Source organism: Emys orbicularis, chromosome 7 (genome assembly GCF_028017835.1).
Source record: "Emys orbicularis isolate rEmyOrb1 chromosome 7, rEmyOrb1.hap1, whole genome shotgun sequence".
Taxonomy (NCBI): domain Eukaryota; kingdom Metazoa; phylum Chordata; order Testudines; family Emydidae; genus Emys; species Emys orbicularis.
In genome coordinates, this window is record NC_088689.1 from 97,827,927 (window position 1) to 97,958,812 (window position 130,886).

Consider the following 130,886-nt stretch of genomic DNA (forward strand, 5'->3'; position numbering starts at 1 on the left):
GCGCCCGGGGACCGCGCGGCGCCCGGAGCCGCGGGCTCCAGGCGGCGGCAGCGCACCCATGGGCTGCATGCACTCCGGCCGCGGATCCCGCGCCGCGGGGCCGGACGGAGCAGAAAGGCCCAGCGGCACTGCAGGTGGGGAGATCCCTGCCTTGGGGGGCTACACGGGAGGGCATCCCGGAGGGAGGAATCCCTGCAGGGGGCGCGAACTGCAGGCGCGGGTGACCCCTGCCGGAGGAAAGTGGGGATCCTGGTGGTATGGGGGGGAGGCTGTGCAGGGGGCGGGGCTACATGTGTGTATGGGGGATCTTGAGGGGAGATTCCTGCATTGGGAAGAGGGGGATCATGGGACTTCCGCAGGGAGTGGGGGTCTACACATGGGGGATGGAGTCCCTATAGGGGAAGGCTACTGGGTCCTTCATGCTGCTCCGTGATAGAAATCTGTAAGTCTGTCCAGCTGGGGGGGGGGCTCCTACCCCTAGGTCACGCTCCTACTCCTGGGTCTGCTGGGGTCGCAGTGCACATTGCGCTCGATGTCTTTGGGTTTATTCTCTGGGGAAACTCAGAGCCAGTGAGGGGAAATTCCCATCCCTATTCTGCACAGAGCAGAGTGGATTCCAGGCATCCTGCTACCCAGCTATCCCTCCGCTGTGACCAGCTAGACCCCACTGTTCTCCTAGAGCCAGGAATAGAACCCAGGAGCCCTGGATCCCGGACCCTCAACTGGACAACACTACTTCATGGTGGCTCTTCATTTGCCTTACCATAGAGCTTTTAAAGGTGTAGAATAAATATAAAATTAGAGAATTAAAGTTAGCTTGAGTTTGGCTGAAGATGTGTTGTAAAGAAAGACCTTGAAGGTAATGAGTTATAGGGCCAGAAGACATGAAGTAGGGGGCATGTCTGGTTCAAAGAATAACTAATGAAATAAGGGGACATTTCTGAAGAGAAGGCCTCTGACCGGTAGGGGTGACAGCAGATGGTTTTAAATAAGACAAAGAGAATCTGTTTTACAATGAGCCAACATGGCCCTTCACATTCCACACACCAGTGTTATTGAAAAACTTAGGGCCCATGTGAACCCACATTTAGCCCATTTGTAATTATCTTAATCAGATGCTTATAAATGTTTTGTTACTATCTGAATGTGGTAAATTGCTTATTATTTAGGCTTTGTAGGCAATTTGTTTAAAGCAATTGTATAAATATCATTTGGCCTTTGGATTTAATAAAGGAATTTATGGTTAAATCAGTATCATGATAATAGCCTGCATAAATAATAATTCCAATGTTCTGGCTGCTGGATCCCGGGTGGTGCTCACCTCGGCTCCATGCGAGTGGCAATATATCCCTGCTGTTCCTAGGCAGAGTCACGGTTAGGTGGCCCTGTGCGCTACCCCCACCCCGCCCTGAGCACTGGCTCCGCAGCTCCCATTGGCCACGGCACCTGCGGGCAAAGGCAGCATGCAGAGCTGCCTAGCTGCACCTCCGCCTACAAGCAGCAGGGACAGGTTGCTGCTCACAGGGAGCTGCATGAGGTGAGCACTGCCCAGATCAGGCACCCTGCATCCCCTCCTGCACCCCAACCCCCTCTCACACCCAAACTCCCTTCCAGAGCCTGCGCCCTGCACCCAGTGATGAGCTGCCAAAAACTTAACAACCGGTTCCCTCCTCCTTACCCCACGAGGGGGTCGTGGCCTGGCCCGCCCCCTCCCAGACCCCTGCCCCATCCACCCCCCTTCCCTGTCCCCTGACTGCCCCCCGCCGCCCCATCCAACCTCTCCTCTCATTCCTGATAGCCCCCCGGGACTCCTGCCCCATCCAACCACCCCTTCTCTCTGTCCCCTGACTGCCCCTGGAACCTCTGCCCTGACTGCCTCCCACCGCCCCGTCCAACCCCTGCTCCTTCCTGACTGCCCCCTCCGGACCCTTGCCCCCATTCAATCCCCCTGTTCCCTGACCCCTATCCACCCACCACCACCATCCCGAACTCCCCTGCCCTCTATCCAATACCCCCTCCCTGCTCCCTGACCGCGCTGCCTGGAGATGGCTGGTGGTGCTTGAGCCGGGCCGGGGCCGCAGCCACGCCGCTCGGAGCCGGGGCGGGGCCGGAGCCGCACCGGAGCCACACTGCCGGGCCAGAGCTGCGCCGGACTTTGGATACCTATGTAAAAGAATGCTTGGCAGAGCACAGCAGGGATCCATTCTTCACACAATGCACAGTCAGCCTGTGGAACTCATTGCCAGGGAATGCTGCAAAGGCCAAAAGTAAAGCAGGTTAAAAAAAAAAAAAATTAGATAAGCTCATGGAGGATAGGTCCAACAATGGCTATTAGCCAAAATGGTCAGAGACGCAATGCCATGCTCTGGGTGTCATTAAACGTCTGACTGCCAGAAGCTGGGACTGGACAACAGGAGATGGATCACTCAGTAAATTGCCCTTTTCTGTTCCTTCCATCTGAAACATCTGGCACCGGCCACTGTTGGAAGACAGGGTACTGGGCTAGGTGGACCAATGGTCTGTCCCAGTATGGCCATTCTTATGTTCTTATGAATGCCACAAATACATTCCTGGCAGAGCACAACAAAGGTCTGTTGAATGCTGTAAATAGATAAATTATTGACATGGCATGGCAGAGATCCATTGACTGCCACTGGAATTTTAAAGAGTAATACCCAAGGGAGACCATGGAGAGAACAGTAGTTGTAGCTAAAGAATGGGTACAAAAAGGCACAAAGATAAGCTAGCAACCAAGAAATCATCTGATAAATGTGTCACTTTAGGAGATAAGTAAGTGATTTAAGGAAAGAGAGCAAGGAGTTAAAAGGAACTGTTGCACAAATTAACTCTGCATAGGTGGTGAGGACTACCACCACTATGCTTTTGTCCCCAGAAGCCTTTACAACCATTCTGAAGGAAAATGTGCCCCTTTCCCAAGGAATGGTCTGTAAATAATCAATTGTACATGACTGCTGCATGCAGAGACAATCTGATTTGAATAATTTGACTATGGACGATTTAGTCAAAATCACTAAATAGAAATAAGGGGGTTCCACTGGAACTCGACTGCCTCCAAATTTAACAGTAGGGAATGTAATTGGGGTACGGTTGTGTAAAAATAATTAGAGCAGTGCAAGGAGAGTTAAGCAAAAATGTTTTTAAAAAAATGGAAATAAATTTGTGTAATTATGTGAGGTTTTAAGGCCTTAAACCAACACTTCTGGTTTGTAGAACCCTATTTTGTATGGTTTAAAATGAGTTGGTTTTTAAAAGATTTCACTAAAAATCTGTTTGAATCTTTCATTCAAAGTTGCAAAACAAACATTTTTTTGCCAAACACAGGTGTGTTAACGAAGCTAGTGTTATTTGGCTTTGCTATTTAGCATTTAAACCTTTGGATACCTCAATGCTTTTATAAAGTTAAAGATCCTTTTAAATAAGGGCTAGAGGATGTGGTAGGGGTGGCCAGAACCTGGCTATTGGGGAGACACCCTGATCCTATTGCAGTAATAAAACAGCAGGTAAAAGAACTGCAGGGGAAGAATGAAGAGGCAGTGCACCTCTGGGGCAACAGCAGCAGAAAGGAGTACAAGAGAAACAATGTAGGAACAGGGAGCCTTAAGGTGGCTCTGAGTAATCAGTCACTTTGATAAGAGTACATGGAAATTCTGTAAACACAAAACCGTTACACTTCACATGAAAATTCATATATGGCTAATATAATGTTATAGCAAATAAAAAATTGAAGTTAAAGTATGGAAGGAATGTGCATTTCCCCATGGAATATGCAGTGTATACTGTAAAAGGGATAAAAGAAACATAAATGATTTATTTCAATAAAATCCTATAAAAGCTCCAAAGAGGAGCCAGAATAGGTTGTGTTTTCTTTTTCAGATGCCTGTGTACTCTGGAAACAGAAGCCAACCCAGAACCAAGGAAGATCAGTGAATATAAGAAACGGAGCTTAACCATTAAAAATCTGTCCAAAAGTTTTGTTTAACTGTGGTGTAAAGTAAATATTATTAAGGGAGTGAAAACCTACATGGCAGTGTTTTATAAATGGAAAAAGAATATTTCTACTAAAGCTAATTGAATACAAGATTAAAATCCCTTAAAATTAAAACAAATCCAAATAATGGCTTAGGGTTAAATCCATTAAGGAGATACTGTATAATAATGGTTAGCTTATTCATGCACCAGCTTTATTGAATTTTACTCATTTGCAGTCTCTGGAATTTGGTCAAAAATGGTTAAATACTATTAAAAGGACTTTATGGACAAAAATTTAAACTTTAAAATGCTTAAACCTGCCAAAAATTGGCATAGAAGCTAAACTATTTTGGACTGGTATGTCACATTGAAACCAAGCTGACATACTCCAAGCATTTTAACAGAAGCTAGCCGCAGAAGGACTGTATCCATGTAGGAAGGAACAATCAGTTGCACACATACAAAATGGGAAATGACTGCCTAGGAAGGAGTACTGCGGAAAGGGATCTGAGGGTCATAGTGGACCACAAGCTAAATATGAGTCAACAGTGTAACGCTGTTGCAAAAAAAAAGCAAAGAGCATTCTGGGATGTATTAGCAGGAGTGTTGTAAGCAAGACACGAGAAGTTATTCTTCCGCTCTACTCTGTGCTGATTAGGCCTCAACTGAAGTATTGTGTCCAGTTCTGGGCACCACATTTCAGGAAGGATGTGGACAAATTGGTGAAAGTACAGAGAAGAGCAACAAAAATGATTAAAGATCTAGAAAACAGGACCTATGAGGGAAGATTGAAAAAATTGGGTTTGTTTAGTCTGGAAAAGAGAAGACTGAGAGGGGACATGATAACAGTTTTCAAGTACATACAAGGTTGTTACAAGGAGGAAGAAAATTTGTTTTTCTTAATCTCTGAAGATAGGGCAAGAAGCATTGGGCTTAAATTGCAGCATGTGAGGTTTAGGTTTGACATTAGGACAAACTTCCTAACTGTTAGGGTGGTTAAACACTGGAATAAATTGCCTAAGGAGGTTGTGGAATCTCCATCATTGGAGATTTTTAAGAGCAGGTTAGACAGACACCTGTCAGGAATGGTCTAGATAATTAGTCCTGCCATGAGTGCAGGGGACTGGACTAGATGACCTCTCAAGGTCCCTTCCAGTTCTATAATTCTATGATTAAATGAGGGAGCGTTTTCAACAAGAGTTAGCATCTAGCTAACATTTTATTGTATCTTAAAAATGAACAAAGCAAAGAATTTATTGATAAAAAGCATTGAATTGTTTTATAAGCATGATGTTGTATTTTTGTTTTTTGGAAATGCACAAGGTAAAATTAAGTTGCTATCATGAAAGGTAAAAAGCAAAAGCAATAACATGCATAGTACATTGTAAATACATGCTATATAAAGTAAAAGCATCCTTAAATGACAGAACAAAGAAGGTTGCCCTCTTTTATGACCACAGAAAACTAAAGGTTAGGTACAAGGGAGGTAATCCTCATTGGTGCAGGGTAAGAAAGGAACAGGAGTCCAATACCATGAAGTTTGTGGGGGAAAAAAGCCTTGGCCAGAGTGTTACCAGTGGAAGTACTGGAAAGCTCTACAACACATATGGTGTTGCATGGCAATTACAAGGTCTGGAAAGCCCCAGACCTGGACTGCTGTTTGCATCTGGAGGACACTTACATGGGCAGGTGTCATGTCTTACTGACAGTTGCCAGCTTGTAAATTCACTCTGGGGGAGCAATCTCCAAATTGCACAGTACAGCTGAGATGCTGTTGGGAAGTTGGTGAAGCAAAACTGTCTATGCTGGTAATGGCAGAGCAAGCTTATAATGTGGGACTACATCCATATAGTAATGGTGGTCATTTAATATTTTGGTAATTACTAGTGTTATTATGGTGATTATTCTGTTAATTCTATATTGCAAAGTTTGGCAGTTGTATAAAATTGTAGAAGTATTTTGAAATGCTTAATGTAGTAAAACCCACATAGTATGTAGGGTTTCAAAGTGGGGAATGTAAAATAAATAAAAAAATAGAGAATTCAAGTTAGCTTACATTTGGCTGAAGAAATATGTGTGGTAAAGAATGGCCTTGAAAGTAATTAGTTATAGGGCCAGAAGGCATGAAGTAGGGAGCATCTCTGGTTCAAAGAATAACTAATGAAATAAGGAGACATTTCTGAAGAGAAGGCCTCAGACTAATAGGGGTAACTGCAGATGGTTTTAAATAAGACAAAGAAAATCTGTTTTACAATGAGCCAACATGGCCATTCCCACCCCACACACCAGTGTTATTGCAAAAATTAGGGCCCATGTGAACCCAGGTCCAAAGGAAAAACTGTTGGACAGCAGGAAGGAGGGGACAGATAGAGAGGAAAGACCTAGGGTAGAAAGAAGCTTGTAATCTTATCTGGATTAAGACTGGGAATAAGGGTGACCTGTCTCCAATTGTTTTTTTTAGCTGAAGTCAATACCTGGCACAGACATCACTTATTTGTTAAAGGGTAGAAAAAAAGTAACTCAATGAATTAATTGCTAATAGCTGCCTGGCCACGTTGGAGCCAACCAATGTGGGTCTAAGTACCCCCGGGGTTTAGCTCATTTGTAAGTATCTTGATCAAATGCTTATAAATGTTTTGTTATTGTCTGGATGTGGTAAATTGCTTATTATTTAGGCTTTGTAGGCATGTTTAGAGCAATTGTACAACTACCATTTGGCCTTTGGATTCAATAAAGGAATTTATGGTTAAATGAGTGTCATGACAATATCCTGCATAAATAATTCCAACAAAATTGAAGGATGGGTGAGGCCTGGGGTATGCGTGTGGTCTGGTCAACATGCTGATAGCCTACGCTCCTCCATTGCAGACAGCAAGCTCAGGCCTAGGTGCAAACAGCAACTGCGGATCTTGGACCCAACCCCTGAGGTGCATTCATCTGAGAGCCTCAACATCCGGGTCATCTGGAGACGTGTCTCCATCTTTGGTAACCGGCATGATTCCATAAGGAGCACCAAGAGCAGGACGTCTGCCACCACGCTGCCTGGGGCCAGCGATTCTGGCCTGGAGAACAGTCCCAAGGAGGCCAAGGCCGCTGGGGAAAATCCTCCATCCTAGACGGCTGCCCTGCTGCTAACAGAGAGGGGGAATAAACATAACTTTCACAGCTGCTTCTGTGCTGGGCTTACTGCCCCCAGGCAGGGGATGGAGACAGGGCCCAGTGTCCCTGGGCAGGGCATTGCATGGGATGGGTGGCAGTGCCCCATGGCAGGATGTGGGCTCCCTGGACACCTGCGGAGCGTGTGTGTGCGGGGGGGGGGGGGGGGGGGGAAGCAGTTCTGCACGGGCAGTTTCGGAGGTCCCCGGGCTGTGGGGGGCCCAGTGCCCAGAAGCTATAGGGGGGTCGGAGGGGTCCCGTGTCGTGTGTGGCCCCACCCAGGAGGTGGCAGGCGGGCAGAAGTGGCCGCGCGCTGAGCCTGCAGCTAGGGGCTGGTCCACTGGGGCGACCCGCGCGAGCTCCCCGCCCCACCGGGGTTACGAGGGGTCAGAACCCGTTGATGACAATCGCGGCCCCTTTAAGAAGACGCTCCTCGGGGAGGGGGCGTGGCACGTCTCGGCGTGGCGCGCTGACGCGTTACGTGAGGTGTACGTGGCAGTGACGTTGTACCCGGCCGGTGGGGTCTAGGTTGTAACAACCAGCGGTAGATCTGCGTCTCGGTGAGTCGGGGGGCGGGACCGGGGCCCCCAAGCCCCCTTCCCCCGGGCAGGGTTGGGCCCATATGGGGCAGCCCCCGCCCCTGCGCGTTCCCTCCAGGGGCCCCCGGGTTCCCCCTTCCCCGCTCTGTGCTCCCCAAGGAGCCCCCGGGGTCCCCCTCTCAGTGCTCCCCAAAGGTTCCTCTCCCCCCTGCCTCCCTCCCCGTCTGCCCCGTCTGATCCTTACAGCGTTACTTCTCCCTGCTCCTCCCACCCCCCGGAGTTCCCCGCTCAGAGCCCCCTGCCCAGGCACCCTGCTCTGGGGCCCAGTGGGTGAGGGCGGGGGGCTGGGAGCCAGGACTCCTGGGTTCTCTCTCTGGCTCTGCCACCTAGCCGTTATTTGCTGTTTTGTGGAAGTCGTTCCCCCCCCACCGCCGCTCTGCGCTTCCCTTCCCTTCTCTGTTTAATGGGGTTAGCGACACTGAGTGGTATGCAGAAGGGGCTGTGGGGCAGCTCTCACCAAGTGGCCTGAAGCACCGGGGTGCACAGGGGTAGTTAATAGGCAGACCGTGGGCCAAATCTGGACCACCAGACACTTTAGAACGGACCACGAAATCTTTTTATTTACCTGTTGTTGTTTTTATTGCGGTGTGAAAAATGTGTCTCTGGAGTCTGGACTTGACTATAGCTTGACCAAGAAATTTGGACCTTGACAGAAAATAATTGACTACCCCAACATATGGACAGGGACCCAAGTGCCTTCAGTGTTTATTTACTCTGGGTTCTGTTGGGGAGCCCGGCCCCCAGTCCTGCCCCCTTCCTGCCTCTGCTTGTATGGAACTCTAATCCTAGTGGCCTGATTCTGACACTGGCTTCTGCTGCCACCATCCCTGCCTGTCTCTGTCACCCAGTGTCATATTGTTTGACTGGGGCTGCTCACATGGGGACTGGACCTCACTGAAACTTGGGGCAGGATAGCATTGATACCTCTGGGGGGCTTCTGCAGCTGTGCAGTGGGGCAGGGGGTTTCTCTGCTGTACATGCCTGGCTCTTCCCTTGCACTCTGGACACCACAAAGCATTCTCCTCTCTGAACTGCAGATGAATTGCTGGGGAAGCCCTTTACATCCCCCTCTGAGCTCATAGGTGCCTGGACCCCTGTCTGGATCTTGTGTCAGGGGCTGCTCCTGCATGGGCAGGCAGGGGTGCCTTGGAGTTGCCTGACTGCCTTGCTGCAGTGAAAGATGAATGGACCAGAGGAGATGATGTGACAGTGAGTGTGCTGAGGAGTGAGGGTGGGACAAAGGGTTAATGGGGACAGGTGAGGGGGTGTTGGTTCTCTGCCATTAACCAAGCCCCTCAGCCCATGGCCTCCCCTCTCCCTAGCGCCAGGTTATGAGCCTCAATGAATACGAGAAAACGCCACGGCTCTAAGAACACGGATCAGGGCGTTTATCTGGGACCTTCGCAGATACAGGAGCTGCACCCGCCTGCTGCCACCACCGTCGCCTCCTCCCTGTCATTCCCGGACACCATGTCGTGTCGCGATCGCACCCAGGAGTTCCTCTCCGCCTGCAAGTCCTTGCAGAGCAGACAGGTGAGACCTCGTTTCCTGTGGGGCATCAGGCCCACTCCTTGCTAGTATGGGGGACGCTCAGCCCCAGAACACCTGAGTTCAGTCTCTCTTTCTCCTTTCAGAATGGGCTGCAGCTGAACAAACCCGCTCTGAACGCCATGCGCCAGAGGAGCGAATTCACCGTCATAGCCAAGTGAGTGGGGCTGGAGCGACCTGGTCTTGGAGGAGGGCTGGGTCAGCCAAGGCTTGGGGAGGGGGCTGAGCAGCTGGTTAACCGGGAGTATGTGGTGCTGGCTCAGGATCAATGGGCAAGGAAGGAATCTTGTGGGATGGTGAGGCAGGCTGCCTGGCCTAGAATGGGGATGGGAGGGGGTTGTCCTGGAGGTCAGGGCTGGGGTAAGGTGGGAGTGCCCTGCTGGTGTGTTTAGTGAGCAGGCCCCTACTAGGGGAGCACAGACCCTACCCCACCCTGAACTCTGGTCTCCTGTTCTACCTCCATCCAGGCGCATCGGGAAAGATCTCAGCAACACCTTTGCCAAGCTGGAGAAGCTGACCATCTGTGAGTGGGGGGGAGAGGGAGAGTAGGAGGGGGCTGCCTGGGGGTGTGGGCTCAACCCTCAGTGCCATCAGCAGCCCCTCCATGTGTAACATGGCTTCTCACCTCTTTATAGCCACTGTAAACTGGAGACACAGACTTGTCTCACTCAGCTGGGATGGGCTATGGGGCCGCTGAGGAGCAGCGAGGGAGGGTAATTGGTGCTGCGCCTGCATGTGTGAGGGGCTGTTAGCTCTGATCCTGGGGGCCATGATAAAGCAGGGCACTTGTGGTGGAGGGAAGAAGCCGAGACTCCTATGAGCTGGCCTTGGGGCTGTCCCCAGCCCCACTGCCTGCCAGGTGGGTTGGCCTCACATAGGACACCCCTTGAACCCCCTCTCTGTCCCCAGTGGCCAAGCGGAAGTCCCTGTTTGACGACAAGGCGGTGGAGATAGAGGAGCTGACGTACATCATCAAACAGGTTAGTGGGATCTAGGCTTGCATCTCCTGGTGGCTGAGACAGAGATGGCCTCTTTATTTGGGAGGTGGGGTGGGCAGGAACGAAAGGACCCGGAGCCTGTGAACAGCAGCCCCAGCTGGGTGGGAGCCAAAGGGCAGCTGGGATCGGGTTGGGGTGTGGGCCTCAACTGAGAGTGGAGCAATTTCCCTCCTCCAGGACATCAACAGCCTGAACAAGCAGATTGCCCAGCTGCAGGACTTCGTGCGGGCCAAGGGCAGCCAGAGCGGGCGGCACGTGCAGACCCACTCCAACACCATTGTGGTGTCGCTGCAGGTGAGGGGGAGTGGATCCGCTAGAGACAGGCATGGGAATGGGCGGCGTTCGCAGCTGATGAGGGAAATGGGGTGGCTCTGAGCCGGTGGAGGGGGAATGGATTGTGGAGGGGGCTGTGGTTTTGAGGTGGGGTGGGAATAGTTGAGTCAGGGCCCTGCTCCCAGTTGCCTTTTGACCTTTCACTTCCTCCCTTTCAGTCCAAACTGGCCTCAATGTCCAATGACTTCAAGTCAGTGCTGGAGGTGAGAACAGAGGTAAGATCTGAGTGCGTCCCTTGTTCCCCTCCCTCCATGGGGAGAACTAGCATGCCGAGACCCTGCCTGCCCCCATCTAACCCCAGCTCCGATCTCTCCTTGCTCCCCTAGAACCTGAAGCAACAGCGGAGCCGGCGTGAGCACTTCTCCCGCACCCCGATGCCCCTTACTGCCAGCAACCTGGGTGAGTCCAGAGTCCCTTGTCTTGGGAGGGTGCTTGGGGGAGGGGGCTGGCGCACCCTGGGGGGGGGGGGGGGAGGCATAGGTGTCATCTTCTAGGGAAGGGAGACCAGTAGGTAACTTCCTGTGTGGAGGCAGGGCTGGCCTTCCCCCTCTGGGAGCCTGGAGTCCGGAGGCCTGGGGCTTGGCTGCGAGGCTCCCCAGTCTCTGGCAGCCCTGACTGCACTGGCTTCTCTCTGCAGGTGGCTCCGCGATGCTGCAGGATGAACCACGGCGGGCGGGGGACGTGGCCATTGACATGGACAACCGGACGAGCCAGCAGCTGCAGCTGATTGACGAACAGGTGCTGGTGCGGGGAAATGGGGAGGACTGTTCCAGAGACAGGATGGGGGGGATGAGGGCTGCCCCAGGCACTGACTCCCCTTCGCCTCTATAGGATTCGTATATCCAGAGCCGGGCGGACACCATGCAGAACATTGAATCCACCATTGTGGAGCTGGGCTCCATCTTCCAGCAGCTGGCGCACATGGTGAAAGAGCAAGAGGAGACCATCCAGAGGTACCAACTTCATAGGCATGGCTGGACAGCTTCCTGCTCCCTTCCCTGCAGCCCTAGTGGGGGGCTCATTCCCCATTCCTGAGGCTTGGAACCAGTTCCCCACACAGAACAGTGGCCATCTGTAACTCACCCACGTTGGCCCTAGGGGCAAGCTTAATCTCTGCCACACCCAGAGCCTGGAGCTCATCCTCTGGGGCTAGGCCTGGTGGTGGGGGAGTCCAGGGGCCCCATCAGTCAATTGTTTCCCCTCTCCCCACCACAGGATTGATGCCAACGTGGAGGACGCCCAGCTGAATGTGGAGGCCGCGCATTCCGAGATCCTCAAATACTTCCAGTCAGTTACCTCCAACCGCTGGCTCATGGTCAAGATCTTCCTCATCCTCATCGTCTTTTTCATCATCTTTGTGGTGTTCCTGGCCTGAGCTGTCCCCTTGCACCTGCCCTCCCCCAGCACCTGGAGCCCCCGCCCTCTCTCTGGCGGAGCCACTCGTGGACATCTATGCGCTGGACTCTTAATTCTCACCCAGGTGGGGCAGCCTGGTGCCAGAGGGGCTCTCCCTCCTCACGCTGTGACCTGTGGACTCTGCTACAGCTCTGGGAACCCCCAGGCTGGACGTCCCAGGACTGAGTGGGGGCAGGCAGGTGCCTTGGTTCCCATGTATGGTAGCGCCAGGACTCTGCAGCAAAGGGTGCTGCACCAGTGTTGGAGGAACCTCTAGTGCTGGGACTCTCACCAGAGCCCACCTCACACCTTGTGTGGGGCTACTCCTCCCCCTATCCTGCGCAGGGACTCACCAGCTGTCTGCAGCCAGGACTAACTGCCCCCACCCTGGCACTCATCACCTAGCGGCTCTCTGGTGTGCATGGGGAAGGGGTTGCCCCCGGACGTGCCTTCGCCAGCCCTGTGGGGCATTTGGCTGAGTGACGGGTTAGCCCCGTTCCCCCCACCCTTAGTTTTATTTTGTGTATTTAAGTCTCATCCTTCTCCCATAGTTATGGGGCTGCCCCAAGCACAGACTCCCCACTCTGCACCCCTCCCCGGCCACTTGGGCGCCACTGTAGCTGGGGCTGGCCCTGACAGTTGGATAGGTCTGTCTGTATGGCTGTCAGTGCAGAGGTGGGTATGTCTCCCCTACACCCCCCTCACGCTGTTGCTCTGTTGCCTAAGTAGCACCACGCGCTGGACTTCCCCAGAGAAGCTCCTGCTGCCATAGGTGCTCTGAGCCCTGCGCTGATGGCCCTCCTCTGGGGTGGGCAGCACTGGGCTCCTTGCACCTGAGCTGTGATTGTGGCGGGGGCGGCAGAGCTCAGTCCTCTCCACTGTGGTCCCTGCGGTGAGCTGTGTGGCTCCTTCCCTTAACATCGTAGGAGGTGCTAGGCCATGGTGCCCTCCTCACCATCTCTCTATGGTCTTGCTAAACTCCAACCCCTTATGGGGTGATGCCCCTTCCCCCAGCAGAGTGGGGAGGGGCAGGGGCCTTATTCCTCTCCCTGCTGGCACTCTCACACAATGTCCAATGGTTGATGTAAATAACCCTGCCCTGGCCTAGCCCAGGGCGCTAAGGGCCTGATCATGGTGGCTGAGATGACCCCCGGTCATGACCCTGCTGTGACCTCAGCCCCCCTTCACCCCCAGGATTCTTCCCCACAATCACGTGGTCTTAACATTCCAATGTGGGTGCTGCCTCCTCTAGCTAATGAGAGTCCCTTTGCAGTCAGGTGATGGGGGAGACACAGACCTGTGGGGAAGAGGAGGGGTTTAACCTGCCCCTTCCTGGCTAGGGGGAGTGGGTGCAGAGTCAGTCTGAAAAGAAATTAAAGCTTGACTGTAATCCCAGCTTGCTGCTGGCCATGTGTCTCCTGTGGGCTGGGCCCTGGGGATGGCACGGGGCTTGGGGGAGGGATGCCACTGTTGTCCTGGGTGGGGAGACCAGGGGGTCATGTCCACAGGCCCAGCTGCCACCCTGAGGTCTCTGTGCTCTGGTCTCCTCCTACCTGGGAAGCTGCTGGGAGTGACCTGCTGGTTCCTGGGCTGAGCCTGCTCCCCACACCTCTGAGCTGGTAACCCGCTGGCCTGCTTCCCTCATGCATTGAGGACTTGGACAGTGTCCTCTGACTGAGAAAAGTGGGGAGGGGAGAGACTGGGGCCATACAGACCATTGCAGCTGCACTGAGCTCAGTCTGCCCTGCCCTACGACCTGGGTCAGCTGGGTCTGATCCTCTGGGGTTTGGATGGAAAGAGGGAGAGGGGCCTGTGCTTGGCTGCTGCTTCCAGCTGGAACCTGCTGATTGTTCTCTAGGAGAGATGGTAGAGGGAGGGGAACACCAGGTCCTCCCCTGGGCTGAGCTGACAGTGGTGGTGGGAGACTGTATATAAACCAGATGCTGGGATGGGGGCAACAGGGTTGCTGCAAATAGGATAATTAAAAAGTGCTGGTGGGGGTGCTGGGCACCAGCAGAGGGCCAGGCCTAGTGGCAGCAATTCAGTTTCTTCTCAGAGCATCAGGCATCAGAACCAGGAAGGAGCAGACATGAAAGGAGAGACCCCTTGCAGGGGATGGGTGGAAGGTTCACTGAGACATTAGTGTCCTGACAAGCCCTGCAATGCAAGGCAAAGTGGGTGCTACAGTTTCAGGCTAACTTCAACTATATCCCCCCTGTGGTCCACTCAGGTCTCCAGCTGTCACTGGTCTCTGGGCAGAGACCCTTGTCCCACTCCCTCCTCACTGGGGTTTTGAGGCTGCACAGCCTTACACTGTGATATCTCCAGCAAGCAGGTTTGTCCCACAGCCAGTGCCTGAGGACTATGACCAGCGCGTTGCCAGCAATTACAAGTCGCCATGCAGCTCTTTAAGCACATGTATTTTTTAAGGTAAAAGCATAACAGAACATATTTAAAAAAAGAAGATCCTAGACTAGAGGCATGCTAATAGTGGAGATCACCCATCTGTCTTATGGGGCCCCAATTGGCTAAAGTTTTTCCAACTATTCCACAAGGGTTGGGGTCCCCCCTTAGACAGAAAGTCCTGTCCGTTTGCTGGATCAGAGAAATGGCCCTGCGTCAGTTTACCTTTGTAGAGCAAAACCCCTTCCGTTGTTGGTCTCTGGAAAAGCCAGATTGGACCAGATATTCAAACCTCCCCACGGGAAACAATTCTCTGGAGGGGTTTACAACCTAAGCCTTAAGTAATTCATCTTAATCACCCTCTGGGGTATTGGTTTTTGGAGGAGCTGTGGTAACCCTCCCCCCATGGAGTGCATTCAGTCCCTGGCCCACAGAGATACATAAAGCATTAATGTGATATGGTCACTTAATATGATATGGTCCCAAAAGATACTGCCTGGGGCATGTTTTTGGGGAATGCCTGTTCTGGTTGTGGATGATGTTTGTGGGATCTCTTGCAGTCTTAGGGCCCTGGAAAGTGTCCATCTCACCAGTTGCTCCTCTCCAGGCTCAGTACCTCCCACTTTCCACCTCTAGTTCATTAGTTGGTGTGTGGTAGTGCGTGGGAACCCTAGTCCAGGGCCCTGTTGTGCTGGCACTGCACAAACAGAGCAGAGAACCTGTGCCCCAAAGAGGTTGCAAATAGTGCCAATCTCAAGGGGTTAAAAAAAAAAAAAAGAGTTGCCCCCCATAAAAATCACTAGATTTCTATTTTATAAAATGATCTGGAGGGTTGATTTCTTTTTGGTCTGGTTCATAAAAGGGTTTCCACCTTTTCTCTCCAAACATGGGGGCTAGAAATGAAAGATGTGGTTCCTACGTGATCTCCTGCCTCCAGGGACTTTAGGAGAAACAGTGCAAAACTCAGGATGAAATGGAAAGTGGGAAAGGGATGAGGTTGTGCTCACTCATCCTGGGTGTATTTACCTTAGTCTTGCACATGGCACTGGGAGAAGGTAGGCTGCTTCTGCTCCCCCCCCCCAACACTTCTACACCCCCTTTGCCCCTGAAGTGAGTTTGGCTGCTGGAATACCAGCCTTCTGATATATGTCATCCCCAGTGCACAGGGTGTCATGTTGTCCTAATGGATAGAAGAGCACAGGCTTGCATGTTGCCTCTATGCCCACAAGGAAGGCAGGACCTTTGTCAGAGCTGTGGCCCCTGTGGGTGTCTGTCACACTGTGCAAGGAATGGAAGGAGTTATAATAGTCCCCATGGATGCTGAAGCTTGGGGCCTTCATAGTGGTGGTCCCAGGGACTGCGGCCAATGGGGGCAGGAGAGGGCAGCTGTCCAAAGATGAAGCTGCAGCCACAGAATGTGGCCAAGGATCCACTGGTGGGACTTGAACCCAGGAACTTGGGGGTGGGGGATGGGGAAAAGGAAGATGATCTAGGTAGCTAGTGGTCCCACTGCCACATTCTCTGCTAGGATGCGACTTGAACACAGATCCAATTTGGGGTCCCGGCTGCCGCAGGTAAGACTCGAACTCTCAACCCAGGGGAAGCTCTGTCCCTGAGAGTCCCTCCTTCCAGCCGCAGCACATACTACAGAAAGGAAAGAGAGGGGGCTTTTGTGGGCATGCGCAGCGTTCTGAGCCGCGTTGAGCGTCGGTTTTTCTGAGCATGCGTAGTGTCGCCACCTCTTCGGGAACAAATAGGGGGAGGAGGAATTCAGCGCACGCGTAACTTCTCCCATCGAAAAGTGTCGGATGCTGCTGAGCTACGCATGCGTAATGCCTTCGGTCGGGCCGCCCACCGCATGCGCACCTTCCGGGAGGCTGTTTACGCATGCGCTCGGTCAGCGGATCGGAGCCGAGCGGTGGGATCGTTGCCTAGTTCCCCCCGCTCGGCCAACTAGCGAGATTATCCTTCCCCTCCCCCGCCCAGCAGCGGCGTGCGGAGCCCCCCCTCGATGGCGGAGGAAGGGAAAGGGGGGTACAGCGGTGAGGGGGGCTGGGTGACGCGGGCGGGCGGGAGGGGCTGTGGCTGAGGCCTTTGGGAGCTCTTGGGGGTGGCGTTTGGGGGGGCGGAGCCTTGGGGTCGGGTGGGGAGAGGGTTTGAGGGCGGTGCTTGTGGAGGTCGCTAGGGGTGTGTGGCGCCTTTGGGGTCTGGAGGGGAGAGGGTTGGAGGGCGGGGCTTTGGGGGTGGGTTCTGGGGGGCCTGTGCCAGTCTCGGGGGTGGGCCTGCGGAGGGGATGCTGGCTGGGGGCTGTCTCTGCTGTGATCTAGCTTGGGCTTCCCTATCTCCTGGGGAGTCCCTGTTCCCTATCTCCCAGCCCAGCGTGGGGGGAGGGCAGGGTGATGAGGGGCTCTGGGGGGGGGGGTGCAGTGGTGTGTGTGGGGGTGCGCTGTGAGCCCTGCAGAATGGACTGGGAAAGGGGTGGAAGCGACAGGGCCTGATGTATTTTCTCATCTCGCCTGATGCAGACCCAGGGGCTCAGGAGGGTTAGGGGTTTAGTGTAGGCAGTTTCCCATGTGTCAAGCATTCAAAGAGGGAAGTCCCTGGATGATGTCTGATTCTCCTTCTGCTCCTCTGCACAGAACATGATGACCGTGTGGGCGGTGCAGGTGGTGGTGGGGGCTTCGCTGGGAGGAGGAGGAAAGGTCGGGGTCCGTTCCGAGGCAAGATGTACAGTGAGGGGAACCACCGCTCGTGGAACCGGGGTGTAGCAGGTCCCAGCCCTTCTGGTCAGCTGGAGGAGGGCGACGGAGATGTTCCCATGAGCGACGCCCATGATAGTCTTCGAACCAGATAGTGAGTGAGAGGTGCTGTTGGACATTGTGTGTGATGGAATGGCTCAGGGTGGGGGGATGCCTGTTTCAGTCAGGCCCCAAGGTGAGGGAACTGGTTGGCTCAGGGAGGCAGGGAATGGGATCTGGGGCCTTTCCCCTCCAGGGGGCACCAGCTCCACTCCAGCTCTTGATTGGGGAGCAGGGGAAAGCTGCACTGTTCCTGTGCTGGGGATAAATAGGGCCTCCGTGTCTGGAGGCTGCTGCAGAGATTTTATTCTAATGCAGCGATGACCACAGGGTTCAATCAGGTATTTCTGGGTCCCTTTAGCTTTCAAGATATCCCCCCTGTCTTTAACACTAAGCGCTCATGTCCCTCCGCTTCCCAGCACTCCCTATGGGTCACGGCTGAACAGGCGAGGCGATGACTGGCATAACCGGGGCCGGGGAGGTGCCACCAACATCCATGTCACAGTGAAACGAGACCTCACCCCCCAGGACCGGAGTAGCAGTGCCAGCCGCAACAGCAGCCGGAGGAGGTGGTACAAGGTCACAGTGAGTGCCGGAGGGTGAGGGAGGGAACAGGGAATTTGGCCAAGCCCCTACCCCACAGCCCTGGCACATACTGGTAACCCAGGGCACATCCCTTGCAGGTCACCTTGCCATCCTGCCCCTCTGACTCAGTTTCTGAAGGGGGCATAATGTCCAGCCTGGCTGCCAAGTGTCTGACCGGCAGGCAGCTCCCTGGGCATGGGGGAAGGACCTTGTTGTTCATTGGTTGATGCTCCTGGTTCCTAGGAGCAGGGCTGCTCCCTGATACCTCCCTAGCTCCCAGACCCATAGTTTGCTGCTGGCTTACTGACATGCTACTTACAAGTGCCTTTTTTTCCTAGATTCCCTATGGAAAGAAGTATGACAAGTCATGGCTTCTGAGCTCCCTCCAGAACTTGTCCAGTGTCCCTTTTACTCCAGTGGAGGTGAGAGCTGCACTGAGATGTCATGCAAGCTGTGAGCAGGGAGACAGAGTCAGGACTCCTGGGTTCTATCCCTGTTTCTTGGAAAGGGAGGGGAGTCTGGGAGTCAAGACTCCTGGTTTCAATTCCTAATTCTGGGAGGGAAGTGGAGTCTAGTGGTTGCAGCAGGGGGGCACCTAGTAGTCAGGCCAGACTTCTGGGTGCTCTTCCTGGTTCTGGTACAGACTTGCTATGCAGGCTTGGGTGAGTCAGTCCTCCTCCCTATGCCTCAGCTTCCCCAGTGGAGCTGCGGGGATGGGAATGCCTGTAGGCAGGCGTAGCTCAGCCAGGTTCTTCCTGACAGGGCGGGGATACCAGGGCTCCCTAACTTGCTTGTCTTCTCCCCTCAGTTCCACTACGACCAAAGCCGGGCCTACTTCTATATTGAGGATATGACGACAGCCAATGCGCTCAAGCAGCTGTCCCGCAAGATCACAGATCGAGACAATTACAAGGTATGATTCCCCCTCCCCCGGGCTATTCTGTGTTTAGCAACTGGCTGGAAAGACCCCCCATGGGTGAAGGAGGGATGTAATGCCTAGAGCTGGCCTTGTGCCTTCCTTTCTCTGGGGGGCCCCTTGGGCCTGGCCAGGTCTCTGCTCTTCTGACAGGATTAGCATGGGAACATGTCCTGTGTCTGGTCCTCACATAGCCTGACAGACACCTCTCTGCACTGCATGGGCCCCCTCTGTGGCACCCCCCTCATCCATCCCCCAGTACCCTGACATGGGCTTCCTGCCCAGTGTTGGCTCTTGCCCCTCTGTGACCCAGCTTGCCTCTGTTCCAGGTGGTGCTAATTGTCAACCACTCATCTCCACCCCAGTCTGTCCAGAAGGAGCTGAAGCCGGAGGAGATTGAGCAGCTGAAGGTGAGTGGTGCAGGGTAGCTCTATTGTGCCCCCACTGGGCTCTGCAGGGGAGGCCCATGGGGAGGTGCTTCAAGCCCGCACCCAGCTCTGGGAGCTCTCTAGGAAATGGGGCACTATTTCCTGATTGGGGGGCTCCTGGTGCATATTGGGGTGGGGTGTAGGGGAGAGGAGCTTGTCACACCGCAGTGGGCCTGGGCAAAACTTCCCCAGGACTCCATCCCATGGCACCCAGGGGAGCCAAGTAAGGGACCTGCCTGCCTGCCCCAGGCCCTCCACTGCTGGGTTTTGCAGACCAGTCCCCTCTGACCCATGGTCTCTGTGCTTTCAGCTCACCATGAGTAAGAGATATGATGGGTCCCAGCAGGCCCTGGACTTGAAGAACCTTCGCACGGACCCAGGTGCGTGTTTTCCTGGCAGGTGTGGGGGGCTGGTATCAAGGAAGGGGTGTTGAGGGAGCGGGTGGGGCCATGGTGTGGGATGCTCAGCTTGTGCGTCTCTTCCAGACCTGGTGGCACAGAACATTGATGTGGTGCTGAACCGGCGGAACTGCATGCAGGCAGTGCTGCAGATCATTGAAGAGAACATCCCGGAGGTGAGGGGTGGGGGTGGAGGGGGGGTGTCCTGGAACCTCGGTCTGGGCGCTCAGCGCCATGCCACCCCGCTGGGGATGGGTAGTTCTGTCTTGGATTCTCCTCTGACCCTCTGTCCACTCTGCAATTGCAGCTGCTCTCACTGAATCTCAGCAGCAACAAGCTGTACCAGCTGGATGACCTGGCGGAGCTGGCCCAGAAAGCCACCAATCTCAAGATCCTCAATCTGACCCGCAATGAGGTAGGCGCTGCCACCATCCCCGGTCTGGCCACCCCTCCGTGGCCTTGCACTTATGGTCTGCCCCTCTGCTCTTTTTCCCTGCCACAGCTGAAGTCTGAGTGCGAGCTGGACAAGGTGAAGGGGCTCAAGCTGGAGGAGTTGTGGTTGGATGGAAACCCTCTGTGCAACAATTTCCGGGACCAGTCCAGCTATGTCAGGTCAGTGGCAGCCTCTGGGGCCCGTGGATCGCCTGGCCCCAATCACTTGGCCTCTCCTGCCCAGTGCGGGGCAATGCAGCGGAACGAAGATGCCAGCTCCTTGCTGGGAGCTGGATCCCAGCCCCTCTTGCAGTGGCCCCACTGATGGTGTTTGTCTCCCCACATCCCTCTCTGGGGCTGGGGCTCTGGGCCCCCCCGGGGCGCATGAGACCTGAGTGCTACACGGCTGATGATGTGGTTTCTATTTCAGCCAGTTCGGAGCCCTGTCCCCTTTCCCCACAATGCACTCTACTCGCCTAAAGTAACAGCTAGACTCTGCCTCTACACTGCTTTCCTCTCCCCCTCTCTCCCCATTCCTCCTCCCTCAGCCTGGGCACTGGGACTCCAGGATGCATAGCCTCTTCTAGTATCCCTGTTCCCACACTGGCCATGGGAGAGCCACTGTCGCCACCTGGTCTGCCCAGTCGCACACAGGAGGGCTTGTTGTCTCTGCCCCCTGATGGATGTTTAGGGGGCTGCCCCCCCATATCGCTCTGAACCAAACACTCCCGGAGCTGCTGTTATTGCCAGTCCCTGCGCCCCCTGTTTGGCCCTCAACGATGGCTGGCTAGCCAGAGACGGGTAAGATTCCTCACGGAAGGAACAACCTAAGACAGGCACAGCCGTGCAGTGGCCAAACCAGACCGCACGGCGGTCAGCGCAGAGGGGTCCTTCCTGGTGTAAGGGCCTGGCACATGCTACGTTGTTCTCTCGTGCTCTCGGTGAGCAGCTGCACACAAGCCCATCAGCGGCCCCAGGTCCTGCCATGGCAGCAGGCATGGCTAGGACTGGCTCGGAGCAGGAGCAGGAGGCCCGGGCTTTCCATTGACCAGAATGCTGTGTTCTCCCAGAGTGAGTCTCCCTCGAACCTCTGCAGCACCAATGCGTCTGGGGTAGGTGTGAGGAGCCATGCAGGGGAGGCTCTGCTCCTGGGCTCCCAGATCCCTCTTTCCTCCTGTTCTGTCCTCCTTTCCTCTGTGCCATTGCATCCCTCTCCTCTGTCATCCCTGCCCCGCGTGCCATGGCGTGGATGTTAATTAGATCTGGGCCTTGATGCAGGAAGCTTCCCCCAGCTGTAAGTTGGTTGCAATGACGGCGGCTCCATGATCAGTGGGAATCCATGTCCTCTCCCCCTGCCATCCTGCCCTTGTCTTCCCCTCCCCACCCCCACTCTCTCCTCACTGGAGAATAGCCGCATAGGTGAGTAAGAGCCAGGTAAGTGTGGAGCCCTTCAGCCATGCGGCACTAGCCCCATAGCGTTCCTGGGCCTGTAAATTGGCCAAGGCTCCAAGATCTGGAGGGGGCAGATGTAGTAAAGCCCTGGTCTCTTGCCCCAAGATTCTTCACTAGAGCAAGAGGGATATCTGCTCTGTCCCTGCCACCCAGCCCCTCAGCGCTGGGTCCCTGCCCTGCTGGGGTGAGATGGGGTGCTGTATTGGGGAAGGGGGAGTGTGGTGGGCACAGGGGCAGCCCCGTTCTGTGGCCTGCAGAGTCAGTGCCAAGGGCATATGGGGTGGGCCCAGAGTGGTGGGGTCAGGGAGGGAAGGAGGCCCCATGGGAGTCAGGCTGGGCCCTGGCTGGCCCCACTGATTCATGTCCCATTTTTGACAGCTCCATCCGACTGCGGTTCCCGAAGCTTCTGCGCCTGGTGAGTGTTTTGCGCTAACCTGGGGCTGTACTGTTCAGGACCCACTGCTGGGGCACTCTCTGCTCACTGCTCTACCTTTGCCTCTCTGCAGGATGGCCATGAGCTCCCCCCTCCTATTGTCTTTGACGTGGAAGCGCCCACCACCCTCCCCCCCTGCAAGGTAAAGGGGCCAGGGAGTGGGGGACTTTGATTTAGGATATTAATCACTCGGCCAGCAGGATGGGCCCTGGTGCCGGACTGGGGAAGGCATTCTTGGGGTGTGGAGAGGGGATGGACTGTGAGCCAGGGCACTAACTGCTCTGCCAGCAGGGCAAGCCCTGGGGCAGGGGTTTGGGGGGAAGGGCTCCGAGCCAGGGCACTAACTGGCACATTCTCTGACCCACAGGGCAGCTACTTCGGCTCGGATGACCTGAAGGTGCTGGTGCTGCGCTTCCTGCAGCAGTAAGTACCTTGACGTGGGAGGATGAGTCATTTAGGGAGCTAGATGGGGATGGATGGGGAGGGGGCATATGGGTCATGTTGTTCCAGAGTCACAGGCAGGGGGCACAGTGCATTGAGGTGTGGGGAGAGCTCTGGGGCAGGGATAGTGAAGCCACTGTCCTAGCAGCACAGCTGCTGTTTGCTAACACGCTCTCTCCCTGGCAGGTATTACTCTGTATATGATTCTGGCGACAGGCAGGGGCTGCTGGATGCCTACCACGATGGGGCCTGCTGTTCCCTCAGCATCCCTTTCCTTTCCCAGAACCCCTCCAGGTACGTCCACCAGGGGTTAGTCACTGCCCTCCCAAGGGACCGTAGGGCTGAGAACTCGAACGCCTGAGTTCTATCCCTGGCACAGGAGGGCTGTGAGGTCTATGGGGTGGGGGGCTGGGAGTCAGGATTCTTGGGAACTATCACCAGCTCTTGGAGGTGAGTGGTGTCTTCTGGCTAGAGCAGGGGGGCTGGGTTCTATTTCTGGCTCGACCTCAACTCAGTGCCCCCTCAGGCAACTCCCTTCCCCTCTGTGTTAAATGGGGCTCACCTCTCCCCTGCCCAGTAGGGGGAGGCTGTCTCTGTTCCCATTTGCGAAGATCAGGGAGAATCGAAGAGCCAGGTAAGGGAGGAAGGTTTCCATTGCATTTTCCTGTGGGGCTGATGGGGCAGAAGCTCCAGGTTACTGTCCCCCAGCTACTCACCGGGCATCTCTTCTCAACAGGAGCATCCTGAGTGAATACTTCAAGGGCAGCAGGAATGTGAAGAAACTCAAGGACCCTAGTAAGTGCCACGGGGCTGCATCGATCACACTCAAAACAGCACTCCCCCCTTGGAGTGATCCAGCTCAGGCTCTCTGCAGACTCAGGCAGCATCACTGTGTCAGTTACACTCGAGGCAGCTCTTGCCCCTGTTGGAAGGATCAGCTCCGGCTGTTCAGGCTCAGGCAGTGTTTTTGCATTGGTTACAGTCAGGGTAGTTTTCTCCTTCTCTCTTTCCCCCCCCCCCAAGTGACCAGCTCAGACTCTCTGCAGACTCAGGTCTGGGTTTCTGTGCAGGGCAGACTTGAGATTGTGATGCTGTGACTGGGTTGTCAGGCTGGGTGGGGTCTCACCTCCCGCTCCTCCCTCCAGCCCTGCGCTTCAAATTGCTCAAGCATACGAGGCTGAACGTGGTGGCCTTCCTCAACGAGCTGCCCAAGACTCAGCATGACGTTAACTCCTTTGTGGTGGATGTTTGTGCGCAGACGGTGAGTTGCCCCCATCCCAGGGGCCGGGTGGGCTGTGCTGTGACGGGGGTTGAGGGGTGGGGGAAAATACCCTCACCTTGGGGGCATGGCAGGCTGTACTGTGAGGTGGGGAAAAATGCCCCCACCTCGGGGGCAGGGTGGGCTGTGCTGTGAGGTGAGGGGAGAGAGTGCTCCTGGGGGCAGTGTGGGGGACAGAGGGGGAGTGGTCGGGCAATGGGAGGCAGAAGCCGTTGGGCCATGGGCATGGTGAGGGGGTGGCAGTTCAGTGACACCCCCCCCCCCTCATATTGCAGAACACCCTGCTGTGCTTTGCTGTCCATGGGGTCTTCAAGGAAGGTGAGTGTCCAGAAGCCCCCTACCCTCCATTTCCAAGCGCCTCCCTGCTAAGACCCCTCACCCTCTGGCGGACCCCTTTCCCCATACCCCCCTCACTGGGCTCTGTTCTCTGTGTGTGCGCAGTGGATGGCAAGTCCCGGGATATGGTGAGAGGCTTCACCCGCATGTTCATTGCTGTGCCAGCTGGCATCACAGGGTAAGTGGGGGAAGGGGAGACTGCGGGGGGGGGGAGCGGGGGGAGGGCAATGGTATCTCCTTGGCTCTGGGGGAGGGAATGGATGAGCATCTCCCCCCCCCCCCCCCCCGTGCCTTACTCTCCACACACACCCAGGCTGTGCATCGTGAACGACCAGCTGTTTGTGCGCAAAGCGAACACAGAGGAGATCCGCAAGGCCTTCGTGATGCCAGCACCCACGCCCTCATCCAGCCCTGTGCCCACGCTGTCAGCCGAGCAGCAGGAAATGCTACAGGCCTTCGCCATGCAGTCTGGCATGAACGTCGAGTGGTCCCAAAAGTAAGTAGGCCCTGGGGAAGGTTGTGGGGAGGGTTGGTGCTGCCCCATGGCCTATCACTTGCTCACTGACAGTGTCCCTCTGCCCTAGGTGCCTCCAGGACAACGACTGGGACTACAGCCAGGCAGCCCAGGTTTTCACCCAGCTCAAGGTGAGCCAGTGCCTGGGCCTGACTCTATCCCAGGGGCCTGGGGTCTCTCACAATCCTGCACCAGATAGGTGGAGGGGAGGAGCCAGGGGCATGTTCATACCCCACCAGCGGCCTCAGTGCCCAGAGATTGAGGGTGGGATGGGGCCAGGAGCCACCTTGGATGCCTTGACCCCTCTCTATCCCCACAAGGATCTTCTTCTTTCCTGGGGCTGCCTTCCTCAGGGGGCCTGGTTCCACCATTCTCTGCTTCAAGGCACCTCATAGGCACAGGAAAGGATAGTCTTGTGGAGAAGGCACTGCGCTAGGAGTCAGGACTCCTATGTCGACACTATCCCTGCCTCTGGGAGGGGAGTGGTGTCTAGTAGATTGGTGGGGGGCTTGGAGCCAGGATGCAGGGGTTCTATGCAGCCTTTCCCTGGGCGATGGGGGCGTTGCAATGCCCAGAGTCCCTGTGACTGGTTCCTGGTCTCTTTCAGACGGAGGGGAAGATCCCAGACGTGGCATTTCTCAAGTGAGCAGTTACCCTGCAGTTCCCCCACCACTGATGTTTTATTTTCCATGACCGTTTTTGTAAATAAATGAAAGTTTAAAATAACAAAGGTGGGGGCTTGTCGCTGGGAGCAACGAGGGGGCCTAAACTCTGAAGGGGGAGCCCCTGCAGCAGGCCAATGGAGCTGGGGGTGATACAGACGGTCCTGGCCATGCTGCCCTGCCTCCAGCCCCAGCCATTTCTAGCAGCAGCGGAAGCAAGACTGAGAAGCAGTTGTTGCTGGGGCACCCAGAAGCTTTGAGGACAGAGCCAGAATCCTTCCCCTCAGGCTTTTAGCCTGGAGGGGGGAAATGACTTTTTTTGGTATGTTTTAAAACAAGCAGTCCTGAGTGGCTTCAGTGAGCTGGGCTAGGTGTACCGCTCACAGCCCCTGCCCTTTCCTAGCAGATGAGCTAAGTTGCCCTCAGACTTCAACCCTGTGGTGTTCATATCCCCCAGCGTGTACCCTCCCCCCCAATAGACTTGCATTCCTCTCTGGGGAAAGGCAGCCCTAAAGGCCCTGGAGCTGTCTCCCTGAGAACATGCCTCAGCCATGCTGAGATTGAGATGGGCAGAGCACCTGCCAGGTTTTGGCAGGCCTTTGCCACCTGCCTGATCTCTATTGCAGCAGCTGCTGTGTGGGTAGATAGAGCGCAGCTCCAGGAAGATGACAAGCTTCCCTTAGGGTGCTTATGGGATTGTGGGGTTGTGTGGGATCTGGAACGGTTAGTGTTCTCAGCTAAGGAGCAATGGGGCTGTCATTGGCTACACTCTCCCTTATTCCCCACCCTAGAGCTAGGGGCAGAGGGTGGGGCTGCAAGATTCCTATATGCCTAGGCAGCATTGGAGTAGCAGGCACCAGGGGTTTCCCTGCACCCATGGGGGGAAGACCCTAGCTTCACCCTTCCTGCTTGTACATCTGTGATGTGGAATCACACCCCCCCCCCAGTCTTCGGGCTGAAGCAGAATGTTGCAGGCCAGAGCTGGGCACTATTGCCCTGTTTCTCTATGGCTGTATGTGCTGGGACCTGCGTGTTCAATAAAGTGGTGTTTGTTTAGAATCTCGGCTGAAGGCTCTGTTGGATGCATCCCCTCACGTTCCCCAGTCCCACCTCCAGGGCCTCTCCATGTTGCTCCCCATTTTCTCTCACCCCCCCCCCTTCTAAGCCCTTTCCACATTCCATTGTGGCGGATGGCTTTCCCCCAGCACAGCAATCCCCCAATGTCAGGAGGTGCTGTGGGTAAGGGGGAGGGGCCCCTCACATTCCCCAGTCCCCCCTCCAGGGCCTCTCCATGTTGCTCCCCAATCCAAGTACCATCCCTTCCAGGTCTTCTCCCCAGCCCAGTCCCCTCTCTCCCCACCCTCAACATTCCACTCCAATCCCTGTCCTCCCCTCTCCACTGCCCTCCCCCTTTTCCAGGCCTGCTCCACATTCCTCCTGAATCCCAGTCCCCCTTCTCCATATTGCCCCCAATCCCCGTACCGTCCCTTCCAGATCATCTCCCCAGCCCCCCTTCCCAGTTGCTTCCCTAGGCCCTCTCAACATTCCTCCCAGTCTCTCTCCCCCCTCTCCCTTCTAAGCCCTCTCCACATTCCATCGTGGCGGGGTGGCTTTCCCCCAGCACAGCGATCCCCCAGTGTCAGGAGGCGCTGTGGGTAAGGGGGAGGGACCATGGCTCAGAGGAAGGAGCCTCCTGCCCCAATACAGAGGCACTGGGTTCCTACGTGGGAGAAGCCGTGATCACTACAAGTCCCAGACGCCCCCGCGCTCCAGCGGAGAGATGGCGGGGGCCGGGCAGCTGGGGCTGTGGGGACTGCGCTGTTGCACGTGGAGGGTGTGGGGCCCCTGGGCCCGGCTCAGCGGTGCGCGGGGTTTGGCGGGCCCGGCGCGCGGGGCGTTCCCCCTGGACACGCACGTGCCCCGGGACCTGCTGCTGTTCCGGCACGAGCGGGCCCGCTTCTTCCGCCTGCTCGGGTTGTTCTGCACAGGGCAGTTCGCGTTCTGGGCGTACTTGGCGCACTTCGCCTTCAGCGAGCTGCGGCCCGCAGGGCGGCCCGCGGCCAGCGCCCGGCCCGCGCCCACCCTGCCCGGCGGGGCCTCGGTCAACCCGACCTCCAACAAGTGGCGCTACGGATTCACCGTGTCCTGTCTGACCGTAGGTGAGAGCCGGGAGCGGGCCCCGGGGATACCCGAGCCAGGGCGGGCCCCGGGGAGAGAGGGACCCACCCCCCGGAGCGGGGTCCCGGGGAGAGAGGGACACCCCCCCCCCCGAGCTGGAGCAGGCCCCTGGGAGAGAGGGGTGTGGGGGCCAGGGGAGTCCCTCCCTTTATGGCAGCACTCAGGCAGGGGGAACTGGTGATTCCAGTCCTTGCATCCTGGGGAAGTGGGGGAGGGATAAGCCTTGGAGAAGCATGAACCGAAGACACTGGTAATGGGATTCCCCCCTCCCCCGGAACCCTCTCTCCACAGAGGAGAGAGCCCACCCTAGGGAGGGTGGCGGGTGACAGGGAACTGTGTCTGGGAGCTGCCTGGATCTGAGTCCAGTTCATTGCCCTGGGGAAGAGGGATCTGGGACCAGAGCCTGGTTCTGCCCCACAGCTGGGCCTGGGCCACCACCACCTGGAGCAACTGAGCGGAATCAGGCTTCTGAAACTCAGAACCAAATCCTGCTGCTGGGAGATGGGGAGGTTGCGCCCCCAGCCTTGCTGATGTCCCTCAGTTCTAATCTGCAGCCCCGCGGGTATCCCAGCCTTGGGCTCCTTCCCCCCCCCCCCCCCCCCCCGTTTTGCCAGTGCCTCCCAACCCACAGCCCCCTGCTAGCCCAGTCTGGGTATGGTGGATGGCATCTGGGGATTTCATTTTCTCTCTTTCTCCCCACCCCAGGTTCACTGATCGTGGCTGCCGGCTTCGTGTATTCATGCCGCTCAGTGTGGCAGGTCGTGCTGCGCCAGGGGGGACGGGATGTGACCCTCAGCACCTACTATCCCTTCGGGCTGAGCTCGTCTTTCACTGTGCCCCTGCGCCAGGTCTCCTGCATGGCTCATCGTTCTGAGGTGCCTGCCATGATTCCCCTCAAGGTTAAGGGTCGGCCCTTTTACTTCCTTCTGGACAAGCAGGGCCAGGTTTACAACCCACAGCTTTTTGACCTCACCGTGGGGGCTTACAGGAAGCTGTGATGGGGGGGGGAATGAGGGTGCTTCCCACTGCTCAAGGATCCTAGAGGGTGGTCGCTGGACAGTTAGAGAAGAGTCCCCAGATTGGGGGCAATGGACAGATTCACACCACACCAACCTCCTGACTTTCCCCGAGGACAGCAGGGCCCAGCCCCATTGAAGGGGGCACTACGTCCTGGGGGGATGGGGCTCCAATTGTGTGCTTTTGAAATAAATATGAAACTGTGGAGCAGCTGCTGTGAACTCTCTGCCAGCCATGTGTATCTGGGGCTGGCAGGGTTGGGAGGTGTTGTTCATATGCAGGGCAGTTGATCAAGGAGCAATGGACTAGGGATACTAAGGTGGATGGGATCAATGGGGAAGGGGAGGCACGCACCATGGTGGGCCTGGGGCTCAGAGTGGGGGATTTCATGTTGGAGGGGTCTGAGCTAGGGCAGCATTTGTGCAGGGGAATCTGAGCCTGTGACGCCCCCCACATGTGAATGGGCTCCAGCAAGACGGGCACGCACCCTGCACAGACCACATGGCACCAAGTTTGGAGAAATCAGTTTATGGGGGCAATGTGGTGCTGAGGGGTCCCCACACCCCCTCTTTCCCATGAGTAGTGAGTCCTGGGCTGGAGGGCTCAGCTCCCCTCGCCTGCATTGTCGCTGTCCCCTTCCTCCTCCAGGCTGGGCTGAACGGTGAGCCCTGATGGCCAGGCCAGCCCCTGCTCACGGGCGAGACGCTGCCAGCGGGCGTCGTCACTTGGATGGGTGAGGTAGCGCTGCCCCACACGGGTCTCCAGCTCCCGCAGGGCCAGCCAGGTCTGGAAATCCTGGGGGGGGTGGAGACAGCTCATCAACAGGTGCTGGGGGGAGTCCAGGCTCCTCCTATCAGGGATGCACCGTGTGCTGAGGAAGGGATCTACAGGGGATGGGGAGAGCTAGGGAGGGGGTTGAGTTAACCATTTACTGTTGGGAGCGGGGACTGGAGACTGGGGTGAAGCTGGGCAGGGGAGAACAGGGTGTTGAGTTCTGGGGTAGAGGGAGGTTACGTGGAGCTAGACAGTGCAAGGGGATGGAAGAGGTGTGTTATGGGGTGTGGATTGTGGGACAGAAGGTATCTGCAGGCAGGGATGTGGGTGGGGTGGATAGGGATTGAGGGGTGGAGGGAAGGTACCTGCAGCCAGGGGTGGTTCAGCGCCTTGTTCACACTCAGTCGCTTCCTCAGCTTCACCTGCAGCAGCTGGTGGATGAGGCTGACAGCTGGGAGGGAAGGAGGGGGTTACATAGGCCAAGACCTCTCCCCAACTCCTCCCCCCCCCCCCCCCCCGGGAGCACAGCCATTGGCTGCCAGGGCCTGCAACACCCAAATTTCCTGGAGGTGCCCTAGGGCTGCCACAGGTACATACAGGCCATGTTCTGGAGGTGCAGGGGCAGTGTGCTGCGAGTGGCATGCCGCAAGGGAATGGGGGGTCTCGCCCTCGAGGGAGATGCTGGCCCAGGTCTGCCGGGGGTACAAGAAGGCCAGTCTGGAGGTAGGGGGCAGTGTGATTGGGTGCAGGGTGGTGTGGGGGGTCTCACACTCGAGGAAGATGTTGGCCCAGATCTGCCGGGAGTACATGATGGCTGCAGTGTGGAGGTGGGGGGTAGGGGTGTCTCACCCTCAAGGGAGATGCTGGCCCAGGTCTGCCGGGGATACATGAAGGCCGCGTTCTGGATCTGATCGTTGACGTCCTCCTCCTCGTTGAAGGGGAAGGTCCCGCTCAGGCTGACATAGATGATGACGCCCACAGCCCACATGTCCAGGGCGCGGTTGTAGCCATGTTGCCGCAGCACTTCGGGGGCCAGGTACGCCGGGGTCCCCACCACTGAGCGCCGGAACGATGACTCCTCAATGATGCGGGCGAAGCCAAAGTCACAGAGCTTCACCTGAGAGGTGAGGGGTTAGCATGAGGGTGGGGAATATGGGGCATTTCCCTGCTGGGAGGGCCTGACTCTGGGGAGACCGGCTGGCTCGGGGTAGGGGCCTGTCCCCTCTAGGCGACGCCAGCTCTGGTCTGGCCCCAGGTTGGTAATACAGTCTTGGCTGAAAGGGGAAGGGAGAGTGGGTGGGATGGGGCAAGAGCTAGGATGGGTGTTCAGGGATGAAGGGTGGAACAGGGCTTCAGGGAGGTGGGCTGGGAGGCGGTGCAGGGATTGTCCCACCTGGGGGTAAGGCTCATCCGAGGCCAGCAGCACGTTCTCTGGCTTGAGGTCACAGTGCACGATGTTCCGGGTGTGCAGGTGGCGCAGGGCAGACAGGATCTGCAAGCACAGCGGAGCATTACTGGAGGGGGTGGTTACCTGCCGTGTGTGGGGGGGAGTACCTGATGGGTTCACGCACAGACTGGATGTGGCATGGGGGCTGTGGCACGCTCACATGCGCTGGTGAGTGCTGTGTGAACCGTGACCCAGGCATTGGGGAGCAGTGATGGGATTGTGTGTGTATGTGCACAGTGATGGTGAGGAGTGTGCAATGATGTGCAGTGCTGATGTGCACAAGTATCCCACCATGCTGAGTGGTGAGTCTGGGTGCGGTATGCAATGGTGACAGGACCACAGCGGTGGGCACGATGGGGATGAGCAGCGATGGGGAGCAGTGCATGAGAGCGACTGGCGTGCCACGGGAAGCAGCATGTGGGGGGACGGGAGTGGCGTGCTGTGGGGGAGCAGTGTATGTGGGTGTGTATATTTTCACAAGGACTCTGAGTAGTATGCAAGCTGTGATCATGGATGGTGCAGCATCATTAACATGCCCGCGGGGGACACCTGGGGGGAGCCCCAGGCTGGAGGGTTTGCTTGGTCCTCCTCGCTCTGCTGTGAGGCCACTCCGGGGGGTTGGGGCAGGGAGAGCAAGCTGGGGCACCCACCTGGGCAGTGAGGAACTTGGCAAGGGGTTCGGGCAGCCGCCCAGTCTCGCTGGACAGGATCATTTCCAGCATGTCGCCACGCAGCCGCTCCATCACCACGAAGAGCCGGGCGGGGCCTTCGAACATGCACTCCAGGTGCACCACGCAGGGGGAGTGCAGGCTCTGGCAGGGAGAAGATGGAACTGCCTGAACCGGGATCCTCCCTAGCCTTGGAGCCCTCCCCTGTCGCCAGGACACACACACAACCCAAGAACCCTCCCCACCACTCAGACCTGCCCCTAACCCCGCAGGCCTTCTCTGGTAGCTGGTGCTGGACTGCCTTGGAGCTCCCTCCAGGGGACAGGGCCCCAACAAAGCCCCCAGTGCATTGGGGGAGGGAGTGCTGCCTGTCCAGCTATTGTCCCCTTTCCCCCACTGGGGCTGATGGGCAGAGGCAGCCAAACATGTCCATGGAGGAGATCTCTGGGCCCATCAGTGGTGGCCCCTCCCAGAGGGGCGTCCCCATGTTCTGTACATCCAAGGGTCCCCTTTTCCACACATCCCCTCCCTTCCCACCAGGGTCTTTGTGTTTCTCACCCCCAGTGGCTCACCTGCAGGATGGAGACCTCATTGCGGAACTGATTTTCCTGCCGGGGAGGGAAGCGCAGCTTGTCGATGACTTTCACGGCCACGTCCCGGCCAGATTTCCTGTGCTTTCCTGGGGGGCAGGGCAGGGGTATCAGGGCTGGGGGGCAGAGGGGGAGGCAGAGCTGGGGCAGGAGGGGTGTGGGGCAGGGCTGGGGGGAGATGTGCACTAGCACACCATGGGTGAGCAGTGGGCAAACCATGCTCCTGGAAGCATGGCAGTGATGGGATGGGCATGGCTATGGCACTTGGGGAGCTGTAGTGAACATGTTTGCCCCTGAGGGGCGCACATGCAAGCTGAGATCCCAGACTGTGCCCGAGGAGGAGGTAGGGGGATCAGCACCGAGGGAGGGGAATTATTGGGGAGGTAGGGGGATCAGCACAGAGGGAGGGGAATTATTGGGGGACACAGGAGGGGGGAGCCAGGATGGGAGCTGGGGTGGGGGAGGGCACCTACCGCCGTACACCACCCCGAACTGCCCAGCGCCCAGCACCTCGTCAGGGAAGATCTGATAGGAACGGCTGATGTCCTGGGGTGAGGGACAAGGACAGGGTTGGGGGGATTGAAGCATGGTACCCTGACAAGCCAGGCCTAATGCTCCTGCTACTGCCACCCCTGCCACCATCCCCTATGCCTGGCTTCCTCACCCCAACACCAACCCCCATGTTTGCTCATCCCCTTCCCTGTGCCAGACCAAGCACCCCACCACTCCTAGGGTTCCCCAGTGCCACCCTCTCCATCTCACCGTGTCATCTGGGGACTCATAGTCAGAATCTGCAGAGACAAGACAAGACAATGGAGACATGAGAAGAACCTGGCCTGACAGGGACATCCAGACACACTACCCTGTTCTCCTGGGAGCAGGAGCCAGCCACCTCTCAGATGGCCACTGGGGATGTGCCTTCACCTGGTACTGAGATGCAACTGTCTCTGGGATATGGCACAGGGGCTGTTGATACAGGGATTTCTTGCCCAGCACTGAGATGCAGCTGGCACTGGGGTGTGACACAGGGGCTGTTAACACAGGGATTCCTTGCCCAACACTGAGGTCTGGCTGGCTCTGCAGTGCAGCATGGGGGCTGTTGAATTAGGGATGATCCCTCACCCAGCTCTGAGATGCAGCTAGCTCTGGGGTGGGGCTCATGGCTGCCTGTAGAGGGATCCCTATGGTACTCACTGGGCTCCTGGACAGAGCCGTCAGGCTCGGGGTTCACGGGCCATAGGGCCTGGCGGATGGCCCTGGCCCAGGCCTTTCCAGCCTCCGCCCTTGCCCAGACCTGCCCTGGCTCCCGCTCACTGCTGTGCTCGCCCACGTAGTACACTAGGGCCTCCGTCACCAGCTCAAAGCAGGGGGGGCTCCCGCTGGATGCCAGGGGTGTCAGCCCCTTCCAGGGGCGGATCTGGAGGATCTCAGACAGCGGCAGCTCCTGCAGGAAGAGTAAGACCATTGGACAGTGGCTGGGCTCCTCTGGGGTGAGGAATCAGGAAGGGGGGTCCTGCGGGGGGAGTGCAGGCTGTTTTGGACTGGGGCTCTGGGGAAGCAGGGTGCTGTAGGGAATGGGACCCCTCACCTTGTAGAACTTGCCTCCGCTCTCACAGTGGAAGAAGCTCAGGCTCTTGCTGTCCAGCACCCAGTAATGGCGTTTCCTCTGGGGGGCACAGAGATATTATTCTGGGGGCATGTGCCCATCCCAAGGCCCTCTGGCCCAAACCTCTGCTGCCCCCCCAACCCAACATTGCCCTGAAATGAGACTGGCCAATAATCCCCCTCTCCTCCTCTCAGTCCCCACATAACCAGTCCTGGCCAGCCACGAGCCCCACTCCCTGACACCCTCCCACCCTGTGCCCCATCCTGTTACTCCACCCCACCCTGCCTACCTGTGGCTCCACCCCTTGATCCGTCTGTGGCCCCACCCTCTGCCCATCCATGACCCCTGCCTCCCATTCTCCTGTGACTCCATCCCCCATTCCAGCCTGCCTGAGCAGGGCCGGCTTTAGGAAGTGCGGGGCCCAATTCGAACATTTTTGGCGGGGCCCCCAAAAAAACATGTAAAAAAAAGCCTTTCATTTCTTCCATGTATTATTTACTTTCCATAACTATATAAATAATAAAATTATATATTATGTACATTGCATCATATATGCTGTTGATCGGTTATTAATGAGCTTCGTTTCACATGTGTGGGTCCCCTCCACTCCCTGGGCGTGTGCTAGGGTGACCAGATGTCCCGATTTTATAGGGATAGTCCCAATTTTGGGATCTTTTTCTTATATAGGCTCCTATTACCCCCCACCCCCGTCCCGATTTTTCACACTTGCTGTCTGGTCACCCGGTGTGCACATGTGTGGGTCCCAGCTGCTCCCTGCCCCCCGCATTTGAAGCAGGCGTGCAGGGTTACTGCCCTGGGAACCGCAGGGCACCAGTGGACATGGGGCTGGCTGGAGGCAGGGCAGGGGCTGACTGGAGGTAGGGTCTGGCTGCAGGCAGAGCAAGGGGTGCGGGGCTGGCTGGAGACAGGGGTGTGTGGGTGGGCTGGCTGGCTTCTGGCAGGGCCGCAGGGGGGTGCGGCATGGGTTGGCAGGACTGGAGACAGAGGAGTGCGGGACTGGCTGGCTTCAGGCAGGGGGGTGCGGCAGGGGTTGGCTGCAGGCAGGGCAGAGGGTGCGGGGCTGGCTGCAGGCATGGGGTATGGGGCTGGCTGCAGACGGGCTGGCTGCAGGCAGGGCAGGGGGTGCGGGGCTGGCTGGAGACAGGGGCTAGTGCGGGCAGGGCAGGGGGTGCGGGGCTGGAGGCAGGGCAGTGGGTGTAGCAGGGGCTGGCTGCGGGCAGGGGGTGCGGGGCTGGCTGGAGACGGGCTGGCTGCGGGCAGGGCAGGGGGTGCGGGGCTGGTGTGGGCAGGGATGTGTGTGGGGCTGGCTGGCTTCGGGTAGGGCCACAGGGGGGTGCAGCAGGGGTTGGCTGGAGGCAGGGCAGGGGGTGCGGCAGGGGCTGGCTGCGGGCAGGGCAGGGGGTGCGGGGCTGGTGTGGGCAGGGATGTGTGTGGGGCTGGCTGGCTTCGGGCAGGGCCACAGGGGGTTGCGGCAGGGGTTGGCTGGAGGCAGGGCAGGGGGTGCGGCAGGGGCTGGCTGTGGGCAGGGGGTGCAGGGCTGTCTGCAGGCAGGGCTGGCTGGAGACAGGGGTTGGCTGTGGGCGGGGCTGGTGCGGGCAGGGGGTGCAGCAGAGGCAGCTGGAGCCCCAGCCCTTTAAATAGCCCCTGGAGCCCCCGCTATCCCAGGGCTTTGGGGGCTATTTAAAGGGCCCGGGGCTCCCCTGCTTCCACCGCCCCAGCCCTTTCAATAGCTGCGGGAGCCCTGGGGAAGCGGTGGGGCTCCAGTGGCTATTTAAAGGGCCGGGGCGGTAGAAGCAACGGGAGCCCCAGACTTTTTAAATAGCCCCCAGAGCCCCGCAGCCCTACCCCAGGGCTCCAGAAGTGGGGCTCTGGTGGCAATTTAAAGGGCCTGGGGCTCCAGCCCATGCTGGGAGCCTCAGGCCCTTTAAATTGCCCCCTGGGGAAGCCGGGCCACCCCGGTACGGCGCACTGGCTCTTGCCTGTATGCTGTGCCAGGGCTTGGGCGCGGGGCCCTCTTAGGCTCGGGGCCCAATTCAGGGGAATTGGTTGAAATGGCCTAAAGCCGGCCCTGTGCCTGAGGCTCCACCCCGACCTCAAATCTTCTGTGGCTCCACCCCTGACCCTCCTGTAACCCCACCCTCTCTCCCCAGCCAGGGCACTCACCATGGGGTCCCTGCTAGTGAAGTGCACCATCCATCCCTCCAGCAGGACGGCGCTGCGCCGCCTCTTGGTGTGCCGGCAGGACTGCACCACCCGCATCAAGGGGATGTAGCTGCTGAAACAGGGGCTGGCGCCAGGAGAGACAGGGACTCAGATACTCGACTCCTCAGCCCCCAAAGGTACAGCCTTCCACCACCCACCAGGCTCCTTGGGGTCAGGACTCCTGGGTTCTATGCCCATCTCTGGGAGTGGAGTGAGGTCTGGTGGTTAGAGCAGGGATTGGGAACCAGGGTTCCTGAGTTCGCTGACCCCATAGGTGATACCCTTCCCATTCTGTACTATGGAGCAGCAGGCCCAGGGGAACCATGCAGCCTCCCCCCCACCCCGCATACCCATCCTTGGGGGGTCCCTACCTGAGGCTGGTGTGCAGCTCTGCCTCTAGAGTCCCAGGGTTGGGCTCTGTCTCCTCTGTGTCCTCTGCCAGCCCGTGCCCACTGGTGCCCTCCCCATCCGCGTCCCCTTCCACTGGCTCTGGCTTGCTAGACGGGCACTCTGGGCTCTCGCCATCTGTGTAGGTGAAGGGGGAGAGTGTGATACCCTGCTTTCTGCGAGGCCAGCAGGGAAAACACAAAGGGGAATAGGGACTAGAGCGGGGCCACTGGGCACCAGGATTCCTGGGTTCTATGCCTGGCTCTGGGAGCAGAGTGGTGGCTAATGGTTAGAGCAGACGGGCTGGAAGCAGGGGTATGACAAAGAAGGGCTCAGGCCCCCCTTTGTCCCCTGACTAGAATTGGAAATTGAGCCTGGCTGTCCTGCCAGAGGGGTGACCAGGCCAAATCTGAGGGTGTGGGGACCCTGTACCCCTCCTTGGCCCTCCCTACCTCTGCAGTCCTGGCACCCATGGGCACTGGGCACCCCCAGCCCCCAGGAGGGTGGGAAGATTGAGTCTGGGCTTTTTGTGCTGCCTGCGGAAGAGGAGACGCAGAAAGAGGATGGGGCCTGGGGCTCCCAGAACTGCCTGGGCTCTGGTGGGGACAGTGCTCTTCAGCCTGACACCTCTCTGGGTGAGAGCTCAGGGCTGGGAGCAGAGTGGGGTGTGGGGGCGATCATGAGGCTGGGTGCAGAGGCAATGTAATAAAATAAGGGCTGGTTTGGGGGACTGGCAGGGGGTGAGTGCAGGGCTGGGTGGGGTGCGGAGGGTGTGGGGCTGGGGACAGGAGAGAGTGGGGGGGAGAGACTAAGCTGGGGGCGAGACAGGGCAGGGAGTGCTCTGGACCCTCTCCTTAGGAAAGTGCTGTTTGTGCCCTAGGGGGGAATCAGGACTCCTGAGTTCTATCCCTAGCACAAGGAGGGGAACAAGGGGTGGAGCTTCTGGCCCAGCCAAGCTTAGAGCAGTGGAGCCTTAATGCTGACCAGACAGGGTCGCTGGGCTGTGCCCAATGCATTGTGGGATAGCAGTGCGGGGCACTCCGGGAGGGGTCAGGCTTCCCCAGTGAGCAAGCTGAGCAGGGGGCAGAGCTGGGGCCATGAATGGGGTAGTGCTGGGTATGTCCCCCCCTCCCTGCCCCTGTGGCCCCATCCTTACCTGCTGTGCCAGGGGCCAGGCCCTCCCCCACACACTCATCCGGCACGAACTGCTCGCAGCGCTTGTGGCAGTTGAATTTACAGTCTGTGCGGGGAGAGGAGAGAGGCGGCAGGGTGGGGCAGCGGGCCAGCCGGGATCCAGCTTTCCTTTTCCTGCTGGGGTCCCTGGAGCAGTGTGGCTGGGTGCTACCTCCCACTGCGACAATGGGGGGGGGGGGTTAGCTCCCCCCTCAGAGCAATTGGCTCAGGCTCTTTGCAGACTCAGGCAGTGTTGCTTCATTGGTTACAGCAAGGGAAGCTCCTCCCTTTTATCTCTGTCCCCTGAATCCTCCCCACTTCTCCCTTTGTACCCAGGATGTGGGTTCCCCTGGCATGTTTGACTGTTTCTGCTGGTTCCCTGTCAGCCCCAGAAGGGTGGGGAGAGGCCACGGAGACCGTGACTCCCAGCTCTCTGTACAGGGTTCTCTTGATAAGTGGCCCCTGAGGGGCAGGGAGGCTGCTTGTGAACGCAGCCTCCCTGGGCCAGCAGACAGCACTCAAAGGGGGCACCTCGCTGGGGTGGTTGCTGGGACATGCCATCAGAAGGAGCTTCCAGTGCTGAATGGGGAAGCGATGGGGGCAGAGCTTGAAGCTGGGTTGCCAAGTTCTGTACCCCTACACCCCAGTGGGGCCACAGTGACCCCGAAGTCAATCCCAGCAGCGTTCCAGTCTAAGGCCAGGCCCCTCACCCCAATCCTGACAGGGTCCCAGCCCGGGGTCAGCCCTGTACCCCAATCCTCTGCGTGGTCCCAGCTGGTGATACCTTTGCACTGCAGCCCCTGGCGGAAGAGCCCCTTGAGCAGGCGCTTGCAGTGCTGGCACACAGTGGGCCGGGTGTACGAGTGGACCTGGAAGGTGTGTGGCACCTTGACCCTGTTCAGATCCATCCAGTCCTTCCAGAGCGGGCGGCCAATCAGTGCAGGGCCCTGCGTCTGCTGGCCCCATTTCCAGTGACTGATCTGCAGGGGAACCAGAGTCCATGTTAGAGTGTGGTGAGTGTTCCCATCCTCCCCCCAACTCCGCACTGTCCCTGTCCCTCACTGCACCCCACTTTCCAGGGGCCCAGCCAAGTTGCCAACCACCCCCAATTCTGATTTATCCTGAGTCTCTGCCTGGCCTTCCCCATCCCATCCAGCCATCACTGCAGGGGGTTAGCAGCCAGGATTCCTGGGTTCTATCCAGCTCTGGGAGAGGAGTGGGGTGTAGTGGCTAGAGCAGACGTCGTATTCCTTTGCAGAGTGTATCCATTGCCTCTGAAGTCCTTGACCTTCCCAACACCCAAGAGCCATCCCCCTCTGGAATCCTTCCCCTGGCTATGTTAGTCCCAGCTCCTACCTCCTCCAGGCTGCCCCCCACGTTCTGGCCAAGGCCAGGGGTCCTGGGGCTGGTGGTAGCACCCAGTGAGCGACTGGCCAGCTGGTTCCTCCTCACACCACGGCAGTTGTTGGGGATCTTGAAGGCACAGCGCTTGTGATAGTTCAGCCCGCAGCCTGGGGGGAGGGAAGAGTGAGGACTGGGCTCCCTGCCAGGCCTGGGGGGGAGATGGGTCCCCTGGCCATGGGTCTGGGAGCCCCAGAGGGGCTCCAGGAGATTGGGCAGGCCTGGAAGGAGGGGACTACTGGTGCGCAAAGGGCTGAGGAGTTCAGCCAGGCCTGGGGAGAGGTGTGCCAAAAGGACCCAGGAGATCTGGAAGGAGCATCATCTGCCCAGTGGGACCCAGGGGATCAGGCCAGGTGCAGAGATGGGGGTATGGGCACCAGAAGGACCCACGAAGGGGGAGAGGGTTAGGGTCAGGCGGAGGGACCCAGGAGACTGGGTCAGTCCCAGGGGTGGGAGGGAAAGGGTGGACACAGATTGCTCCATACCTTGACACTTTAACCCTTGGCGCACCAGCCCCCAGAGCATCTCCCCGCAGTAGTCGCAGAAGGCTGGGGCCTTGTAGGAGTGAACAAGCAGCACATGGGGCCGGATAGTGAAATCCAAGGAAACTGAGGCTGGGGGGAGAGAGAAGAGTGAGGAAGGGGTGGGTTTGGTAGGGGGAATGGGAGTCCAAGGCCTGCCCTTCTGTGGGGAACTGGCTCTGATCTGCCCCTACGGCATGGGGACTGGCTGGGTGGGATGGGGGAATGGGACAAGGGGCCTTTCCCCTCTAGGGGGCGCCAGCTCTGATCTGCCCCAGGGTGGGAAACTGGCTGGCTCAGATGGGGCAGGGAGAGGAAGCTGAGGCCTTTCCCCTCCAGGCCCTGCTCGGTATCCACAGGCTCTGGTGCCCCAGGACTGTCTCACCCGACAGCACGATCTCAATCAGGTCCCCAGCGCGCATGACACTGTCTGGTCCCAGGTGCTCCAGCACATTCTCTGATGCGTCGTCATGCCGGAACAGCATGATCTTCTCCGACACCCCCAGAAAGCCGTATTCAGGGAACTAGGAGAGAGATGGCATTAGAACCCAGGCCTCCTGGCCCCCCCAGGCCTGCACTAACCATTAGATCCCACTCCTCTCCCTGAGCCAGGCATAGAACTCAGGAGTCATGGTTTCTTTCTGGGGAATTATGGGGGAGCCAGACAGTAACCTCGCCGCCCCATGAGAGCCTGGCCTGCTCTTAGCTGGTAAAGGTTGGCCTGTGATCTCACATTAGCGCCTCCCCCGGGGGAAGATGGGACCGGAACAGGCCTGGTTATTATAGCCATGAAGTCTTCTCTCTAGCTCCAGGTTTTGTTGCTCCCAGGCTGCGGGCTTCAGCTCTTCCCAGCACCATTCCCTGGCTGAGCAATCCCCCACCCCCACAACTTCCACAGAGCCCCCAGCCTGCCAGGGCTTGAGATGCACTGGGAGAGGGAGGGGAGCACAGATAGAGTCCCACCACTAACACCAGCCTCCTGGATTCCTGTATCACTTCTCGAATGCTCGCATTGCTACAGAAATGCTGTGTGTTCTCATTGTAACTGCACTGAGCTAAAATGCAGCTGCTTCTGGGGTGGGGCATGGGGGTTGTTTATATAGGGATCCTTTACCCAGCACCAAGATGCAGCCCCTTCTGGGGTGGGGTGCAGGAGCTGTTTATACAGGGATCCCTCGCCTGGCACTGAGATGCAGCCACCTCTGGAGTGGGGCATGGTGGTTTTGTATACAAGGCTTCTGCGCCTGGTGCTGAGAGGCAGCTGCTTCTGGGCTGGGCTGCATGGGGTGTTTAGACAGGGATCCCTTGCCTGGCACTGACATGCAGCCGCATCTGGGGTGGAGCGCGGGGGCTATTTGTACAGGGCTAGTTGTATGAGACTCCCCGCTCCCTGCAGCCGGTCGAGCCCCCCCTGCAATGCCACGAGTGAGCACAGAGCGGAAACAAGCTGCTCTGCTGGTTAGGGCGGTTTCCTCTCTCACTTGCTTGGTGCAGGGGGACTGGGCAGCCGGGGAGGGGGCAGGCCCTCAGCGCGCAGGTAGGAGGGACAGGGCCCCGCTGACCCCAGCCGCAATGGAAAGATTGACTCAGCATGGCTGCTGCAGCACCTCCACCCACCCAAGTGCTCCCTGTGCTGTCCTGAGATGGAAACTGGCGGGAAGGGGGCAGGGGGCAAAGGAAATGCGGGGGAGATAGGGAACCTTTGAATAGCCACCCTCCTGTGAATGAGAGAGCGCAGGTCCGCAGCAGGGGGGCAGGCCCAGGCTCAGCCCCTCCCCCAATATTAAGGATGTCCCCTCTTTGGACCTGGACCAGGGCTCTATATCCCCCCAGTCATCCTACACTTGGCTCATATCATCTTTCCCCCGACCTCGAATCCTGTCTGCAGGTCCCCTGGTAAGATCAGACCCCTGCCCCACACCATGCGCCCCCCCCTTCTCCCTCAAGGGTGCTGTCCAAGGGCTCTGAGTGCCATGAGGTTCCCCAGGGAGTGAGCCACCTGCAGCCTGGCAGCCCAGCACCTCCCATCTGCTACCCTATCTGTGGGACACTGCATTCTCCAGCCCAGTGTTTCCCCCAGGCTGTGCCTCATTTAATCTGTCTCAGGAGAACAGCAAATCAATCTCCAGGCATCAAGAGGGGAGGAGGAATAGTGGTTAGAGGGGGGGAGGGCAGGATGCCTGGGGTCTATTCCTAGCTCAGGGAGGGGAGTGAAGTCTAGTGGTTAGAACAGGGGAGGTGCTTGAAGGTAGGACTCTTGGATTCTATTCCTAGCTGAGGCAGGGGAGTGAAGCCTAGTAGTTAGAGCATGGCGGGTGGGAGCCAGGACTCTCAGATTCTGTCCCCGGTTCTGGGAGGGGAGTGGGGACTCCACGGTTAGAGCAGCTGGGGCTGGAAGTCAGGACATTGCTGGGTTCCACAGCTGCTCCCCTACATTCCAAGCACTAATCAGACATTGAGCAAACTCCCCTGGTGTCTCCGTGACCCAGCATGGGCATCTGGGCACAGCCTCTGTGATTCCTTCTGGGGGCCCCTTCCCATCCCCACACCCTGGATCCTGGCCTTTTCACCTGCGCTCCCCTTCTCGACACCCCTCCAGCTTAGCCCCATTACCTTCCTCTCCACCAGCTCCACTGCCAGGTGCCGCAGGTGCCCGTAACCCAGCTCCTCTGGGGACAGCATGTATGACTCTCGGGACAGCCCAATCTGCAGGCGCACAGATACTGTGCCCAGGGGCTGGCACTCCAGAGCCATGGACAGCACCGGGTGCCCGGGAAAGCTGGGTCTTGTGCTGGATCTGCAACCTCAGGGGACACCTCCTGAGGGTCTCACGTGGGGGTGGGGCAGGGCAGGAGGCAGGAGAGAAAGGGGTCCCTTCTTGTTCCCCCCCACAGTCCCCACACTGTCTCCCTGCACCGCCTGCCCCACCGCTTCTCTGAGCTGCAGGAAATGCAGTGTTAACTCTCTGCTCCCCGAGGGACGGAGCTGTCTGCTGATAATGATGTGAGCGGTCTGCAGCCTGGTGGGTTAGTGCATGGGGGTGGGGAGCCAGGACTCCTGGGTTCTGTCTTCAGCTGTGGGAGGGGAGAGGGGTCTAGTGGATTAGATGGGGCAGGGGGAACCAGGACTCCTGGGTCCTATTCGCATCTCTGCTAGTATTAATAACTGCATTTCTATGGTGTTTCCCGATCAAAGCAACACCCGCATGGTAATGAATTATCCCAAGTTTGGTTCCTGGTGAAGGGGGCTCACAAGGTGAGATGGGGGTGCTAGACATGGTGGGTCACCAATCAGTTGTCATCTAACTCAGTGGTTCTCAACCAGGGGTATACATACTCCTGGGGGTACGCTGAGGTCTTCCAGGGGATACATCAATTCGTCTAGATCTTTGCCTAGTTTTGCAACAGGCTACATAAAAAGCACTAGCGAAGTCAGTGCAAACTCAAATTTCATGCAGACAATGACTTGTTTATACTGCACTATATACTATCCACTGAAATGTAAGTACAATATTTATATTCCAATGGATTTATTTTATAATGTGGTAAAACTGTGAAAGTCAGCAATTTCTCAGTAACAGTGTGCTGTGACACTTTTGTATTTTTATGTCTGTTTTTATAAGGAAGCAGTTTTTAAGTGAGGTGAAATTTGGGGGTATGCAAGACAAATCAGATTCCTGAAAGGGGTACAGTCGTCTGAAAAGGTTGAGAGCCACTGATCTAACTCAGCCCCAATGACTTTCATTCATTGCATTAATGTAGGGTCCCTGTCTGATCCCCTTGACTCCTGGGGTCAGTCGAGAGTCACCCATTGACTGCAGTGGGTAGGGCCCGATTCTGATCTCAGATCCACTGGGTGAAACCGGAGTCACCCCCTCCCCAAGTGGCATCGGAGCCAGCTCCTTGTCTCCACACCCTCAGCTGGATCTGTCAGGAGCGATGGGCCTGCACAGGCACAGGGGCAGTGGAGCAATGGGGATGGGCTGGAGCTGTCCTGCTCGGACCCAGGTTAGGTTCTCTGGGTGAACAGCATAGGCCAGAGCTCCCAGTACAGTCCAGATTCAGGAGGGAGGGGATAGGACCCTTCATCACAGTGGGGGGAAGGGAGAGCAGGGGAGAGGAAGTGAAAGCACCAGGGGCTGCTATTGCAGCAGGTCAGGGAGCTGCGATAGTGCTCCCCCTCCTGCTCTACACTCCTCCTGGCCCCCACCCCACTCCCACTCTGCAGAGTCCCTGCCCTACCCCTCCACACAGACACCCACCCCATCCTGGGCTTCACAGCCCTCTCACCCCACCCTAGGCCCGACACAGAGTCCTCCCCAGACAGCTAGGCCCTATCCCTGCCTCCTCCGCGCTTTCACAGAGCCCCTGCCCCCCTCCACCTCCTACTCTGCACCCCCCCACAGACACTCCCCCATCCCCAACTCCTCCCTACACCCTTAGGCCTCACCTTGCCCTGCCCCCCTGACCATGCTCTGCCCCCCAGCTCCTTCCTGGGGCCCAACCCAGGCTCACTCCATACTGCTAAGCCCCATCCTGGTCCTACAGAACCCCCCCCAGGCCCCTGCCCTGTCCCCTCCCCTCACTGTGGTGTTTAGGAGTCACCACAGTGACAGCATTACAAAGGGGGGGGGCTCTGATCTAGAACCTCCAGGCCCCCAGGGTTCTGGGGCCACCAGGAAATCAGTCTGGGACGTGGGCTTGGCTGGGGACACGACAGAAGGAGGGAGGGGCATTTGGGGGTCGCTGAGGGAATTGGGTTGCAGGATTCCAGTCAGGGGGAGCTGGGGCACACATACACCATGGACTACCTGACCGTGCCTGTTGTGTCCGGCACCCAGATGGAGAAGCCTCCATACAAGGAGGAGATGCCCCCTGTCTCCCAGGCCTCCTTGCAAGCCACCTTGGCCTCCTCCCACCCCACGAAGATATTGAAAGGTAATGGGGTACTCCCTGGACACCCCATCCCCCCACCCTTCTGCATACGCCCCCACCCCAGCTCCCAACCCCCCACTGCCCAACACCTCTCCCCAACAAGAGCCAAAGGGAAGATGGGGCTCCTCCCACTATAATGCTCTCCCCATCCTGCAACCCCCCCCAAACACCCCATACTCCCCCCCCCCAAGACCCAGCACCACTGCCTGAGGAGAGCCAGAGGGAACATGGAACCTTACCGCACCCCCAAGTCCCCCACAGGCTGCTCCTGCCCCCTACACAGCCCCCCATACAACCCACAGCCCGCCCTGCCCCGCCTCCCATAATTATCATTTGTCCTGTTCCTTCCCTATCATGGCTGATCTGTGGCATCTGTGCCCAGGGAAGCAGGATCCCCGGCAGGGGCGGAAGTGGAGGGGCACCATGGTCCTGCTGCACCTGGCGTGGGAGAGGACCTTGCCCCGGCTGCTGACCCTGCGGGCCATCATCCACAAGCTCACTCAGCTGCTGGCCTTCGAACTCTTCATCCTCACTGTGGTTTTCATCCACACGGCAGTGCTGGTGGTGCAGACCTTCGCCGCGGTGCAGGTCCGTGGAGGTAAGGCTGCCCCCGCCCTGGCCTGGCCATGGGAGTCATGCCATTCCCCTCCCCCACATCCCAGCCATGGAGATCACCCCCCCACACACACCCTGGTCTGGCCATGTGGATCATCCCATTACCCCTCCCATCCATCCCAGCCATGGGGATTGCTCCCCTCCTGCCCTTGTCTGGCCATGGGGATCATCCCATTTTCCTCCCCACCATCCACGGGGATAGCCCCATTGCTCCCCTATCTCAGCTATCTGGATTGTCCCCTTCCATCCTGCCCCAGATCCACTGTCTTCCACCAAGCCTGGGGTTGCCCCATTGCCCCACACTCACCCTAGGACACCCTATCACCCAGTCATAGGGTTGGCCTATTGCTCTCTGCCCAGTTCCCTCTCACCCAGACAGTGGTCTCCCCAGTGCCCCCTGCTAACCTAAGAGATGCTGCCACCCCCCCTTGAGGTCACCCCATTTCCCCTTCCAAGCAGGTGGGTGGTGTGTCCATCTCACCTCAGGGACTAGCTCATGGTTATTCTGGGTATTATGGTAGTGCCTGCTAACCTGGGTGAGAGGAGCTCAGAGTCTGAATAGACATGGGGAAACTGAGGCACCAAGTGGGAGCACGTTGCCCCAGGTCACACAGGAGATCAGTAGCAGAGCTGGGAATAGAACCCAGGACTTGTGGCTCCCAGCACCCCTGCTCTAACCACTAGGAACCCCTCTCCCCAGAAGGAGAACCCAGGAGCTCCCATACCCACTAGGCCATGCTGTCTGCATTCAGGAAGGGGCTGAGTCCAGCGTGTGGGTGCCCATTGTCACACAGGGTGTGTTCTCTAGGCCGGGCGTGGATGGCGAGGGCAGAATTGCCTAGTGGGTACGTGACCTCACACCAGCCCTCTCACCCCCTCAGAGTGGTTCTTCTCTGCCATGGACGCTGTCTTCCTGTGTGTGTACGTGCTGGAGGCACTGCTGAAACTCATCGCCCTGGACCTCGACTACTTCCGCAATCCCTGGAATGACATTGGTGGGTCACCATGGGAGGGGGCCAGGGAACCCTGTCTCAGAGGTGGGGCAGAGAGATTCCCTGGGGCTGGGGTCCATGGGGGGGCTGAGACGAGCCACCTGGGGGTGGCCTGGGGGTCAGGGCAGCGGGGCATGGGAGCAGGCGAGTGCCTGGGAGGGGGTGGTGTGCGTGTGCAGGGGAAGTGGGTGTTGGGGAGCTGTAGTAGTGCCCCCTCTCCTCGAGGCTGTTCCCCCTTCCTCACAGATTTTTTCGTCATGATCATGATGGTGCTGGACTTTGTGCTGCCACTCCTCATCTCCCCGGGCCACAACACCCACGAGAACGCTGTCAGCCTCTTCCGCATGCTCCGCGTCTTCAAGGGTGTCCGGGCTGTGCGGGTCCTGAGGCTGCTGCTCACACTGCGGTCAGTGCCTGGCGAGCATGAGGGGTAGAGGGAGTGAAGCGCTGGGCAATGGAGCTGGGGCCCTGGGTGCTGTACCTTTGCTATGACCCCTGCCTTCTCCCTGCCCCCCAGGGGCCCTCCCCTGGTGTGACACCTGGATGCCCCCTTGCTCTTTCCCTGCCCCTCTGGGTGGCCTTCCCTGCTGTGCCTCCCTGGGTGCCCCTTTGCTCCCTACCCCCTGGGTGCTCTGCCACCTGGGTCCCCCCCTTGCTTTCTCCCTGTCCCCCAGGTGCTGTGCCCCTGCCCTGTGCTGCCATGCCCCTGCTGACCCCAGTGCCATCCCTCTGTCCCCCTTGGTAACCTCACCCTCCCCTCCCCACGTGCCCTGGGACAACCCCCATGAGTGGGTTCTTTTCTGGCCAGTGCCCCATCCACAGCAGAGCCCATGGGTCTCTGGGGCTCCTGCAGCCCTGAGGCCCCCCACAAAGCCCCTATTTCTGCCCCCAGGGTGCTGGAGAATCTGCAGGAGCTGACAAGCACCTTCGCGCTGTCTGGCCCGTCCATCGGGGCTATCCTGCTGCTGATGTTCACCTGCCTCTGTATCCTGCCGTGGGGCGGGGGGAGGGAGCTCTGTCCTTCCCCACAGTGAGATGAATGGGGGGTGCTATGGAAGGAGAGGGGGTGCAGCGGGGCTCTCTCCCCTGTGGGGTCAGGGTGCAGCAGGGGCTCTCTTCCTGGGGGTACCTGATGCTTGCCAGGGCTGGGAGGCACCTCACCACCACCTGCCCTTAGCATGAAGCAGCCTTGTCTGTACCTACTATAGTTCAGCTGCCTAAACCCACCAGCCTCTGGCAGCACCAGACCAGCCTTCCAGGCCCCCGCAAGACCCGCTCTCTCTGTTCAGGTCATGACAGGCACACCCCAGCCCCGAGTGCTCGGAGCATGTCCTGCAGCATCCAGCCCTTTAGCCGCTGGACGCTCCTAGACTCCCCAGGCTTACTGCTCCCAAAGGAGCCGTACAAAGCAGCTGGTAAGTCAGCTCAGGCCCATCCCTTTGCCTGGCACCACGGCACCTGCATTTATAGGGAAAACAATAAGTGTATTGTCCGGGAACTGAGACTCCAGTGACATATTGGAAGCAAACGGTGACACAAAACAAAATTGTTGCCCACTTTCTAACACCTCAGCTTAACTCTCTGGTCACGCTCCTGTTGAAAGAGCCTCATCTCACCTAAAGGTCACTCCAGTATGTTCCACCAAGCCTGGCTGAGATCCCACATTCATGAAGCAAACCCGCTGTCCCTTCCCTTCCTAGGTGAGGGATTCCTGCCTGTTTTCTCTGCCCCCCAAATATAGTCAAGCAAACCTTTGAAGTGCATCTCAAGGTAAGGTCTCCCCCCCCTTTCTCTTCCTGTTAGTTTCTTTCTGAAGTTCTTACACGCCTTCATTTGCCGTCAGACTGGTGCTAGGCGACCCCTTGTGAAGGAGCCAGTACACAGTACACATGCAGACAGATCCATGGCTAACTGGCCCTCGTCTGACAGGAAACCTGTTTTTCTACCCTTGCTGGTGGCCCCAGCCACAGCTGTCAGACCATATTGTCAGTGCAGGTACAGAACTCCTTACACAGCATCCGCCTCGTGCCTTTCGTGATGGTAGCGGTGTGACGCCGGCTTGTATCTGAGACCTCACGTGATGTTCTTTGGTGAACTAGACCGCACATGTCAGACTCAGCAGGTTCCTGTAACCCCTCTGCACCCCCCTCCCCAGGCGGCATTGGGAGGTCCTTGGCTCACAGCACTGTTGCTCCTTACCCCCTCACCCCCCAGTCATGTTCTCGGTGGTGCTGCATGACCTGTTCCAGAACTCTGACCCCCATCGCTTCGGGGAGCTCTTCGACACCATCTTCACCCTCTTCCAGCTCTTCACGCTAGACGACTGGTCCTTCATCTACCTGGACAGCGTCCAAGGGGGTGAGACACCTTCCCCACCCCTGCACCATAGGACAGGACCCTGGTGTTCTATCCCCATGCTGGGAGGGAAGGGGGGTCTTAGTGCTTAGAGCGAGGGGGACAAGGGGCTGGGAGCCAGGACTCCTGGGTTCTAGCTCCAGTTCTGGGAGGGGAGATCTATTGGGTTATAGAGTGGTTGGGTATATAGTGGGTTATGGCCAGGAATCAGGACTCCTGGGTTCTTTTCCTGACACTGCTCCATGCCCAATAGAAGCTCACCCTTCCCTTTGCAGGTGCCTCATACATTATCTTCTTCCTGATGGCCTACATCCTCATCGAGTACTTCACCTTCCTTAAGTGAGTCCAGCCCCTTCAGCACACTGGTCCTCCCCTGCCCCCAGCTCTCCCATCCCCTCCTCATCCTACTTCCATATCCCTATGCCCCTCCACACACCTCCTCCCTTATGGCGCTCAGCCCCTGGAGAGGGAAATGGGCCCATATCCCCCAGCTTGAGCCAACCAGTTCCCACACCTGGGGACCTGATCAGAGCCGGTGTCCCTTAGAGGGGAAAGGACCCATGTCCCAGCCCTATCCCACGCCCCTCTCTCTCTCTCTCTCAGCCTGGTCATCGCTGTCCTGGTGGACAATTTCCAGTTGACCCTGATCAAGCGCCAAGAGCAGCAGAAGCAGAAGGTGCCTCTCCCCACACCCTAAGGAATGGGGGAAGTAGGCATGTGAGGGAGTTGTCTCAGCAGCCCAGCTATTCCAGCCTGGGAAGGGAGTGGGGTCTAGTGGGTTACAGCAGGGGTGTGTGGTTGGGAGCTAGGACTCCCAGCTCTGGTAGGGCAATGGTCTCTAGTGGTTATGGGGGGCGGGACAGGCTTCCTAGATTCTATCCCTGGCTCTGGGAGGAGAGTGGTATTTAGTGGTTAGAGACAGGAGGTGGTGGAGGTTAGGGCTCCTGGGTCCTCTTCCTGGTTCTGTCCCCGACTCCCTCCATGCCTGAGTTTCCCCCATTGAAACAAGGGGACAATGGGCTTTTCCCCCTGTCGGGTCCATGTTTAATGCTGGGCTTGTTCTTCTCCCCTCCCTTGTGTTACAGAGTCTGCTGCAGCCCAAGGAGAGCAGCATAGAAGATATTGTATCAGGCAAGCCAGCCCAGGGTAAGCTCTCCTCCCTCTAGCTCTGGCTGGTGGGGGACAGTTCAAAAGGGCAGTATGACCCCCACCCCTGAGGTTGCGTAGGGAGTGGGGGATACCGGGTTGGATGGGCCCATGGGTCTGACCCCTGGATACCAGGCTAGACTCCCAAGTGCCTGCACTGTGGGAAACCCCCTCTAGGGGGCTCTCTGTCTCCATGACGTGTTCAGCCCCCAGACACTGTGGGGCAAGAGGGTTCCAGGCCATTGTTGAGATCCAGCAAATTCGTCTCACCCACACGCCACCCCCTGCTGTGGGTTGTTGGCAGTGGTGGGGTTCTCCTCCCTGGGGCGGGTGGAGGCTGGTGTCTCCCGCCTGGCTGGAGTCCCACAGAGGTCTTTCTCTGTCCCCCCACAGAGGGACACATGAAGCCGGAGGACGATGAAGCCTTCCTGGCTCAGCTCATCAAGCACATGGACGGCAGCGAGAGGTAAGGGGCCCCCATAGCACAGCCTCTCCCCTCCATCCCATGTGGAAGTAGCCAACATGGGGCATGTCAGAGTGGGGTAATGGGCCCTTCCAGCCCCTCTCTCCCATCAGATCCATGGACCCATCTGGCCTGGTATCGCCCACCACAGATCAGTTCCAGGGGCGCATGTACCCAGAGGGGCCCTGGCAGGAGGGGACTCTGGAGGTAGCACCCCTTAGGAGAGCAGGCTCTGACCCCGAGGAAGTCACTCTGCCCCATCCCAGCAGGGAGAAGCAGCTGCTCTTCACCTACCTGCAGCTGATGGCATCAGTTGAGCACCTCCAGCAGCAGTTCCGCTCCCAGGCCGCCACCACCGACAAGATTGTCGACAGCTTCTTCGAGGTGGGGTACCGGCATCCAGTGCAGGGAAGGGCTGGATGGGCCCAGGGGTCTGAGCCAGAGCAGAGGATACCGGGCTGGATGGGCCCAGGGGTGATATCAGGCTGGATGGGCCCAGGGGTCTGACCCAGGACAGCAGGAATGGGAATACTGGGTGGGATGGGCCCATGGGTCTGAGCCAGGAGGGGGGATACCACGTGGGATGGGCCCAGGGGTCTGATTCAGAGTAGCAGGGAAGGGGGCGGGATACTGGGTATGATGGACCCACCGCTAGGGAGCCATCAGTAGCCATTGCGCTGCCAGATGCAGTAGTCCAGGGGCAGATCCTCCCCCTGGGGTAGGGCTCAGTTTGTGGGGGCCCCATGGTGCAGCAAGTCATGGTTGGCTCCATGCCCAAGAGCACCATGCTGCCCCGTCCCCTCTGGGCAGGGATCAGCAAGGAGACCCCAGTGGAGGACACTACTCTCTCCCCTCTGTTCCTTGCAGACAGCCGAGCAGGACTTTCCCCACCACTGAAAAGGCCGGGCAGTCCACACTGTGGGGGAAGGATGTGCCCGGAGGCCCGGGCACTGCAGCCATGAGGCTGGGACAGGCCCCAGATCCAGCCCTCGCCCAGACACTGCCAGGGCTCTGTATTAAAAGGCTCCTGGCCACCAGGGATGCAGGGGAAATGGTGTGTGAAGAGTGACAGTGAGGGGAAGGATGTCAGGCCACACCATGTCTTTTCCCTGCTTTGGGCCCCAGACTCCTGGGTTCTCACCCCAGATCTGGGGGGGAGGAGGGAAGCTAGTGCATTAGAGTAGGGGTGGGAGGCTGGGAGCCAGGACACCTGGGTTCTATGCCCAGCTCTGATGGTCTTCCAATGTACACTGGCTCCTGGCCCTCCCCTGAACACAAGACACACAGAAGCTCAGCTAAAGGACCCTGCAACCCCTGGCCTTGGCAGCTGAGCCCCATGGGGAAGCATTTACAAGGGCCAGCACTGCAGCCACTGCACCAGCTGCCCAGGGATCCCTGCTGAGCTGGTCCTGGGGCCTTGGGAATCTCAAGGACAAAGGCCAACTGAGGTCCGTGTCTGGGAGCAATGCCAGACAGATTCAGATGGGGAATGAGGGGCAGAGGTTTAGCAGTGAGGGGGATTCCTCAGCAGGGCAGCTCTCCTGGGATAGGGGAATGCTCCACCCCTTGGGGACTTTACATCCAGGCTGCACAGCTCTAAAAGCCATGCTGTGGTCCCACCCCCAAATCTGGGCCGGGGGCAGGAAAGGCTGCAGGGGGTCAGGTTGGGGCTCAGAATGGGCCCCTCCAGAATCAGACAAATCAATCTTCAGGCACCATGCACCTGGGGCTTGGAGCCTTTATTGGAGAGCAGTGGGGACGATGCCAGAGGAAAGGCCCCCCTGGGAGAGGGGCTGGGTAAGGCAATGACTCCAGCCTCTGGGGGGTGGGCTGTCCTGCTGGGCTGGGCCAGCCATGGGAGAGCTGTGCAAACACAGAAGACAAGCAGTTTTAGCCCTGGGCTCGCAGAAGGGTGGTCTTGTACTGCTAGTGCTTTAAATGGAGCAGAACTGGGAACCACAAAAGGTTAGTGCAGTCAGGAGGGCACTGGACTGGGAGCCAGGACTCCTGGGCTCTATTCCCTGAGCTGGGCAGTCCCTTTTCCTCTGGGTGCCTGTTTACCCTCCCACCTTGGGTCTGTTACGACTGTGAGGTCTTCAGGGCAGGGACTGTTTCTCATTCTGTATTTGGGCTGCACCTGGAACAACAGGGGTCTCTGATCTTGCTCACGGGCTGCACTATGCCCAGTGCAACAGGGCCCCCAAATCTCGGTTGGAGTCTGTCCGGTGCCTGGTGCAACAGTCCCAACAACTGCAGAGTCCAGTGCAGATTGGCTCAATCACCCACCGGGCAGTGTCAGGACCCAGGTCAGATGGGGGTGCCAGTAACCCATGGGGCAGAGCAGTGGACACAGCTTGACACTTGCCCCTCAGCAGCGCTCCCCCTCCCGGGAGAGGCAAAGCCAGTGCCAGCCCCACTGCAGTACTGTAGCGCCATCCAGAAGGAGACCTGCAATCAGAGAGGGAGGGATCAGAGCTGACCTGGGCCATCATGGGCCAGGCCTCCCATGGGACAAACCCAGAGCAGTTTTGTGCCCCCCGTCCTCTGGCCCCTCTCAATGCCTGACAGGGACGAGAGAGGGTGGGGGATGATCCCTGGATCTCAGCCACAGACTGGCCAGCACAAATTCACTCCCCCTCCCACAGGCCTGAGGTTGCCAGCTCCACAACCAGCAATAACTGGAGCAGAGCAGCCTAAACTTGGGATGAACTGATTATGGAGCAGGGTGATAGGCTAGTGGGTTACAGTGTGGGGGCTGGGAAACAGGACTCCTAAGTTCCATCCCCAGCTCTGGGAGGGGAGAGGGGTCTAGTGGTTAGAGCGGCAGGGGAGGAGGGAGGTATGGGAGCCAGGACTCCTGGGTTCTGTTCTGTCCCTGGCTCTGCCGCTGACTCTCCAGTGACTTTGGGGGAGTCCCTTCCCTCTCTTGGTGCCTGTTTCCTTTCCGTCCTTTGTCTGTTCAGACTGACAGCTCTTGGGGCAGGCCCTGTCTCCCACTGTGTCTGTGCTGCACCTGATCTTGTGGGGGGCAAGGCTTTTAGGTGCTACTGTAATACCAATAGAACAGCAGTGTCCTGAGCTAGGCTCTCTCTCTGTCTGGGTGCCGGTCTGTCCCTCAGCCCACCAGCTGCTGACCCTTACCTCATTAATGAATTCATCTAGTGAGGGATCATTCCCATTTACAGATGGGGAAACTGAGGCACAGAGCAGGGAAAGGACATAGAATGATAGAATTGTAGGGCTGGAAAGGACCTCAGGAGGCCATCTAATCCATAGCCCCACGCTATGGCAGCGTTACATAGATCTAGCCCATCCCTGACAGGTGTGTGTCTAACCTGTTCTTAAAACCTCCAGTGACGGAGATTCCACATCCTCCCTGGGTGATCTGTTCCAGTGCTTAACCACCTGAGAGTTACAAAGTTTTTCCTGATAGCCACCTAAATCTCCCTTGCTGTGAATTAAGCCATTTATTTCTTGTCCTACCCTAGGTGGGCATGGAGAACAATTGCTCACCATCCTCTTTAGTACAACCTTTTACATATTTGAAGACTTATGTCCCCCTTCAGCCTTCAGTTCTCTCACCTAAACATGCCCAATTCTTTCAACCGTTCCTCACAAATCCTTGCTCTCCTATGGACTCTCCTGTTTGTTCAGAGCTTTCCTAAAGTGTGGGACACAAAACGGGACCCAGCACTCCAGCTGAGGCCTCAACAGTGCTGAGCAGAGCACAGCAATTACCTCCTGTGTCTTACATCCGCCCCCTCCTGCTGACAGAGCCCAGCATGACATTTGCCCTTTTCACAACAGCATCATGCTCTTGGCTCATGTTCAATTTGTGATCCACTACCCCCCAGATCCTTTTCTGCAACTCTGCTGCCTACCCAATACGTCCCCATTTGATAGTTGTGCATTTCATTTTTCTTTCCTAAATGGAGTACTTTGCACTTGTCTGTACTGACTTTCACCTTGCTGATTTCAGATCAGTTCTCCAGTTTATCACCATCATTTTTCATTCTAATTCCATGCACCAAAGAGCTGGCAGCCCCTCCCAGCTGGGCATCATCTGCAAATGTTATAAGCATACTCTTCACTCCATCATCCAAGGCATTAGTGAAAATACTGAATAGTACCAGATCCAGGACAGAACCCTGCAGGACCCCACTGAATACATCCTCCCAGTTTGACAGCGAACCATTGATAACTACTCTTTGAGGATGGTCTTTCAACCAGTTGTGCAGCCATTTTATAGCAATTTCATCTAGACGACATTTCCCTAGTTTACTTATGAGAATGTCCTGTGGGACTGTGTCAAAAGCTTTACTAAAGTCCAGAAATCATGTCCACTGCTTCCCCTTTATCCACTAGGCCAGTAACCCTGTCAAAGAAGGACATTAGATTGGTTTGGTATGATTGGTTCTTGACAAACCCATGCGGCTATTTCTTATAACCCTAGTTTCTTCTAGGTGCTTACAAACTGGTTGTTTAATCATTTGTTCCAGTATCTTTCCTATATTGTAGTTAGGCAGACTGGTCTATACATTCCCAGGTCCTACTCCTCCCCCCCCCCGTTTTTAAAGACAGATACTATGTTACCCTTTTCCAGTCCCCTGGGACCTCACCATAATGGTTCTGAGATTGCTTTGGCTAGTTCCTTAAGTACCATCGGGCAATTTTCATCAGGCCCTGCCAATGTGAATACATCTAACTTATCTAAATACTATAAAATCATGGAACTGCAGGGCTGGAAGGGACCTCAAGAGGCCATCAAGTCCACCTCCCTGCACTGAAGCAGAACCAAGTAAAACCTAGACCATCCCTAACAGGTGTTTGTCCAACATGTCCTTAAAAACCTCCACTGATAGGGATTCCACAACCTCCCCTGGAAGCCTGTTCCAGAGCTTAACTACCATTATAGTTAGGAAGTTTTTCCTACTATCTAACCTAAATCTCTCTTGCTGCAGATTAAGCCCATGACTGTCTGTCCTACCTTCGGTGGACATGGAGAACATTGGCCTCTTTACAACAGCCCTTAACATATATGAAGATTGTTCCTGCCCCCCCATCTCCTTTAATCTGTTCTTTCCCTAATCTGGTCTGAGATCCTTCCCCCATGCTAATAGTAATTGTTAAGCATCTGCTCCCAATTAACCTTTTTAGTGAAGACTGAAGCAAAAAAGGCATTAAACACTTCAACGTTCTCTCTCTCTCCTCCATTATATGCTCTCCTTCCCCATTGAGTAACGACCTACACTTTCCTTAGTCTTACTCTTATTTCTGATGTATTTAGAGAATCTCTTCTTGTACAAGGTCAGCAGCAGAGCTGGGAACAGAAACCAGGAGTCCTGCACCCCAGTGCCCTACCCATTATGCCAGTCAGCTGGTGTTGGCAAGGTGGCCGGGACCGTGGCACATCCTACCCCCTCAGCATCGGGGGTGGCCCCTGAACCCACCTTCAGAAAATGACTGCCTTGGTGGAGGGCTCAGTGCAGGGAGCTCTGCTCTCGAAGGCCACGCCATTCCCAGGAAGGGGGGAGGCCAGGAACGGGCACAGCCAGACGAGGTGCCACCTGTCCCCCAATGCCTCCTGCAGGTTGCGACGCCAGCCCAGGTCATAGCAGCGGCTCTTCCCAAACCACTCCCTGGTCGTCTGGCCACGCAGGCTTAGCAGCACGTGTAAGAACAGGAAGCCGGAGCAGAAGAGGAAACTGACCACGCAGGTGTCAGCCATGAAAGCATAGATGAAAGTCGAGGTGCTCACCTGGCCTGGGGAAACACAAGGGGGTGCAGTCAGTGCTAGGAGCCAGGCATTCCCCAAGGGTGCACCTAGCATCCCCCAGTCACAACCAAGTGTTGGCATGTTCCCATTAACCCTGCTCTGCTCCCTATTCCACTGACATGCGCCTGCCTCTGGGGTAGGGCACAGGGACTGTTTATACTGGGATATCATAATTGCCTCTGGAGTAGGGACTGAGGGAGGGCTGGGTGGCTCAGGTGACAGGGGAATGGGTTGTGGGGTTTCTAAGGAGCTGCCTATGCTGGAAGAGCCCCCGAGGTGCACACTCAAGCCACAATCTGCAAAAGCAACATGTGATTTAGGGGTTTCTCAGTTTCCAAGGAGATGTCCTAAAAGGATCTATTTTTCAGAGGGTAGAGGATCAGCAATTTATAAAATCAGGGCCCTTTATGGAGCTTCTGGCTGATGCCCAAATTCACTGAATTTTGATCTGATGTTCCCGAGGCTCGGCTGCAACTCACAAAGTTTTTTTATCTAGGTATTTCCTAGGTTTTTTTTTTTTAAATAAAACCAGTTGAGAACAGCTTGGTCCCAGGGGAACCAGTGGTACTCAGTCCCCACATGTGGATGGACCCCTCCCGGCAGGTCCTGCCATGGCTGTACCCGTCAGCAGCATGAGCCACGGCATAAGGAGGAGGACGATGCTGTGCAGGGTGACTCCCTCGTGCAGGAGGCCCATGAAGATGTCAGCGTTGAGCAGGCTGGCGTAGAGCAGGGCCACCCAGCCGTGCAACAGGAGGCACAGGAAGTAACGGTAGTTATGGTAGCCCACACACTGGCCCAGCAGCACACAGTGGTGGTCCCGGCGCAGCATGCACACGTTGCAGGTGTAGCAGTGATGACAGCGGGGGGGAACATGGGACTGGCAGGTGTAGCAGTACCTGGAAGGGAATCAGGGGGGTGATGCAGCATTTCTCTGTCTTCCCCCCCCCCCCCCCCCCCAGCATTCCAATAGCACATCATATTGTGCTTTCCCTAGGGCCGGAAATAGAGTGGCAGCCCCAAAAGCAGGGCAGTCCTGGGCAGGGAGTCCCCAGCAAAGGACAATGGGCAACTGTCCGCATCCCAATCCCAGGCCACTGCCATGCCCCATCTTGTAGAAGATCCCTCTCACAAACTCAGCGAATGGCAGCATCTGACAGTGCTCTAGCACCAACCTAAAGTTTGCCGGGTGCTGAGCTGCAGCTGCCTCAGGTGGGGCGCAGGTACTGTTTATACAGGGATCCCATCCCTCGCCCGGCACAGAGATGAAGCCGCCATGGGGGTAGAGGGGAATGGGGCTGTTTATACAGGGATCCCATCTCTCACCTGGCACAGAGATGCAGCCACCTCTGGAGTGGGGTGCCAGGGCTGTTTACATAGGGATCCCTTACCTGGCGCTGAGATGAAGGTGCCTCTGGGCTGTGGGAGAGCCCTCTGCCTCCCTCTAGCCCAGCCATACTCACTCCCAGCCCTGTCCCACGGCGCTTTCGGACAGCATGACACCTTTGATGCTTGGGCTGGTGGTGACGAAGAGGCCCATGTTGCCCAGCACGTTGGCCAGGAGGAAGAGCAGGAGGGGCAGGTGCAGGGCCAGGGGCAGCTGGGTGGGTTCTGCAGCCCAGAGAAGCAGGTAGAGCACCTCTATGCACACGGCCCCCATCAGGGCCACGGTCACACACAGGGGCAGGCACAGCGCGGCATCCAGGCGCTGCCACCGCCCGCCCCAGCCCGCCTGCATGGCTGCCAGGGGACGCCCCACGCGAGCGCTCCCAGGTGCACAGATCAGCCTCTCCCGCCGGGGGGGGGGGGCGGGGGTGCTGACTGCCACCCTGGCCTAAGGGGAGGGGGCGTCTCTCCTGGGCCTGGTACCCTCCCCAAGGTCTCTGCACGGGGGGGGGGGGGGGTATCTCTGTCCCGGATCGGGGCTCTAGGGAGGCCTCTCTTTCACTCTCCTCGGCCTCCGCTTCCGCCTCCAGCTCGGGCGCGGCAGCGCGCCCGGCCAATCAGGGGCTGGGAAGGCCGCTTTGCCCAACCTTCCCTCTGACAGAAACCGCGATCGACCAATCACGGTGCCCAGGGGCGGAGTCATGGTGCCCAGTGAGGGGAGCGGGGTCACCGTGCCCGGGGGAGTCATGGTGCCCAGTGAGGGGAGCGGGGTCACCGTGCCCAGGGGCGGAGTCATGGTGCCCAGTGAGGGGAGCGGGGTCACCGTGCCCGGGGGAGTCATGGTGCCCAGTGAGGGGAACGGGGTCACCGTGCCTGAGGGGCCCACAATGCCCCTCAGATGAAATTAGCAGAGCTTTGCCCTTTTTCAAGGTGGCCACCCTACCCCCTTGTTCCCGGGCCCATGCTCTGTCCTGCTGCCACACCTCGGTGCAGTCCAGCCCCTGCCCTGGAGGTTCATTCCGTGGTACCTCCTTTGGGTTGCTGGTTTGGTACAGACCCTCCCCTGACAAGTGCAGGCCGGAGACACCCACCATTCCACATGCTGCCCTGCGGGATGCCACACCCTGTGGTTGGACACATGCTGCCAGGCAGTGGCAGTGCTGGACAGTGCCTTGAAATCCCAGAGCCAAGCGGTTAGCGTTTGGGGTGGAGGGGGAACTGCCATTTTGGGGGAGGCAAATGGGCCTGGTTTGCAAAAGGTGAGAGTTCAGGGTTCAGGTCCCTGGAAATTTGGGTCCTCCTTTGAGATTTCCTCTCCGGCCCACAATCGCTAGCCACTTCTGGGAGCTCCCAGCCCAGCCTGTGCTGCTAATAATAGCCCTGGTGTAACCAGAGCCACAGCACAGGGAGAGGGCACTTGAGACCTGCAGTGCTGCTGCATTGAGGGGAATCAGTCTCCTCTAAGTCAGCTCCCCTAGTCCCTACAGCTTTCCCTTCCTGGGGCATTCTCCCCACCTGAGCCCCCCTGCAGGTGCCTGGGGTGTTTATGTGTTGCTGGGATGGGGGTGGGGTACCAGGTCACAGCTTCTCTGCCAGGTGCTGGCTGGTGGATATGGTATTGCCCTCCCAGGTCTCCCCACCTTGCATGGCACTGGTCAGTGACATGTTCTTCCCTGCAGGGGACTTGCAGAATGGTAGTTAGACTTGTGCTTCTTGCAAGTATCTCCAAAAGCTTTGTGCGGGGCGGGGGGGAGTGTCCGTCCCTTGATTTTAGAGCTGGGAAACTGAGGCACTGAGCAGGGATGGGACTTGGTCAAGGTCACACAACAGGGCACTGGCAGAGCTGGGAGTGCAACCTGGGAGTCCTGGCTCTATCACTGGCCAAGCTGCCTCCCTTTGATTTTTGCAGCTGACGCCATCCTATCCCTGCTCCCAGCTCATTCCTTGGCCCTGGGTTCCTCCCGATGACTTAATGGCCTTTTCCAGGTCTGACCCCTCTGCTCCTCATTGGGAACTGGCCGCCCCCAGCTCCCGCTGGGGCTTATTGTGCATTTCCTGTCCCCAGACCACCAGCAAGCCACCCTCCCTCCCCTCCAGGTACAAGGTCCCTTTAAGAGCCTGCAAGGAGGGGGGGTCGGGTCTGTGGCCTGCCAGCAGCTGTCCTCACCCTCCCTGGTTGGTGAGGACAGCCTCTCTATATCCTCCCCCTGGCCTTTTAAAGGTGGAACCTGATCCCCCTTCCCCAGGCTGATAATACTTAATGGGGACCAGTCACGTGGGTGGTTTTTGACCAGGAGCTCGGGACAGGGCAAAGCTGCCAGCCACCAGGGGCAGGGGGATCTGACCTCCAGGAGAAGGGAGCTGGTGCCTTGGGCAAGGGGCAGTACAGAGCAGCGAGGAGGGCCTGTGAGAGGGACAACCGGAGGCTAAGGGGGAAGAGGGGACAGTCAGACGTGCAGAGAGGGACAAGAGGACAAGCCATGATGACCACGCAAGTAGAGAGCCATATCCAGTACAACCACTCGTACATGATGACCGAAGAGTACATGCAGCAGGAGGAGGACTGGGACCGGGACCTGTTGCTGGACCCCGCCTGGGAGAAGCAGCAGAGGAAGGTGGGTGGCTATGGGGGACAGTTATGGGCAGGGGAAGCAGGGTGGGAGCCTGCGAGAGGTGCTGTGGGAGGGTTCCCATGGTGCCCAGGTTTGGAGAACTGGGCAAGGGGCTGTGTCTGCCTGATGGGGAGAGTCAGGGCCCATGGGGGAAACTCAGCAGGGTAGGAACCTCAGAGAGGTACCAGGCACTATGGTGAGAGGCTGGCCCAGGGCCCCATCTCTGCAAGCGAGAGAGTCAGGTGGGACTCGGGGGAGGGGGGGATCCTGAGCAGGAGAGAGGCCAAGTTGGGCACTGGATGGACAGGTACGGGATGCCATTACTGTAAAGATTTGGGGCTTTCGGGGGGCAGCCACTGACTGGTGCTAGGGGTTACACGGGTGGGTGCAGGCCAGATCTCATCTCTGTGAGGGGCAGCCTCCGAGCGGTGCCAGGTGCTTGGAGTTACAGGGGCCGGGCACAGGGCTCCATCTCTGCAAGGGGCAGCCCCAGGTGCCCTGGGTTACAGGGGCAGGCAGAAGCCCCCATCTCTGCAAGGGCAGTCTCCAAGCAGTGCACAAGGTTGGAGAGCCGGGCTCCGTGCCATGTAGGATTGTCAGGAGCCAAGCCCCAAAGTGGCGGGTGTGGGGAGGTGATCTTTGGAGCAGGCAGCTGCTGTGCAAGGGTAACTGATACGGCTTGATGCCCCTTCCCAGCCCCCAGCCCCAGATGGGTGACGCCAGCAGTGGGGAGTTTGAGGAGGCTGCTGCATGTGTCCTGGAACAGAGTCTGTGGCATCCAAACTATGTCAGGAATGTTGGGGATGCAAGAGCCCTGCTGGGCTAAATATACCCACCTGCCTCGCTGCGATCTGGGCAATCTGGGCTCGGGGCAGGCTGTGCACCAGGCTCCTCCAGGTGTATGTGGCATGCTCGCCCGCTTGGGCCGAGATGTGTGTGCAGTGGCTGTGAGAACCTCGGGCGATTGGTTCACGCACACATACCACACATCCAAACTCTCCCTTGCAACAACCCCTGCATACACTGACCCACAGCGACCCCACTCTCACATACACACAACCCCCCTGCAAACACTGACCCACAACAACCCCACTCACACACACACAACAACCCCACTCACACACACACAACAACCCCCCTGCATACACTGACCAACAACAACCCCACTCATACACCCACAACAACCCTCTGCAAACACTGACCCACAACAACCCCCCTGCAAACACTGACCACCCACAAAAACCCCACTCCCACACACAACCTCCCTGCAAACACTGACACACAACAACCCCATTCCCACACACAACAACCCCCCTGCATACACTCACCCACAACAACCCCACTCTCACACACACACACAACCTCCCTGCAAACACTGACCATCCACAAAACCCCACTCCCACACATAACCCCCCCACATACTGACCCACAACAACCCTCCTGCATACACTGACCCACAACCCCACTCTCACCCCCACACCACAACCCCCCTGCATACACTGACCCACAATAACCCCACTCTCATGCACACACAACCCCCCTACATACACTGACCCACAACAACCCCCTGTACACTGACCCACGACAACTCCATTATCATACACACACAACTCCCCTGCATACACTGATCCATAACAACCCCACTCTCACACACACACAACCCCCTACATATACTAACCTACAACAACCCCACTCCTACACACAACTACCCTCCCGCATACAGTGACCCACAACAAACTCACACACACACACACACACACACACACCAGCTCCCCCCATTCTCTCTCTCACACACACACTATCAAAGTGAGACACCCCCAGAGAGCAGTGGGCCTGATCCTGATCTCAGCCCGCAACACATCCAGGCTGTCTCCCTTGCAATTGATGCAGTACCACTGGCGTGAGTGGGAGCAGGAGCAGGCCCAGCGACTTCTGTGCCCCTTGCCCCAGGAACCTCTGTCAAAGTCCATGTTCTTATGCCCAGGTGGATAGGGCCCAGGAACCCCTAGAGCCAGAGCACAACCCAAACTGCTAACCCAAAGCCCCTGGTCCCAGCACCACAGAACTCTCGGCTGAGGCATGCCCAGGGGGCTGCAATGTAGCAGGCGTGCACATTGCTGTTCTCCGTCGGGCGCGGGTGCCACGTGTCCCCTCCATTTGGTTCTGCCCAAACCATTGGAGTCTTTCTCCCCTGGTCTGCCACTGCTGCAGGGAGCTTTGAGCAGGTGGGGATGGTGCAAGGTGGGATGTTCCTTCCTCCTACCAGCCCTAATCTTGATCCCCAGCCCCCCAGGATCCTCTCCGCCTGTACCCCTTGGGGCAATAACACCAGGCTCTAACCTGGCACCCTATATCCAGGGCGGTGGCACAGCTACATCAGGTGAGGAAAGGCTATTAGAGCCCCTGTGGCCAGGGGACAGCCAGGCTGCCCCTCCTGGCAAGGAGCACTGTCCGGCTAGGGGCACATCACAGATAATGCCACCCTCCTTGAAGTAGTTGCCTCCAATGTAAAGGTCAGGATGTAGGGTCAGGGCAGGTCCTGATCCTCCCTACACCAGGGCAACTCTGGGGATCTCTGGTTGACTCTGGATTGGTCCTGGGGAAGCTGAGATCAGAATCCGGCCTTGGCCTCGTTGCAGTCAGGGGGTGACTCTGGAGATCAGAATTCAGCCCTTTCTGTTGGCACAAGTCCCCACCGAATGGTGCTGCTGTCTAGGTCAAGCTGCAGGCTGGGTATTGCCAGCCCTTATCCAGCCTGCACAATGCTGCCCTGAGTCCCACAAGTACCACTCGCTCACACTGGAGCGCTTGGGCCACCGCTCCCCACCCTCCCCATACAGATGTTTGCCTGTCCCTGCTCACCTGTTGTCTCATTGACACACGGTCCTGTCAGCCTGTGGAACTCACTGCTACACCCTGAACTCTAGCAATTGGGGTCAAGAAGGTGTTTTCTCTGGGGGCAGGTTATCCTACCACTGCAGGGCTCTTGCCCCTTCCTCTGAGCAGCTAGTGCTGGGTATTGGGGTGACGGGATACTGGGGTAGACGGGCCCTGAGCTGACCCTAGTGGGCTACGCCTGTGCGAGTTTGCACCGGCTCTTTGTTAGACTCTTGTGTTAAGTTGTCAGGGAAGGGCCCAGTGCACAGGTTGTGTGTGTGCGTATGTGTGTGTGGAACCCAGTGTGTCAGTGCTTTGGGTATGCGTGTACGTGTGTGTGTGTGTGTGTGTGTGTGTGTGTGTACCAGTGCTCTGGGTGTGTACCCTGGTGTACCAGTGTTATGCAGATCAGTGCTCTGGGTGTCTGTGTGTGCGTACTCTGATGTGTCAGTGCTGTGTTTGTGTGTGTGTGCACACCCCAGTGTGTCAGTGCTTGGGAGGGTGCCAACATGACACAGACAGGTGACCTGCCCGATTGTTCCGTCTGAGAACCTAACACCCCCTCAGGGATCCCCATCCCCCAAGCCGCCTGTTGGAGGAATCTGCATGTCTTGATTTTTTCCCCAGAGTGTCTGATTAAGTTGTCTGCTGTTTGGGGCAGGGACTGTCATTCTGTTCTGTGTTTGTACCGTGCTTAGCACAACGGGGGATCCTCAGCACTACCCCAGTACAAAGAATAGGCATTTGATCAGAGCAGAGGATTGTCTGTTTTGAGTCCCTCACCCCCTTGTTAGTGGAGCAGGGATAGTTTCATGTGCTTGGGAAGCTGTTCCTGCTGATGCGAGTGTTTTGGGGGATTGGGAAGGGGGATCAGGTGGCTGCTGCTATTCCAGACGCCCTGTCCTTGTAAGGTGGTTTCTATAATAAACTGCCCCCCCACCCTCTGTCTGCCCCCCGCTGCTTCCCGGGTGGGGTGAGCTCATGTGGGTATTTTGGAAGAGGACACCTCTTAATTAGGCTATGGCCTAGGAGAGGGGGGCAGGGTGGGGTGGGGGCTACAGCAGCCCCACAGCCTGGGTGAGCCTTGCTGTTGGGCTCCTGTGGGAGAGGCTATTTAAAGAGGGCTGGAAGAGACCGTGAATCAACTACAGAGACGGGGAGGGGCACACGTGCTTCCATGGGCAGAGCAGGTGGCTTCAAGAGGATTGTGTGTGTGTGTGCTTGTGGGACAGGGGGGAGGGTGAGTGCCAGGGGCTGAGGGGAGTGGGGTCCAGTGATTAGGGCACTGGATTGGGAGCCAGGACTCCTAGGCTCTGTTCTCAGATCTGGGAGGGGATGTGGGATCTAATGGTTAGAGTGGGGATGGGGGGGCTGGAATTCAGGACTACTGGGTTCTCTTTCCACATTTGCTGTGTGACATTGCACCGGTCTCTCTGCCTCGATTTCCCTGTCTGTAGGATGGGACTAGTGCTATCTACAGACAGGTGTTTGCAGAGCACCTTGCAATCCTTCTGGGAGAAGGGTTTCCTGGTATCCCTGTCGCAGGTGCCCCACCGCCAGCCCGCAGGCCTGCTCTACCCTGAATGTTCTGCAGAGCCCCACACAGCCAGCCCACAGGCCAACTCTACCCAGAATGCCCTGTTCTCGTGCGCTCCCTCCGCCCTGTACAAGGCCAGTGTAAGCTGTGGAAATGGCTGCATGAGGGGCTGGGGCTGGGGCATGTGGGGAGGGACCACACTCAGGGCCGGCTCCAGGGTTTTGGCCGCCCCAAGCAGCCAAAACCAAAAAAAAAAAAAAAAAAAAAAAGCCGCGATCGCGATCTAAAAAAAGCCGCGATCGCGATCTGCGGCGGCAATTCGGCGGGAGGTCCTTCACTCCCAGGCGGAGTGAGGGACCGTCCGCCGAATTGCCGCTGAATACCTGGACCTGCCGCCCCTCTCCAGAGCGGCCGCCCCAAGCACCTGCTTGAGAAGCTGGTGCCTGGAGCCGGCCCTGACCACACTGCAGCAGGGCTGGGAATGTGCTGCTGTTCCAGCACAGGAGCTCCTGTCTATGCTAAGGGCCCTTAGACTCACACAGTCTGACCCCCTGCAGCACCTTCCCTCGAGCCGATTCCTGCCCCAGCCCAGATCTGGTGGCAGGACCATCGCCTAGAGCCCTCTGGCCTGGATTTAAAGCCCCCAAGGACTGGAGAATCTCCTCCCCCCATCCAAGGGGAAGCTACCCAGTGGGGAATCCCCCTCCTTGCTAAACATCTGCCTTCGTTCCAGACTGGATTTGTCCAGCATCTGCTCCCAGCCACTGGCCCTGCTAGGCCTTTGTCTGTGAGATTCTCGAGTCCCCACGGATCAGAAATCTCCCATGTTGGTGCCTCTAGCCCTGGATCAAGGTCCAGCCCCATCCCCCCATCCCCCGTCATGCTGAATCATGGGGGCTGCTTCAGTCTCTGGCCAGCAGGCAAGTTCCCAGCAGGCAGGTCGTTCTGTGCACCCTCCTCCCTGGTCTTTCACAGCGCAGCCCCAGGACTGGATGCAAGGTCTCAGCTGGGAGATGGAAGGGGGATCTCTGAGTTGGGGGGTACAGCCAGAATTGGGGAAGGAGCAGGGAGGGATCTGCCCTGAGGATGCTCAAGTGCTCGCTGCTTGGAGGTCCACAACTGGAGGAGGCGGAGATGCAGCCATACACTTCCTTGAGCAACCGGCAGGACGGGGGGAGGTCTGTGCGGCTGAGCATCAGGGGAACGAGACTAGTGGAGGGGGTGAAAGCTGGAGAGGGCAGAGAGCCTGGGTGAATCTCAGGGGGAGCAGCCTTGGCCAAGAGATGGGCAGGGTGGGGAACTGGAGACATGCCGGGAGCACAAAGCTCTCCCTGACCCCCGCAATGGAAGGGAAGATGGGGGAAGGGATGTGTGGGGATGGATGGACAGAGAGACGACTGGAATGGGGAGAAGGGAAGAAAGGCTGCCTGGAGAGAGGGGTGCCCGGGGAAGGCTGGATGGCTGGAGGCGGGTGCTGGATGGCCAGATGAATAAATGCGGTGCAGTGTGTGTAGATGTGGGTGGATGAGCACAGGCCAAGCTGGGAGTGGGGAAGCCCCCCACCCCCATGCTGCGTCAGCTCCCAGCGTATTTACCAGCACCCACAGGGAGGGCAGCCCCTCAGACTATTGTGTTAGCTGGAGCCAAATCCCTTAAGCCCTTGTAAATAGCGGGGAATGAGCCACAAATACTCCTGCCATAACAAAGGATTAGCCCCAGGGGATCCCAGCCCGCTGCCAGGCACAGGACAGAGCTTCCCAGTGCCAGTGGAAATCCGGCTGTGCCGCAGCTCCCGCTGCCCAGGTAGATGCCTGCTGGGTGAGCAGGGAGCCAGAGTGCCGGCGCGTGGCTGGGGGAGTGGTGGGGTAGGGGCTGGGAGCAAAAGCAGCTTCCCCAGAGACACACCAGGCCAGCCTCCTGCCAGGCAGCATAGACCAGTGGCTGTTGGACTTTTCCGGCATGGCCCCGTAGTGTAGACACAACTTACACCGACAAAAGGAGTAGGAACCCCTCCCTGAAGGAAGGGTTATGTCTACACATGCCCTTCGTCTGCACAGCTGTGTCTGCTCTGGGAGCTACAGCAGTCAGGGTATTTTGTTCACATCTCCGACTTACCTCGCTATGCTGATATAGCCCCGGCTAGGATGCTGGAGTGTGAGCCAGGATGCATGGCTTCTAATCCCACCTCTGGGAGGGGAATGGTGTCTAGGGGTTAGAGCACAGGGGCTCTGAGCCAGGACTTCTGGGTTCTATCCCTAGCTCTGGGAGGGGCGTGGGACCTAGTGGTTGGAGAAGGAGGTGGGGCTGGGACTCAGGACTCCTGGGTTCTATTCCCACCTTTGCCTTTGACCTTGGGCAAGTTACTCTTGATGCTGCTGTTACTCCCCTCTTGATGCTGCTGTTTGTCCTCCCCCCGTTTGTCTGAGCTCTTGGGGGCAGGCTGTGTCTCTTGTCTGTGCAGTGCTTTGTACGCCAGAGGCTGATCCTAGTTAGGGTTTGTTCAGCGCCCATTCCAGGGGGAGCTGCCCCACTAGGGAATCCCTGCTAAACATTTTCCCCTTCTTCCCAGGGTGGGTTTGTCCAGCGTTGGCTCCTGGTTCTGCTCAGCTTTTGTCTGTGAGATTCATGAGCCTCCTCAGGTCTGAAATGTCCTCGTGTTCGCAGCTCTAGCTTGGGATGCAGCCCCCTCTGAATTGCAGGGCTGCTTTAGTGTCTGGCCAGATGGCAGGATCCCAGCCTGTGGGCCTTTCCTGTGGCTCCTCTCTGCCCCTCCCCAGGCTTTCACAGTGGGGCTGTGGGCTCTGCCACATTGTGTACAGAGGCCCCATCCCCTCCCTGCACTGCCCACCCACGGTCTGCACATCCTGGGATCACATTAGCCCTTACACTGAGAGCTTGTGTCTAGGAAACCCACCTGGCACAGTCCCCTGGTAGGGCTGGGCCTTGTACAGGGGCTTATGAGTCTGCTGCTGGCCTCTGTGAATGGAGAGTCATTTAGCTCCAGCCGTAGAGGCAGGGCTGTGTGTCTAGTGGGGTCCTGCAGGGATCGGTTCTAGGCCAGGTGCTGATTAACATTTTAATCAGAGACCAGGAAGTAAATATAAAGTTACTGCTGGTGAAGTGTGCACATGACACAAAGATGGTGGTGTGATCAGGTCGGGCCATTCCTTGATCGCTTGGTAGAGTGGGCCCATTCAAACCCCGTGTTTTAATACAGCCAAATGCAAAGTTATACTCCCGGGGGCAAGGAGGGCAGGTCAGCCCCCGCAGAATGAGGGACAGTGTCCTGGGAAGCAGTGACTGAAAAAGACCTAGGGGGTCAGAATGGACCAGCAACTCAGCATGAGCTCCCAGTGTGACTGCCCAAAAAGGGCGAATGCAGCCCATGGATGAATAAACGGGAGTAGCTGGGAGGTGATTTTCCCTCAGGACATGGCACTGATGGGCTGGTACTGGGACTGTGTATAGCGCTGGGATCCACACTTTAGACTGGATGTTGAGAAATTGGAGAGGGTGCCGAAAAGAGCCACAACAAATGATTCAAGGACTGGAGAAAATGCCTGATTGTGAGAACGGGAAAGAGCTCCATCTGTTTAGCGTCTCCAAAAGGAGATTTAGAGGTGATTGATCACGGTGTACAAGGACCTTCGCGGGGAGAAAGCCCTGGGTACTAGAGGGCTCTTTAATCTAGCAGAAACAGGCAGAACAAGAACCATAAGAACATAAGACCGGCCATACTGGGTCAGACCAATGGTCCTTCTAGCCCAGTATCCTGTCTGCCGACCGTGGCCAGTGCCAGGTGCTTCAGAGGGAATGAACAGAACAGGTACTCATCAAGTGATCCATCCCCTGCCGCCCATTCCCAGCTTCTGGCAAACAGATGCTAGGGACATCATCCCTGTCCATCCTGGCTAATAGCCACTGATGGACCTATCCTTCATGAACTTCTTTTTTGAACCCTATTATAGTCTTGGCCTTCACAACATCCTCTGGCAGAGTTCCACAGGTTGCCTGTGCATTGTGTGAAGAAATACGTCCTTTCCTTTGTTTTAAACCTGCTGCCTATTAATTTCATTTTGTGACCCTAGTTCTTGTGTTATGAGGAGGAGTAAATAACACTTCCTTATTCACTTTCTCCACACCAGTCATGATTTTGTAGACCTCTATCCTATCCCCTCTTAGTCGTCTCTTTTCCGAGCTGAAAAGTCCCAATCTTATTAATCTCTCCTCATACAGAAGCTGTTCCATACCCCTCATCATTTTTGTTGCCCTTTTCTGAACCTTTTCCAATTCCAACATATCTTTTTTGAGATGGAGTGACCCCATCTGCACGCAGTATTCAAGATGTGAGCGTACTAGGCTTGGAGTAAAAGCCAGACAACCTCAAATGAGAAATAAGGCCCATTTTTCACAGGGAGGGTGACTACCCAGTGGAACAAACCCCCCAGGGCAGGGTGGATTCTCCAGCTCCAGTAGGGAGATCAGACAGCAAGTGTGAAAAATCGGGACTGGGTGGGGGGGGGGGGTAATAGGAGCCTATATAAGAAAAAGATCCAAAAATCGGGACTGTCCCTATAAAATCGGGACATCTGGTCACCCTAAGCTCCAGGCCGGCTGCCTTTCTGGAAGATGCTTTAGTCAAATACAAGTCTCACAGTGCTCAATGCAGGGGTGCCTGAGTGACATTCTCTGGCCTGTGATATACAGGAGGGCAGACTACATGATCTAATGGTCCCTTCTGGCCTTGAAATCTACTAAATGGAGCCACCGAGAGGGGAAAGGGCTTGTTCAAGACCAGTAGCCGAGCTGGGAATGGAAGCCAGGTGTCCTGATGCCAGGTGCAATGCATAAGCCATTAGACCATGCTGCCTCCCTTAAGATTTCATTGTCACTCAGGCCTTGGGGCTGGATGCTGAAAAGGCGCCTGCTCCACATCTCTGCGTCATCCACTGAGCCCTCTGGCAGAGCTCAAGGGGGGGTGCACATCCCTGGTGACACCTTGGGGGCCTGCTCAGGCGCGGGAGGTGGCAGCTTGGCATTCGGATGATGCTATGAAATTCTAGGGCCCCCTAAAAATAACCCTGTGGCTGAGCTGGAGAAAATGTTGCAACAACGCAGGGAGAATCTATTTATAAATCATCCAGCCTGCGTCTCCAGAGCTGGGTCTGTCTGGGCAGGGAGCTCAGCTTGCGACAGGGCACAGGGGCTTGCAGGTAGCATGCTGGGCTGGGAGTCAGAACTGCAGGGTTTTGTCCCCAGCTCTGGGAGGGGAGGAGGTCTAGTGGGCTAGAGCCGGGGGTGCTCCTAGGTCCTATTCCGAGCTCTGCCGCAGAACTTGGGCAAGTCCTGGCCTTTCTTGGTGTCTCTTTCCCCTCCCACTCATTGTCTGTTCAGACTGTGAGCTGTCTGGGGTAGGGACTGTCCCTCGCTGTGGGTTTCTGCAGCGACCAACATGACAGGCCCCTAGAAGCTACTGTCATCTAGCAATGATTTTAATAATGAGCGCTCTTCTCCCATATGTTGTTGGTCAGTTCCAATTAGCAGCATTCAGATAACTGTAAAGATACCAAAGTCCCACAGATCTTGAATCAGTCCGGCTAGAAACTCTTCCCCCCTCAGTCCATCTCCTTAGGTTGCCACGACCCTTTAAATTCTCCCATCAGCCATAGAGTCTCCCTGAGCTTACAACATCTTTTAAACCTTCTTTATGCTTCAGCGAGGTCCCAAAGAGATCCTAAGGAGATTGTGGTGGGTGTGGGTGTGGGCTAGGCTTTTCGATTGTGCTCTTCCTGGCTGGGAATTTTCAGGATTTCCCTTTCTTTCCCCTGGGAATAGTTCTTGCTCAGCTGTTGTGTTGTGCTGCCGGGATGGGGTGGGGAGCACGGGGCCAGGGCGTCCTCTGCGGCATCAGTGCAGAGTAGGGTTTTCATGGGGGATGGGCAAGGAATAGGGTGCAAGGTGGGGGGTGATTCCAAGGGACTATTAGGATGACCCTAGATAATCCAGCCAGTCAGGGGGCATCCTGACCCCCCTCCCCTCACCCACCCAACCTCCTTCCAACCTGGTTGTGTCTTGCAGACCCTCAGCGTGGGGCATCCACAGCTCTCCAACAGGGACTTAAAGCTACAAGGTGTGAGTGTGTGGCAGTGTGTCATCGCCTCTGCTGTATTGCATAAGATCTGTGTGTGTGTGTGAGAGGGCCCCACAGCCCCCTGAGGGAGAGAATTGGGGCCGGGATGTAAAAAGAGAGTGACAGTGCCCCCGAATGGAGTCAGACCTACACAAGAGAAATATCCTCGGCTATAGACCTGCTCTAACGCCCAGCCCATACCACTCCCTCCCTCCCCCCAGAGAAGTATGCAAGCACGCATGCAGTCACCTGCATGTGCGCCAGGTGCTTTACAGTGGGGCTCTGCAGACCCCCAGGCCCGGTGCTGCCAACCCCTGTAGTTTCATTGCAGCTGTCCTGCTGTTTGGTCTTCCCCATCAATCCCCAGCTCCCGGAGTCCTGGGAATCTCCACTCCCATTTAAACCCAAAGGAGCGCGCTCACCCTAAGGGACCAGGGAAGCTGGAAGGTGTGACCCCAACAGTGTTAGTGTGCCCAGAGGTGGGAGGGACACATGGAGTGGGGGGGCAGCAATGCATTCTGGGATACTCTGCTGTGCAGTGGGAGGGGGTGTAGGGCTAGTGGGACTATGGTTAGAGCCACCCAGATCCCATCTAGCCCATCCCCCTGCCCAGGAAATCCCAGACGCTGAATCCCAGCAACTGTTCTGTTCAGGGTGGCTGGAGGTGGGGGACTAGAACAGCTGTTCCCTCCCCCTGCCACGTTCCATCTTAGTCATGTTAGGAATGAGGCTGCATCCTGTTTGCAGGGTGGGGGTGGGGGGTGTCCTGTCCACCCAACCCCACCCTGGGCTGGGCGGGCAAAGGGAGCAGGAGCACTCTGCACTGAGGAGGGGAGGGAGGTCTGTGAGCCAGGATTCCCAGTGTCCCTTCTCAGGGGTGGGGGTGGCAGCCAGCCGGGGCCCTTTGGCTGCGGCCTGCCAATCATGAGCTCACCCCGCTGGGATGCCCAGGTACACTCTGCCCCCCACCAGGCACTGTGTTGTGTGCCATCTAGATCTGCAGAGTCGATGCATTGCTGTAGGCCTGAGTCACGCACCCACTCCCGGACAACCAGGCTCCCAGGCTGGGGCTAAATATGGGGAGGCGTTGTGGGCAGGGACATGCACGCACACACACGCGCGCACACACACACACACACACACACTCTCTCTCTCTCTCTCTCTCTCTGCAGCCAGCCAGGAGGGGTGCGGTGGGGGCCAGCAGCGTGTGTGTTATTAGCAGAACTCAGGGAGTCCCGGGGTCAGCAGTGCGTTAAGGGGGAGCTGGGAGTGTTGCAATTTCAGGGTCCCTGTGGTTTGGGAGGGTAGGTTAAAAGAAGAGGGTGAAGGCTCAGCAATAGGGGGAGTTGGGGTGGGGCTGGCCAGCCCTCGGGTTAGGTGTGGGGCTCCCCAGGACTGGGGTGGGGAGCAGGGTTAGGGGCAGGGCAGGCCAATACCAGTGTTGGGGTGGGGCTCACCGGGGTTAGGGTCAGAGGACCGTGTAATGCCAGGGTTGGCGGTGGGCTTAAGGGTAGAGCTTGGTGATGTTGATGTTAGGGGCAGGGCTTGCCCATCCCAGAGGGGGTTAGGGTCAGAGGTCAGTGATGTGGGGGTCAAGCCTGTGCCTGGCTTGTGCTGTAAGGCTCGTGGGGGCCCCGGCTCTGGTGGGAATCAGCTCCTTGTGCCAAGGGCCTGGCACAGTGCCCTGGGAACCCAGCTGGGCTGGGTCCCCTCCAGCGAACAGAGCCTCGATCCTGCTGATGCAGGGAGCTGAGCAGGACGTGGTCCTGGGGGGAGGTGGGTGTTGTGGGGTGAGGATGGGGGAGCTATGGGGAAGAAGCCCCAGGGAGGGCGAGCAATGGGGGTAGGGTGACTAGATGAGAGGAACAAAATATCGGGACACATGGGGGAGGGAAACGGAGTGCAAATATCGGGACAATATCAATACCAAACATCGGTCGGGACGTGGGACAAACAACTAAATGTCGAGACCTCTGGTCACCCTAAATGGAGGGCTATGTGAGGTGCGGGCAGCCTGTCCCTACCAACACCAACCCTGGTGCTGGCGTGGGAATAGCCCAGCCCCTCCTGCTCGTTCCGCTGTCCTGTTCCCTGGGGGGAGGGGCTGTGGGGGGTCTCTCTAACCCCCCCCCCATCTTCTCCTGCAGACATTCACGGCCTGGTGCAACTCCCACCTGCGCAAGGCAGGCACCCAGATCGAGAACATTGAGGAGGATTTCCGCAATGGGCTGAAACTTATGCTGCTGCTGGAGGTGATCTCGGGTAAGGTGGGGGAGCCGGGGAGGACAGATCCACGGAAGGCCATGTGGGGGTGATGAGGGGAGGGGCAAGAATCCATGGGGAGCTGCCGGGGAGGGTTCAGTGGCCACAAGGGGCAAGAAGCCATGTGGGAGTGTGAGAGAGAATCCGTGGGAAGACGAGGGGGACTTGGGGGGACCCAGAGGGTGCAGTCACCGGGGTGTAGCCCAGATGCAGTGGGGGAGTGGGGGGCTTTGGACCCGAAGGGATTATGCAATGTGGGGTTGTCTGTGTCACAGTGCTTGGGTGTCTGTGTGATGGGGTGTGTTGTGGTCTGGCGATGTGGGGTGTGCCTGGTTTGCATGGCTGAGCTGGGGGCGGGTCTGTCACCGACTCTGCCCCCAGATGTGAGTGTGTGTGAGGAGGGTATGTGGGGGTGCAGGGGGGGGAATCTCTGCTTCCCCACCCCCACTGCTGACTCCCTCTCAATCAAGGGGACCCCCTCACCCCATCACTGACTCTGCCCCCCGGCGAGCGGGGAGGTGCATGGGTGTGTGGGGAGCTCTGTGCCTCCCCCAATTGGTGACTCTCCTCCCACCCCTCAGGTGAGCGGTTGCCAAAGCCGGACAAGGGCAAGATGCGTTTCCACAAGATCGCCAATGTCAACAAGGCCCTGGACTTCATTTCCAGCAAGGGGGTCAAGCTGGTCTCCATCGGGGCTGAGGGTGAGTGGTGTCGGGGGGGCAGCAGTCCTGACTAGGGTGATGAGGGTCCACAGCACTGGCGCAGTCTCCTCCTGCATGCCCCATTACCATGTCGATGCCAGCCCCATCGCTCTGGCACTGGTAGGCGGGCGCTGTGCATGTCTGGGAGGGTACGGTGGCCACAGGCACTGGCACCACCCTCCATGCGGGGCCGGGGGGGCTGGGTTGGGATTGAGCCATGTTCCCTCATAATCCCATGGGCTGCTCTATCTCGAGGGAGGGGCAGGCTGCCTGTCAGTGGTGCCTGGGATGGGGATGTGCAGGCCCCCAAGCAGCACAGACACTGGGGGGCTGGGGCTGGGTTTACTTCTGTCTGTCCACCCCATATGCTCTCCTCTGCCTGCCCGTCCATCCCCATCTCTCTATCTCTATGCACCCTGTCAGGGTACCCCCCCACACTCTGAACTCTGGGGTACAGATGTGGGGACCCACATGAAAGACTCTCTAAGCTTATATTCTGCCAGCTTAGGTTAAAACTTCTTCAAGACACAAATTTCTTTCCTTGTCCTTGGACGGTATATTGCTGCCACCACCAAATGATTTACACAAAAATTCAGGAAAGGGGCACTTGGAATCCCTATCCCCCCAAAAATATCCCTCCAAACCCCTTCGCCCCCTTTCCTGGGGAGGCTTAAGAATAAAATACCAACCAGTTTGCCTTAGCAACGTGAGCTCAACCAGACCCTTTGTCTTTAGGACACTGAAATCAATCAGGTTCTTAAAAGAAGAACTTTTATTATAAAGAAAAAAGTTTGCAGGTGTGATTCTTTTAATCTGGATGGAAGGTAACTTTACAGGGTAATAAAAAGATTTAAAATGCAGAGGATTCCCCTCTGGGCTCAGCTTCACAGTTACAAAAACAGGAATGAAACTACCTCTGTAGCATAGGGAAATTCACAAGCCAAAACAAGAGATAACCTAATGCATTTCCTTGCCTTGCTCTCAGTTTCTGTGGTTTTAGATGGATTATTCCAGGTATATTTTTCAGGAGATGTTGTACCTGCTTGGCTTCTCTCTCTCCATCCGGAGAGGGAACAGCACACAGAACAACAAAACAAATCCTTCCCCCCCAGATTTGAAAGTATCTTCTTTCCTCATTGGTCCTTCTGGTCAGGTGCCAACTAGGTTATTTGAATTGCTTAACCCTTTACAGGCAAGGCAATCCAGTATAGCTGCCAAGGAGGGATTTTATGCTACTGAATGGGCTGGCATATCCTTCCCCCTATATTCATGACACATCCCATCTCTCGCCCTGCCCCCTGGACACCCGTCTCTTTCTGTCACTTGCCCCACCCCGCTCTGACTCCCCCTCTCCCCTCCTTTAGAAATTGTGGACGGGAATCTGAAGATGACTCTGGGGATGATCTGGACAATTATCCTGCGCTTCGCCATCCAGGACATCTCAGTGGAAGGTGAGTGCGGGGCTGGGCTCTGCCCCTTTACACCCCCCTCCCCGATACGTACTCCTGTAGCATATACTCCAGACACCCATCTACACTGCACCCTGTCCACATACACCCTATATAACCCCTATACACTACATACTCCCTATATCTCCCGGACACTACATATACCCCTATATACTGTACACCCAGGGCCAGTGCAAGGAAGTTTCGCGCCCTAGGCGAAACTTCCACCTTGCGCCCCCCCCCCCCCCGCCCTGTGGCAGCTCCCCACTCCCCCCTCTGCCCTGAGGTGCTCCCCCCGCGGCAGCTCCCCCCTCCCTCTGCCCTAAGGCGCCCCCCCCGTGGCAGCTCCCCCCCCCCGGGGAGCCGTGCAGCAGCTCCCCACCCCAGCTCACCTCTGCTCCACCTCCTCCCCGAGCACGCCACCCCCGCTCTAATTCTCCTCCCCTCCCAGGCTTGTGGCGCCAAACAGCTGATTGGCACCGCAAGCCTGGGAGGCGGGAGAAGTGGAGCAGTGACTGCGTGCTCAGGGAGGGGGTGGAGCAGAGGTGAGCTGGGGTGGGGAGCCCTGCAGCAGCTCCCCACACAGTCATGCACCCCATATAAACCCCTATACATGGACCCTACACACTCCATATATTTCCTATACACTGTACTACACCCCCCCATACACCCGTGTACATTATATACTCCATACATATCCTATGTACATACCCCTATGCGCTATGTACCCCGGACAGCCCCTATACACACTCCTATACACTGTATACCCCTATACCGATCCCTGTACATTATACACCCCCATACAAATGCCTTTTAGCTGCACACCCCATACACCTCCTATACATTACACATCCCTGTATATAGCCATACACATACTCACCCTTACACCCCAGTATTGACTATAATCTAATCTCATGCTTCAGGGCTGCAGCTGGTCAGGGCAGGGGTCAGGAAGGAATTTTTTCTCCAGTTCACAATTGGCCAGCTATGTCTGGGTGTTTTTTCCTTCTTTCTCTGACACATCAGAGATCAGCCACAGCTGAAGATGGGACACATGTAGGGATGGCCAGTGCTCTGAGATGGTCCAGAGACTCTGGCTTAGCTGCCTGGCTGGTGTGTCTTGCTCCCATGCTCAGGGTCACTGATGGCCAGATTTGGGGTCAGGAATAATTTCACCTCAGTCTGATTGGCAGGGACCTATCGCCTTCCCCTGCAGCACAGGGCATGGGTCACCTGCGGGGATCATCTGGGCCTGCCTTGCCAAATCCATCTGTCTCATAGGGGGCTTGGGCATTGGTGGCCCCTCGGTCACTGCTGTTTTTGGCCTGGGGCTCACAAAAGGTCAGTCTCCTGAGGCCTGAAATGCTTTAGCCAAACAGAAGTGACGGGTGCAATGCAGTAGTAGCTGGGTGAGGTTCTCTGGCCTGGGCTGTGCAGCAGGGCAGACTGGGTGATCTAATATTGTGTGCAGTTCTGGTCTCCCATGTTTCAGAAGGATGAATTCAAACTGGAACAGGTACAGAGAAGGGCTACTAGGATGATCCGAGGAATGGAAAACCTGTCTTATGAAAGGAGACTCAAAGAGCTTGGCTTGTTTAGCCTAACCAAAAGAAGGCTGAGGGGAGATATGATTGCTCTCTATAAATATATCAGAGGGATAAATACCAGGGAGGGAGAGGAATTATTTAAGCTCAGTACCAATGTGGACACAAGAACAAATGGCTATAAACTGGCCATCAGACTTGAAATTAGACAAAGGTTTCTAACCATCAGAGGAGTGAAGTTCTGGAACAGCCTTCCAAGGGGAGCAGTGGGGGGGGGGGGGGGCAAAAGACATATCTGGCTTCAAGACTAAGCTTGATAAGTTTATGGTAGGAATGGTATGATGGGATAGCCTAATTTTGGCAATTAATTGATCTTTGACTATTAGCAGTAAAATATGCCCAATGGCCTGTGATGGGACACTAGATAGGGTGGGATCTGAGTTACTACAGAGAATTCTTTCCTGGGTGTCTGGCTGGTGAGTCGTGCCCACATGCTCAGGGTTTAGCTGATCGCCATATTTGGGGTCGGGAAGGAATTTTCCTTCAGGGCAGATTGGCAGAGGCCCTGGGGGTTTTTCACCTTCCTCTGCAGCGTGGGGCACGGGTCACTTGCTGGAGGATTCTCTGCACCTTCAAGTCTTTAAACCACAAGTTGAGGACTTCAGTAGCTCAGACATAGGTTAGGGGTTTGTTACAGGAGTGGGTGGGTGGGTGAGATTCTGTGGCCTGCGTTGTGCAGGAGGTCAGACTAGAAGATCATAGTGGTCCCTTTTGACCTTAAAGTCTATGAGTCTGAGTCCCTTCTGGGCTGGCACTCCATGAATCTAAGACATCCCTGCTGCCCCCACACACCCACCAATGGGGGGCTGTGGGTAAGGCTCTCCCTTGCACTGCAGGCCCTTCTTGCCAGGGGCCACTCCACCCCCACCCCATCTCCTGCTTCTCAGCCCCTCCATGCACCTGGGCCAGGGGGGTCTGAGCCATGCTACCTGGTTTCTTGCAGAGACCTCAGCCAAGGAGGGGCTGCTGCTGTGGTGCCAGAGGAAGACGGCTCCGTACCGGAACGTCAATGTGCAGAACTTCCACATCAGGTAGGGGGCGCTGTGGGGAGGGGGGCTTCACTCGGGGCTCGGGGCTTTGGGGCAGGCCCCAGGGGCGCCCTCGCCCTGCGCCCTTCATGAGTCGAGTTGGCTGGGGCTCAGCCTCGCTCCCAGGAGGCAGCAGCTCCAGCAGTGCCAGCTGGAGTGAAGGAGCCCAGGGGCAGCTGGGCCGGAGGAGGGAGCGTAGGGCGGGGCTGGTGTGTGTGTGTAGTGCCAGGCCCCAGCACAGCACCTGCAGCTGGCCAGGGGTCATAGCCGAGGATCACCCGACTTCTCCTTCTCCTTCCCCCCGGATGCGGCGCAGCTGGAAGGACGGGTTGGCCCTGTGCGCTCTGATCCACCGCCACCGGCCTGACCTCATCGATTATGCCAAGCTCAGAAAGGTGCGACAGCCCCTGCCCCTGCTGTCAACCCCACCCTTCCCCAGGCGTTCCCTCCATTGCCCCAACCCCCACCCTTGCTGCTTCCCCTCCTCCCAGCTCCTGCCCCGCCAGCTCCCTGCTACCACAGGACAGCCCTCCCCAGTTACCACCCCAGTGACATTGGTCCTGGCTCCTGGCACTGTCCCAGCCCCCCATTTAGTTTCCTTCTCCCCCCTCCCCGGCTGTTTCTGCCCAAGGACGTTCAGCTCTTTGCTGGCCAGATCCCTGTCCCTGACCTGTTATCTGAGCTCTGAGCAACAGCTTCCTGTCCCCGTGAACGCCCTCCCCTCCCTGTTACCGCTGACGTGCCCACCCCAGCTCCCACTGCATGGCTCAGGCCCCCCTTCCTGCCCTGCTCCCTGCAGGGCCCCATCCCTCTCATGGTGCCCCCCTTGCCTGTGGCTCACGCAGCCCTCTTTGCCCCCTGACCCAGCCTGGCACAAAGCCCCCCCCCCCAGTCTCACAGCTCTGCCCCTCTGTGCCTAGGATGACCCCATCGGGAACCTCAACACGGCCTTTGAGGTGGCTGAGAAGTACCTCGACATCCCCAAGATGCTGGATGCTGAAGGTGAGGGCCGGGCGCTGCACTCCGAGAGCTGCACAGAGAGGCCTGGGGACCTAGTGCTCTGGCCTGGCCCTTCGCGCGACCCTGACCCTGGAACCTTGGCCTGACCTCGGCCCCCTAATCCTGATCTTGGCTCCTAGTCCTAATCCCAACTCCTAACCCTTGAACCTGATCCTGACCTCTGACCCTGACCCTTCTCCTGGGCCCTGTGAGGGTCTGGCTGAACCAGCTTGGCCCTGGAAATGTGATCATTTATCCTCCTCCTACCTGAGCTCCTGCTTCAGCCCCCAGACCTGATTCTGTAGATCAAGACGCCTGGGTTCTCTCCCAGCTCAGGAGGGGATCTAGTGGGTTAGAGCAGGGGGCTGGGAGCCAGGACTCCTGGGTTTTGTTTTTGGCTCTGCCACTGATTCCTTGGTGGGTAGGTAGGAGGGAATCCTCCTCTCCAGTGTCCCTTTTTCCATTTCCTCCTGTGGGGATCTCAGGCTGTCCTCTTGACCCACCACACTGGGATGCTCTGTGGAACAAGGGGCCTGGAGCCAGACTCTCCCCACCCTTCATGGCCTTGTGGGCCGTGGATCCAGGGTACATGACTCTAATGCCCAGGGCAGCTGGTGCTCTGGGCCTGTGCAGCCCAGCCTGGGGGGGAGCATGTTTCCAGGCAGGGGCTGGGGGACACTGTCATAGACTCCCCAGGATCTGCGCTACATCCCAGCTCTGAAACAGTCTCTTGGAGGAACCCCTACGTGTGCCAGACCCCCACCTCCCTGTGGAGGAACCCTTCAGGACGGGCCATGTGGCCTCACTGCCTCCTAGACTGAGCTCCTGGGCTCCCGCCTCCCTGCTTCACCCCATGAGCTCTGCCCTGCGAGTCCAGCTGAGACAAGCTCCTGGCAGAGCCTTGTCCACCCCTCAGGACTGACACCCCCAGCTGGGATCTGCCATGGCACCAAAGAGCCTTCTCCAAATGGAGCAGGGCTTGTGAGTCACCTGGAGTCCTGATGTTCATACAAAGAAATCAAGGCTCCAGCACAGTCCATCTGCTCAGCCCAGAGCAATTCACCAGCCCAGCCGCAGTCACCTCCAGTGCCAGGCTCTGGATGTTGGGCTTCCTGGGCCAGGCTTAGTCCTTGGTACCCAGGCTGGGCTGGGCTGAATTCACATCCCTCTCCTAGATCCCTGACTCTCTGGGTTGGCATTGTCTCGCTGGCCCCCTTGTTGATCTGGTCAGCTTCAGCCAGTTTCTTAACAAATGTATTCACTCCAGCCTAGCAGGGAAGTGACGCACCCCTGTGACTCCTGGGCCGGGTATCTCTACACTTCAGCCACTGCAGCGCTTCACTGTAGACACCACCTATACCAGGGGAGGGCTTTGCCCATGGCTGTAGTTTCCCACCTCCCCGAGAGGCGGTAGCTAGGTCAGCGGGAGAATTCGTCTATCCTTCTAGCCCTGTCCACACTGGGGGGAGGTCAGTATAGCTATATCATGGGGGGTGGATTTTTCACACCCCAGGGAGACATGGCTATGCTGATGTAAGTATCTAGTGTAGACCAGCCCTGAGAGCAAACATAATCCCTTCCCCCCACTGGCTAGCCATGCAAAGTACAGGGGGAAACTGAGGCACACATAGGATTCATAAAAATATTATGAAACGTTCCCACTCTCTCACAGGCACATCCCGAGGGAAGGGCTGGGGCTGGGAGGAGTGCGCTGGGGACAGGTGTCCCAGGAGGGAGGGACGGGGGGGCTGTAGGAGGTCACACAGGGTGCTGGGTTGTGGGGGGGAAGTAGTCAAGACTCCAGTGCAGGGGTGTGTGGCCAGGTCACACCCTTGCTCCCCCACTGAGCTGTTGGCATCTCTCTGCAGATATTGTCAACACACCCAAGCCAGACGAGAAAGCCATCATGACCTACGTGTCCTGCTTCTACCATGCCTTTGCTGGAGCAGAGCAGGTGCGTGGTGCGTGTGTGTGTGTGTGTCTCCAGTGCAAATGGGGCTGGGGGTGGGGACAGTCTTGGTCGGGGTCTGTGTGGTGCCCACCCCATGGGGCCCCAGTCTCTGTTGGGATCAGTGCAATGCTTGGCACAACAGGGGTCCCGATCTCAGGTGAGGGCGTCTGTGCAGCACCCTGCCCAACAGGTGCCTGACTTTGCTCAGGGTCCATGCAGGGCCCAGCACAGCTCTCTCCCGCGAGGCCCCACAGATGTTCGACAGGGGGCCCCGATCTCGGTCAGGGGAAGGGAAGGACTGTGCTCAGGCTGCTCTATCCCCACCCCCTTGAGAAGTAATGTGGTGTTTCTCCCCCACCCCACCCCAGGCCGAGACGGCTGCAAACAGGATCTGCAAGGTGCTGGCTGTCAATCAGGAGAACGAGAAACTGATGGAGGAGTACGAGAAGCTGGCAAGCGAGGTACCAATCCATCCTCCCCTGAAGACGCCATGCCCCCTCGCCCCGACACCTGCTGGGGGCTTGCTCCCAGACCTGGGCACGCTGGAGAGAGGCAGCAAGGCCCTGAATGGGCATCAGCTCCTGGGTTCTCACCTGGCTCCAGCAGGGGAGGGAGATCTAGTGGGTTAGAGCAGTGGGAGGGGTTGGGAGCCAGGTCCCCTGGGTGCAGTGGGGGTGATATACTGGCCTGATGGGGTACAGCTGTATTAATTAATGCTTGGGGGGGGAGGGGGAGGGAAGGGGTGCTGAGGGCCAGGCTGGGGAGTGAGGAGCTAGTGTTCGGCTATGTGCCTGTGGCTCTCCCCCAAGGGCCTATAGGGGCTGGAGTGACCCAGCACTGCCCCCTGCTGGCCCTCACCCTCCCCACGGCTCCCCACAGCTGCTGGAGTGGATCCGGCGCACCATCCCATGGCTAGAGAACCGCGTGGCAGAGAAGAGCATGAGCGCCATGCGGCGCAAGCTGGAGGATTTCCGGGACTATCGCCGAGTCCACAAACCACCCCGCGTGCAGGAGAAATGCCAGCTCGAGATCAACTTCAACACCCTGCAGACCAAGCTGCGCCTCAGCAACCGGCCTGCCTTCATGCCCTCCGAGGGCAAGATGGTGTCGGTGAGCCATGGCACAGGGAGGCCACGCACCTGCCATGGGGCCCTTGGCACCTGCGGGGGAATCTGCCATCCATCCATGACACTGCCTCTGCTACCCTGAGTGGGGATGAGGCCTGCACAGCACATCCATGGGACATGGGTCCACATGGACCAGGGGCCGACATATCCCTGTTGTGCGATGGTGCTCATGGAGCACGGAGCCACATGTGCCCAGGGGGTGGGGAGGCATGTATACCCGGGGGGTGGTGCCCACTGGGTAGGGAGCTACGTGTGCCCAGGGGGCAAGAAGGCATGTGTGCCCGGGGGCAGTGCCCATGGGGTGGGGAGCCACATGTGCCCAGGGGGCAAGAAGGCATGTGTGCCCGGGGGCAGTGCCCATGGGGTGGGGAGCCACATGTGCCCAGGGGGCGGGGAGCCATGTGTGCCCGGGGGGCGGTGCCCATGTTGTGTAGAGCCACGTTCTGAGGGTCTTGAGGACACACACAGGGCATGGACTATCACAGAGCTTGTCAGTTGCTGATGGGGCCCAGGCTGGTGTGTCCAGGGGGCAGTTCCTGCCCCCCAGGTGGGCATAGGGTGGCTGTAATCTGGGTGCTGCTGCCCCAGGGGACGGGCGGGGGTGGGGCAGGGCAGGTGGCCAGCTCCAGCACTCCCCTGGTGCTGTGTGTGTAGGAGGAGGGGGCAGCGCCCAGGCTCACGCATCTCTGTCTGCGGTGGGGGTAGGATATCGCCAACGCCTGGAAGGGGCTGGAGCAGGTGGAGAAGGGCTATGAGGAGTGGCTGCTGACCGAGATCCGCCGCCTGGAGCGCCTGGAGCACCTGGCTGAGAAGTTCAAGCAGAAGGCGACGCTGCACGAGTCCTGGACCAGAGGTATCAGCCCCCTGGGCCAGGGATCCCCCCAGCCCCTTCTGCTACAGGGCTCCCCCCACCCCCATCCCTCACTACAGGAATACCCCTTTCTGCTACAGGGATCACCCTGCCTTCCCCTACACCTCCGCTATGGGGTACCCCCACTGTGGATCTCCCCCAGAGGGAACTGCTCCAGTCCCCACCCCAGGAGGGCACTACCCCTCAGGCCCTGCCCCCCTGCCCTGGGCTCCTCCCAGCCCTCTGGGTTCCTCCCTGCCCCAGAGGCCCATAGGGTGAGGGGCAGGGGGTACAAAGGGCGGGAGCTGGTGGGCTGCGGGTGGAGACGGCTGGCCAGGCTCAGACTGTGTTGCCCCTGCAGGGAAGGAGGAAATGCTTTCGCAGAGGGACTATGAGTCGGCCTCACTCATGGAGGTTCGGGCGCTGATGCGCAAACACGAGGCCTTTGAGAGCGACCTGGCTGCCCACCAGGACCGCGTGGAGCAGATCGCCGCCATCGCCCAGGAGCTTAAGTAAGTGCTGGGCCTGAGACACACACCCCGGTCAAAATCCCCATGCCAGAGCCAGGGAGAGAACCCAAGAGTCCTGGCTCTCAGCCCCCTGCTCTAACCACGAGGCCCCACCCAGCTCCTAGTGCCCGGGCAGGTGGTGTCCATAGCTAGGTGGGCAATATCCAGGGCTCTGTGCCTTGCCCCATGGCTCTGTGCCTTGCCCCGTGGCTCATTGCCCTTACCTTCCCACCATCTCTCCCCTCCCCCGCAGCGAGCTGGACTACCATGATGCCGCCTCGGTGAACTCCCGCTGCCAGGCCATCTGTGACCAATGGGACACGCTGGGCACCCTGACCCAGAAGAGGAGGGACGCGCTGGAGGTGAGAGGGGGTCCCGGATGGCGGGGAGCTCCTGCTGCCAACCGGAGTTGGGAGGGGTGTGGCTGGGGGACAGGCCTGCTCCGGTGCAGGGGCTGGGGAGATGGTGGTGCCCCTTCCCCTCTAACCCTCTGGCTCTGCCCCTGCCCAGCGGGTGGAGAAGCTGCTGGAGACCGTCGACCAGCTGTACCTGGAGTTTGCCAAGAGAGCCGCCCCCTTCAACAACTGGATGGATGGCGCCACCGAGGACCTGCAGGACATGTTCATCGTGCACAGCATTGAGGAGATCCAGGTGCGGCCCACTGGGCCCCTGGGCTAGATCCCTGGCTCTGGGAGAGCAGTGGGGTCTAGTGGTTACAACAGGGAGCGCTGGGAGCCAGGACTCCTGGGTTCTATCCTGGCTCTGCCTCTGACCTTGGGCAAGTCATTTTCCTGCTCTGTGCCTTAGTTTCCTCTCTGTGTATGAATCCCTCGGCCCCCTGCTCTCTGGGGTCAGGGGAGGTGGGGGGAATTAGGGGAAGTGGCAGGGCTGGGGCTGGGTGGGAGCGGGTCAAGGGAAGTGGGGGGTCTATGGGGTGCGGCGCAGTCGGGCACAGTGTCCCTGTGTTGCTCTGCTCAGGTGTCCAGAACCGTAAGCCCCGGTGTTACCCCTCAGCCTCAGCAAGACAGAGCTTTGCTGGAGAGAACAAAACCCGCTTTCTAGCTAACACACTTAATTTCCCAAAGTTCCAGCCTTTGCCCGAGCAGTTTTCTCATCCACTTCAAGTTTGCAGCATCTCCAGCCCCCTGGCCCGGGGTCCCAGCTTTCCTAGGCTCAGAGGCTCTGCTTCCTCTGGCCCCTCCGTGACGGGTAACGAGAAGGTCTCTTTGTTCCTCCTGTGTCACCAGAGGCCATTGTCCCTGCATCCAGAGCCAGAGGGCGGCCTGGGGTGCAGGCTCTGTCCCAGGCATGATCACTCAGGTGTCTCTTTCACCTCTTGTTAGCTTAATGCCTTTGTTTGCCTTATATGTAAATATCCTGTCACTGTCCAACCAGCCAGCTGGGTCACTGCCCCTTGCGCTGTCCAGGCTGGGTGTGAGCTCTGCCTCCCAAACGCGCTGTACGAACATACAACCAGCACGTCGGTAACTCTGGGCAGAGCCTGCGCAGGCATCCGACAGGGCTCTGGGGACCAGCGGACCACCGCTGTACACACCAGACCTCGCAGGACACGTTCTGCCCCCAGCGTGGTGGGGAGTGAGGGCGTCAGGCCGGATCTGACACAGGGCTGTGGGCCCTCAGCCCGCGGGCTGTGAGGGGCTCTTCGGGCCACACTCTCCCCATGGCGACTGTCCCCCTGCCCGCAGAGCCTGATCACGGCCCATGAGCAGTTCAAGGCCACGCTGCCCGAGGCCGACAAGGAGCGCATGGCCATCCTAGGCATCCAGAACGAGATCCAGAAGATCGCCCAGACTTACGGCATCAAGCTGAGCGGGGTGAACCCCTACACCAACCTCTCGCACCTCGACATCGCCAGCAAGTGGGACACGGTGAGTGCGGCCACTGGGAGCGGGGACCCGGCTGACCCTCCCACCCGCTGACTGTGTCTGTCCCACCCCTGTCCAGCTAGCCATCTGACCCCACAGGCGTCACACCCCCTGCCTGTCTGTCAGTGCCTCTCTGTCTGGCCCTGCCTCCCCAGCCCCATTGCTCTTGGGCCCTGGCCTCCCCGAGCTGGAACCCCGCCTTCCCAGCCCATTGCGCTCAGCCTCCTCCCATCTGGAGCCCTGTCCCACAGCCTCTCACCTGCTGCTCCCTCCCCCACAGGTGAAGCAGCTGGTGCCACACCGAGACCAGACGCTGCAGGAGGAGCTGGCGCGGCAACAGGCCAATGAGCGGCTGCGGCGCCAATTCGCTGCCCAGGCCAATGTCTTGGGGCCCTGGATCCAGACCAAGATGGAGGTGAGAGCTCCAGTGTGTGGATTCTAGCCACGGCTCTGGGAAAGGAGTGAGGACTAATGGTTGGGAGGGGGCTGGGCTGGGAGTCAGGACTCCTGGGTTCTAGCTACAGCTCCTGCGTTCTAGCTACAATTCAAAAAAGAGTCTTACAACAAGTGGAAACTTGGTCAAATTACAAAGGATGAATATAAACAAATAACAAAAGTATGTAGCGACAAAATCAGAAAGGCCAAGGCACAAAACGAGATCAAACTAGCTAGAGACATAAAGGGTAACAAGAAAACGTTCTACAAATACATTAGAAGCAAGAAGATGACCAAGGACAGGTAGGCCCATTACTCAATGAGAGGGAAAACACAACAGAAAATGTGGGAATGGCAGAAGTGCTAAATGACTTTTTTTTGTTTGTTTTCACCAAAAAGGTTAGTAGTGATTGGACGTCTAACACAGTGAATGCCAGTGAAAATGAGATAGGATTAGAGGCTAAATTAGGGAAAGAACAAGTTAAAAATTACTTAGACAAGTCAGATGTCTTCAAGTCACCAGGGCCTGATGAAATGCATCCTAGAATACTCAAGGAGCTGACTGAGGAGATATATGAACCATTAGCAATTATCTTCTAACGTCATGGAAGACGGGAGAGATTCCAGAAGACTGGAAAAGGGCAAATATAGTGCCCATCTATAGAAAGGGGAATAAGGACAACCTGGGGAATTACAGACCAGTCAGCATAACTTCAGTACCCAGAAAGATAATGGAGCAATTAATTAAGCAATCAATTTGCAAACACCTAGACGATAATAAGGTGATAAGTGACAGTCAGCATGGATTTATCAAGAACAAATCCTGTCAAACCAACTTAATAGTTTTCTTTGACAAGGGTAACAAGCCTTGTGGATGGGGGGAACTGGTAGATGTGATAGATCTTGACTTTAGTAAGGCCTTTAATACTGTCTCGCATAACCATCTCATAAACAAACTAGGGAAATGCAACCTAGATGGAGCTACTATAAGTAGGGCCCTACCAAATTCAAGGCCATGAAAAACACGTCACGGACCGTGAAATCCGGTCTCCCCCCATGAAATCTGGTCTTTTGTGTACTTTTACCTATACAGATTTCATAGGGAAGACCAGCATTTCTCAAACTGGGGGGCCTGAACCAAAAGGGGATTGTGGGGGGTAGCAAAGTTATTGATGGGGGGGGGTCGCAGTATTGCCACCCTTACTTCTGTGCTGCCTTCAGAGCTGGGTGGCCGGAGAGCAGAGGCTGCTGGCCAGGCGCCTAGCTCTGACGGCAGCATCCCACCAGCAGCAGCACAGAAGTAAGGGTGGCAATACTGCGACCCCCCTACAATAACCTTGCAACACCCCCACAGCTCCCTTTTGGGTCATGACCCCTACAGTTACAACACCATGAAATTTCAGATTTAAATATCTGAAATCATGACATTTATGATTTTAAAAATCTTATGACCGTGAAATTGACCAATTGGACCATGAATTTGGTAGGGCCCTAACTATAAGGTGGGTGCATAACTGTTTGGAAAACCCATTCCCAGGAGTAGTTATCAGTGGTTCACAGTCAGGCTGGAAGGGCATAACAAGGGGGGGTCCTGCAGGGATCAGTTCTGGGCCTGGCTCTAATCAATACCTTCATCGATGATTTAGATAATGGCATAGAGAGTACACTTATAAAGTTTGCGGACGATACCAAGCTGGGAGGGGTTGCAAGTGCTTTGGAGGATAGGATTGAAATTCAAAATGATCTGGACATCAGGTTTGAAGTAAGTAGGATGAAATTCATTAAGGACAAATGCAAAGTACTCCACTTAGGAAGGAACAATCATTGCACACATACAAAATGGGAAACGACTGCCTAGGAAGGAGTACTGCGGAAAGGGATCTGGGGGTCATAGTGGCTCCCAAGCTAAATATGGATCAACAATGTAACACTGTTGCAAAAAAGGCAAACATCATTCTGGGATGTATTAGCAGGAGTGTTGTAAGCAAGCCACAAGAAGTAATTCTTCTGCTCTACTCCGCGCTGATTAGGCCTCAGCTGAAGTATTGTGTCCAGTTCTGGGTGCCACATTTCAGGAAAGATGTGGACAAATTGGAGAAAGTCCTGAGAAGAGTGACAAAAATTATTAAATGTCTAGAAAACATGACCTATGAGGGAAATCTGGAGAAGAGAAGACTGAGGGGGGACATGATAATAGTTTTCAAGTACAATAAAGGTTGTTACAAGGAGGAGGGAAGTAAATTGTTCTCCTTAACCTCTGAGGATAGGACAAGAAACAATGGGCTTAAATTGCAGCATGGGAGGTTTAGGTTGGACATTAGGAAAAACTTCCTGTCAGGCTGGTTAAGCACTGGAATAAATTGCCCAGGGAGGTTGTGGAATCTCCATCACTGGAGGTTTTTAAGAGCAGGTTAGACACACACCTGCCAGGGATGGTCCTGTTATTACTTAGTCCTGATGGAGTGCAGGTGACCACTTGAGGTCCCTTCCACTCCTATGATTCTATGAGTCTATAATGGTTAGAGCGGGGCAGTGGGAAGTGGGGCGCCAGGACTCCTGGGTTCTCTCTCCACTCTGGGAGGGGAGTGGGGTACAGTAAGAAGAGCAGGGCACAGCGTCCTCACCCAGTGACAGCCCCTTGCCCCTCGCAGGAGATTGGGCACATCTCAGTGGACATCAGTGGCTCCCTCGAGGACCAGATGAACCATCTCAAGCAGCAGGAGCAGAACATCATTAACTACAAGGCCAACATCGACAAGCTGGAGGGCGACCACCAGCTCATCCAGGAGGCCCTGGTCTTTGACAACAAGCACACCAGCTACACTATGGAGGTGAGAGGCCAGATGGGGCTGCGGGGCTCCTTGTGGGGGGCTCTCCAAGCAGGGATCGGGGGCTGACAGGGGCACTTGGGAGGAGGGGATGACTAAGGGTGCTCTGAGAAGGGCAGAGGGTCTCAGGGGAGGGGTTTGGAGGGAAAGGTTGTCATGAATCATGAGGGGACATGTGATTGTGCTTTGTGCATGGGGCACTTCGGGTGTGTAGTAATGTTCAAGAGTGATGGGAGGGTGATCTCGGTGGGGTGATCCCCCAGGTGCTGTGATCCCCTCTCCTATCCCCACAGCACATCCGGGTGGGCTGGGAGCAGCTGCTGACGACGATCGCCCGAACCATCAACGAGGTGGAGAACCAGATCCTGACCCGCGATGCCAAGGGCATCAGCCAGGAGCAGATGAACGAGTTCCGGGCGTCCTTCAACCACTTTGACCGGGTGAGATACGGCCCCCCCACATCCTGATGACCCTGACTCTGCCTGGATAGCCCTGCCCCATCAATAACCCCGCCCCTGTCTGGATAGCCCCACCCCATCAATAACCCCGCCCCTGCTGGATAGCCTGCCCCCATCAATAACCCCGCCCCTGCCTGGATAGCTCCACCCCCATAGATAACCCTCTTCAATAATTCCACCCTTACCCAGATAGCCCCGCCCCCATTGATAACCTTTCTAAATAACCCCATTCCCCCCACCTGTCTCCCATCTAGGTAACCCAACTCCCCACCACTGCTGCCCACAGTCAGCTTTGCTGGTGCCTCGTAGTCCCAACCCACAGCTCTGCCAACGCCCCTCAATCCTGACACAGCCTGAGTGTGTGGGGGCATGAATGGCTCACAGAGGTGAAGCTTTGCACCCTAGTGGAGGTCCCTGCGGGGCTTCGGGGAGAACTCACTGGTAGCAGAAGCTCAGGCTGCCTGGGCTGCACCCCTGCCAGGCCGGTCTGGTCCCTGGGGGCACATTTCTGGCTTGACGTCTTCTCTTCCCTCCCTGTCTCCTGCCACAGAAGAGGAACGGGATGATGGACCCTGATGACTTCCGTGCCTGCCTCATCTCCATGGGCTATGACCTGGTAAGAGACCCCCCCCACACACAGGAGGGCCAGTACTGATTGTACTGAGCCGCTGCCCCACTCCCTGCAGCACAGCACCCCCTAGTGCCACACTGGGCTCAGCCCCGAGCCTAACTCAGTGCAGCCCCAGCCTCACCCCCATTCCTACCCCCCAGGGTGAGGTGGAGTTTGCCCGGATCATGATGCTGGTGGATCCCAACAGCACGGGCGTGGTGACGTTCCAGGCTTTCATCGACTTCATGACCCGCGAGACGGCCGAGACCGACACGGCTGAGCAGGTCGTGGCCTCCTTCAAGATCCTGGCATCAGACAAGGTCAGTCCAGCCATATCCCCCTCACCCCCACGACCTCTCGGAGGGCTCTGCTGGGCTGGGAGCGTCTTCCTCAACCCGTGGGGCCTGTGAGGTAGCAGCTGATGAAAGGCATGGGGCTGGCCTTGCTGCAGTGCATGATGGGATTGGTAGCCTCTCTAGGTCACACTGAGCCAACTCCCATGGGTCTGCTGGAATTTCCCTCGGGTCTCTTGTTTGCTGTGAAGGTATGTGGGGGGCAGGTTTTATTCCACACCGCCTCCACTGGCCCCCAGGGACGCACCCCTGCCCCAAGCTGTCGAGGACCCTGAGTCACAGGCTGCGGTTCAGGAGGGTTCCCCCCTCCCCAGTTTTGGATGCAGCGTCACTAGGGTCTCAGAGCATCTTGGATCCGGGCCATCTGCCCATGTAGTTAGATCAGGGGCTCTCAAACTTCATTGCACCGCGACCCCCTTCTGACAACAAAGATTACTACACAGCCCCAGGAGGGGGGACCGAAGGCTGAACCCCTGGGCTTCAGTCCCAGGCAGAGAGCCTGTAACCTGAGCCCCGCCACCCAGGGCTGAAGCCCTCAGGCTTTGGCCCCAGGCAGTTGGGCTTGAGCTTCGGCTCTGGTCGTGACCCACTTTGGGGTCCTGACCCACAGTTTGAGAACCGCTGAGTTAGACCCTCGTGGCCAGGTGGCACCGGTGGGGTGGCCCTGCAGCAAGTCCCCAGGAGAGACTGTGCTAGAACAGTGAGTGTGGGCAGTGCAGGCCTGAACGGGCCCCACAGACCTCGCTCCAGCACTGCACTGCCCTGTGCTCGTCTCCCTATGCTAGCCAGGGCCCCGATGGGTGGGGGAGGGGGGAGGGGGGGCTGGGCTGCTGCCCCCTAACCATCTCCCCTCTAACCATCTCCCCATACCTTTCAGAACTACATCACCGTGGAGGAGCTGCGGCGGGAGCTGCCCCCGGAGCAGGCCGAGTATTGCATCAGCCGCATGACAAAGTACAGCGGGGCTGACACAGTGTCAGGCGCATTGGACTATGTCTCCTTCTCCAGCGCCCTGTACGGGGAGAGCGACCTGTAACCCCCACCCTGGGAGCCCCCGCTGCACCTCGCAGGATCGACACCCCTCCCCCCAATCGGTGGGGGGAACCTGCCCTGGATTCCCCCACCACCACCCTGCCCCATGGAACGACGACACTGTGGAGCCCCACGCGGCCTGGACAGATGGATGGGGATCTGTCTGGGTTAGGACCCTCTATCCCCCACATCTCACCCCCAGTCCTCCCCAAAGCCCAGCTCTAGCTAGGAGCCGCCTAATCTCTGTGTCTTTGCTGCTGCCCAAGTAGATGCGTGCTTGCCCAGCCTGGATCAGCCCCCCTCGTTCCCCAGTCTCAGCACCTCCCTTCCCCCTCTGGGTGTGCTTTGAACCCCAACCTTCCCCCTCGCTGCCTCAAAAATGCAGGAGGTGGGGCCAGTTCTCGGCATGTCTGTCCCCAGCTAGGGGGCTCGCTGCGCCATCGAGGGGTCCTATGGCCCCCATCTCTGCGGCTCCGGTGCAGGGAGTTGCGCACTGGGGGTGGGGCACGAGGAACAGGGCTGGGAGGAGCTGGGGAGCAGAGCCAGGTCGGGCTGGGCCAGGTGCGCTCCTTACACCCGCTAATAAATGAAACATAACAGAGAGACCTACCAACCACCTGGCTTCTGTACAGTGCACGTGGGAGAGGCTTCGTCCCCTGGGCTGGAGAGGATCTGTACTGTGTGTGTGGGGGGGTGAGAGCAGTGCTCTCTGGGGGAGAGAATCAGTGCATATGGGGCAGGAGGTGAGAAGAGTGGTGCCATTCTCAGGTTCCCTGGTGTTTTACAAGCACTGCTGGGAAAAGGTGGCACCTGTCTTGCAGACAGATCTGAGTGAGTCCGTTTGGCTGCAGCACTGGTGGGTGAGGTGCCCACGAGCCAGTGTGGATGCAAATGTACCTGTACTGGTGTGAGCAGCTCTCCAGCCAGCCACAGTGTAACTTGCCCTTCTGCAGGGCTCTTCCTGGGAAAAGTTTAGCACTCTGCTTCCCTGGGGCATGGGGACTGGCAGCCACCTGCCATTACAAATGTGAAGAGACTGAAAGATCAAACCCTCCACGTCCTGTGATTCCTCGCCTGTCAGCCCCCATGCTGGTGAGCGTCTCTGACCAGCCTTTGCCAAGATAAACACAGAGCGGCGCGTACTATAAAAACCCTACCAAAACCAACGCTCCACTGCCCACACAGCTCTCCCTTGGGGGCGAGGCTGAGCAAACCCATTGGGACGGATGCTGGTCATGTCGCTTATTGCACCACTAGTAGGCGCTCCAGTTCTCCGGAAGGCTGGCCTAAGACCCAGTGAAAACAAGACCAGAGAAGAGAATACAGCCTATTACTGGGGGATGGAAGGGTGGGATGACGTCTAGGGTCTATGGGAGTTAGGCACCTCGATGGCTTTGTGGCTCTGGGTCTAGGTGTCTTCTGCTTAATTCCTACATAGAGATTGAAGCCTGAAATCTCCACGAAAAGTAAAGTCATTGTTATTAATGAGGGTATTGCAGTAGGCCCTATGAGCAGCAGTCATGAACCCCATTCTGCTAGGTGCTGTACAAACACAGACCAGCCAGGCAGTCCCTGCCCCCAGAGCGCTGCCAGCCTACTACAAGGGACAACAGGTGGAGCTGGCCAGACAGGGGAGCACAAGGAACCAAACACCTCTGATCAGCAGGAGAGGCCGTGAGCTCTGTGCACCAGCAGCCTGAGCAGTGTCAAGTTTTCTGCAGAAAAGGAGAGTTTTGCGACGGGATTGGCAGGAGACCCAGGAGGTGGTGTTGTGGATGTTTATGGGGAGCTCCTCCCAAGTGGGTGGGGCAGTGCAGGAAAAAGCACCAAGGGGCTTGATTGGAAATGTAACAAGTGGGCAATGGAGGCCGGTGTTACGGGCTGATGGCAGGTGACTGTTGCCTTCTCGATAGCGGATGGGAGGTGATAGATTGGCTGGGGCTAGGCTGTGAAGGGCTTTATGTGGGGGCAAAATGTCACTTGTGTGCCATATCTGGTGGTGTTTAAACGGCTAGTGTGTGTGTGTGTGTGGGGGGGGGGGTGTCTATCCAAAAAGGAACCCATCCCTGCAGCAGGGCTGGGATAGAACCCAGGAGTCCTAGCTCATAAGGTGTGTGTGTGGGAATCTAGTGGATTACAGTGTTGGGGAGTTAGGAGGCCTGGATTCTACCCCCAGCTCTGTGTGGCCTTGGGTGAGTCACTCCCTGCAGGGCTTGGTGCTTCTGTTGCTCCCAGCTCCCTGCCTGGAGCCTAATGCCATGAATTGATGGCTCCTGGCACAACCCATTTCTTCAGAGGGTGCTGAGGATGGAGGGGGAGGAATTTCTGTGTGCTCTGTCACCACGGACAAACAGATGCTGTAACTCTAGGTGAAGGAAAGCCTGGCACAGTGGGAAAAATAAACGCTACAGTGATTGGCTGGTTCTCAGCCCTTCAGGGGCAAGTGGGATGGGCTTACCTCTGCTGCTGAGCATGATGGGAAAGGCCCTGTGTATAAAAAAGCCCCTGTGCATGCAGTAGTAAGCCATTTGCCAGTGTGGTTCCTTGAGGTGTATGTAGCAGAGAGAGGCAGGCGGGGCCCTAAGAATTCTTTTTCCTGTTAATTAAGGTTTTGGTGACTTGAGTGTTTTTTATTGTGGCTGCCTTGGGGTGGGGGAAGGGGGCTTTTTAAATCGTTTCTTTACTGTGGTATGACTGGGAGTTAGGATTCCTGGCTTCTAGCCCCAGCTCTGGAAGGGGAAGTTTGTCTAGTGCTTAGAAAAGGGCAGACAGGACTCCTGGGCTCTATTCCTCATCCCTGTGTGATCCTGGGGAAGCCACCCACCATCTATGCTACAACCGGGATCGATCCATCGGCGGTCGATTTAGCAGGTTTAGTGAAGACCTGCCAAATCGACAGCAGATTGCTCTCCAGTCACTCCTGTACTCTACCCCCAATGAGGGTATGTCTACACTACCCACTGAATTGGCGGGCAGCGATCAATCCAGCGGGGATTGATTTATCGTGTCTAGTCTAGACACGATAAATCGATCCCCGAGCGCTCTCCGGTCGACTCCTGTACTCCAGCACCGCAAGAGGCACAGGCAGTTGACGGAGCAGCAGCAGTCGACTCACCGCAATGAAGACACCACGGTAAGTCGATCTAAGTATGTCGACTTCAGCTACGTTATTCACATAGCTGGAGTGGCATAGCATAGGTCAACTTACCGCAGTAGTGTAGACACTGTTATCTCTGTTGGTAAAATTAAGCCAATACCTCCCCTGGGATAGGTGCCGACTCTGTGGGTGCTCTGGAGCTGGAGCACCAATGGGGAAAAATTGGTGGGTGCTTTGCACCCACCAGCAGCTCCCCGCCCCAGTTCACCTTCACTCCGCCTCCTCCCCTGAGCACGCCACGTCCCCGCTTCTCCTCCAACAGCTGTTTGGTGGCGGCAAGTGCTGGGAGGGAGGGGGAAGAGGCGGGGCCAGGGCGGGGATTTGGTGAAGGGGTCCAATAGGGGCAGGGAGGGGGTGGGGACTTTGGGGAAGGGGTTGGAATGGGGGCGAGGCAGGAGTGGAGTCAGGGTGGTGCTGGAGGCGAGCACCCACCAGCGCTGGGAAAAGTTGGCGCCTATGCCTGACACGTGTTATGTTTGATTCATTACCACACTGGATTGGGAGTGGCCCTAGTGCTACAAGACTGCTGCTAGATAAACGAGTGTCAAAGCAGTGAAAAGTAAGGGGATGCAATTAGTGAAACCAGAAGATCCTTGTACGTTTCTGAGCTCCCACACAGTGGGGCTGTTTGTTGCTAGTGTGGGGAAGGATTCCAAGGCCAGAGGGACTTGTTCTGAGTCCCCAGCCGGACTCCCTGCAGGGCATTAGGCCAGAGGATCCCCACAGCCATTCCTGCCTCCAAAAACAACAAGGAGTCTGGTGGCACCTTAAAGACTAACCGATTTATTTGGGCATAAGCTTTCGTGGGTAAAAACCTCACTTCTTCGGATGCATAGAGTGAAAGTTTCACTCTATGCATCCGAAGAAGTGAGGTTTTTACCCACGAAAGCTTATGCCCAAATAAATCGGTTAGTCTTTAAGGTGCCACCAGACTCCTTGTTGTTTTTGTAGATACAGACTAACACGGCTACCCCCTGATTCCTGCCTCCAGTTCAGCTCTGGTGGTGGCTTTTAGGGCCATCTGGCCTGCATGTAAAGCCCCCAAGGAATTAAGCATATCCCGCCACCCTAACTTGGCCCCAGGGGGAGCTGCCCCACTGAGGACTCACCCTTCCTGCTAAATATCTGCCTCTTGTTCCCAGTGTGGATTTGTCCAACATCTGCTCCTAGCTGCTGGCCCTGCTTGGCCTTTGCAGGAGACTCGAGCCCCTTTGGGGCAGAAATCTTTGCCTTGCTTATTCTAACCCAGGATCCAGCTCCCCCGCATTAGGACACGAGAACAGCTATACTGGCTCAGACCAATGGTCCATCTAGCCCATTATTCCGGTTTGCAGCAGTGGCTGGTGCCAGATGTTTTAGAGCCAATAAACATAACAGGGCAATTTATCAAATGAGTCATCCCCTGTAGTCCCAGCTTTTGGCAGTTAGAGGTTTAAGGACAATCAGAGCATGGGGTTGCATCCCTAACCATCTCGGCTACTAGCCATTGAGGAACATATCCTCCACAAAGTCAGCTAATTCTTTTTTGAAGCTGGGTAGTTATACTTTTGGCCTGACAACAATCCTGGCAATGAGTTCCACATGCTGACTGTGCCTTGTGTGAAGTGTTTCCTTATGTTTGTTTTAAGCCTGATGCCTACTCATTGGGTGACCCCTGGTCTGTGTGTTGGGTGAAGGGGTAAATAACACTTCATTTGCTTTCTCCACACCAGGCATGATTTTTGTTGCAGGGGGTGGAGGGGAGTTTGCAGGGCAGAGCAGAGCCTGTTGGTGATGCTGCCAGTGAGAGTGGAAACGTTCCTGCATGGTGGTGAAACAAGCTGGGATGTTCTAAGGCGCAGGAGAGAGACTGCTAGCGAGCCCCCGCCCCCCATAGCCAGGCATCACCTCCCCTATCCAATGTGCAGGCCCCTATAGAGGGATTGCCCCCGGTGTAAGCTTTTACTTAGCACCTCCTCTAACAGCAGCAGCTACTAGGCTGTATAGGGTAGCGCCCCCTCCTACAATAGCACCACTTGCTCCTAGGCAGAGCTCCCTGCTACAGAGGGCGGGAGGATCCCCGATCTTCCCCTACACAGAAATCTGCCTCTCCCCCATATACCTCCCCTCCGCAGGGCCCTAGAGAGCACAGGCGCTAGTACCTTTGCTGGCCCCTGATATAGTAACCACTTGGCTGGGGACGGGCATACGCAGGAGGACCAAACACCCCCCTCCCGAGAAACTGCGCATGCGTCATGGTGCACGCGCTCTCTCCGCTCCCTTGGAGACGGGGGGAGGGGGGCTCCGCTGGTGTTGGTTGGGGCGGCGGCATAAGCCCGGAAGCGGCCTACGCGCGAGCGAGTAGAGGCAGCAGCTGCAGCGCAGAGAGCGCCCGCCCCGCGCGGGGACACTTCCCCGGGGCCCGACCCCGGCCCTCAGTCACCGGCGGCGCGTGGCAGCCGAGGCCCAGCTACGTTGCAAAGAGACGCTGTTTGGTCCGGCTGAAGCCAGGCAGCAACTCGAGCCGGCTGGGGTGAGGGGCGCTGCCTGGCAGTGGGAAGGGCAGAGCCGCGAGGCTCAGCCCCAGCGGGGCAGGCGCAAGTGGCTGCCTGTTTGGTTTGCTAGAAGGGAACAGCAGAGTCCAAGCTACGACCTTTCCGTCTGCAGACTGCACGCTAGTTCCAGAGCTGTGTTAACAACGGTCAGGTGCAGACTTTTGAAAGCCCCACCCTAAGGTGGTGGGCAGAGTTATGAAAACCTGCGTGCTGAGGTTGCTCCTATTAGTGAGGGTTTACTGGAAAACTCGTAAGAATGGCCCTACGGGGTCAGAGCAATGGTTGCTCTAGTCCAGACTTCCCTTTAAACCTGCTGCCTATTAATGTTATTTGCACCCCACCACCACCCCTGGATAGTTGGGATATGTTGAGAGATCCCTTTGTAGCTCATGAAAAGGACTGGTCCCAGTACAGACACCCCCCCCCCCCCCCCGGGGGCACCACTATTTACCTCTCTCCATTCCCAAAACTGACCATATATTCCTATCTTTTAAACCAGTTACTGATCCATGCCAGGACCTTCCCCCCTCTCATTCCATGACACTTTACCTTGCTTAAAAAGGCTTTCTGAAAATGTAAGTGCTCTGGATCCTTTTTGTTCGCCTGCTTGTTGATTGACTCTTCCCCAACGGATTCTGTTCACCTGTGTCTGACAATTTTGTTCTTTACTAGAAATCAGGCTTACCAAGCTCTAATTGCCAGGATCACCTCTGGAGCCCTTTTTAAAAATTGGTGTCACATTAGCTATCCTCCAGTCATTCGGTACAGAAATTGATTTAAATGTTACCCATTGGGAGGGGGGGAGGGCCTGCTGTAGCAGCCCTCAAAATCAGTAATAGAAAGACAAGTTAGCACACCTTCCAAAGTACTTTAATAATAAAAAAATATATATCTTGCTCTTGGGGGAGGGGGGTGTCGGGTCTGAAACCCGTGCCCCAGGTGTCAGGAGCACACAGAGAAGCCAGAGCTGGTTGCAGACAGAGAGCAAATAGAGATGTCTCCAAAGAAAGCTGGGTCAGTCATGGGGTGCAGGAGCAGGAGGAAGAGCACCATGCCCAGCACATAGAAGATGACAACAGTGAGGCGCTGGGGATGCTCCAGGGCAGCACAGATGGCAGGGAAGCCAATGTAGTTGCAGAAGGAGTGGCACAACACAGGGCCAATCAGGTGTCCTGGACGGGAGAAGAGAACCCTTTTTTTTTTTTTTTTTTTTTAAACCCACAATGTGCCACAACCATGCATTCATAAGCCTAGAGATGAGCTGAAGCAGCCCTGTGACACCGCTTTGGGGGGACTGGAGCCAGTGTTCTAATTTTTTACATCCATGTGTGGAATGAATTTTGTTATATGGAGGTGATGTGTGACACAAGGGGGGTGGGAGTCTGGGTGCAGGCTGCCCTGCGGAAGAGGCAAACCCCTGGAGCCCAACTGGTTATAAGGGAGGAACACGGCATAAACAGGGGAAGGGACTCTTTCCAAGACAGGCATCTGGTCTTATCTCACTAGAGCCCCTGTGGTAGAGGGTAGAGAAATGGCTGGTGGTTCCATGCTAGGCTGGGGAGGGAACTCTGTCTGCACAGGAAGGCAACCTGCAGCACTGACCTGTCCTAATGAAGATGAACGCTGTGTAGGCACCGAAGACAGCTGTGTATGAGAACTGGAAAGCTGCAGGAGAGAGCAGAATCTTTTAGAGAGCCACTGAAACTCCCTTATACAGCATCACCACTGATCACTTCTGGCAAAAAACTGTGTGCGCTTAAAACAGGGTTGCCACATCTTCCCCCACCACCAGGGATCCAGAGCGAGGCCAAACTAACTAAAGTTATGTTAATTAAACTCACTTTATAGATTACAATTTACATTTAGTGAACAAAAGAATTTTGATTTAGAAAATACAATGGACTAGAACATAAACTCCACCCTTCATACTGTTTTGAGTTTCAGCTTCAACAAAGACACATATTCCTTGATGTGTTGGCTTCCTGATTGATTGAACAATTAACCCTCCTCTGCCAAAGTCTCTGTTCCTGTCACTTCACCTTGTCTGAAGGATGTTTAGTAGCCCTATTTCCTTCACTGGTCTTCCCTGAACTTTTCCTCTTTTCTAGGTATTATCCCTTTTGTGGCTATTTCAGCTCTGTTACTAGCTCCCCTTTGACAATGGAACTCAATCACCGGGGTTGTATCCACTGACTCCCCACTTACTGCATCCCTTCTTTTCTGGTGCTTGTTGCTGCCTTGCTACCACTGGCAGCTTCCCTCCAGACTTCACCAGCTGTTCTGGAGGGAAGCTGCTGTTCACCCCCGCAACTCGCTCCAAACTCTTCCCAGCCAACTTACGCTGCTCTCATTGTGCTTTTGACCCAACAGCCTCCTATACAGTGGGACAATACATATTCCTCTCCCCAGAGATGGCTGCATCTCCACACCTGTGGTACAGGCACACATCATTGGTGGCAGACAGGGACTCTCCTCAGTTAAGAGCCAGAGTCCGGCAAAGGGGAGCTCCAGGGCTGGCTAGATGTGTGTGATTGCTCTAGGTAGGGGTTTGACCATAATTACCTCTGCCCTGGTAATGAGGAGGAAATGCTAGCAGGTTCACACGCAACCAGCTGCACCCAGAGCAGGCTAAGGGTACGTCTACACTTACCTCCAGGTCCGACGGCAGGCAATCGATGTTCTGGGATCGATCCCGGAAGTGCTCGCCGTCGACGCCGGTACTCCAGCTCGGCGAGAGGAGTACGCGGCATCGATGGGGGAGTCTGCCTGCAGCGTCTGGACCTGCGGTAAGTTCGGACTAAGGTACTTCGAATTCAGCTACGTTATTAACATAGCTGAATTTGCGTACTTAGTCCGAAGTGGGGGGGTAGTGTGGACCAGGCCTAAGGTAGTGCTGGTCTAGGGGTCCTTAGTTCAGGACCATCATCCTAGCAACCATTTCCTACCTGCCGACAGGAAGATGCTGGCCACGCTGCCCTGGCGGAACCGTAGCTGCTCAATAACGTGGTGGAAGTGAGCTGGAAGAGGGAAATGTCCATCAATGCCTGTGGCCAGCCCGGCACCCCCTCCCTAGCCTCCACTGGCAGGAGCTGATCTGAGGAGAACCCTGCTTGGACCAGGCTGCACCAACCCCACCTGCACCTGATCCCCATCTCTGTGAGCATGCTGGCCCCTAATGGGCACCAGGCAGGGGGTTGTGCATAGGGCTGAGAGTTCTAATCCATGCTCCTGCGCCCAAGGCAGACACCCCTAGCTCAGAAGGGCTTGCTTTGCGCTCAGTGGGACTGGGGAAAGGAGCGGAGAAGCTGAACTCGGCCTTCCCCCCACTGTATGGGAGGAGGTAGGTACTGGTTCCCTTGCCAAGCTGCTCGGGGGGTAGGGGTGGGATCAGTGCAAACCCCTCAGCCCCACTGGGAAGAGGAAGGGAGACAGACAGAGAGGAGGGGTGGGGAAAAGTGACATGGGAAGGAGCAATGCTGGGCCTAGGTCCCATGCCCCCTGACTTTGCCCCCACCACTCCCAGCAACCTGGGGGCAGGGGATGGAAGCTGTGCTCAGAGCCATACTGTTGACCCTGCCTGGATGCTTTGCAGTGGCTGGGGAGGGAGCTCTGTCAGACACCATGGGACAGCTCGGTCAGGGGGCCTGAGCAGTGCTGGCTACTCACCAACCCCGAAGAAGAGCGGGCAGGTGAAGATGGCTGGCCCCAGGCCGGTACAAGGGATGAGCATGGGCAGCATACAGGCCCGGAACACCAGCTCCTCCGTCAGGGGTGCGATCACCTGGTTGCGGAGCCAGCGCATGTCACTCAGGCACAGTGCCCAGAAGCGGGGGTCTGCAGGGAGAAGGAAGGTAGCATTATGTGTCTGGCGCTGCTGGAGGTCTCTGGGATGTGCTGTGGAGGCCTGGCACAGAACTCTCCTCCCCAGTGCTGCTTGGGCATCTCATCTCAATAGATCTGAGCAAAAAGCACAGACCAGGCCGAGGATGCCCCCTCCCATGACTCTGGGACCCCCTTCTTTGTCCCTGTGCACTCCCACTAGCTTTGAGCAGCTCCCAGGAGACACAGAGCTCTACCGACCTATGCCCCCTAGTGCCCTTAGCTCACCACCAACACTCCCTGCAGCTTGCTGTTACAGGCAGCGTGGTCTAGAGACATGGAGCTGAGCCAGGACTCCTGGGGTCTAATCCTGGCTCTGCCAATGGCCTCAGGTGAGTCCCTTCCCCTCTCCATGCCCCAGTTTTCCCTCCCACCATTTGTCTAGCTAGACTGTGAGCTCCTCAGGGCAGGGACTGTCTCTCACTGTGTCCGCGCAGCACCCGGCACGCAGCATGAGAGGAGACGATTTTGGTCTGTGTTCCTACGTGCTACCATCATCTAAATAGCAAGGCCTTACCAAACATGACCTTCAGTCCATCAACCCAGTCCCAGGGACAGTCCATCGAGAGCTGAATGAGGGGCCCAAGAAACAGGACCTGGCACAGAAAAGGAGGTGCTGAGTGAGCGTCCCCTTTGGCATTCAGGTTTACCCCAGCTGTCAGTCCTCTCCCCCCACATAGACAGCAGCCATTGTTCAAACGTCACATAAAGGATCTGGGTGCCTGGTTCCCTGGCATTTTAATGGGTATCTAAAGCCCCTGGGCAGTTTGGAAATCTCTGCTCAGCACCTCTAGAGATGGCATCTGGCCATTAAGCCCTGTCTGCTCAGTGAGTCACAGTCCTTCCGACTGATCTCAGAGGGGCAGCTCTGCTAGCAAGGTCAGGACAAAGCAGCCTGCACCACATCCCCACCATGGAGGAGTCCATGCCCTGCAGCGAGGGTAGCAGCACAGGGCAGACCACTGAGCCTGGCATCTCTGTGTTTGCTGGCATGCTACAGCAAGCGGGGCTGGGGAGAAGGCGGTTTGACAGACAAACCCATGGCCCCCAAGAGAAAGCAGGCACCTGCTCCCAGCAAAGCCTCTATCAGGGGCCTGGCAGGTTGGTGCAGGGCAGCCCTAGGGCATTAGCCCTACACATACCATGGTGAGCAACAAGGGCAGTAGAGTCGCTGGAACGATTCCCTCCAGTCGGAAGCCCAGCAGAACTAGCAGGGATATACCTGGCTGAGCAAAACACAAGACACATGTGGATCAGGACCATGCAGGCCATCACCCCCTGGCCCAGCCCTGCAGCCAGCTCCCACACCCCAGTGACTAGTGCACAGGGCTCAGAGACCTTTGGCTAGTCCCTTCTCCTCTCAGTGCCTTTGTTTCCCCTCCAACCCTGTGTCTGTTTAGATTGTGAGTTCTTCGGGGCATGGCCTGTCTCTCATTGTGTGCCTGTGCAGCACCTATCACCATGGGGCCCTGATTTCGGCTGGGGGGTCTGTGCAGTCCCCAGCATGACAGGGGCTCCTGATCTTGATCAGGGTGTGCAAGCACCCATGTAATACAATACTCAGAGCCAGAGGGTGAGGCAGTGGCTGGCACAGCACTAACTAAAAGGATTCTCCCTGATGGGATTAGCCAGGAAGGAGGGGCGATGTGAGGGACCAGGCTAGCTGCAAGGGAGTCCCAGCTTGCTACATGAGTCACATGACTACTCTCCAGGTAGGCAGCCCAACTTGCAGAGGGGGAGGGAGGGGAGGGAGGCGATAGAGACCAGGTGACAATCTTACCTTAATGCCTGTCAGCTCCTTCCAGAGCCAGACGAAGAGTGGTGAGAGGCCAGAGACGATCAGAACGCTGGTGAATCGCCGCTTGATCACAGCCGGGTGGTCTCTGTAAATGGAGACAAACCTTCAGGGCGCAGAGGAATGGAGGCTGCTCTGTCGTACAGCCTAGGGGGCTAGGTCCTCAGGACTCCTGGGTTCTATTCCTGGCTCTGCCACGAACCCACCGTGTGAACTTGGGCTATGTTTTTCTCTCTGTGTGTTTTGATGTAAGCCAGGGGTGTTGAGCTCATTTGGGAGAGGGAGCCGAGTACCACTGTTAATGACAATTTCATGTTGGGGGCAGAATTCCCCCACCCCATCCAGGGCCGGCTCTGGCTTTTTTGCCGCCCCAGGCAAAAAAGCCTCCGGCCGCCCCCCCCCCCCCCCCCCCCGCTGGAGCCCCGGGGCGAGGGGGGCGAGGGGGGGGGGGCAGGGGCTCCGCTCTCCCCCCCGGCGGCCGGGGGGAGGGCGCCGGAGGGGAGGGCGGCCGGAGCCTGGGAGGAGGGCGGCGAGCCCCGGCGGGGGCTCGGCTCTCCCCCCCCCGGCGGCCAGAGCGCCGGGGGCAGGGCGGCGAGCCCCGGCGGGGGCAGGGCGGCGAGCCCCGGCGGGGGCAGGGCGGCGAGCCCCGGCGGGGGCAGGGCGGCGAGCCCCGGCGGGGGCTCGGCTCTCCCCCCGGCGGGGGCTCGGCTCTCCCCCCGGCGGCCAGAGCGCCGGGGGCAGGGCGGCGAGAGGGCGGCGAGCCCCGGCTGGGGCTCGGCTCTCCCCCCGGCGGCCAGAGCGCAGGGCGGCGAGCCCCAGGAGGGGCTCGCCGCTCTCCCCCCAGCAGCCGGGGGGAGGGCGCGGGGGGGAGGGCGGCCAGAGCGCCGGGGGGAGGGCGGCGAGCCCGGCTGTGGCCCCGCTCTCCCCGGCGGCCCGAGCGCCGCGCCGCCCCCCTCCAGGTGCCGCCCCAAGCACCAGCTTGGTTGCCTGGTGCCTGGAGCCGGCCCTGACCCCATCCCCCTCTGGCCTTTATTTCTCTTCCTTCCCCACCCGCCTTTCCTGAGTTCCCTCCTTCTTCCCCATCTTTGTGGCTCTTCACATCTAATGATTTTCCTGCCAATTTCCACTACCTCTCCTATTCCATCTGCTTATTGTCCATGCAACAGTTAACACTGGCATTTGTCTCCCATAGAGGACTGAGGCCTTCATACCTCCTCCAGCCATCATTTCAGCCTTTCTGCAGACTCAGGAAGGCAACACTACGTCAGTTCCCATTATTATTATTATATGAATTGTGTAGTCATGGACCAGAACTCCATTGCACCCAGCGCTGCACAAACTTGGAGAAAAGAGACAGCCCCTCTGCCCCAAAGAGTTTCCATTCTAAGGCACTGGACAATTTCTCCCAGCCAGAAGCAATGGCCTAGCTACTGTAGAGGCTCAGTGTGGGCCATCACTATTGTCCTTTCTGGCTTCAGAATCAATGAATCTACGAACCACAAGGGCTAGAATGGTTCTTTAAAAAAAAAAAAAAAAGTAATATCCAAGATTCTGCACAATCTGAACATGTCCTATGGGCAATGCAGATACTACAGGGGGCCAGATCTGGGTAGGGGGCTGTCTCTGTCACTCACCTGAGAGGTACCGAGGGGGGTGTCACTCACCGGGGCAGGGGGTCGGGGGGCTGGTACTGGGAGGGGGAAGTCACTCACCGGGGGGATTGGCAGGTGGCTCGGGTGCAGGGCGGTACTGTGGGCGGGGTGTCACTCACTGGGGCAGGTGGCTGGAGGGGGGCGGGTCAGTATCAGGAGAGGGGGTCACTCACCAGGGGCGCTGGGTCAGTACCAGGAGGGGGATCACTCACCGGGGCAGGTGGGTCGGTACTGGGACCGGGGGGGGGGGGTCACTCACTGGGGCAGTACTGGGGGTTGGGTCACTCACCGTGGCAGATGGCTCGGGGGGGGGCCAGGGCGATACCGGGGGGGGGGTGTCACTCACTGGGGAAGGTGACTTGGGGGGGGCGGGGCAGCACCAGGGGGGTTGTCACTCACTGAGGCAGGTGGCTCAAGGGGTTCGGGGCAGTACTAGGAAGGGGAGTCATTCACTGGAGCAGTACCGGGGGGGTATCACTCACCGGGGCAGGTGGGTCGGTCCCGGGGGGCTGGGTCGGTCCCGGTGGGGGGGTCACTCACCGGGGCAGGTGGGTCGGTCCCAGGGGGCTGGGTCGGTCCCGGGGGGGTGTCACTCACCGGGGCAGGTGGGTCGGTCCCGGGGGGCTGGGTCGGTCCCGGGGGGGGTCACTCACCGGAGCAGGTGGGTCGGTCCCGGGGGGGGGGGGGTGTGTCACTCACCGGGGCAGGTGGGTCGGTCCCGGGGGGCTGGGTCGGTCCCGGGGGGGGTCACTCACCGGGGCAGGTGGGTCGGTCCCGGGGGGGGGGGTCACTCACCGGGGCAGGTGGGTCGGTCCCGGGGGGGGGGTGTCACTCACCGGGGCAGGTGGGTCGGTCCCGGGGGGCTGGGTCGGTCCCGGGGGGGGTCACTCACCGGGGCAGGTGGGTCGGTCCCGGGGGGCTGGGTCGGTCCCGGGGGGGGTCACTCACCGGGGCAGGTGGGTCGGTCCCGGGGGGGGGGGGTGTCACTCACCGGGGCAGGTGGCTGTTCCACACGTAGAGGCTGCCCACGTAGGCGCAGGCCAGGCTGAGGCAGGCGAGCAGCGCGGCCCAGCAGAGCGCGGGGGAGCCGGGGTCCGGCGCCAGCCCGGCAGCGGGGACCCAGGGGGAGTTGACCGAGCCCGGCGCCTCCGGCCCGCCCGGGGCCGCATCCGCTGCAGCCGACATCGCCCGGCCGGCCCGGCCCGCCCCCCGTGACGGGGAGAGGCGGGAGCGAGGGAGGGACCGGGACGGGCCGAGACACCCCCATAGCGCCCGCGGCCTAGGCACCGCGCCCCGTGGCGGGAGAGCCGGGCCCTCCCCAGCGCCCCGGGGATCTGCCCTCCCGCCCCGCTCCAGCAGCCCACCCGCCTGGTCCCCCCCGTCCCCGCTCCCCGCTCTCTCCCCAGTCACCCCCCTCCTCCCACTACTCCCCCAGCCCGCCCCGGTCACCCCTCCCCCCACTACTCCTGGTCCCCCCGACTTCCTCCCCAGCACTCACCAGTCACCCCCCTCCCCCGGCTACTCCCTAACCCTCCCCGGTCTCCCCCTTCCCCACTACTCCCCCAGCCCACCCCGTCACCCTTGCTCTTCCCCCAGTACTCCTGGTCCCCCCCACTTCCTCCCCAGCACTCACCAGTCACCCCCCATTAGCCCTCCAGAACTCATCAGTCACCCCCCATTACCCCCCCCAGTCACTCCCCTCCCCCTGCTACTCCCTAACCCTCCCCGGTCCCCCCCCCCCTTCCCCACTGCTCCCCCAGCCCATCCCAGTCATCCTTGATCTTCCCCCAGTACTCCTGGTCTCACCCCACTACCCCTCCTCCCCAGTCACCCCCCATTGCCCCCCCCAGCACTCCCCAGTCACCCCCATTACCCCCCCAGGACTCACCAGTCACTCCCATTACCCCCCCATAGCACTCACCAGTCACTCCCCCCTTACCTCCCAACACTTCTCGGTCATCCCCCCTCCCCTACCATCATTCCCTAGTCTCTCTCTCTCTCTCTCTCTCTCTCTCTCTCACACACACACACACACACACACACACACACACACACACACACACACACACACACACACACACACACACACACACACACACACACACACACACACACACACACCCCATTGCAGGTCCCCAGCACTCTCTGATCATTCTCTTCCCTTACAACCCTTCAGCACTCCCTGGTCACTTGGTCACTCCTGCCCTCCACCCGCTGCCTCCACAGCTCTCCCTGGTCACCCCTACCCACAGCACCCTCAATCACTCCCCTAGGCTGCTTCCCCCACAGCATTCCCCACTAATGTTGGGAATCATTAAGAAAGGGATAGATAATAAGACAGAAAAAAGACAGTTACCTTTTCCGTCACTGGTGTTCTTCGAGATGTGTTGCTCATGTCCATTCCACAATAGGTGTGTGTGCTCGCCATGTGCACCGGTGCCGGAAGTTTTTCCCCTAGCAGTACCTGTAGGGGAGCGCCCCTAGCGGCCCCTGGAGTGGTGCCTCCATGGCAAGGTATAAGGGGCGCTGCACGCTCCCCCACCCTCAGTTCCTTCTTGCCAGACAACTCCGACAGAGGGGAAGGAGGGCGGGATGTGGAATGGACATGAGCAACACATCTCGAAGAACACCAGTTATGGAAAAGGTAACTGTCTTTTCTTCTTCGAGTGATTGCTCATGTGCATTCCACAATAGGTGATTCCAAGCTATATCTGTTGGAGGTGGGTAGGAGTTCACAGACTCTCGGGATGGACTACCGCCCTGCCGAACCCAGCATCCTCTCTGGTTTGGGAGACGATCGCATAATGCGAGGTGAAGTGTGAATGGAAGTCCACGTGGCAGTCCTACAAATGTCCTGAATGGGAACATGGGCTAAAAAGGCAGCTGACAAGGCTTGCGCCCTAGTCGAGTGTGCCCTTACAATCGGCGGCGGGGGAATCCCCGCCAGGTCGTAACAGGTACGAATACACAAAGTGATCCAGTTGGAGAGCTGCTGAATGGAGATCAGCCGACCTCTCATGCACTCGGCCGAGGTGATGAACATCTGCGAGGACTTCCTGAACGGCTTTGTCCGTTCCAGGTAAAAGGCCAGAGCCCGTCTCAAATCCAGCATGTGGAGAAGGCGCTCCTTACTGGACGCATGGGGCTTGGGACAGAGCACCGGCAGGAAGATGTCCTGACCCATGTGGTAGGTGGAGACCACCTTGGGGAGGAACGAACAATGTAGTCGGAGCAGGACCTTATCCTTATGGAACACCGTGTACGGGGGTTTGGAGGTCAGGGCCCTGAGCTCTGAGACCTGTCTAGCTGACGTGATCACCACCAGGAAGGCCACCTTCCGCGAGAGGTGCGACCAGGAGCATCTAGCTAGCGGCTCAAACGGGGGACCCGTCAACCGGGCCAGCACCAAGTTCAGGTCCCACTGCTGGACTGGGGGCCTAATGTACGGGAAGAGATGATCCAATCCCTTGAGGAATCAGCCAGTCATAGCATGGGAGAAGACCATGTGTCCCTGCACCGGTGGGTGGAAGGCCGATATAGCTGACAAGTGCACTTTGATGGACGAGGGCGCTAGGCCTGGGCTCTAAGGTGAAGGAGGTAGTCTAAAATGAGTTGGATCGAAGCAGCCACAGGCAAAACGCCCCGATCGGCTACTCACTGGGAAAACCGAGACCACTTCGCCAGGTAGGCCTGACACGTGGAGGGCCGTCTGCTTTCCAGGAGGACGCGCTGAACCCCTTCTGAGCACGTCCTTTCCTCCCAGCCTAACCATTGAGCAGCCATGCCATGAGGTGGAGTGCCACTAGGTTGGGGCAGAGGAGGCGGCCCTGGTCCTGGGAGAGCAGGTCCGGGTGGGATGGCAACAGCCATGGCGGGGCGACCGCCAGGCTTGTGAGGGACCTGTACCAATGTTGCCTGGGCCATGCCAGGGCAATCAGGAGGACCTGTCCGTTTTTATCTTCTCCAAGACCTTGCCGATCAACGGGATCAGGGGGAAGGCATAGAGAAGCTGGCCCGACCAGGACAGGAGGAAGGCATCGGAGATGGTGCCCACGCCCAACCCTGCCCCCCGCCCCCGGAGCAGAAACGGGGACACCAGTAGTTCAGCTGAGTCGCAAACAAGTCCACCTGGGGAGTTCCCCACTCTTGGAAAATCCTGTGCACCACCTCTGGGTGTAGTGACTCATGCTAAGAGGAGAAGTCTCAGCTCAGGCGATCCGCCCATGAGTTCCGGGCGCCCGGTAAGTGGTAGGCTTGTAGGCAAATGTTGTGGGGTATACAGAAGTCCCACAGCCTGAGGGTTTCCTGGCAGAGGGCAGAGGAGCAGGCCCCGCCTTGCCTGTTGATGTAAAACATTGAGGCTGTGTTGTCCATGAGAACCCTGACCACTCTGCCCTCCAGGTGCGAGCGGAAGGCCACGCATGCCAGCTGGACTGCCTGGAGCTCCTTGACGTTTATATGCACAGATCTTGGGTCTGAACATTCCCCAAATGGGCCCCCCACCCCAGGTCCAACCCGTTGGACACTAGCTCCACTGATGGGGGCCTGCCCCTGAATGGGACCCCGTGGAGGATGTTACCCGGGGAGGACCACCACTGTAGGGAGGTGAGCCCCAGTTTCGGCACAGTTCTCCTGTCTCTGGACTGGGAGAACACCGAGGCCAACCAGCGCTGGAGGGGCCTCATCCTGAGTCTGGTGTGGCGAACCACATATGTGCACGCCGACATGTGACCCAGGAGCTGGAGGCACGCTCTGACTGTGGTCACGGGGAACCTTGTGACCGTGTCAATGAGCCCTTTTAGGGTCTCGAATCTGTCTGGTGGCCCTGGCCGACATCGCGTCCGGGACTGCCCCGATAAACTCTATGCGCTGCATCGGGACTAACGTGGACTTGGTGTCATTTACCAACAGGCCCAGGGTGGCACATGTGGACAGGAGGAGCGCCATGTGATCCCGCACCTGTGACCTGGAGCTGCCCTTGACCAGCCAGTCGTCAAGATAGGGGAAGAGCTGAACCCCACGACGTCTGAGGTAGGCCACCACCACAGACATGCATTTCGTGAACACCCTGTGAGCAGTGGACAGGCCAAACGGGAGGACCGTAAATTGGTAGTGTTCCTGCCCAACCGTGAAACGGAGGAAACGCCTGTGCCTCTTGAATATATGAATGTGGAAGTACGCGTCCTGCAGATCGAGGGCGGCGTACCAGTCCCCGGGATCCAGGGAGGGGATGATGGAGGCCAGAGAGACCATGCGAAACTTGAGCTTTACCATGTACTGGTTCAGGCCTCGCAGGTCCAGGATGGGCCTGAGCCCCCCTTTGGCCTTTAGGATAAGGAAATAGCGGGAGTATTACCCCTTGCGTCTGAACTCCGCTGGCACCACTTCCACCACTCCTAGGCCAAGGAGCCGCCCCACCTCCTCCTCGAGCAGGGCCTCGTGAGAGGGGTCCCCCAGGAGGGACGGGGACAGAGGGTGGTTGGGTGGGGTAGAGGTAAACTGGAGGGTGTAGCCGTGGAAGACGGTGTTGAGGACCCAACGGTCTGAGGTCAACCGCGACCACTCTGGGAGAAAAGCACACAACCGGTTGGAGAAGGGAAGCTTTATTGTGGGTGAATCCCTGGTATGAACGGGTAAATCGCCCCCGGGCGTCCCGTCAAAACTAACATTTTCCCACCTGTTTGCACTTTGAAGGCCCAGGCTCGGGACTGCCTCTATGGGCGTTCCTTATAGTCCCAAGACTTTTTATAAGGGGGCTCATATTTAGAGTGGGTGGCCTGGGTGGGAGCCAGCTGAAGCTTAAACTTGGTCTAGCCGGAGCTGGGACATAGAGGCCAAGTGTCTTAAGCGTTCTGGCCATGCAATTTCGCATCCATCTGTTCTGCAAACAGGGCCTTGCTGTCGAACGAAAGGTCCTGCAAGGAGTTCTGTGCCTCGCTGGACAGCCCAGACAGCAGGAGTCACGACGCCCTCCTCATGGACACCGCGGAGGCCATAGACCTTGCAGCAGTATCCGCGGCATCTGATGCTGCCTGCAGGGTCGCCCTGGCAGCCGCTGTACCCTCCTCCATCAGAGCCTTGAACTCCTTCCTGTCACGCTTCGGGAGGGAGTCTTCAGATTTGGGCAGAGAGCCCCACAAATTGAACTCATACCACCTTAGGAGGGCTTGATGGTTTGCCACCCTTAACTGGAAACTCGAGGACGAATAAACCTTTCTCCTGAATAAGTCCAGCCTTCTTGAGTCTTTATTTTTCGGAGTAGGAGCTGGTTGGCCTTGCCTCTCCCTGTGGTTGACCGACTTGACTACCAGGGAGTTGGGGGCAGGGTGGGTGTACAGGTATTCATGCCCCTTTGTGGGCACAAAGTACTTCCGTTCCGCCCTCTTAGAGATGGGGGGCAAGGAAGCCGGGGTTTGACACAAGGTGTTTGAAATTTTCGCCACCCCTTCAGGAGTGGGAGGGCCACCCTGCCCGGCACCGAGGCGGATAGGACGTTGAAGAGGAAGTCCGAGGGTTCCTCGGCTTGAAGGTTGAGGCTCGATGCCACCCTTTTCAACAGTTCAACCTGAGTCAGAGGCCTAGAGGCCGACGGGGATCGAAAACTGCCCAACGTGGGTCTAGTCTCTCCCCCAGTCTTGCTCCAGTGTCTCAGTCGAGAAGACCTCTTCTTGGCATGACCCGTGAATGGGGAGCGGTGCCGACTGGTGGAAGGCACCAAAGGTTCGCCGTGCACTGACACGGCGATACTCGGTGCCAACTCAGAGCGGCGCACTGGAATCGGGGTCAATGCCGACTCCATCAGAATGACTTGGAGCTGAATGTCCCTCTCTTCCTTGGTCCGAGGCTTGAAGGATCTGCAATTCTTGCAGTGATCGCTGAGATGGGTTTCCCCTAGACAGCGTAAACAGTCCGTGTGCAGATCACTCACTGGCATCAGCCGCCTGCAAGTATCGCACGACTTAAAGCCTGGGGCATGGGGCATGCCCCAACCCAGGCGCACTAAATTAAACTAACACTAATCTAAACTACTTTAACTACAGGTTAACAATGAACGAAAAACAGTTCAAGAGGGAAGCTGCAGCCAAGCTGGAGCAGAGCAGTTTCGATGCACCTTCACTGGCGGCAAGAAGGAACTGAGGGTGGGGGGAGCGTGCAGCGCCTCTTATACCGCGCCATGAAGGCACCACTCCAGGGGTCGCTAGGAGCACTCCCCTATGGGTACAGCTAGGGGAAAAACTTCTGGCACCGGTGCACATGGCGAGCACGCACACCTATTGTAGAATGCACGTGAGCAATCACTCAAAGAAGAATATCATATTGCCTCTATATAAATCCATGCATAAATGCATGCAGATGTGGTCGCCCCATCTCAAAAAAGATATATTGGAATTGAAAAAGGTTCAGAAAAGGGCAACAAAAAGGATTAGGGGTATGGAACGGCTGAAGATAAATAAGAGATTAATAAAAAAAGGACTTTTCAGCTTGGAAAAGAGACGGGTAACGGGGGATATGATAGAGGTTTATAAAATCATGACTGATGTAGATAAAATAGATAAGGAACTGTTTTTTACTCCTTCTCATAACACAAGAATTAGGGGTCACCAATAGGGCTGTCAAGCAATTAAAAATTAATTGTGATTAATCACGTGATTAAAACAATTAATTGTGATTAATCGCACTGTTAAACAATAATAGAATACCATTTATTTAAATATTTTTGGATATTTTCTACATTTTCAAATATATTGATTTTAATTACAACACATAATATAGTGTACAGTGCTCACTTTATATTTATCTTTGATTACAAGTATTTGCACTGTACAAAAAAACAAAATAAATAGTATTTTTCAATTCACCTAATACAAGTACTGTAGTGCAATCTCTTTATCATGAAAGTTTAACTTAAAAATGTAGAATTATGTACAAAAAAACCTGCATTCAAAAACAAAGCAATGTAAAATTTTAGAGCCTGCAAGTCTACTCAGTCCTACTTGTTTAGCCAATCGCGCAGACAAACAAGTTTTTTTACATTTGCAGGAGATAATGCTGCCCGTTTCTTGTTTACAATGTCACCTGAAAGTGAGAACAGGTGTTCTCATAGCACTGTTGTAGCCAGCGTTGCAAGATATTTACGTGCCAGATGCACTAAAGATTCATATGTCCCTTCATGCTTCAACCACCATTCCAGGGAACATGCGTCTATGCTAATGACTGGTTCTGCTTGATAACAATGCAAAGCAGTGCAGACCGACGCATGTTCATTTTCATCATCTCAGTCAGATGCCACCAGCAGACGGCTGATTTTCTTTTTTGGTGGTTCGGGTTCTGTAGTTTCCGCATCGGAGTGGTGCTCTTTTAAGACTTCTGAAAGCATGCTGCACACCTCATCTCTCTCAGATTTTGTAAGGCACTTCAGATTCTTAAACCTTGGGTCGAGTGCTGTAACTATCTTTAGAAATCTCACATTGGTACCTTCTTTGCATTTTGTCAAATCTGCAGTGAAAGTGTTCTTAAAATGAACAACATGTGCTGGGTCATCATCTGAGACTGCTATAACGTGAAATATATGTCAGAATGTGGGTAAAACAGAGCAGGGGACATACAATTCTCCCCCAAGGAGGTCAGTCACAAATTTAATTAATGTATTATTTTTTTAACAAATGTCATCAGCATGGAAGCATGTTCTCTGGAATGGTGGCCAAAGCATGAAGGGGCATACGAATTTTTAGCATATCTGGCACATAAATACCTTGCAATGCCAGCTACAAAAGTGCCATGCAAATGCCTGTTCTCACTTTCTGCTGACGTTGTAAATAAGAAGAGGGTAGCATTATCTCCTGTAAATGTAAATAAACTTGTTTGTCTTAGCGATTGGCTGAACAAGAAGGACTGAGTGGACTTGTAGGCTTTGAAGTTTTACATTGTTTTGTTTTTGAGTGCAGTTATGTAACAAAAAAAAATCTACATTTGTAAGTTGCGCTTTCAGAACAGATTGTACTACAGTACTTGTATGAGGTGAATTGAAAAATACTATTTCTTTTGTTTATAATTTTACAGTGCAAATATTTATAATAAAAATAATAAACACTTTGATTTCAATTACATCACAGAATACAATATATATGAAAATGTAGAAAAACATCCAAAATATTTAATAAATTTTAATTGGTATTCTATTGTTTAACAGTGCGATTAAAACTGCGATTAATTTTTTTAATTGTGATTCATTTTTTTGAGTTAATTGCATGAGTTAACTGTGATTAATCGACAGCCCTAGTCACAAAATGAAATTAATAAGCAGCAGCTTTAAAACAAACAAAAGGAAGTATTTTTTCACACAATGCATAGTCAACCTGTGGAACTCCTTGCCAGAGGATGTTGTGAAGGCCAAGACTATAACAGGGTTAAAAAAAGATATGTTCATGGAGCATAGGTCCATCAATGGCTATTAGCCAGGATTGGCAGGGATGGTGTCCCTAGCCTCTCTTTGCCAGAAGCTGGGAATGGGCGACAGGATGAATCACTTGATGATTACCTATTCTATTCATTCCCTCTTGGGCACCTGGCATCATAGGCGCCGACTCCATGGCTGTTCTGGGACTGGAGCACCCACGGGGAAAAATTAGTGGGTGCTCTGCACCCACCGGGAGCCAAGCTCCCCTCTCCCCCACCCCATCTCCTCCTCCGCCTCTCCCACGAGCATGCTGCATCCCCGCTCCTCCGCCTACCTCCCAGCGCTTCTCGCCTAGCCGCCGCCAAACAGCTGTTTGGCAGTGTAGCAAGCTCCAGGAGGGGGGAGGAGGAGCGGGAACATGGTGCGCTCAGGGGAGGAGGCGGGGAAGAGGCAGGGCCATGGCAGGTATTTGGGGAAGGAGTTGGAATAGGGGCAGGGAGGGGGTGGGGACTTTGGGGAAGGGGTTGGAATGGGGGCAGGGGAGGGGGCAGGGCAGGGGTGGGGCTTCATGGAAGGGGTGGAGTCGGGGCGGGGCTGGGGGTAGAAGGGGGTCGAGCACCCACCGGCAGGAGCAGAAGTCGGCGCCTATGCCTGGCATTGGCCACTGTCGGAAGACAGGACACTGGGCTAGATGGACCATTGATCTGATCCACTATGGCCGTTCTTATGTTCTCACCCTCCCTCCCCCAGGTTGACTGTGGGGATCTCTGCTTCTGTTTCCTAACTCCAGCACTGTGAGAGTCCAAACAGCAAAAAGGGAGAGAAAATGTTCCTGTGTCCCTGCTTTATCCCCTTCTTCCAGCATTCAAGCTGCTGGGACTGGTTTTCTTGCAGTAGCACCTTCATGGGTCAGAGAGGGCCATTAACTAAGTGTAGCGGGGTGGTTACCCACTCCGGCCCTGACAGGGTTAAGACCAGCCCTGGGAGAGGGCTGGAGCTATAAGGAAAAGCCCAGGCTGCTTAGGAAAGCAGGCACAGCTGGGGCCATGCCCCAAACAGAGCACAGCAGGTCTTTATAAAAGGCTGCTAGCTTGGAGCTAGAGTAGCTCTCTCTGGTCTTGGAGGAAGCAGGACCTGGCTGTTGGTAGCAAAGGTACTGGGAGTGAAGTAGGGCAGGGGAGCTCCAGGCTGCAGGGCCAGGTCCTAGGCCCACCCCTGAGGTACTGGGTGGTAGAGGAAGACAGCAGGTCCTACCCCCTTGCTTGTGATGACTGGCTCTTATACTTAACTGCAATCTGCCCCAGGGAGCGGGGGCTCATTGCTGACTGGCAGTAGCCACCAGCTGAGGCAAGGTGGGATTAGGGGGTTGGGGTCCCTGGGGAGGGGAGACCCTGAGAGTGAGGGGTTACTGCCAGGGGGCAGCACCCCAGATAATGGGGCACTGGAGTCCGGGAGGGACACAGGGGGCCAAGCTGTGGTGGATCACCAGCCTGCAGAGGGCGCTCCGGGCTGGAAATGGAGCTAATTCCCTGAGAGACCAGGAGGAGGCGCCGCAGGGATGAGTTCATATGCTTACACCAAGTCTTTGTATCATGATGTTCCACATGGCCCATTTAGTTTTGATAGTCCGTCTTGATGGTCAGTCTTTATGGGTGGTGGACCATTCCTCATGACTGGGTTCACAGGTTCAGAGCAAGCATTTTTACAATTATAAAGCAAAACTTACATATCACCGTATAGCATGAGATACAGACATTAAAGGTGAAATTAATGCATATATCAACTTACAAGCATTCCATAGAGACTAAACACATTCATACAAGTTCAATACCCATCTTAACCATACTAACAGGTAAGATGGACTGATTTCCAGGAATGAATTTGTCAGTGCTTAGCTGAGGCCTAAAGTCTTGGACAAGAGCTGGCCCCTGGTTTGCCAGTGTCAGAGTGGGGTTGTGTCTGTTTGGGGTATATACTGTTCTTAACCACATCTGGAGACATCTGAGGCATAGTCTTGCATAGGGAGTAACAAACTTGGAGGCGGACATGTAGGCCAAGAGCTGAAGACAAGCTCTCACGGTAGTTTGTGAGTTCAACTGTAGGACTGAGATTCCACCTGAGAGGGTGGAAAATCTCTCGCTGTGTAGGTAGGCTTTTGCTGTTGTGGAGTCCAGAATGGCTCCTATGAAGTTTATCCTTTGTATCGGAGTTTGCATCAATTACAAAAAATCTATACTAAGTCCTCATGATTGGAACAAGGTTAATGCCTTGGTCATAGCTGACTGGACCTCTTGGTGTGATCAACCCCTGATCTACCAGTCATCCAAATATGGGAATACTGAGATCCAAATTGATGAAGGCAAGCTGCCACTACGAAAAGGACCTTTGTAAACACTCTTGGAGCTGTGAAGAGTCCATAGGGAAGAACTCAATATTCATATTGATTTGTTCCTACTAGAAAGCGCAGGAAGCAGTTGTGCGATGGGTGGATGACTACATGAAAGTAGGCATCTCGAAGGTTGAGGGCAACGAACCAGTCTCCTGGATCCAAGGATAGGAGAATGGTAGCTAATGTCACCACTCTGAAGTGTTGTGCTAGACTTATTTAAGTTCCTGAGATCAAGGATTGGTCTCTACCTTCTGACTCTCTTGGGAACTAGGAAGTAGTTGGAACAGAATCCTTTCCCAACAAACTCTGTTGGAATCGGCTCTACTGCCTCCAGAAGGAGGAGGGATAAGACCTCTTGCCTTAAGAGCTTTTTGTGAGAGGCACAGGCCCCAGCTTCTGATTTTCTCCAGGGGTCTTCAACCCCTGCTGAGCCCCAGGCCCTGCCCCAGCTCCTCCCCTTCCCCCAAGCCCCCACCCTTGGCGTAACTCTTCCTGCCCCTGCTCCACTCCTGGCCCTTCCCCACTCCATCCTTTCCCCCAAGGCCCCACCCCTGCTCCACCTCTTTCCACCCCCCTCTCCTGAGCGCGCCCCATCCCCGCTCTTCCCGCTCCCTCCCAGTGCCTCCTGCACACCGCAGAACAGCTGGGAGGGAAGGGGAGGAGTTGATCAGCAGGGCCGCCGGTGGGTGGGAATGGGGATGGGGGAGGGGAGCTGGCTGCTGGTGGGTGCTCCAGGGCTGGAGCACCCACGGAGTCAGCGCCTATGGTGAGAGCGGGTCCCTGAAGGGGGGTTCCTGAAGGGGAATGTGGGGTGATATGGGGGATAGAATGGAAGTGGATAGACAACTATCAGTATCCACTTGTCTGAGGTAAGGAGTTCCCAGGCAGGTAAATAGTGGGACAGTCAATCTCCAAAGGGGGGAAAAACTGCACAAAGGGGAATCCAGTGATGTGGATTGATTGATGTCCTTGGTTGAGGTGTCAAAACTGACGACTGAGAAGGGTTGGGTAGTCCTTGTTTCTGCTGCTTGCCCCTTCTCCTGAAGGTCTTCTGAGGCTTTGGAAAGGTTGACTGCTGATGGGACTGGAATGACTTGGATCTTTGGGCAGACTGAGTTCTACTAAATCATCTTTTTGTTGCAGGCATGTAGATTCCCAGTGACTGCAGCGTAGCCCTGGACTTCTTGAGGGCATGGAGACAGCAGTCTGTATGCTCACAGAAGAGCTTGGGTCCTTCAAAGGGGAGAGCCTCAACTATGGACTGTACTTCTCTCAGAAAACCCAAGGACTGGAACCAAGATGCTCTTCTCATGACCACTGCTGTGGTCCATGGATATGGAGGTTGTGTTGGTGGCATTTAAAGCAGCTTGGATGGAGGTTTTTGTGACCAACTGTCCCTCCACAATGATGGACTGAAACTGGTTTCTCTGGTCTTGTGGCAAATGTTCAATAAAGGGTGTACATTTTGAATATGTGGCAAAGTTGTACTTTGTACAAAGTTGTACATCCACCACTAAGGAGTTAGGGCTAGGGTGGGAAAAAGACAGTTACCTTTTCCGTAACTGATGTTCTTTGAGATGTGTTGCTCATGTCCATTCCATAGTAGGTGTGCGTGCTTGCCACGTGCACCAGTGCTGGAGGTTTTTCCCTTAGCAGTACCAGTAGGGGAGCGCCCCTAGCGACCCCTGGAGTGGCGCCACCATGGTGCGGTATAAGAGGCGCTGCATGCTCCCCCCACCCCCAGTTCCTTCTTGCCGGACAACTCCAACAGTGGGGAAGGAAGGCAGGATGTGGAATGGACATGAGCAACACATCTCGAAGAACACCAGTTACGGAAAAGGTAACTGTCTTTTCTTCTTCGAGTGATTGCTCATGTGCATTCCACAGTAGGTGATTCCCAAGCTATAACTGTTGGAGGTGGGTAGGAGTTCACAGACACTCGGGACGGAGCACTGCCCTAACGAACCCACCGTCCTCCCTGGTTTCAGAGATGATCGCATAATGTGAGGTGAACATGTGTACCGATGACCATGTTGCAGCTCTACAAATGTCCTGAATAGGGACGTGAGCTAGAAAGGCGGCCGACGAGGCTTGTGCCCTTGTCGAGTGCACTCTTACAGTTGGTGGCAGGGGAACTCCCGCCAGGTCGTAACAAGTACGGATACATGAAGTAATCCAGCTGGAGAGCCGCTGAGTGGAGATCGGCCAACCCTTCATTTGTTTGGCCGTGGCAATAAACAGCTGTGTAGACTTCCTGAATGGTTTTGTCCGTTCCAGGTAAAAAGCCAGGGCCCCTCTCACATCTAGCATGTGAAGACGGTGCTCCTCACTAGACGTGTGAGGCTTGGGACAGAGTACCAGAAGGAAAATGTCCTGGCTCATATGATAGGCTGAGACCACCTTGGGGAGGAACGAAGGGCGTGGGCAGAGCTAGACCATATCTTTATGAAACACCGTATACAGGGGCAGGGCTGGATTAACTTTTTGTGGGCCTGGCGCCAAACATATTTGTGGGCCTCCCTGGGGAATGAAGAGGACGGGGGCAAGAGCACAGTGGGCAGGGTGGATTTGATTTAAATCATGATTTAAATCACTAGTTAGGAAGACTCGATTTAATCATGGGTTTCTACATAAAAGTCCATTCTTGTTGGTTGTTATAACCTTAAAACATATTCTTCACAACTCAGAGATAGATTTAGGTTTCACTTTTAGAAGGTACACACTATACATTTTTAAACCGTGATTTATTTTGAAAACTTTTCAGATGAGTTTTACAGCTATATCAGAAAATGAATGATTGGTTATTTCATTTACCAAAGATAATTGAAGCAGATATTTATGAAGTCATTGGGAGGTGAACTATCTCCAATTCAAGAGGTCAATCATTTATATTTGGAGGATTTTCTTGCCAGGCTGTATGAGGAGGAGAACATCACCAGACAGACATTTAAATTGTTTTATTTAACTAAAACAATAATGTTAAGTATTCTGGATTTTTTTCCTTCAACAGCAAACATAATATTTTAACAAAAAAACATATGTCCCTCGCTTCTCACATTTATCTCCAGACTTCTCCTTGTCCAGATCTATTCTGCCTCCAACAATCTTCTATTCATTGAACTTTTTGAAACTTTTCACTTTTAGAGAGGTAAGGGGTTGACCTTGTGTACACAAATTTACAGAGGGACAATAGAGTTGAGGTCTGTTATTTCTCACCTCTATACATTATTTATTTATTTTAAAACATTTTTGCTGTTAACAAGCATGTTACCTCTGGAGACACAATCCATAGTTTGAGAACTGCAAAACTAAGCATCTCTGATGGTATCTTCTAGACTGAGCACTGAGTCCCATTGGGTAGATAGAAAAATTAACCTAAATAATCTATACAGAAGTCTGTGGAACCCCATAAGATTGGTTCCCTAAGCCTGTAGAACTGATGAATGAAATTGTTTTTAATTGTTCACTTTATTAATGTAACTTCATAAGTAAAGTTTTATGAATGAAACAACATTCATTCATAAAACCGGTTACCCCAATAACTGGCTAATTGACAATTAAGATGCTTGTTAAGAGCCATAGCTGTTCAGACAGTTGCCCTTGTAAGTTTCACTGTCAATCCAATTCCTGCTTAAATTGCAATCCAATTGCACTGCTTCAGTATTGTAACTTCTGTTCACTGTTTGCCATATTGTAATTCAAACTCCATTTTACAATGCTTACTCCATTTTGTAAAAGCTTGCTGCTGCAACCTTCATTTTTGCAAAACCCTGCTGTAATCTTATTAGTTTAGTTTAGATGTGTGAATGAGGTATGTATGGATGATGGAATCAACCTCCAGCACCAGCCTGTCCTGATGAAACAGAGTTCAAACACCAACGGCTGAAGATGCAGACAAGAGCCCTAACAAAGTAAGAAGAGTCCACCCTAAGAAGAAAAGAACAAAAGTGCAACAGAAGGAAGATCAAAGCCAGGTCCCAGGCTGAAAATCATGTCTGCAATTGACGGGTAATCAATCACCCCGAACCCAGAGGCAGCGTGACACAGCAAGACCTATAGACTCTGGATTCAAACTAAAGCCTACAAAAAGGATGGGTGAGATGGAAGACTTGGAAGGGTAACGTTCTGCTGCCAACATGGAAGGGCAGACCCAGCCCTTTCTTGTGCCCGGCTTTCCTGGCCAGTTAGCTGCCACAAGCTACGATCCCAAGCTGCGAACTCAAGCCACGAACTCAAGCTATGTTCAGGACTGGTAACTATACAGCAGCTGCAGAACATCTGGTGTGTGCGTGTGTGTGTGTGTGTGTGTGTGTATGTATGTATGTATATATATAAGTATTAAGGTATTAGCTAGTGGTTATAGATCAGATTATCATAATAAACGTGGCATCTTTGCCTTGCCCCCTGAAACGATCCTGTGTAGTTTTGTCTGCATAACAAGCCATGAACTATTAGAACTCATTTACAAAACTTTTCTTAAACATTTACATGAAAAATATTGTCTCATACTATAGAATCAGAATTTATAATCCCTATTCCATGATATAATGTAGTTTTAATTAAGATATCTTTAGATTGGATTTTTGAGGGGGAAAACTATTTAAATTAAAAAAATCTGATTTTTTTTAAAGTAATTGATTTTTATCCCCCCCTGACAGCTGGGCATGGTGGGGGGGAAGGATTGGTCCCCAGCTGGAGCGAGGCAGGGGCCCGAGGCAAGATGAGCACAGTGGAGCAGAGGGGGCAGGATTGGTCCCCAGCTGGAGCGAGGCAGGGGCGAGGGGCAAGATGAGCACAGTGGGCACGGAGGGAGGATTAGTCCCTGCTGGCTGGAGCAAGGCAGGGGCTGGGGGCAAAAACACAGTGGGGCGGGAGCTAGGGTTGGTCCCTGGAGCAAGGGAGGGGCCGGGGGTAAACTGCAAGTGGAGCAGGGCTGGGGAGGGGGTAAACAGGATCCCCACCCCTGCCCACATAGAGCCGGTACCTACCTTCTCCCTGGTTCTAGCCCATTCTCTTTGCCTCTCTCTGCACCGAGCTGAGGGTGGGGGTGCAGGGTCTGGGAGGGAGTTAGGGTGCAGGAGCAGGCTGGGGGTTGGGGTCTGGCAAGGAGCTAGAATGAGGGAGGGGGCTCAGTGTTGGGGCAGGAGGTTGGGGTGTGGAGCACTTACCTGGGGCAGCTCCCATTCGGTGTGTGGGGTGCAGGTGGGAATGTGGGGGGGAGAGGGTGCAGGAGCTCCCGTTTGGTGCTCAGGGTGGGGGTGGGGATGTGGGGGGGTGCAGGAGTCAGGGCATGGAGTGTGGGGGGCTGGGTATGTGTGTGTGGGGGTGCAGGAGTCAGGACTGGGGGTTGGAAGTGTGTGTGTGGGGGGTGCAGGAGTCAGGACATGGGGGGGCTGGGTATGTGTGTGTGGGGGTGCAGGAGTCAGGACTGGGGGTTGGAAGTGTGTGTGTGGGGGTGCAGGAGTCAGGACATGGGGGGGCTGGGTATGTGTGGAGGTGCAGGAGTCAGGGCTGGGGTCGTGGGGGGTGCAGGAGTCAGGGCAGGGGGCTGGGAGTTTGTGAGGGAGTGCAGGGGTCAGGGCTGGGGTTGTGGGGGTGCTCCCAGCCCCCTGCCCTGAGCAGTTCACATCAGAGGGCTGGAGGTGCCCTGATTCCACCCCCTTTCCCAAAGCCCTGCCCCCGCCTCTTCTCCACTTCCTCCTCTCTCTCTCCTGAAAGTTATTAAATGTTCAACACCAAGGAACAGATGGGGTAGAGGACTGAATTTTCCACGGCCTCCCTCATAAAATATATCACCACTTTGCCTTTAGTAATTATCCTTTAGAGGGGAAAACCGGGCACTTCTCTCTTTTTGCAAAGTCCTGTGACCTCTTTCAGCTAAAGAAAACTTGTGAGTGTTGGTGATGCAATAGCTCTTTACCGCTCTCCCCGTTATAGCGGTGGGGGATGAGTAAAAGTGTTAAGGCCCCCCGACCCCCAATGTCTGCACACTTCAGGGGACAGCAGCTGCTGTTGGAAGGGGCATTTCCCTCACTAGTGTTAAGCCACCCGATGCTCCCAGGACTTGGAGGGACAGCATGGCTGCTAGTTCTAGCCCAGGCTGGAGCTGGGAGGAAGGACATGGGTGCTGCTGTGCAAGGTGCCTCGCCCCCATTAGGAGTTGGAGCAAGGACAGGGCACCAGGGGCAAGGAGTGGAGAAGTGGGAGGGGGAGCTGAGGGGAAGAGGGGGCCCTGGGCAGGGCAGGGGGCGCAGCGAGAGGAGGACGGTGAGGAAGATCTGGGAAAAGGGGGCAGCCTGTAAAAAAATTGCTTCCTTCCGGAGAAGCAGACTCACCCTGCCTGGGGTCCAGGCGGCATGGCTGCTGCTCCCTCCCCACCCTGGCAAACAGCTGATCGGGAGCAGGGAGAGAAAGTGAGAGGAGGAGGTGCCTCAAATTCCTGTTGCTCGGCACCCAGCCAGACAATCGGGTGGGGGTCGGTAGAGACCGGTGCAGGCTGCGAGCAGGGTGGTCACTCGGCGAAGAGCAGCGTTGGGATCCTTCCCGCAACCGTGAGTGGTACTGCCCGGGTGGCGACTGTGGTGGTCCGAGCGCTGGTTTGTCTCTGAACCGGGGAGCCGCTGGGGTCGGTGCAGCCGGTATCAGAAGAGACATTACGTCTTGAGCCGCCTGCAGGGCCTCCGGTGTGGAGGGCACCTGTATGTGGACACTGGCATCCAGGGAGGTCGGCCCAGAGTGGGCTGGGCTACTCCGCTCTACCTGAGTCGGAGGCTGCAAGGCTGAGGGGGATCGAGAGCTGCCCAGTGCGGGTCTAATCTCGCCCCCAGCTTTGTCCCGGTGCCTCGACGGAGAAGATTGCTTCTTTGTCTTCTTAGAGTGTCCCATGGATGGGGAGTGGTGCCGGCAGGTGGAAGGCACCGCTGGGTCGCCGTGCACCGATGCCACGGTACTCGGTGCCGACTCAGAGCGGCGCAGTGGTGTTGGGGTCAGGGCCGACTCCATCAATATGGCTCAGAGCTGTATATCCCGCTCCTTCTTAGTCTGGGGCCTAAACGATCTGCAAATATTGCAGCAGTTGCTGACGTGGGTTTCTCCAAGACAGTGTAAGCAACTAGTATGCAGGTCACTTATGGGCATAGGCCATTTACAAGGGCTGCAAGACTTAAAGCCCGGGGCAAGGGGCATGCCCTGACCCGGGCGCGGTTCTTCTATCTTACTATTATTTATTTATCTACTCTTTTAAAACTACAGGTACAAACTATCTACAGAACTAAACAACAGTCCAAACAGGGAAGGCTACAGCGAAGAGCTGGAGCACAGCAGTTCCGAAGCACCATCACTGGCAGCAAGAAGGAACTGGGGGTGGGGAGAGCGCGCAGCGCCCCTTATACTGCGCCACGGTGGCGCCACTCCAGGGGTTGCTAGGGGCACTCCCCTACGGGTACTGCTAAGGGAAAAACTTCCAGCACCGGTGCACGTGGCGAGCATGCACACCTACTGTGGAATGCACATGAGCAATCACTCAAAGAAGAAAGAAGCGTTCCATTCCCTTTGATGGGATGTAGTACTTTTTGTCAGATCTCTTACAAATGGTGGAATTGTGGCTGGTGTTTGCCCCAGTGTACGTGCAGGGGATAGTAATGCCTCATTACAAGTAAGGCAAACTTCCCTTGAGGATTAATATTCAAGATGTCTACCAAAGAATGTTGTGACTCTTGGACTTCCTTTAGTGGGATTTGGAGTCTGCCAGCCTCTTCATGAGGTCCTGGAATGTTTTAAAAGCATCAACATAGGTGGGCAGTGGTGGCATTACTACCTCATCTGGAGATGAAGAGGACTTGACTGAAGGAGGCAAGACCTCCTCAGTTTGAGGTTCTGGCTCCTGCTCTGTATCATTCAGTACTGAAGAAGAGCATGGTACTGGGGGATGGACAACTGTTGGTCGTGGATGGGACAGTACCAGAGGGTGCCTGTAATCTCTTCTTGGCATTCTATAAAACTGGTCACCAAACTGGCTCCACGGATCCCAGTAATCACATTGGGGGGGATAGGGAAAGGGTCCCCAATAATCATTCTCCCTGAGTCTGCAGTGCCTGTCAGATTCTCTAGGATCTTTCTCAATAGAGGGATTCCTGGGAGCTGGATGGCACAGTACCAGGATTCCCGTACTGAGACCTCAAAGTCTGATAATTCATCTCTTGAGATGGTGCCTCAGGCATAATGACCAGTGCTGACTGCTGAAGACTTGGGCGGGTTTCAGCCTGCAGGTGTCTAAGCAGCACCGGTGAGGGGGCTTTGATAGCACTCCGTAGTAATGGAGATTCAGGCTAATCCAAAATGATGAGATCTTCAGATGATAGAAACCTAGAAGGAACCAGAGGGCTGTACTAGCCTATACTCGAGGCTTGAGTCAGTACTGGAGGTGAAATTGTGGACCAGTGAGATGGAGACTGCTGCGGTACCAAGGTGAATGCAAGGTCCTGTCTTACTTCAGAGCTTGAGTAAGAAGCCAGTACCGAGGGATGTATAGTAGCCCTCTGTGTATCACGGTGCCATGTAGGATCAGGCAGTGCTGCTGCGGTAGGTTGTCCGGTAGAGTGCTTATCCAGACAAGGCTTCTTACACAGTACCAACACCTCGGTACCTCACTCAACTGGAGCATCTACGGTACCCTTTAAGGGATGTGAGATCTCCCAAGAGTGGGTCTTATGGGATGACCTACCCTTTTTCTTCATTTCTCTGGTTGGGAAAGTGTGCTTCTTCCTCTCTGAGGTTTTTGTGTCTGTGGTCACAGATGAGGCTGGACCAGTGACCAGAGTGGTGTGCAATGTTGAGGCTGATGTACGGTGGAGGAAGTGGACCCCTCCAGAGCTAGGCCATGTTCCCTTAAGAGGTGTTTTAGTCTAGCCTCCCTATCTTTTTTTTGCTCTGCCCTTAAATCCCAGACAGACCTTACATGGTCTGGGAGTCCCCCAAACACTATAGGCAACTCAAGTGTCCGTCACTGTTGGAGGAAAAAACTTGTAGCAGGTCTGTCAGGGCTTAAACCCTGGGGTCTTAGGCATAACAAATTGTGCTCCAGCACAAACAAAGGTTCCAGAAGAAGGAGGCAGAAAACCCCCTCCACAAAAAAAGAACAGTAAATAACTATGAAACAAAAGTAAAGAAAGACTTTCATGAGATGAAACAAAAGTGGGAAACTAACAGCAAAGACTCTGTCTTGAGCGGCCAGCAGTTGAGGAGGACCTGAGCCCACCACCACTCATTCAGAGCATGAGGGTGTTCTGCACAGGGGCAGGCCCGCAAGCACTACTTTGCAGTCTCCAATCAAGAGCACACAGGCACAAACATCCTATGGTGGAGCTCCCACAGGACATATGCTCAAAGAAGAACCCAGGAGTCCTGCACCACTGTCATGTCCCTTGACCACAAAGCCATCCGCTCTCCCTCCTTCTAATACAAGAGTGTCAGCTCTTTGAGGCAAGGGACCAATTTTGTTCCATTTTTGTACAGTGCCTAGCACAGAGGTATCCTGGTGCATATCTGGGCTCCTAGGCCTTACTGCCATCCAACAATAAAGAACAAGAACCCCATTGAATGGATGGTCTTTATTTGGCTTTGTTTGCATGGGGGAGCACAGCTGTTCTCATACCCTCGGCTAAGGGCATCTCCATTTCAGGACGTCCATTCAGAAAGGTTGGAAATCTCTTGCAGCCACAAGTGGTCGCCCTGTGGGACAAATACAAACAGGCGTTGGTCTGTGACTAGACAGGAGCAGAGAAGCCTCCCCACTGGCGAGGGAGGTTACAGCAGCACCTGGAGCCCATGTTCTCCCATGCCAGGTACTGCTCACACATCTAGGCCAAACTCTTCCAAAGCAGAGTGACATCAGGTGCCTCATTTTTTTGAGCATCCAACTAGAGATGCTGTAAGGACCCTGATTTCCAGACAGTGCTTGACCATCACCCTCAAATTCAGGCCCCTCATGTTGGGCTACCAAGAGCCTGGCACCACAAAGACTGGTGCCTTTTTCAAACAGTAAATGGAAGTCTCCACCCCAAAGAACTTCCAGTCTTTCCCTTGGGCTCAACAGGGCCCCATTTGGCCAAGATACTAGTGTATGTGATTCCCACAGATCTCAGTGGGCTCCTGGAATCCTGGCTCCCACCCTCCCCACTCTAACCATTAGACCTCACTCCCCTCCCAGAGCTGGGACTAGAACCCAGGAGTCCTGATTCCCAGTCCCTGCACTTGTGCTCTAACCCATTAGGCCCCCCTCCACTGTACTCTCTGAGCTCCAGATTCCCAGCCCACCTTGCTCTCCTCTGAAAACCAAACCCAGACATTTGCATAGTCTAGAAGGATTTTTGAAAAGAAATCCCCATAGCCATGTTTACGTATTACTCCTGATTGATAATCCTTAGCCCTTCTATCTAAGCCTCTCAAAATGCTTTCCAAACATTCATACCTGTACCCACAGCTCCCTCTGGTAGTTGGATTAGTGTTATCCCCATTTTGCAGACAGGGAAAGTGAGGTAGAGAGGGAAGGCACATTAGAACTCAGCACCAATTGATTCTGAAGCCCATGTGCCTTCCTCCAGGCCACACCACTCCTCAATACTGGAGAACATGGCCTTGTGGGTGCCATCCAGTTTGGCCTTTCCCTTTTACTCAAACCAAGTTTGATTTCTGGAGAGCTTCTTCCCTGACCAACCTGCCACAGATTCTCACTGCTTCTGGCTCCATCCTCTGATACAACTGTAAAGCCTTCCTCTCTTTCAGCTAGGAACATGCTGGCATCTGTTCCTTCCTTGGGACTCCATAGGCAAAAACTCAGCTGGCTGCCAAAGTCTGTCATGAGATTGTCTGTCCTCTCCTGCAAGCCACCCGGTGGCTCTTGCTCCAGAGCCTCACCTGCATTGTTCTCCATGGTTGCTGTCTTCCTCCTCTTAGTTTCACTCATTTCTCCCCACAAGTCAACTCTGTCCAGCAGAGAGGCTGTAAACATAAAATGAACATGATGCTCTCGCGATAACTGTCTTATACTGTTCTATCGCTGGGAAATGCTGCAGAGCTAGTTACCCAGTGTCTGATATCATGCTGTAGGCGAATGGGACCTCTTTGCCAGGCTTGGCAAAGGCCGCATGTAATCCTAGGGGGCTCGTGTATCTGGTAGACACAGACTGAGCAGAGCCAGCAGCTGGAAGGCTGAATAAATTCACACTAGGAATAAGGGGAAAATGTTTAGCCAGGAGGGAGATTCCCTATCGGGGCAGCTCCCCCTGGTTGGGATTCTCCATCCCTTAGCAGCTTTACATCCAGCCGGATGTCTCCCTGAATTATATGTTCTAGCTCCACCACTGGATCGATGCTGAATGCAGGAATCACTGGGTGAGGTTCTCTGGCTTGTTTGATACAGGGGGTCATGCCTGATCAGAATGGTCACTGGCAATGAAATCTATGGATGAATGGTGGGCAAAATCCACTGTGAGCGTGTGTAAATGCAGACAAGAGCAGGCCATTCAATCAACTCCAGTGCTGTGGTAAGGGAAATAGAAACTGCACAGGAAAATGATCTCAGAGCCATCGTGGGGCTGCTCAATGGGGAAGGGAAGGTGAGGGGGTTAGAGAAAGGAATAAGATATTAAGAGATGTTAAGGGTAAAGACAGCCCGGAGCAGGGCACAGGACTCTTGGGCTCTATTCCCAGCTCTGCCACTGGCCTGCGGCATGACCTTGGGCAAGTCCCTTCCCCTCTCGGTGCCTCTGTTTCTCAGAATGTCTATTCTGATTGTCTCTCACTGTAGGTCTACGCAGTGCTCAGTCTGATGTGAGTCTGATCTCAGTTGGGGAGGGTCTGTGCAATAGGGGCCCTAATTCAGTCATGCAAAGAATAACAGGTGATATGATTGTGGTTGTTCTATGAACTGCTGGCCTGTTCATCTACTTTTCTAGTACAAAGGTGGCTGGATCCAAGCCCCAGTGTGATCACCGGAAAGAGCATTTGTGGGGCGTCTGGGTGGCCATCACCTAGAGGAGCTCTGTGTGTGTGTGCAAAGGGAATGTGTGTCCTCTGGACATTTTCTTACCCGGCTCTGAATCGACAGAATTGATGCTGTCAGATGCCTCTTCCTGTGATAGCTTCTGGCTAGCTGTTGGTAAGTCACACGCAGCAAGCCAGGCTGGGTTGACATCTTCAGGTACCTGCTGTTGAAAGTTACCCTCATTAAGTCTGATGAGCAGGGGACAGTTCTGCCAACCTGGCTATACTGGAGAACTGGGTAGGGGAGGCTGAACTGATGCAAAAGCAGCCATGCAGAACTGACTGCACTGCTCCCCACAGCCAAGTACGGTGCTCTCTGCAGCACGCCTGGCAGTACAAGTGCATTTTGGGTAGCTATCCCACAGAGTGGTTGCAGATATGTATTCTGCTCAGGTCAGTGTGTGCCCAGTGCATCAAAGACAGAGAACTTTACCTAACAGTACACTTGGGGCAGCGCTTGCACCACCTGACCCCTTAACCTCTCCCCTGGATATTTAAGGGCTTCACTACACCCTTTACTAGTTCCTTCTCACCTCCCATGGCTTGAGTCAGAGTGCTCAGAGTGGTTTTCCCCTCAGTCTTTATTCCACAGTGCTGTGATTTTTCTGTATATAGTTGTTAGTTGTGGCTAGCTTAGCAGTACCCTTAAGTTTAGTTTATTATTAATAGTAGATAAGATTTTGAACACTCTTTCCACGTTTCAGGGGCCAGAGAGGAGGTTCCCCTTCGGAACTGGAGAAAGGGATTCTACTCACGGTACTTCCTGCTCCCCAAGTCCAAGGGAGGAGGGTGAGATCTATCCTCAGTCTGCATCTCAACAAGTACATCAATTATATGAGATTCCACATGGTCATGCTAACTACTATTCTCCCCGCTTTGAATCACAATTACTGGCTTGCTGCCCTCAATCTTCAGGTCGCTTACTTCCATGTAGTGATTTTCCCAAGCCACAGTAGGTTTCTGAGATTTGTAATGACAGATCAGCATTATCAGTACACCGGGCTTCTCTTTGACTTGTCCTTAGCTCCCTTGGTATTTACCAAACGCCTGTCTACAGTAAAAGCATATCTCAGAAAAGAGGAATGAGAGGGTTACTCACATTGTGCAGTAACTGAAGTTTTTCGAGATGAGTATCTCTGTGGGTGCTCCACTTCAGGTGTCGGTGCATCCCGGCGCCAGCTGATGGGAGATTTTCGGTAGCAATGCCTGGTCAGGATGTGCATGCACAGTAGCTGTCTCGCAGTGCCATTAGCGCTTCATCTAGCATGTACATGGCCTGACCCCTTCAGTTCCTTTTCTACCACAGAGTCTTTAATGCGAACTCCGAAGTAGAGGGGAGGAAGGTGGGTAGTGGAACACCCACAGGGGGACACATCTCAAAGAACCTCAGTTACTGCACGAGGTGAGTAACCCTCTCTTCTTCTTTGCGTGCTTTCCCTGTGGATGCTCCACTTCAGGTGACTGTAAAGCAGTGCCCTACTGTGGATGGATGGGCTGCGGTGTTCAATGCTAGTTGACACTAGCACCGTTCGGCCTAGTATTGCATCTGAGCCTGAGCTTTGCATTATTGCGTAGAGATTAATGAATGTGTGTTCGGATGCCCAAGTGGTGGCTCGACATATCTCTGTGAGTGGTACATTATTCAAAAAGGCTGTTGAGGTTGATATTGATCTCGTCAAATGGGCTCTGATCCCCGTTGGGGGCTCCCTTTTATGTTGTTGATAGCATAGGTGGATGCAATTGGAGATCCATTTTGAAAGTCTTTGTTTTGATATTGCAGATCCCTTTAATAGTTCAGTTGTGGAGATGAACAGTCTCGGTGATTTTTGGAATGGTTTCATTCTATCTAGGTAAAATGCTAATGCACGTCTAACATCTAGAGAGTGTAGGATTGTCTCTTGTGTAGTCCCATGCGGGTTAGGGTAAAACGTAGGTAAGTGAATAGGTTGGTTGAGATGAAAGGATGATGATATCTTGGGGACAAATTTTGGGTGTGATAGTAGTGTCACTTTGTCTTTGAAGAATACGGTAGATGGAGCGTGGGCCATGAGAGCCCCTATTTCACTTATTCTTTGCGCAGAAGTAATTGTGACCAGGAATGCTACCTTCATTGAGAGGTGTAGTAGAGAACAAGTCATGAGTGGTTCAAATGGTGCTTTGGTAAGGCCTCTAAGGCCCAGGTTTAGATACCATGCTGGTGTGGGGTTGAGTATTTCTGGGTTATACCTGTGAGGAAATGCTTTGTGATCAGGTGTGTGAATATTGAGACACCATTGATCTTATGATGGAAAGCAATTATGGCTGCTAGGTGTACTTTAACCGTACTTATGGTAAGTCCTGATTGTTTCAGTTCTAATATGTACTCCAAGATCAAATGAAGTGGTGCTGTAAGTGCAGTAATGCGTTTGTTTCTGCACCACATGGACATCCTCTTCCATTTTTGTAGGTATGTTGCACAAGTGGATGTCTTTCTTCTGTTTAGTAATACCTGTTTAACCTGTTCCAAGCAGGTTAATTCTTTGTGTTGGAGCCATGGAGGAGCCATGCCTTCAGGTGAAGTTTCTCCAGGTCCGGATGGAGGACTCGACCTTCATCTTGTGAGAGAAGCTCCCATTGCAGCGGGAGAATATATGGTGCGCAGATCGCCATGCATCCCAGGTATGGGAACCATGTCTGTCTGGGCCATGTCGGGACTATAAGTGTGACCTTGGCTTCGTTGTTTCATATCTTATGTATTACCCTGGAGATTAACTGTGTCAGTGGGAATGCTACAGGAGAGGTGTGTTTCATCTGATGAGGAAGACATCCCTTAAGAATTGTGTTCCCAGTCCTGCTAGTGAGCAAAACCTTGGGCATTTGTTGTTTCATGCTGTTGCGAATAGGTCGATGTGTAGAAACCCCTACATGTGGAATATGTGTTGTGTTATGTTGTTGTTCAGTTCCCATTCATGTTCTTGGGGAAACTGTCTGCTTAATGTGTCCGCTGTCATGTTCTGCTGATCCAGGAGGTATGATGCTGTAATGGTGATGTTGTGTTTTATGCAACAGTTCCATAGTTTTATGGCTTCTGTGCATAGGGAGCGAGATCGTGCTCCGCCCTGTCGGTTTATGTAGAACATACATGCAATGTTGTCCATCATGACTCTTATTGTTTTGTTCCGTATTATTGGGAGGAAATGGTTGCATGCATTGCGAACCGTGCATAATTCAAGCAGGTTGATGTGTAAATGTGTCGCTGCAGGAGACCACTTCTCTTGGATTGTATGTTGGTCAATATTAGTTTGGATCTTACCCAAAATACCACACTGCCAGCCAATTCTTTAGTGTCTAAAACTAAACGTTTATTATAAAGAAAAAAGAAAGAACAAGAAGGAGTTTTTAAATGGTAACGCAATCAGATACATACAGAGACTTCAAAGTCCATATATCAGGTTCTGAGCAGTATTGGTGAATTTGCTGGCTTGAAAGTCCCTCTGGAACACATCCACAGCTTGGATGGGTCATTCAGTCCTTTGTTCAGAGCTTAAATTTGTAGAGAAATTACTCCAGAGGTGGGAAGCAGGATTGAAGACAAGATGGAGATGATGCAGCTGTCTTTTATATCCTTTGCCATGTGTTTAGTATTTCCTTTGTCCCAAACACAAACTCCTAGCACAGGGCATGGAAAAACCTTGGAGTCCCCTGTCCATAGGCATGCCCCTACAAGTCCTGCTGACTCATAAGGTGTAGCCCCTGGCTTCTTTCAATGAGTTGTTTCTACAGCTGATGACCCTTGATGGGCCATCGAACAGGCTAGGCACTGTTGATGCTAATCTGTCTGGGCGTGTCACCCAGAAACACAGCACAAGTTTTGAAATACAGATATACCATTGTGACATTCTGTACCTTGGGGGAGCATACTGTAACCCCCATATTCCTCATTTTCATATAATCATGATCTTACATATAAAGCATGCCTTGTAAGGTATCAGGGGAAAGGTTATGATCTGCTGAAAGTCATTTCTCTATCCATATATGCGTATCATTAATGCATATGAAGTTATGAGAATTGTGTTG

At 56.0% G+C, this 130,886-nt stretch overlaps 7 protein-coding genes across 13 annotated transcripts; 4 read left to right on the plus strand and 3 right to left on the minus strand.

The window, feature by feature from the left end:
• The first annotated feature begins 7,638 nt into the window (after positions 1-7,638).
• STX5 (syntaxin 5) lies at positions 7,639-12,078 on the plus strand. The gene is made up of 11 exons (XM_065408039.1): positions 7,639-7,706; positions 9,068-9,278; positions 9,380-9,450; positions 9,761-9,816; positions 10,203-10,273; positions 10,469-10,585; positions 10,783-10,839; positions 10,951-11,023; positions 11,262-11,362; positions 11,456-11,577; positions 11,840-12,078. Exons 2-11 carry the CDS (start codon positions 9,087-9,089, stop codon positions 11,997-11,999), a joined length of 1,020 nt encoding a protein of 339 aa, XP_065264111.1. The 5' UTR covers positions 7,639-7,706; positions 9,068-9,086; the 3' UTR covers positions 12,000-12,078.
• Positions 12,079-16,307: 4,229 nt separating this feature from the next.
• On the plus strand, positions 16,308-26,155 carry NXF1 (nuclear RNA export factor 1). Of its 2 annotated transcripts, none has more exons than XM_065407469.1 (21): positions 16,308-16,464; positions 17,062-17,275; positions 17,640-17,805; positions 18,144-18,227; positions 18,614-18,718; positions 19,051-19,131; positions 19,460-19,529; positions 19,635-19,723; positions 19,855-19,962; positions 20,050-20,159; positions 21,810-21,846; positions 21,938-22,006; positions 22,232-22,287; positions 22,492-22,599; positions 23,042-23,100; positions 23,451-23,566; positions 23,860-23,902; positions 24,026-24,098; positions 24,234-24,416; positions 24,505-24,565; positions 25,042-26,155. In XM_065407469.1, exons 1-21 carry the CDS (start codon positions 16,434-16,436, stop codon positions 25,078-25,080), a joined length of 1,902 nt encoding a protein of 633 aa, XP_065263541.1. In that variant the 5' UTR covers positions 16,308-16,433; the 3' UTR covers positions 25,081-26,155. The 2 variants fall into 2 exon arrangements, with proteins under 2 accessions (XP_065263541.1, XP_065263542.1); XM_065407470.1 differs by having other exon boundaries at positions 17,640-17,799.
• A 721-nt stretch (positions 26,156-26,876) lies between these two features.
• TMEM223 (transmembrane protein 223) lies at positions 26,877-28,501 on the plus strand. The gene is made up of 2 exons (XM_065408445.1): positions 26,877-27,255; positions 27,980-28,501. The coding sequence occupies exons 1-2, from the start codon at positions 26,877-26,879 to the stop codon at positions 28,270-28,272; spliced, it is 672 nt and encodes a 223-aa protein (XP_065264517.1). The 3' UTR covers positions 28,273-28,501.
• A 393-nt stretch (positions 28,502-28,894) lies between these two features.
• Positions 28,895-41,835, minus strand: LOC135881124 (serine/threonine-protein kinase D3-like). Its single transcript, XM_065407640.1, has 18 exons — positions 41,695-41,835; positions 39,467-39,605; positions 39,046-39,174; positions 38,516-38,670; positions 37,944-38,139; positions 37,143-37,226; positions 35,971-36,124; positions 35,561-35,684; positions 33,359-33,436; positions 32,965-33,214; positions 32,533-32,561; positions 32,244-32,316; positions 31,753-31,859; positions 31,163-31,324; positions 30,459-30,557; positions 29,915-30,182; positions 29,431-29,516; positions 28,895-29,086 (listed from the first exon to the last, which is right to left on the minus strand). Exons 1-18 carry the CDS (start codon positions 41,833-41,835, stop codon positions 28,895-28,897), a joined length of 2,466 nt encoding a protein of 821 aa, XP_065263712.1.
• Positions 41,836-51,245: 9,410 nt separating this feature from the next.
• On the minus strand, positions 51,246-57,100 carry ZDHHC24 (zinc finger DHHC-type containing 24). 3 transcript variants are annotated; one of them, XR_010561541.1, is made up of 5 exons: positions 56,826-57,100; positions 55,984-56,261; positions 55,037-55,349; positions 51,873-52,034; positions 51,246-51,449 (listed from the first exon to the last, which is right to left on the minus strand). XR_010561541.1 is itself a non-coding variant. In XM_065407969.1 (4 exons), the coding sequence occupies exons 1-3, from the start codon at positions 57,098-57,100 to the stop codon at positions 55,039-55,041; spliced, it is 864 nt and encodes a 287-aa protein (XP_065264041.1). In that variant the 3' UTR covers positions 51,246-52,034; positions 55,037-55,038. The 3 variants fall into 3 exon arrangements, 2 of the variants coding, with proteins under 2 accessions (XP_065264041.1, XP_065264043.1); XM_065407969.1 differs by having other exon boundaries at positions 51,246-52,034; XM_065407971.1 differs by lacking the exons at positions 51,246-51,449; positions 51,873-52,034 and adding an exon at positions 53,891-53,961.
• Positions 57,101-57,166: 66 nt separating this feature from the next.
• On the plus strand, positions 57,167-89,989 carry ACTN3 (actinin alpha 3). Of its 4 annotated transcripts, XM_065408437.1 has the most exons (22): positions 57,167-57,176; positions 59,290-59,363; positions 72,052-72,166; positions 72,748-72,867; positions 74,232-74,318; positions 76,863-76,950; positions 77,264-77,342; positions 77,868-77,949; positions 79,815-79,900; positions 80,266-80,358; positions 80,777-81,007; positions 81,730-81,877; positions 82,236-82,386; positions 82,637-82,745; positions 82,894-83,034; positions 84,090-84,272; positions 84,550-84,684; positions 87,356-87,535; positions 87,826-87,972; positions 88,541-88,606; positions 88,762-88,920; positions 89,831-89,989. In XM_065408437.1, exons 2-22 carry the CDS (start codon positions 59,295-59,297, stop codon positions 89,987-89,989), a joined length of 2,628 nt encoding a protein of 875 aa, XP_065264509.1. In that variant the 5' UTR covers positions 57,167-57,176; positions 59,290-59,294. The 4 variants fall into 4 exon arrangements, with proteins under 4 accessions (XP_065264509.1, XP_065264507.1, XP_065264508.1 ...); XM_065408435.1 differs by lacking the exon at positions 57,167-57,176 and having other exon boundaries at positions 59,232-59,363; XM_065408436.1 differs by lacking the exon at positions 57,167-57,176 and having other exon boundaries at positions 59,295-59,363; positions 88,541-88,614; positions 88,755-88,920.
• A 6,541-nt stretch (positions 89,990-96,530) lies between these two features.
• On the minus strand, positions 96,531-104,187 carry RCE1 (Ras converting CAAX endopeptidase 1). Its single transcript, XM_065408439.1, has 8 exons — positions 103,994-104,187; positions 101,336-101,438; positions 100,698-100,781; positions 100,073-100,151; positions 99,343-99,510; positions 98,622-98,693; positions 97,279-97,341; positions 96,531-96,848 (listed from the first exon to the last, which is right to left on the minus strand). Exons 1-8 carry the CDS (start codon positions 104,185-104,187, stop codon positions 96,619-96,621), a joined length of 993 nt encoding a protein of 330 aa, XP_065264511.1. The 3' UTR covers positions 96,531-96,618.
• Between the last annotated feature and the right edge of the window lie 26,699 nt (positions 104,188-130,886).

Coding starts and splice junctions, on each gene's coding strand:
- ZDHHC24 (XM_065407969.1), bottom strand. CDS start 57,100: ATGCAGGCGGGCTGGGGCGGGCGGTGGCAGCGCCTGGATGCCGCGCTG. Junction 56,262..56,825: donor GCCGTGGGACAGGGCTGGGA/GTGAGTATGGCT, acceptor ATTCCCTTCCAG/GTACTGCTACACCTGCCAGT. Junction 55,350..55,983: donor GTGGCTCATGCTGCTGACGG/GTACAGCCATGG, acceptor GTGTTTCCCCAG/GCCAGGTGAGCACCTCGACT.
- TMEM223 (XM_065408445.1), top strand. CDS start 26,877: ATGGCGGGGGCCGGGCAGCTGGGGCTGTGGGGACTGCGCTGTTGCACG. Junction 27,256..27,979: donor CGTGTCCTGTCTGACCGTAG/GTGAGAGCCGGG, acceptor TCCCCACCCCAG/GTTCACTGATCGTGGCTGCC.
- ACTN3 (XM_065408435.1), top strand. CDS start 59,232: ATGACCACGCAAGTAGAGAGCCATATCCAGTACAACCACTCGTACATG. Junction 72,167..72,747: donor GCTGCTGGAGGTGATCTCGG/GTAAGGTGGGGG, acceptor CCCACCCCTCAG/GTGAGCGGTTGCCAAAGCCG. Junction 74,319..76,862: donor CCAGGACATCTCAGTGGAAG/GTGAGTGCGGGG, acceptor GGTTTCTTGCAG/AGACCTCAGCCAAGGAGGGG.
- NXF1 (XM_065407469.1), top strand. CDS start 16,434: ATGGCGGAGGAAGGGAAAGGGGGGTACAGCG. Junction 22,600..23,041: donor CTTTCCCAGAACCCCTCCAG/GTACGTCCACCA, acceptor TCTTCTCAACAG/GAGCATCCTGAGTGAATACT. Junction 23,567..23,859: donor TGGATGTTTGTGCGCAGACG/GTGAGTTGCCCC, acceptor CTCATATTGCAG/AACACCCTGCTGTGCTTTGC.
- RCE1 (XM_065408439.1), bottom strand. CDS start 104,187: ATGTCGGCTGCAGCGGATGCGGCCCCGGGCGGGCCGGAGGCGCCGGGC. Junction 99,511..100,072: donor TGGACTGAAGGTCATGTTTG/GTAAGGCCTTGC, acceptor TTCTCCCTGCAG/ACCCCCGCTTCTGGGCACTG. Junction 96,849..97,278: donor GTTCATCTTCATTAGGACAG/GTCAGTGCTGCA, acceptor TCTCCCGTCCAG/GACACCTGATTGGCCCTGTG.
- STX5 (XM_065408039.1), top strand. CDS start 9,087: ATGAATACGAGAAAACGCCACGGCTCTAAGAACACGGATCAGGGCGTT. Junction 9,279..9,379: donor AGTCCTTGCAGAGCAGACAG/GTGAGACCTCGT, acceptor TTCTCCTTTCAG/AATGGGCTGCAGCTGAACAA. Junction 10,274..10,468: donor TGACGTACATCATCAAACAG/GTTAGTGGGATC, acceptor TCCCTCCTCCAG/GACATCAACAGCCTGAACAA.
- LOC135881124 (XM_065407640.1), bottom strand. CDS start 41,835: ATGGCTCTGGAGTGCCAGCCCCTGGGCACAGTATCTGTGCGCCTGCAG. Junction 31,860..32,243: donor GTTCGGGGTGGTGTACGGCG/GTAGGTGCCCTC, acceptor CCTGCCCCCCAG/GAAAGCACAGGAAATCTGGC. Junction 31,325..31,752: donor ATGAGGTCTCCATCCTGCAG/GTGAGCCACTGG, acceptor TCTCCCTGCCAG/AGCCTGCACTCCCCCTGCGT.